Source organism: Cornus florida, unplaced genomic scaffold, assembly GCF_030987335.1.
Source record: "Cornus florida cultivar Cherokee Brave unplaced genomic scaffold, ASM3098733v1 CherokeeBrave_3.0.0_Hap2_Chr10, whole genome shotgun sequence".
Lineage (NCBI taxonomy): Eukaryota > Viridiplantae > Streptophyta > Magnoliopsida > Cornales > Cornaceae > Cornus > Cornus florida.
The window spans coordinates 81,064,127-81,197,934 of record NW_026775580.1 but is presented as its reverse complement, the minus strand read 5'-3'; the positions used below and the strand labels follow the sequence as shown (position 1 = coordinate 81,197,934).

The 133,808-nt window shown below is 35.4% G+C and overlaps 12 protein-coding genes and 1 long non-coding RNA gene across 13 annotated transcripts; 9 read left to right on the top strand and 4 right to left on the bottom strand.

Moving 5' to 3' along the window:
* Positions 1–17,786: 17,786 nt before the first annotated feature.
* Positions 17,787–19,060, top strand: LOC132277971 (uncharacterized). The gene is made up of 3 exons (XM_059779809.1): positions 17,787–18,029; positions 18,140–18,457; positions 18,575–19,060. The coding sequence occupies exons 1-3, from the start codon at positions 17,787–17,789 to the stop codon at positions 19,058–19,060; spliced, it is 1,047 nt and encodes a 348-aa protein (XP_059635792.1).
* An 8,577-nt stretch (positions 19,061–27,637) lies between these two features.
* Positions 27,638–28,348, top strand: LOC132277970 (uncharacterized). Its single transcript, XM_059779808.1, has one exon. It carries the CDS (start codon positions 27,638–27,640, stop codon positions 28,346–28,348), a length of 711 nt encoding a protein of 236 aa, XP_059635791.1.
* Positions 28,349–37,802: 9,454 nt separating this feature from the next.
* Positions 37,803–38,759, bottom strand: LOC132277967 (uncharacterized). Its single transcript, XM_059779804.1, has one exon. It carries the CDS (start codon positions 38,757–38,759, stop codon positions 37,803–37,805), a length of 957 nt encoding a protein of 318 aa, XP_059635787.1.
* A 2,719-nt stretch (positions 38,760–41,478) lies between these two features.
* Positions 41,479–42,438, bottom strand: LOC132277966 (uncharacterized). The gene has a single exon (XM_059779803.1). It carries the CDS (start codon positions 42,436–42,438, stop codon positions 41,479–41,481), a length of 960 nt encoding a protein of 319 aa, XP_059635786.1.
* An 8,312-nt stretch (positions 42,439–50,750) lies between these two features.
* On the top strand, positions 50,751–67,199 carry LOC132279057 (uncharacterized). The gene is made up of 9 exons (XM_059780980.1): positions 50,751–50,884; positions 52,902–52,977; positions 53,407–53,855; positions 54,013–54,091; positions 54,216–54,596; positions 54,809–54,906; positions 55,049–55,086; positions 55,213–55,295; positions 66,780–67,199. Exons 2-9 carry the CDS (start codon positions 52,969–52,971, stop codon positions 67,038–67,040), a joined length of 1,398 nt encoding a protein of 465 aa, XP_059636963.1. The 5' UTR covers positions 50,751–50,884; positions 52,902–52,968; the 3' UTR covers positions 67,041–67,199.
* Positions 67,200–71,420: 4,221 nt separating this feature from the next.
* Positions 71,421–77,772, top strand: LOC132279119 (uncharacterized). The gene is made up of 9 exons (XM_059781048.1): positions 71,421–71,548; positions 72,054–72,123; positions 72,590–73,038; positions 73,167–73,245; positions 73,359–73,739; positions 73,980–74,077; positions 74,233–74,270; positions 74,390–74,472; positions 77,272–77,772. The coding sequence occupies exons 2-9, from the start codon at positions 72,115–72,117 to the stop codon at positions 77,542–77,544; spliced, it is 1,410 nt and encodes a 469-aa protein (XP_059637031.1). The 5' UTR covers positions 71,421–71,548; positions 72,054–72,114; the 3' UTR covers positions 77,545–77,772.
* Positions 77,773–80,154: 2,382 nt separating this feature from the next.
* LOC132277965 (uncharacterized) lies at positions 80,155–81,096 on the bottom strand. The gene has a single exon (XM_059779802.1). The coding sequence runs from the start codon at positions 81,094–81,096 to the stop codon at positions 80,155–80,157; it is 942 nt and encodes a 313-aa protein (XP_059635785.1).
* Positions 81,097–86,052: 4,956 nt separating this feature from the next.
* Positions 86,053–86,930, top strand: LOC132278592 (EG45-like domain containing protein). The gene is made up of 3 exons (XM_059780419.1): positions 86,053–86,249; positions 86,353–86,632; positions 86,751–86,930. The coding sequence occupies exons 1-3, from the start codon at positions 86,150–86,152 to the stop codon at positions 86,755–86,757; spliced, it is 387 nt and encodes a 128-aa protein (XP_059636402.1). The 5' UTR covers positions 86,053–86,149; the 3' UTR covers positions 86,758–86,930.
* A 13,378-nt stretch (positions 86,931–100,308) lies between these two features.
* LOC132277964 (putative EG45-like domain containing protein 1) lies at positions 100,309–101,381 on the top strand. Its single transcript, XM_059779801.1, has 2 exons — positions 100,309–100,414; positions 101,104–101,381. Exons 1-2 carry the CDS (start codon positions 100,309–100,311, stop codon positions 101,379–101,381), a joined length of 384 nt encoding a protein of 127 aa, XP_059635784.1.
* Positions 101,382–104,405: 3,024 nt separating this feature from the next.
* On the top strand, positions 104,406–106,134 carry LOC132277963 (putative EG45-like domain containing protein 1). The gene is made up of 3 exons (XM_059779800.1): positions 104,406–104,511; positions 105,593–105,867; positions 106,021–106,134. Exons 1-3 carry the CDS (start codon positions 104,406–104,408, stop codon positions 106,132–106,134), a joined length of 495 nt encoding a protein of 164 aa, XP_059635783.1.
* Positions 106,135–113,584: 7,450 nt separating this feature from the next.
* Positions 113,585–114,486, top strand: LOC132277961 (putative EG45-like domain containing protein 1). Its single transcript, XM_059779798.1, has 3 exons — positions 113,585–113,690; positions 114,075–114,345; positions 114,480–114,486. The coding sequence occupies exons 1-3, from the start codon at positions 113,585–113,587 to the stop codon at positions 114,484–114,486; spliced, it is 384 nt and encodes a 127-aa protein (XP_059635781.1).
* A 5,251-nt stretch (positions 114,487–119,737) lies between these two features.
* LOC132279166 (EG45-like domain containing protein) lies at positions 119,738–122,467 on the top strand. Its single transcript, XM_059781099.1, has 3 exons — positions 119,738–119,914; positions 121,756–122,032; positions 122,198–122,467. Exons 1-3 carry the CDS (start codon positions 119,806–119,808, stop codon positions 122,202–122,204), a joined length of 393 nt encoding a protein of 130 aa, XP_059637082.1. The 5' UTR covers positions 119,738–119,805; the 3' UTR covers positions 122,205–122,467.
* An 8,780-nt stretch (positions 122,468–131,247) lies between these two features.
* LOC132279247 (uncharacterized) lies at positions 131,248–131,755 on the bottom strand. Its single transcript, XR_009471271.1, has 2 exons — positions 131,676–131,755; positions 131,248–131,518 (listed from the first exon to the last, which is right to left on the bottom strand). It is a non-coding gene; the product is annotated as an uncharacterized LOC132279247 (long non-coding RNA).
* Between the last annotated feature and the right edge of the window lie 2,053 nt (positions 131,756–133,808).

Sequence of the window (133,808 nt, the reverse complement as noted above, 5' to 3'; positions counted from 1 at the left end):
TTTGAACAAGGACTAATATCATTCCTTATAATATTAATTATGAGAATGATAGTCTTCATGAAATTAATTTTCATTCACATTAAAATAATCGAAATTGTCTTATCATGGACTCCAATTTAATCTAGATGATATGAGCTATTATTTTAAAAGAAATAAAAGTTAAAATTTTGATTTTCTTTAAAAATAACTTCAAAATTTTGCTATAACTCTATCTCAATTGTTATGAGTATGTGAACGTTTTAATTGAATTTTTTAAAAAAAAAATTAAAAATCAATATGGCACGTTATAGTCATTGATTTTGTCAGTTTCATTGTGAAACTTAGAAAACTTCACTGAACTCTACAGGAAAATCGATATTGATTTTGTCAGTTTTATTGTGTAACTCACAAGATATTTGTGAATTCGACAAGCTCCGATGATTAATAATGTGCATCGCGACAATAAATAACACATCTTACAATCAATAAATAAATTCACAAGATATCCGTGAACTTTACTGTTAAATCAACAAGCTCCAACGACTAATAATATGCATCGCACCAAATAACTTATCTTACAATAAAGAAATAAAATCACAAGATATCCGTAAACTTTACTCTAAATTCAACAAGTTCCAACGACTAATATCGCGACATAAAATAACACACCTTACAATAAAGAAATAAAATCACAAGATATCCGTAAACTTTACTCTAAATTCGACAAGTTCCAACGACTAATATCGCGACATAAAATAACACATCTTACAATAAAGAAATAAAATCACAAGATATCCGTGAACTTTATTGTAAAATCGTCAAGCTCCAACGATTAATAATGTGCATTGCGACAACAAATAACGCATCATACAATAAAGAAATAAAATCAAGAGATATCCGTAAACTTCACTGTAAAATCAGTAAGCTCCAATGGTTAATAATGCGTATGACAATAGCAAATAACACATCTTATAATAAAGAAATAAAATCACAAGATATCCGTGAACTTTATTATAAAATCGACAAGCTCCAACGACTAATAACATATTAATATCCATCACCAAATAACACATCTTACAATTAAAAAAATAACAATTATAAATTTAATTTAACCCTTTCGATCTCAATTAAGTAATAGTTTTAAATACGATTTCAAAATGGCAAAATATATATTATAGTCAAAAGTTGAAAAGTTGGCAAAAGAAAAATGGTAATTTGAATTTATGTGCTGAAAAAAAAAAAAAAAAAAAATTATGTGGTCTATTATTGGTATTTTGGATTTAAAGCTTAATAAATAAATAAATACTGTAACGTTTTTTTTGGGGTCAAAGTAAAGTAAGAGAAACTGACACGTGTCGGGGTTTTATTTAAAGCTATGAGAGTTCGACTCGGTCCTGGGTGGGTAGATAGAGATGAACAGCTGGCGCGGCGCAGATTTTTCTCTGCTGGAGCTTTTCAAAAATCTTGGGGTGGGCCTTCTGGAACTGGCCACGTGTTGCTATTACAAAGGAAACGTGGCGTGTCCGTGTCGTTTAAAAGCCAAAGTCACGGACGTCCTTTGACCGCTGACCTTACGCTGATACGCGAATCCAACGGCTCCAACCGCGTCCTTTCATGAGCCGACACGTCAATTACCCCATCAACGGTTTTTGTCCGCTCATACCTTTCGTCACCCACCTCCGGAGATGTGGGTCCCACGGTTGAGTCGACGTGGCGACCGGCTTTATTGAGTCGTTATCCACAACGAGGTGTGCTTTTGTGGGACCCACTTTATCTACGGCAGGATCCAATCCTACTGGTATATGAACAAGGGCCGCATTAAAAATTCCCAAATCCAAGTGGTTACTATGAAACTCAGGCCAACAAACCTCAATTGTTTTATTACTTTAAATTCTAAATCAATGCCTATGTTGCTATACAAGTCGGTGGATTATTATTTTCCAAAAAAAAAAATTGGTGGATTATTCATTCAAGATCATTAATTTAAATTTTTTTTTTAATTTTAATTGGTCAGGAATTTACTTTTTTTTTTATTTAACACCAAACAAACAACTAATATTCAAAAACAGGAACTACATAATCTAAAAGAAGAACAGTTAACAATCACAAATGTCACATACTCCACTCTAAATCATTACATTCAACTTTAAATACATGTTTGCTCAACAAATGAGCCACCAAATTATCGCCCCGAGGAACCCACGCTAAGGATGAGCCGTGACATTCCTTAAGTAAAGAGAGAATATCAAGAGTGTCCACTGACGCCACAATCAACCGCATAACAGGCTGACAATCACCTTCCACAATCACCTTGTAATAGCCCCAACACTGGAGCAGCACAAGAGCCTCCCGAAGCATCAGACCATCTGCCAACAAGGGGCTACAAACATTAAGGAAGAAAAGTGTAGCAACCTTAACGGGATGAATTTACTCATAATCCTGCATTGTTTAACTACATATGTGTTATATGTATTATATAGATATATATAGATATTGCGTAGAGATAATAAGAAAACGTAATGCTAGTGACAATATTTTAGTCTAGATTTAAATTATCAAAAATAATAAAGTAGTATTTGCTTCTAATGAAAAAGGAGAATAAATAAGTGGTCGCTATACACGCTTGAACCAACTTCTTGATAGTATTGCTTTATAAAGTATTAATTAAAGAAGACGTGTGCTATATAAGAGAATTGAAAAAAGAACTTTTAAATATCCAAATATCAAAAGAGAAAATAAAATAAAAATATTGCCCTACAACAAAGAATGATACTATTAAAATAGCAACAACCATAAACTAGTTCTCGTTGATAAAAAAATTATGATAATGCAAATAAATATATAATAGACCAAAATCTATTAAAAAAAATTAAATACATAATTAATTATTCATTAAATAAATAAGCTATTGAGATTTAAAAATTAAATACAAATATAGGTTATAAAAAATCTCAATAAACACACTGGCTTGAAGCATTCTCATATTAAATTTTCTTTGCTTTTCAATTTCATCCAAGGGCCCTTTGAGTAGGCCAGCCTAACAAGGTCACTTTCCAACTCCATAATTTTCTGATTAGTTTTTTTTAAAAAAATTATTATTTTGATTACATTATTAAAAAAAAATTCAGTATTATTACTTTTTATGGTGAGAAATTAGGGAGAGTCAACTCGAACATGTAATGACTTAAAAATCTTTTCACAGCCCATACTAATTGTATATGATATTGCAAAACCATGTTATTATTTGGAAAACGAAAAGAAAAAAAAAAATTTGTTATTAGGCAGCACCAAATGTCTAATCCAGTTTTGATAGTTTTATGTATTATAAAAACTAGCTTGTCCTATATTAGATGCAATTTTCTTATTAATGTGCCGACAGGTCTTATAGGAGGAGAAGTTGTTTTTGTTTTGTTTTTGATAAGTGATCAATTATATTGTGATTATAATCGCACGTGCCAATTTTAATTCAAGAAAAATCTCACAAGGTCTTATATTGTGATTATAATATATATCTATATATATTACCTAAAAATAAAAATATTTTTTGAAAAATATATTTTTCGTGGATAGTAAATACTAAAATTTGCCAGCCTCATTCATTGATTCCTACATGTCAGCCTTGTGAGATTTTTCTTGAATTAAAATATATATATATATATATATATATATATATATATATTTCGATATTTTGTTAAGGTCTAGGTCGAGATTAAGGACAAGTTCAATGAGCGAAACAGGTAAAATGACTTGTTGAAAAATGTACGTTGTTAAATTTGAATATTTTTTTCTTCCTAAATATTTTACAACAATCAAATATCAGAAAATAAAAAATAAAAAAATATTTTACATCTAAACAAACAATGTCTTAGTGTTTATTTGCTCAAAACTTGTTATTCTTATTTAGAAATATATATATATATATATATATATATAATTCTCTAATGCCATAAACAAATTAAATAATGTAACATCAACAAAAATTAGGATTTTGTTGAAACTTATAAATCGATTATAAGAAGTCATCACAACTTTTAACACATTCCAATTCTTGTGCGATCAATATTGAATAGAAAAAAAAAGGTAATTGTATGATCAAAATTCAACTTTGGATGTTACAGTCTTATGATATTGACAAAAAAAAAATATATACTAAGAATTTATTTTGTAGTATTATTATTGGTTGTGGTCTATTTCATGTCGGATAAGATTTCGAATTTTCTATCTTTTCTATCTTTTCTTTCCTGAACATAGAATAGATGTGTTAGAATAGTCAATTAACGACGAACAAAAATTATTAACAAATTTTCTTCTTGAAATTTAAAAAGGCATGCGTTTGACAATAAATTGTATGTATTGCAAGTAGAACTTATCAAACTAAACTAAATCTACAATACTACCAAAATAAATGAATAAGTAATAATTTGGCTAAATATTTTAGTTGGGAATTAACAATTTAAATTTTAAACATAAATTAATGGGGTTAGATGATAAATCTCTCACATCACAATTGGGTGGTCGATATAGGGTATTTTGAAAAATCCAAAACTATTATCTTCCTTAGAAGTATTTTGAGTTACGCCAAACACAATCTCTTCAACTTTACTTTAAAAAATACTAGTAGTTTTTAATATTCTGAATTGTTAATTGAAAATGATGGACAACAAAAGCTCCAAATTTATAAAGTTCTTTTTTCTACTTTAATTAGTGGGTTTTGTACTCTCAATCTGATTTTTTTTAATTTGAATTTAAAAGTAGTAATATTGATATTGACATTTCATGAATCCAAAATGAACTTCTCCCTCTCCCACCTCCACCTCTGTCCATATACACACAAATATATATATATATATATATATATACATTGGTTGTATAATGCATGTTTACTTACTTTTGGCGCAACATGGCACCAAAAAAGAAGTTCCAAGAGATAAGGCAGCCAACCATGACTCGATGAATTGGATTAAACTTCCACGAAATTTCTAATAGTGGGCCAAAAAGTTATACAGTTTCGTGTTTATCTCCTAAATTCAGATCATCTGTAGACTGTACTCCATTTTTACAAACTCACGGTCAACGACAAAACATGCCTATTAAAATAATAATAACAATAATAATAATAAAATCCAAGCCGATATGACCTACCCATGAAGAGAGAAAGAAAATTATAACTTATGACAATTTGGAAAAGTTGGATGTTATTTAAAATTTTTAAGTCGGTCTACATTTTGAACCTAAACGAGAAAACGATTTTTTATTTTTGTAAAATGATTAATACCTAACATAATACTTTTATTTTTTATTTTTGTAAAACAATTTTTATATTATGTTTGGTGTGTAGGAATGGAATGGAATGGAATGGAATGCCTATTCTAACCATTCCTTTGTTCGGTATGCAACTTAAAGTGAGAATGGCCATTCCATTGGAGTGAAAATTCATTCCTAGGAATGAAAATCTATTCTACAACTAAACCTATGGAATGGCCCCATGTAATTTATTTTAAAAAATCGACTTTCTAAAACACCCTCATATTCCAAGTCTAAAAACCACCATTACCTTCCACCACAATCATCTCCGCCTTTCACCACCACCACTGCCTTCCACCACCATTGACTTTCACCATCGCCCACCACTTTCCACCACCACCGCCGCCGCCGCCTTTCACCACCGCTTCTGCCACGGTTTACCGCAACCACCACCGTCGTCTTTTACCACCGTTATCGCCACCACCTTCCACCACCACCACTGCCATTGCCTTTCGCCACCTTCCACCGCCGCCGCCATCGCCTTTCACCACTGGCACCACCTTCCACCACCACCACTGCTACCACCTTTCACTACCACCACCACCTTCCACTACTGCCACCGCCCTACACCACCGCCGCCGCCTTCCACTACAGCCACTGCCACCTTTCACCATCACCGCCACCGCCTCCTTCAACAACCACCAACGCCTCCCCTGTCGCCTTCCACCATCACCATCGCCAACTATCACCTTCCATCACCACCACCACCACCACCTTCCACCACCAACTACCGCCACCACCGCCTTCCGCCACCACCGCCTTCCACTACCGCCACCACCACCTTTCACCATCGCCACCACCACCACCACCTTTCGCCACTGCCTTTTGCCATCGCCCACTACCTTCCGCCACCGCCACCACTACTTTCCACCACCGCCACCACCACCTTCTACCAACGCCACCACCACCACCTTCCGCCACCGCCGTCACCACCACCTTTCACCATCACCCACCACCTTCCACCTTCCACCACCGCCACCACTTTCCATCACCGCCTTCCACCACCACTATAGTCACACCACTATTTCTTTCCACCACAACCACCACACTACTGCCACCACCTACCACTACCACCTTCCACCACCACTACTACCACAAATTTTCACCATTGCCACCACCACCATTTTTCAACACCACCACCTACCCTACTACCGCTTTCCACCATCCACCGCCGCCATTGCCACCGTTTATTTTTAAAAAATTATTAGAGAACATCATTTTGTTAATTTAATTTAATTTATTTCTTACTAAGAGGAATATTTTGGAGAATTTAATTAGAAATTTATTCCATTCTAAATTTTAAATTGGTCTAACCAAATACTAGAATGGTTATTATCATTCCATTCCTACACATTTCATATTTACAACCAAACAATAGAATGAGAATGACCATTCCATTCCATTCCATTCCCACTTGCATTCCATTCTAGTCCTACACACCAAACGTAGTATTACAAGACAGTCAATTTTTTTGAAAAAAGACTGTTTACTATTAAATCGTATGACTTTTTTTTTTTATTGGTGGTACTATATTATCAGTATTTAAAAAAATCGAGACTTTTATGATGTAAAAGTTGTAAAAAAAAAAAAAAGAGTTAAATAATTAAATTGAGTCACGAGAAACATTGCTAGGGAAAGAAGTTGTTGTGTCCTTAAATCAGTGACAGCTAAGTTACACGAAGAATTGTACCCTGTGCCAAATATAAGTGAATGGGCATTAAGGGAGAGAGGCCTACATAGTACAATTGAAGATGGTCGCCAGCGAATTCCAACCTTAAAGTTGACAACTGAAGGATTGTCCTCAACATCGAGGGCATATTCATTCCTCGGTGACCCAGCACTGCCAATATTACACTAACACATTATTATTATTTATTTTTATATAAAATTTTAAAAAAAATTAAATTACGAACTATAAATTTTATTTATAAAAAATGATAGGTCTTTCGACTTCAAACAAAATTCCATATATATCTTTTTCTTTTCAACTTATTCTCAATCACGTTGTATTCGTAGAATGAGTCGACAATGGAGGTCGGAAGACGTATTACTTCTCTTAATTTATAGTCAGTTATGATATGGAATTATCGGTCAATTTTTATTTGCAAACGGATAGTGGAACCTACACATGTAATTAAATCTCATTTGGATGAGATGAGTTTGAGAATTTAAATTGTGGCTACACAAGTCCAACAATATGACGATTTGGAAGTTGAATTCCTTAGATTATATGGTGATAATAAGACATTGAGTGTTTGAGTCCTAATTCAAGCAATACGGTGAGCAGACACCGACATGGTATATGGTCAATGGTAATATAAAATTAACGATTTATTTTTGTTTGCAGACGGATAGTAGAATCCTACGCATGTAATTAAATCCCATTTGGATCAGATGAGTTTGGGAATTTAAATTGTGACTACATAAGGTCCAACAATATGAAGATTTGGAAGTTGAATTTGTTAGATTACATGGTACACGCAAAGGCAATTTGCAGATGGGGACGAAAACTTTGAACCATCACTACTATGCCCACAAGCTAGTACTAGTAGTAGTGTCAATCAGACTTTTCATGGATGTTGAAATGTTATCACGTGATTGGATCACTTGTGCACACGTGGTTGGCCACAGTTGGAGGTGTAGTTCTCATTGATTGAAAAATTGTGTGTGGATATCTTATATAGGTGATAGTGAGCCCACCATGATCTTTTCAAAGATTGGGATAGAAGTAAAGAATATATATTACATATACAATTCAATATATATATATATATATATATACTAGCCACGGTTGCAAGAAGTGTGTGAAAGGGAAGGTGGTGTTTATCAATCAAAGAAAATAAGTGATGGGAAGGTTTAGTTTCATGCACCAATGTCTTGATTTTTGTAAATTACACACATATATATATATAAGCATTGCTCAAAGTGGTTCATCAATGGAAGCAGCTTCCTAGGGAAACAACATTGCTCAATCCACAAGTCCAAAAAGTATATAGATAACTATAGGTACATATATATTATTTTGTAATATAATATATTTAAAAAGAAAGGCTATTGTGATATACATCTAGACCCTTTACCCTAATAATACTATTTTCGATATACGCTACGCTAGTGGATGGATGTAATTTCACACATGTGTGAATGATTAGAGTTATTCATTATAATACAACATAGTTTTGTATACAATTAGTGTTCTTCTTTTCGTTTAAAATACTTTTATGATTTGAAAGTTACGGTAAATTAGCCAACGAAAGAGAGTACTTTTAGTATTTCCACTAATATGCAATAAACAATTTGAAGTTCTAAGTCTTTGCCTTTAATATAAGGTACAAAATGTCATTTCCATGCTTGCCCAGTTTAGGCTAAGCACTCATTTTTTCTTCTTCAACCCTCTCAACAACTAACTCTTATATATATAATTATATATATAGGATAATAGGAGGTCCACCACATTAAGAGAAGATATATAAGTTAGATAATAGAGATAAGGATTAGATAGTGGAGAGTACCGGAATAATTTTAGACACCACCAGGGTTAACATCAAATTTTGTCCCACGTTTCATTTCGATTAACTTTTTAAGCAAAGACAAAAATTTAAAATCTTTCAAAACCTTATCAACACCAATAGTTGTATAATAGTTACTTTGTTGGATTAATTTTTTAAGGAAAATTAATAACATTTGTTTCTTAATTTATTTAACTTTTAGCCAAACGATAAAAGTGTTCTAAGAAAATTAATCCGGAAGAATTTTAGTTATTGTCATGTCTCACAAGGAACCAAAAAGCATCAGCTACAAGCATATTCATCGACAAGCTTCATAAATATCATTAATGTTAGACTCTACCCATGTTAATATTTTCTCTTAACTTGGTTTGATGGATTTCAACAGTTTTCTACCCTTGAAAAGACACTGATTTTCAACTTTGACATATTGAATTTTTTACAAATAAAGCTCATTTTGTAAGGAATCTAATCATCATTATCCTCTTCAGAGAATAGTTGGATATCGCAAATTGGAATTGGGATTGATGAAATTGGAGAAAAATAATACAAAAAATTGAACCAAATATTTTTTCATTTTTACCAATTTCAATTCTAGGCCTTCAACTCTATGCTACTAAATATAGTGTAAGATAACTGATTTCTGAATGAACACTTATAATCAAATTGTCAATTGCTCAAGAGTGGTCAATCTTATGGATTCAGTCATAGCTAATGCTTATAACCTTCCGGGAGGGTATTAAGGTTATAAATTATATTTTGAATAATCAAAATATTCAATATATGTACAATATCTAAGAATAAAATCTCAATTGCAATTTAATTTGAATTATAATTTATAACCTTCCGGGAGTGTATTAAGCTTGTTTAGTGAATAGTGACAAATAAAAAGTGAAATATATCCAAACAAAATTTTGTCCCCCTTCTTGAGACCTTCCATGAATAGAAGTGAAAGGGCATTATAGAAACTTCACGTACACCGGGCTAGTTTTCCATGGTATATTTCTTCTTTCTCTAACAACCAACAAACACCACCACCTACCACCACCACCACCAACCATTGACCCTATCCAGTGTGGGTTGCCAAATTTTATGTAATTCAGGTGTAGAAGGTTTGTATGTGTTCTCTTTTATACCAACCCTTGAACCGCCTTGTCCTTGTGGTTTGTCTTTAAAGTAGAGCTGGATTCTAATTTATCTTGACATTAGGCAAAGTATAATGAATATCAAGCATAAGAATCTAATGTATAAAAGGTTAAATAGAAAGATGTTGCAGGGAAGTTCAAATAATATTTTCATAATGCAACCATTTCAACAGCATTATCTTAATAGGTCATACCTACAGCAACTTGTTGAACTCCTAGACTTTGTTTAAGCTACGAATATAGAACAAAATTAAAATAAGAAATCCTCCTACAATCGGATGAAATCCTTTAGTTTTGTTTACTATAAAAAAAATAGAGATAAAAAGAAAACAGGAAGAAAATCAAAGGAAAAGTATTTAATTTTATAGGAGTAAAATCATTTTTTCCTTCCATATTTTTTTTTTGCTTTCTTTTTCTTCGCTTCCACACTAAATCAGATTAGTGTGGCCCAAGTGGTACAAGACTATTTACATGACAATGAATCAAGCCTATGTTTGATGGCTCAATCACAAGACTACTTCTTCCATTGGCATCTCTAAAATTTGTAATTCCAAATTTGGCAGTCACCATTTCCCAAGAGTTATAATTGTGTCCCTGACTCTCCAAATTTTATCTATGACATGTGCTGTGTTTTTGCTTTCCAAATATATTAATATTTTAACTTTTTTAAAAATTTTAAAAATTTATTTTTTAACTTTATTGTAACCAAGATATTATAAAAGCAAACTTATATAGTATAATATCTGGATTAAAATAAATTAACACAAATATTATGATATATATATTTTCAAAAATAAACAATACAACATCCATTAAACAATACAATATCATGTAGCAATTTAAAAGTGCAGTGATGGAGGGGTTACCATTTTTAAGTTGGGACTCACTAAACCAATAGTGTGATCCTCTCACTCCCGCATAACGTGTATCCCTAAATAAGCTTATTCATTCATATTCTTTTTACAAGATGCATTTCTAAAATTTTCTTTTATTTTATTGTTTTTTCTTCTATTTTCAGCATATTATCATGGACTTGGTGTATTATCATGAACTTGTTATTTGGTGAGGAGCAAATAAACACCTACCTCATTATATACATTAATACTTACAATGAAGGGTTAAGATATATATAAATTTCAACCATCCAACAGTGAAAAGAATTTTAGGATGTGGTTGTAGGATGTTACAAAGAATTGTCTCTACCATACTAGACTACAACCTAGAGAATTCTATACAAATATGTACAATGTTAAATGTCTCTAGTTATTCCAATTAACCTACACTTATATAAAGAAGTCTAAAAAGTTCCGTGGATGTGACATAACGTTCGACGGGGGTGTAACATTATGATCATATACAATGCTTTTTGCAAGGACTAGCCACAATTAAGTATGCATTAAAAAACACAAGGCTAGAAGCCCAGCCAGAGAGCCCTGTTCAAGACTTCGAGCATGAGCCTGTGAAACTTTAGCCTGGCCCGGTCCCATTGGCAGGCCAGTCCGGCCCTCAATTCCATTGGCCTCATCCAAGAACTCCTTAACCTCCAAATCAAATCATGGAGGGAAAATTAAGTTTTGATTCTTGCACAAGGTTTCAGCTGATAGAAGAATAGTCGCGACGGTAGAGAAGAGTGAGAGGATGGAGTGAGCAAGAACGAAAGCCCATTCGAGTCCCAAGAGAGCTCCAAAATCTTCTTTGATGCCAATGAGGAGGTTGATGAAGTTAGGGCTTGTGGGGGTTGTAGTGTATAAATAGATTAGCTTGATGGCCAAATCTTTGGTAAATGGTTTGATGGAGAAGTTGTTAGCCAATTAGAAAAGGGAGTATAGGAGAAAAATGAGTGAAGCAATGGACATGAGCCTCCCACTTTGGAAGAGAATTTTGAAGGATTTTCTCAGAATTTCCATAGAACCAAACAGCATATAACAATCCATGGCACTAACCAAGTTATGTTCCTCCTGTTGATCACAGGCTCTGAATTATTTTTTTATGTGGGAAGGGCTAGCTTTATATGTATACATTGGGAATTGACTTTGCAGTTAGATACAATGCATTAGAGGCCCACGAGTATTGACATGGACATGTTAGCAAGTAATCTTTATGAGGACTTACACCAGTGTTAACAACAAATAAAATAATTGAAAAAAGTGATAAATTATTATTATTATTATTATTATTATTTTCATAAGCAATAAATGACAAGTTAGACCAGGTACATAAACAATTGGGCTTTGTTAGTTTCGTGGAAACAAGCTTGTTGTTGGGGATTTTTTTTATTTCATTTGGTCATGTTTGAAAAAGTCAATCCACTCTCTCTTAAAAGCAGAATAGACCAGGCACTACAACAACTTTTTAATATACTGAAAGACCATCTCAAATGCCATTCTTTTCAAACAAGGCAACAAGAGGACTTCAAGTCCTGTCCATTGAGGTTGAGAGACCATTAAGATTTAGTTAAAAACAGAGTGGATGTATGGTTATGTGTTAGTAACGCAGTGTTGCTTTTGTTATATTTTGGTGTACATAAATAACAGAATTGGACAGCTTTTGATAAAATCTTTCAAAATATATGTATATGGTGAGCCCCATTACGTGATTGGGCGAGTAAATATTTGGTGCGCTTACTGCACGCTAATTTGAGTCGTGGGTGTTGTTACCTATTGATGCGTGCATATCACGAACTATTCAAATTAGGCCGGTGTATACCGATTGCACTAGATATTTATTTTGATTGCGCTAGTCATATGTTAAGTCACATAGAATTGAAGTAATAATAGATTAAAGAATATCTGTATTACTTCAAAATTAGACCAAAATCCACAATGACAGAAAAATTCTGCTCCCAATCATTCAGTTAGTGTATCAAACATTAGGTAAGTGTAATGAATATCAAGTGTAAGAATCTAATGTATAAAAGGTTAAATACAAAGATGTTAGGAGTAATATTTCATACTGCACTCATTTCAACACAGCATGCAATCTTAATAGGTCATATAGACAACCATTCTCTGAACTAATAGACTTAGGTGCTATTTGATAAAACTTTTAAGATTTGAATTTTAAGTATTGAAATTTTTAAGTGGTAATTAAAAAAATAAATATTTTTTCATATTTTTTTGAATTTTCATGTTCCGTATTCAGTGATAAGTGATGTCCCAGTCACTTAAAATTTTACCTCATTTTAAGTGGTGCTTACCGTTTTAAATGGTATTCAAATTTTGTTATCAAACACACTTAATTGGATAAGTGCTTAATCCATTCAGAACTAAGCGCTAAATTGAATAATCAAAAAGCACCTTAGTTTAAGTTACAAATATAGAACAAAATTAACAAGTGGAATCCTACTAAAATCAAATCAAATCCTTTTCTTTTGTTTTATTTATTATAAAAAAATAGAGATAAAAAGAAAACATGAAGAAAATCAAGGAAAAAATATTTAATTTTATAGGAGTAAAATAATTTTTTCTTTATTATTTTTATTCTTTTTGTTTATTCGCTTCCTCACTAAATCAGATTAGTGTGGCCCAAGAACAAAAGACTATTTACATGACAATATATCAAGGTTCTGTGGTTTATTAACAAGACTGTTTATACAGAGCAACTCCAATGACATATCCAAAATTTGGCAATCCAAATTTCCCGGTCAGCATTTTCCAATGTCCACATCATCGTTTTCGATAGTTATGTCAATGTTTTGGACTCTCCAAATTTTAATTATCTATTCTAATGGTGCATTTCTGCTCTTACAAAATTTTAATATTTTTTTAAATTTTGAATATATATTTTTCAACTTTATTCCAACGATTATATTTCTAAAAGTGATATTATAAAATGAAATTAAACAATACAAAATCCTTTATACATTAAAATAAACTAAGACAATATTATGTAATTTTATGTAATTCAGGTGTACAAGGTATGTGTTCTGTTTTATACCAACCCTTGATCCTTTGTCCTTGTGGTTTGTCTTTAACACTCGAAGCCAAGAAAGCTACAAAGTAGAGCTGGATTCTAATTTATCTTGACATTAGGCAGGTGTAATGAATATCAAGCATAAGAATCTAATGTATAAAAGGTTAAATAAAAAGATGTTGGAGGGAAGTTCAAATAATATTTTCATAATGCAACCATTTCAACACAACATGCATTATCTTAATAGGTCATACCTACAACAACTTGTTGAACTCTTAGACTTGGTTTAAGCTACATATATACAACAAAATTAACAAGGGAAATCCAACTAAAATCAGGTGAAATCTTTATTTTTTATTTTTTGGACCTGGGCAAAATTAACCAGGGAAATCCTGCTAAAATCAGGTGAAATCTTTATTTTTTATTTTTTGGACCCGGGCTCTAAAAAATAAAAAAATAAAAAATAAAAATTAGTACTACTATTTCCTATTAGTTATAACCCAGCACAAGCTGTCCAATCCATAATAAAATATAAATGATAAATGGTCCAGTCCAGAAAACAAGCCTACAAACAAATTAGAACTAGAGATTGAAGAAGATCTATGGGCTGTTTGGCATGATGTGGTATTATTTTTGGTGTTTTCATCTCTTTGCTTGAATTTTTTTTTTTTTTTTTTTTTTTTTTTTTTTTTTTTTCAGTAAAATTCTCTAATTGAATTTTTCTTTAGCCCCTTTTATTTTCAAATCCCAACTCCGCCCCTGATTAAAAAGAAAATTGGACGAAAATCAAAGGAAAAATATTTAATTTTATAGGAGTAAAATCATTTTTCCCTTCCAATTTTTTTTCCTTGCTTCCTCACTAAATCAGATTAGTGTGGCCCCAAGAAGTACAAGACTTACATGACAATGTATCAAGCCTATATTCTATGGCTCAATCACAAGACTACTTATCTCCAAAATTTGTAATTCCAAATTTGGCACGTCACCATTTTCCAAGAGTTGCTTTTCTGTTTTGGACTTTCCAAATTTTATTTATTGCATGTTACATATCAGGGACCCTTGACATGAATAGATGCGTCACAAGTTTTGTTTATTCCATTATTTTACCCGATGGAAAAGAAACAAGTGGCGAGTTTTGACAAAGCTTATCATATTGATTTAATGTTCTAATTGTCCAAGGAAAAGAAGGTGTGACATGGAATTGTTAATATGGTTCTTTAAATAGAAAAGAGGTACGACTTGCCATGTTAGACTACAATATTGATAAATATTCCACCTTGGAATATTTTATGGGAAATTAAAAGACAAGTGGTGAGTCCCTTTAGGACTTACCAAATTTAGGATATAATGTCCTAAAAGGAAAAGAAAAATGGCGTGGAGTTGTTATCATGAGTACAATCTCATAAGAATGCTAAAGTTAGTCAACTAATAATTTATCGACACCTGGCGAGCTTTATTAAACTTGCCACGATGGATTAATTTTGTTAAAGTTGAATTTATTTGGAAGATCCTATTTTAGTAGGATACCAATTAAATAAAAGTTGACTAAGTCATGGGGACGTGGAGGCAACCTTTTCTTTATTTTTAGGAGATTTCAACAATGGTTCAGCCTAGTCAATTTCTTACTAAAATTTAGCAAAATGTGGGATTTATTTTATTTCTTTGATACACACACACACACACACACACACACACACATATATATATATATTAGGCTTAAACCCACGATGAAGGAATCACCGTGAAAAGGGAGTCCATGAAGCCATGAGGTCTAAAGCCAGAAGAAGTCAAGGGTGAAGAGAAATTGCTAAAATTAAGGAAGAGAGCAACAACCATAACCCACGATGTAAACTCGGTGACCATGACGCCATGGAAGGTTCAGCCTAAAATCAAGGAAATTGTGGTCTAATGTGTACAAATATACTCTGGGAAACTACCCACGATGGAGAAGTTGCTAAAATTAAGGAGGTCATGGCACCATGAACTCCAAACTTTAGAAGGAAAGTCTCAAGATGGAAGTTATGCACGATGAGGAGTTTTATCAGAAGTAAGAAGCCACGACGCCATGAAAGGAAGGTTCCTAGCAGAAGTGAAAGATTACTAGAAATCATGGGACACTTGGCTAAACAGGGATATATCGGTTGTAAGTGGTGGAAACCTATAAGGAAACTACCACTAATCAAGGGAAGTTCTCAAGGGTCATGGGTGACAGGGCAGCAGTTGATGAAATCGTGTCTGAAATTAAGGAAAGGAGTTGATGACGTGAGGAAGAAGAATAAAATCATGGGACACTTACCAAGTCACGAAGAGAACACGTGGGAATTTATTCTGAAATTACCCATGACATAAAATTGTTGAAGACAAGAGAGGACGTGGTTGAAGTCTACAACAAGAGATGGATAAGATAGGAGAAGTTACAACTATTGAGGAATCATGGGACATGTGGCAGTTCGGAACCATTCCACGTGGAAGCTGCTGAAGTTGCCACACCTAGTTAATGCATGCATGGAAAGCTCTTTAAATAGAACACTTAGGCTTCACTTGCAAACCCTGTTCAAATCACACAGCAAAACAACACTTTCAATTCCTTACATTCATGTATCTTTACATTCATGTAATGCAATTTCATTATGTTTAATTCAAGTCCTGCACTTATCTTTCTTACTTTCTAAGTCCTGCACTTCAATTCCTTTACTTTGAAGTCCTGCACTTTCAATACCGCTTTCTTTTCCACTAGCCATAGTTTAGTCCGAAAGTCCTTTTTCAAGGCAAAAAGAACATTTGAAAGTGGTAATTCCAGTCCTTCATTCAATCGCCTGATCCCTGCAATTTCCTACTAGATAGTTGTTCGGATATCCACTTTGGAACGACAGCAGTTCTTGGCACGCCCAACATCCACTCCTGCTTTCTACTCACCTGGAAAGCGGAACTAGCGTTTTTTCGCGAGCCGAACATTCTTGGCACGCCCGGCGGGACTTCTTAACAGATTGTTCAATGGCTGGTGGAAGAAGGCAAGGCAAGTCTGTCCAAGACCCTGCCGAACTAGAAGAGATGCAAGTCAATGAACTTTCAGTGGAAAGTTCACGATTCGCACCCGATGAAAATGATATGGTGGAAAAATTTGCTCAAACAATGGCAAATGGACCCATCATGGACAACATCCGCATGATGGCAATGCAACAAGATAGGTTTGCGCAAGACCAAGCTAGAGTCGCCCAAGACTTAGCCAGAGTTGCGCAAGATCAATCCAAAGCTAGTCAAGACCATGCAAAAGCCGCTATTGCTAATGAGCGGAAGTTAAAAGAAATGGTAGACCGAATCTCTCAAAGGTTCGAGTCTATGTTGGAAAGGTCCTTTGGAGGTTTGTCTCAAATTTTGGCCCCTCGGCCAAGCAACTCTGAAGGGTCTCAACAGTCGGCCTTCCAAGCTAGTAGGCCGGCAACATTTGTTGAAGGGAGTTCCTCTCAGCAACATACAAGGCCACTCCCTCTAACTCAGCAGCAGGTGCAGTCTCTTCCAATGGCACAGACTTACATTCCAGCTGCACCTATGACTGCTTTAGTGGCACAGATGACTGTTCCACAAGTTGCGCCCATGCCAACCATTCAGTAAGTTCAGAATCCTCCACTTGTGGCATTTCCACAGCAGACTTGGCATGACTACCTGGCCAACCATGGCCATACCACAACCCACAAGCACTACAGATTATTCCACCTGTGAACATTCAGCCAGCCACACCTGTTCCGGCAAGGCCATCACCTATGGTCATTCCTATGGCGGTTGGGGGGCAACCTTTTCCAAGGGAGCCACTTATTGACCAAGGAGGAAGGAATCGTGGCAGGAACAACTATGCAGATGCCAACCCATTGCTTATGGCGGGCGGAGGCATCAAGTAGCCAATCAACCTCAAGGTTGGCTAGACAACAACTCTCCACAACCTATGGCACTTGATAGAGGCCAATTTGCGGAATTCCTTCAGCAGGAATTTGGCCTAACTCGAATGGGTGGAAGGCCAACTTACAGAAAGCCCTATCCAGAGTTCATTGATGAAGTTGAATTTCCAAGGAATTTCAGAATTCTAGAGTTTGCAACGTTCAATGGAGAGGGCGAACAATCTACCTTGGAACATATCAGTCGGTTCACTGTCCAGTGTGGAAAAGCAGCAGCCAATCCATGGCTGAAGGTACGTTTGTTTCCAAATACACTGACTGGGTATGCTTCAGGTGGTATTCCAACTTGCCAGCCAACTCCATTTAACGTTGGCAGCAATTTGAGGATTTATTCCATACTCAGTTCTATAGAGCTGACCTTGAAGTGTTAATGGCAGGCCTTTCCAGACTTCATCAACTACCTAGAGAGTCTGTGATGAGCTTCTTTTCCAGATTCAGGCGGGCCAAGTTCAAATGTAATTTGTCTTTGCCACCGGAAGAATATGTGAAGATGGCTGTGAACGACCTAGAATTTGAACTTTACAAGAAGTTTGAAGGTGTACAGATCCATGACTTGTTCGACTTGGCTGGCAAAGTGGCTAAGTATGAAGAGTTCATTCGTGAGGAGCAAGATAGGAAGAACTATTCCAAAGGCACTTATTATCGTGATCCTAACTATGAGGTGTATACCACTGAAACTGAATGAGAGTTTGAAGTCAACGTAGCCAAGCTCAACATAAAGAAGGCTTACACTTGTGAGGCCTTGACAAAACGGAAATCAATCACGGCCAACTTGCAGGCCGCTTCTGGTTCTAAGTGGAAGGGGGCAGACTCTTCCAGAAGTTATTCTTTTGACATTTCTAAAGCCGAGCAAATCTTTGATTTGCTCATGGCTGACAAGCAACTGATTTTCACAGCTGGCCATAAGATGCCGTCGGCTTCAGAAATGGCCGAGAAAGAGTATTGCAAGTTCCACAATTTGTGGAAGCATTCCACTAATAATTGTGTTATCTTCCGTAACATTGTGCAAAAGGCAATCGAAAATGGCCGTTTGAAGTTTCCAGAAAAATCAGAAGTCATGGGTGTTGATGGAAATCCTTTCCCCAAGGTTGTTGCAACAAACGTTGCTTCTATGGTTCAGGAGCATTCCAAAAAGGAAGTAGACTTGGTAAATCCAGCGACCAGTGGAAGGTTGGAAATTCCAAAGACGGCAACATCTATGGAAAAGACAGTAGCTGAATTGGAGAGGCAACTCCGAGAGGCCCAGATTGCGTTAATCCAATAAGGTTGCTGCCCCAAGTGTAAAGTTCAGAATGAAGGTTGCTGCCCCAAATGTAATTTGGATTAACGTATGGATTAACCCTATAAGTTAAGTCCATCACCTACTTGTGTCATATCAATCAAATGATTGAATGACTTAATATGGTTTCAGGATGGATTTGCTTTACATTTATCAAACCACTTTTCAGATGGTTGATATTTTGTAATAGGAGGACACGGACTTTATATGTTTATTATATGTGTCATGGTATGAGCTTGAGTCTTAGGACCATGGTTAGGGTGCGTATATTGCCTAGGATGGATAACTGGACAGAGGTGTTGTTCCCTGGTAGGTCTAGATACACATGACCACAGTATGTGCGATTTGCATGGTATCTCTATTCAGGCTGAGACAGAACTTTTTGGACTAGTGAGCATCCTATAGTGTGTACTTATACATATATGGACTACTCTAGATATTGTTGAGTCTTTCTAGTATGTATCTGCGTATCGGATTCCTGTTTGGATTGTAGTAGATCAGGACTTGCATGTGGGCCTGACCCACCCTTATATTTTTCAGGTACTCGTCAGTTCCAGAGTTAGAGTTTGATCGTGCAGAGCAGATACAGACTTCTATTCTACCGACAACGTAGGACTTCTTTCCAGATATTAGATTTGGATTTTATCTTCAGTTTTCTTCCATGCATTTTGGGATTTTATTAGGGGTCCACTAGAAATGGATTCCCGAGTTGTTAAACTTATGGAGTTTGGATTGTCAAGATTTAAATATTTATATTTGAGGATTTATTTTAGTTTCTTTCCGCTTATTATTTTTATTTCTTATTTTATCTTGTACTCTGTGTTCAGTTACATATTAATTGTTTGATATTCCCTCGGGCTCGGGCCTGGGCCTGATCAACCCGTGTCTCGGATCCGAGGGGTATCACAGTCAACCATTCCATAATTATGGAATATAATTGACATCAGGAGCTCCTCCTAATGAACCGTAAAAGAGTACAACGAATCCTAATATGGCTCTAAGTTTTTAAGAGACGCAACGCGGAAGACTTCTAACAAAAGACACTCCTAAGGACACTAGAACCTGGAGTGCTCTGATACCAACTGTGATACCCCTCGTTTCTAGAGCCACGGGTGATCAAGTCCGAGCACAGATCCGAGGGATACCAAACAATCAATATGTAAACAAGCAGGAATAAAACTGAAGTAAGATTTAAATAATAATACCCAGAAAGAATACTAATATGAAAATCCTTAAACCTTAAATAATAATTTAATATAATTTAAATCCGTACAACTCGGGAATCCACCTGGTGGACCCCTAAATACAAATCTTTAGATAAATTTACAGAATTAAAATCCAAAACCATAATCGGAAGGAAATCCTATGTAACCGGTAGAGTTAGTGTCTGTATCTGCATCAACACGATCAAACTCTAAGCTGGAACTGGCGAGTACCTGAAAAATAGGAGTGGGTCAGGCCCACATGCAAGTTCCAATCTACTACAATCCGTACATAAACCCGATACGCAGATACATCCTAGATAGCTCGGCAATATCTACAATAGTCCATATATATATATAAATACACACTATAGGATGCTCACTAGCCTATAACATAGTTCAGCCTGGGTAGAAGGTGACATATAAAACACGCTTTTCAGTGGCCAAGTACCTAGACCTACCAGGGAACATTAGTTATATCTAGCTACTCAACCTTTGCAATATACGCACCCTAACCATGATCAGGAGACTCAAGCTCGTATTACGGTACCATAAATATATATATAAATTCCTTTCTAGTGCAGAGATAAAACAAATATCCATTATGTCGTTCAACTGTTTTAGTTGACAAGGCATGCATCTATGTAGGATTTAACTGTTTTAGTTAATCCATTCCTTATGTATGAAGGGGTAGGACTTAGCTTTTTGATCTAATCCCTCTCTGATATGTTACCGTCCCATACCGGTACATATAATGCAAATGATCCACAAATGATGCACATTCATTAGAACATCAAACATATCCAGAAACCAGCATAATAGAAATCAGATATTATTAAGATCCTATCATGCATCCAGTATATGATTAAACCATAAATCCTTCCTTTAAATTGTTAAAGTAATGATAAACAACTTAAATTATCCAATTCCATACAATTGATCGAATATAAATTTTAACAGTTCATCAAATAACATCCATAGCACAATATAATGACAAATAGAGTTATTACTATGCACATTATACTAGACTGCCAAAAATACCTCCATACTAGTCCAGTTCGTTTGCTAAAACAAAACTAATAATCGCAACCTACATCATCCTTGACAGCATGCCAAGTAATGCTTAAATTACATGATGTCCTTTTAATCCTCACTATAGATCATGTGTCTAATATAATGACACTCAGAAATCTACCCGAAGTACATCTTATGAATCCCCAAAAGTATTCCCATACAAGTCCATTTAGTTCGCTAAAATAAAGTTAGCAACTAAAACTCCTACAACTCCTATCGGCATGCAACCTATCAATTAAAATTACATGACGACCCTAACCATAGCATAAACAACCCTCTTGGAACTGAAACATGTCATTTATATCATTGGTATAAATTCCTAACACTTACCTTTATAGCAGTTCATTTAATTTGCTAGCCAACCAACGATTCCAGTTCTCCTTCCTTCTTGACAGTATTGAACATTCTTATTTTAAAATTTATGTTGTCCATTCCCATGACCTGAATCAATACATCTTAGGTCTTAAACATCCTCTGTACACTATTTAAGAACCCCCATGAAACTCCAAAATTACCCTTTTACCCTTGAAGTATCAAAAATCACCAGAAAGACCCCCGGAGGGGTTTCTGTTCAAAGGAGCCAGCTCCCCCCCATGGGAGCCGGCTCTTCATCTTCCAGAGCCAGCTCTCCCTCATGGAGAGCCGGCTCTACCTTCTTGGGAGCCGGCTCCTTCATTTAGGGAGCCGGCTCTCTTCCCCTGAGAGCCGTCTCTGCTCCATTGCTTCGTCTCTGCTTCGTCCGGTTGCCGTCTATGCTTCCGGCGAAGTCCAGTGTTCTATTCCAGAACTTTTTAAGGTTCCATTAATGCTCTTAAACCGCTAGAGACTCCTCCTATCCCAATGTGAACCAATTGACAAACAAAACTTAAACTACACACACAATTTATGCAAGAATAAGTTTAAACTTAAAACGCAGAACAGATTTCAGAAAACACCAAGCATGAATAAAGTCTATTTTTAAAAGTTTATTTAAGTTCCTGGAGTCTATATAAGATGCACAGAACACAAGTTTACAGGAGAGGAATAGGCTGAAACTTGCCTTTAGATTTCGGTGTGAAACCTTAAGCGTCGTCTCTAAATTTAAGTTTCAAAATACTCTAAGTCTGTTTCTCCTCTGCTTTGCTCACAGTTCCCTTCCTCTATTGCTTCTTGGTTCCATCCAGAAGCAACCGCTCTGTTCTTCCTCCAGTCTTCCTCCTTTAGCCTCACAGATTATATTCCGAGACTCTCTCTGTTTTCCTCTAAAAGAAACTATTTCGTGAATAGGGTTTTTTTTTCCTAACAGACGTAAAAGAACATAAATATATATAGCCGTCTATAAAACCCCAACCCTAATTCCAATCCTAACATGTGACGGCTAAAACTCACAAAAGAAAACCCTAAATTTACACTATATATAAAACCAAATAAAACATATAATCCATTTGAACCATAAATTAATCAAATAATTAAATTAACTCACAAATAAAACAATTACAGTAAAACCACAAACTAATCAGATAATTTAAATTAAAACAATTTCAATTCAACAATTAAATTAAACACATAAATTATAATTAAGCAATTAAGCAAAACAAATAACAAATAAGTTCAATTATTAAATTAAAAAAAAAAATGAAATACAAATCAAAATTGAAAATTAAATTCCCATTCCCATTTTATCCTTTTGAAAACTAGGGGTATTATAATGACTTAGCAGCTCAAACCTTTGTACATCAAGGTGCTAGTGGAAGGAAGGCCCTTGGCAAGAGTTCTGGTTGACAATGGTTCGGTGTTGAATGTTGGTCCAGTCAATGTTATGCGCATGCTCGGAAAGTCTCCTGAAGATATCATTCCAACCGATGTGTCCATTAGTGGATTCACGGGAGGAATAGTTAAGACGCAAGGAATCCTACCGTTGGAGTTAACGGTGGGAGATAGAACTTCCATCACAACCTTCTTTATTATTGAGTCCACAGCGGCTTATAATTTGCTTTTAGGCCACAAATGGATTCACCCAAATTTTTGCATTCCATCTTCGCTCCATCAAATACTAATTTTTTGGGATGGAGATGAGGTAAAAGTGGTGGAAGCTGATAGCCGGCCATTTGTGGTAAGGATTTACCATGCAGATGCTGAGTTGTATAGTGAAGAATTCGTTCTAATCAAATTTATTGGAAAGGATAGCAAGGGCCGTCCAAGGAAGGCCACCATGAGAAGGACTCTTACGGAAGAAGACGTAAGGGAGTTTTTCCAAGAAACACCAAGGCTAACAATTCTACCCAAGGCCAGTGTTCAGTAATACATTTCAAACAAAAGTTTTTATGGAAGAGAAACCTAAAGAAAATAGAATACTTGGCCAGGCGGTTAACTGCTGCCTTGCCAGGTTGAAAGCATATCTAGCCGAACTACGATTGGAAAGAGCTGCTGTTACTGGTACTTCATTTTCAACCAATGTTTTGGAGATTATGGAAGATGCTAAAGACAAGTTGGATGCTATCCAACTAATAGACTTAAAGGCAGCACCAGTGAAGTTGGATGACCTCAAGGCCGAAGTGCAAGATCCTTTGTTGGAAATCAATCTTGGAACGGAGCAAGACCCTCGGCCTACCTACATCAGTAAGCTTTTGGAACCAATCTTTAGAGATAAATTGATTTCTTTACTTGAAGAATACAAAGATTGCTTTGCATGGACATATGAGGAAATGCCAGGACTTTCCAGAGAGCTGGTAGAGCATAAGTTGCCAATTAAGGAAAGTTTCAAGCCTTTCAAGTAGCCTCCAAGAAGGATGTCCTAAAAGTTGTTCTAAAGGTCAAAGAAGAGATAGAAAGGCTACATAAGGCTGGTTTTATAAGAACCGCCAGGTATGTTGACTGGATTTCCAATATAGTTCCAGTTATTAAGAAAAATGGCAAGCTAAGGGTATGTGTGGATTTCCGAAATATCAATCTTGCAACTCCAAAAGATGAGTATCCCATGCCTGTTGCTGACCAGTTAGTAGATTCTGCTACAAAGAATGAAATTCTTTCATTCATGGATGGACATTCCAGGTACAACCAGATTTACATTGTAGAGGAAGATATTGCCAAGACAGCCTTCAGATGTCCAGGTTCCATTGGAACCTTTGAATGGGTTGTCATGCCATTTGTGTTGAAGAATGCCGGAGCAACATATCAAAGAGCCATGAATGCCATATTCCATGACATGATTGGCCATTTCTTGGAAGTCTACATTAATGATGTGGTCATCAAGTCCTCGGCTAAAGATCAACATCTCCACAATTTGAAAATGGCTTTTGAAAGGATGAGGCAGCACAAGTTGAAGATGAATCCTTTGAAGTGTGTTTTTGGGGTTTCAGCTGGAAATTTCCTAGGTTTCCTGGTCCACCAAAGGGGTATTGAGATAAATCAAAATAAAACAAATGTAATTATTGAAGCAAAGCCACTAGCCACTAAGAAAGAGTTGCAGCGATTCCTCGGTCAGGTTGGATATTTAAGGAGGTTCATCGCCAACGATGTTGGAAAGACTCATGCTTTCTCCCCTTTGCTGAAATTGATAGGTGCTGAGGAATTCAAGTAGACAGAACATGTAATACCCCTAAGTTTCAAAAGGATAGTCTCGGTATTAATTAATTATTTTATTTAATGCTTTAATTGTTTTTCTTTTAATTAAATTGTTTTATTAAATATAATTCGTTGATAGGTTGACCTGGTTGTTGACTTTATTTATTTAAATTGTTTTATTGAGTTAATTTTATTTTCTTACGTGTGTTATTTAATTTTAATTATTTGTTAAATGTTTTAGTTAGTTTATTTGGTTAATTGGTATAAAGTTTAATTGGTAATTAAAGTAAAATGGTTAATTTGTTTTTTTTTTTTTATAAAAAAAAGGTGACTATTATATCGTTCCATTAGGTATACACAGTAGCCGTCATTGTATAAACTTGAAACTTCTGTATGGGCCGAGCAAATCCGATTAGGGTTGAGGGAACTTAGGATTTGTGTGGCCTATAAATACTCACTTAGGATGTCTGCCTAGGGTTTTAAGAAGAAGATTATGACATCGTAAGTCTGAGAGAAGTTTTAGAGACGGCAGGAAAACAGAGAGCAAACAGAGGAGAGTTTCGCCGGAAAATATAGACGAACGTCGGTGTGAGGCAAGTTTTATCCTTACTCTCTCCCTTAGGCTTCGTGTTCTTTGCATACTTAATAGTTCCAGGATGAATTCCATGTTTTAAAAATAAAAAAATAAAAACGTTATCTGTTTCATGGTTTGAATTATAATTATGACAATATGTGTTATACCTGCTAAATTGTATAAACTTGAAACTTTCTTGCTTAGTTCTTTGTTTAAACTCATCTTAGCAATGTAATAAGGACTTAAACAAGGGTTGGTAATCTACTGGGACTCAGTTACAAGTTCTGGGAACTTCAGCAGTGAAGGGCCGTAGGTGAAGACGAAGCCGAAAAAGTGAACAGAGAGAAGAGGCGGCTCCTTTGGACTTGGAGGCGGCTCCAAGTGTTTTTGGAGCCTGCTCCATCTTTGCTCCTTCCAGTTTTCACGTTTTACTTCTTCTCTGTTCAGTTTTCAGTAGGGGAGGTTTGGATGGTTGATTTTCTAGTTTGTTCTGAGGAGAATAGAGGTTGTAATGGAGGTTTAGAGACTGTCCAGAGGAGGTTTAGGTCTAAAGGAACAGAGAACATGGATTTAGACACCAATGTTCAATGGTTGAAACTGTATGAAAGTTGTATGTTGCTTAGCGGACTGTTTAGTTTTGGATTGTTTTCTTAATTAATTTAGAATTTTTGTTAGAGTTTTTCACTGCAAATTTCATGTTCAAAGAATAGAATTAGTTGCTAGGAGTTTATATCTTCTTAGGAATTAAATTGATGATTAAGTTTCTAATCTGCAGTGCATAAATCTGTTGAGCAGGGAAATTCATAGGTACGATAATTTACTTATGTTTATGTTGCATGTCATGGAATTGTCTAGGACAGTATTTAAATTTGGCTCTGTTAAATATATGGAACCTGAACATGGAGTTTAATACAGATACAGTTCCGTGTAGCATAGTTGTTAATCTACTCTAACATGTTTAGTTTGGAAATCTTGGTACTGACATTTATATGGACAATGTTTTATAAACTATTAGTGTATTTAAGTATGGTTGTTAATCTGCTCTTACATGCTTGGTTTGGAAGTCTTTGTATTGATACTTTTATGGACAGTATTACAACAACTGTTAGTTTAATTAAGCATGTTTGATAAATTATTTTATTATGCTTAATATGGAATTGTTAATATGGTTATTATAAATACTTTGTCAACTATTGGACGGAGGAGATGGTATGCACTGGTATGGGACGGTGTCATACTAGGGTTGGATTAACTCAAATTGCTAAGTCCTACCTATTTTGGAAAAAGGGCACGGGTTATTAAAAACAATCCTCCTTATATAAATAAGTCGGTATGGTTGAATACGCCGATTGACTTACTGGATTTTTTGTGGATGGTTAGGAACGGAGTTTAGATATATTTTTATGATACCATGTCATGAGCTTGAGTCTCAGTGTCGACGGTTATGGTGCGTATATGCAATTGGATGTGTAGTTGACTGTGAAGGTTGAGGTATACCCTGTTTAGGTTTAGGTACTCATGCCCACTCAGGTGCGTATTGTGCGATACCTTCTATCGAGGTTGAGACCCTTTTCATAGTCTAGCGAGAGTCTAGTAGTGTGGATATATTTATGTATAGAGTATTAGTTATTGTTGAACTATTGAGTATGTACATGTGTATCGAGTCTCTGCTTGGATTGTAGTAGGATAAAACTTGTTCGTGGGCCTGACCCACTCCTATTCTTTCAGGTGTACCTCAGTTCCAGGCCTGAATTGTTCGTGCTGAGTAGAGACGATCTTCCACTCTACTGACGACGTAGGATTTTCTTCCCGGATAATAGATTTGGATTTTATCTTCAGTTTTATTTTCATTCCAATTTGGAGTTTTATTAGGGGTCCACTAGGGATGGATTTCCGAATTGTTTAAATTATGGAGTTGTGGATTACTAGATTTAAATATTTAATTATTTAAGGATTTTATATTTCAGTTTCTTTCTGCTCTTAAATTTTTTTAATTTTTTTTTTAATTTTTTTTTTCTGTGTTCGCTTTAAAGTATTAATTGTTAGATATTCCCTCGGGTTTGGGCCTGGGCCTGATCAACCAGTGTCTCGGATCCGAGGGGTATCACAGAACAGCACCAGCAAACCTTTGAAGGTTTGAAAAGCTACCTGGCCAACCCTCCAGTGCCAATGCCTCCAATCAAGAAGCGGCCTTTAAGATTATACTTATCGACCGCCGACGAGTCCATTAGAACTCTATTAGCTCAGAATAATGAATGGGGGAAAGAACAAGCCATCTATTATCTAAGTAGGGTGCTCACTCCAGTGGAATGTAGGTATACTTCCATTGAAAAGTTGTGTCTTTCCTTAAACTATGTGGCTATGAAGTTGAGAACCTATATGTTGCCAGTGGCCGTGTATATAATCTCTCAAACAGATTTGATTAAGTATATGCTTTCCAGGCCTTTGATCACTGGACATATTGGAAAGTGGTCATTGGCCTTAATGGAGTTTTCCTTCAAGTATATTCCACAAAAGGCAGTCAAAGGAAGGGCGGTAGTAGAATTTCTAGCAGATCATCCATCTACTAAGATAGATTCAGAAATATGTGATGAGGTGGATAATCTCTACCTTGACTATACACCTTGGACTCTCATGTTTGATGGATCAAGCACTCATGATGGAAGTGGAGCTGGAATAGTCATCATTTCTCCGAAAAGAAGGAAAACGAAATTTTCTTTCTTCTTGGATTTCAAGTGTACAAACAACCAAGCTGAGTACGAGGCACTAATTATTGGGCTGGAGATTCTACTAGAGCTAAAGGTGGAGAAGTTCCAGGTTATTGGAGATTCCAACTTGATACTTAGCCAACTACCTGAAGAATATAGATGTCTTAACTAGCGTTTGAGGCCTTTCCACTATTTGGCCTTAGAGTTACTTTGCCAGTTTGATGATTTCTAACTCAAATATTGGCCTAGATATTTAAATACAGAGGTTGATGATCTAGCACAATTAGCCTCTCGAGTGAAAGTCCCACCGGGTGTGGAAGAAGCTCTGATCACAGTTAAAAGAAGAACTCTTCCTTTAGTAGAGTTACAGTATGAGATGGCAAGTCATTTCCAATCTGAAGAGCCAGAAAGAGTCAAACCTGCCAATAAGCCATGGGAGGTTTTCAATATTGATATAGATGGATTGGATTTGGATGATTGCAGAACACCAATTATCCAATTCTTGCAAGAGCCTAGCTCCAAGGTGGACAAGAGAATTCAGCTTTTGGCGCCACATTACATTCTGATTGATGGAGACCTCTACAAGAAGAGTAAAGAAGATGAACTTTTGTTAAGATGCCTTGGAAAGGATGAATTCATGAGGGTAATGGCGGAAACACACCTTGGAATATGTGGAGCACATCAAGCTGGAATCAAGATGAGGTGACTTCTTAGAAGGTATGGTTATTATTGGAAAGGCATATTGAAAGATTGCATAGAGTTTGCCAAGACTTGTACTGCATGTCAAGAACATGGCCCGATCCAAAGAGTTCAAGCTATTAATATGCAGCCGATAGTGAAAATATGACCATTTAGAGGGTGGGTTTTGGACTTTATTGGAAAGCTAAGGCCTCCATCTTCAGATGGCCATACTCAAATAGTGGTGGCAACATATTATTTCACAAAGTGGGTGGAAGCTATTCCACTAAAGACTTGTGAGCAGTCAACGGTGATTGATTTTATCAAGAAGCACATTATACATAGGTTTGGAATTCCAGAGACTATCACCACTGACAGAGGTCTTTCCTTTGTTGGAGGTAAGGTCTTGGATTATTGTGCTGAGTGTGGTGTACAAGTGATCAGTTCCGATCCATGTTTTGCCCAAACAAATGGACAGACAGAAGCTTCCAACAAAGTAATTCTCAACATCCTTGAAAAGATGATTGAGGATCATCCAAGGGAATGGCATCACTTGCTTTCTGAAGCTCTTTGGGCCTACAGAAATTTAAAAAGGTCAAGTACAGGCGTCACACCATATGTGCTAACATATGGATATGATGTTGTCCTTCCAATGGAGATGACAATCAGGTCTGCAGGGGTGGCTTTCCAAAATAGGCTAACTCCAGCAGATTACAACCATGCCATGTTAGCGGAATTAGAAGACCCTGATGAAGTTCGTCTCAATGCTCTAGATTATATTATTGCTCAAAAGAAGAAAGTCATACGAGCATACAATAAGAAGGTCAAGGCGAAGACATTTGTAGAAGGAGACTTGGTATGGCAGGTCAAATTTCCACCTGGAGTTAAAAGTTTGGAGTATGGAAAATGGACTCCTAATTGGAAAGGTCCTTACTTGGTAGAACGAGTCCTTGGAAAAGGGGCTTATAGATTGATGGATATAGATGGAGGGTCTCATAGGCATCCTGTGAATGGTGTGTACTTGAAAGAGTACCACCCTTCCATCTATGAAAATTGGAAATCCACAATCATTCAACCGGCCATGTAGAATGGCTGGTATCTTCCTTTCTAAGTAAACTGAAAAGTTGGAAAGGAAGTGTAATGGCCATTCGGCCATTCCAAGAAGGAAAAGCTAAGTACTTGGAAAAGTACATTGGCTAGAGTTATGAAGCGGATTTAGCTGAGTTTCCAAGTTCAGCTGATTTCCTAAGTATGGAAGACTTCATTGAGGAACTGGCTATGCTACTTGTTCCAGGTTTTGATCATACTGGAAATTGTTCATCTTGCTTGTATATACATGCATTTCCATTATGGCAATTTCTTTTATTTATTTAAATTTCCTTTGTTATGGACAGCCAATTATATGGCTATGCCTTATTATAAATATATGTGAAGAAGTTTTCCAGTTTCAGTGAATTAGAAGTTTCTTTTCCATATAAATTGTGAAAGAGGCACGTGTAAAGGGTTGGGAAATAGAGCGTTATCTCATTAGATACTGGATTTCATTACAAAACTCAAAAATGGCCTCCTAAACCTAAGATTGGCCATGCAAAAGTACCCATTACTTACTTCCTATCTACAAGTTTTTCAAAAACATCCACACGATAGAACCATAAAGAGAAACACATGAGATCAGATAGAGGCAAGAACACCTCCAAGTTCATTCCAAATTTTCCTTGCTTCTTCAAGAACAGCCACTGCTCTAACCTTTGCATCCTCAAATTTAGGAAAGGCTTCAACTCGCTTTTCCCATTCTTTCCTTAAAGGTTCGGACGCATTGATAAGGGCATTAGCTGTTTGGTCCAATTCAAGTTCTTCACGTTCCACTTGTTCCAATTCCCTTTGAACTTTGGCCAGTTCTTCATTCAGTTTTTATTTCTTGATCATAAGCTTTTCAGCCCGATCCTTGATTTCTGGGTAGGATTCTAAGGAGAGTTGAAAATCCTCAAGAGCTTTATCTCTGAGCTTGGCTTCCTTTTCATACTCGGAAACTATAGAAGTACTGGAGCTCATATGGGCAACAATGAATTGGAGTTGGTGTTACAGTTTGGTCAAAGAAGTTTGGATGGAATCAGGAAATTCTGAATGCTTTTTTGAGGGTCACAATAGTACTGGCTAGACTTGAGTGGAAAGAGACTACATCCTCTACATCATGGGCAAGATAAGACAGCAACTTTTCTTTAGCCACCATGATAGCATCACCTGAAGGTCCTAGAAATGTGAGGACACTTGCACTTGAAGTAGAAGTACTGGAAGATTTAGTGGCCTTGATCACTTTGTAAAGGTCAGCTAAGGCTGGAAGGGCTCTCCTCTGCATTATAAATGAGGTTGAGGTAGATAAGGAAGGAGTTGCCTGAAATGGAAACAAGTTTCTATTAGATAGAAAGAAAGAAAGGAGGCGAAGTGTAAAGGAATGAAGACTTGCCTCTGGGATGGAAGGAGTATGACCAGTAGAAGTTCCACCAGTTCCGGAAGGAATGGATATTCCAATAGTAGAAGTTGAAATGGGCTGACTTTTTTCATTCTTTATGGTCAGACTCTCCATAATTGAAGCTTGAAGGGCCAAATCATCTCCTTGTGCAACTTATTGATCCAGGTGGATATTCATGAAATTGTGTCCCATAGTAGAGCCCTATTGGTCAAGTTGAAGTTACAAACATTTTAAAGTATAAAGTAATGAGATGGAGAAAGATAGGGATTGAGACTTACCAAAACAAGCTCTTTGGATGACTTTGGTTTCTTGTGTTTTGGGGAGTCTCCGGTTTGTTTGAACTCTTCTATTTTTTCCAGTTCAGGCATGATTTTCCTTTTAGCCTTTCCAATAACTTTTCCGGAAGGGCTATGCATTTTTAGGGCTTTGCTAGAATGTTGAGTAGTGGTTCGCCCTTTGGAAATGCCAACTTTACCATTAGAAGAATCTTCATCAGAGGAGGATAGTTGGGCCTGAAATTCCTTTTTGACAATGGCCAGTCCCTGCAAAAGGAAGTGTAAGTAAGGTCCAGAATATGGAACAGTTAAGTTCGGCCACATTGAAATACCTGAGAAGTTTTTCTTTTCCTTTTGCCTTGTATAAAACATCCTCCTCTTCCTCTTCCACTTATTCTTCCTCTTCTGCATCACCACTTGAGGAAAGACTTTCAATATCTACATCACCACTTTCGGCTACATCTTCAATCTTACTAGCCATTGTGGTGGTTTTCTCTCCACCTTCTTCCTCTTCACTTTCTTCGAGTATTTCCTCTTTTTCATCTGAAATTAACCAAGTCTCAGCATATGAAAGGTTGATGGATTTCAAAAGGGAATGGAATTTACAGTAAATACATTAATACCTGGAGACAGAGGCTTGAAAGATGCCAGTATGGAATCACAGACAGCCTTATGATTCTTGGTTCGGGTAGAGGAGATATAAGCTGACCACCATACATCGAATTCATTGGTTGATTGAGGCTTGCTAGTATAGCCTTTGAAATTGAAAGCTGATCTTTCTGCTACGTAGGCTTGGTCAATCGCTGCAAATTGTTCACTGTCTGTATGGCGAACAGGTTGGTCAAAGAATCCGTTGTAAGATTTGCAGGGTGGCAAAGGAATCATTTGGGTAAAGCCCATTTGCCTTGCTAGTTGGGCTGGGTTGTAGAACTCAACTCCACAGAAAGTATTTTTCAAAGTTGGTTGAGCAGTGCTGTAATGGAGGTCGCGAGCAATAAGGAAGTTAGCCCAAATATTTTTCCAATCTTCAGAATGTTTCTTGGTGGATACTCCGGGAGATGGAACCAACCATGATGGCATGCGACCAATGGCAGTGAATGGATCAAAGCACTCATCGTTTCCAGTCTCACATTGATTGTAGAAATATTCAAAGTTTTCAGCAAAGCTGAAAGGAGAGGGATCTGCGGTTGCCAAAGAATGGCACATAAGGGATTTTCCAGTTAGAGTGACTAGGGGTGAAGTTCTGTTTTGGAAGTACACTTTAAGCCACATTTGGAACAACCAGAAGGGACCTTGGAACCTTGAAAACCTGGAAGTAAGGAGATCATGAAGACCTCTGTATAAATGAGAAAGTACAAGAGGAGCTAATGCTAGGTCTCCATTTCTGGCTAAGGAAACTGCTACTTGAACAAAGTCTTTTGTGATTTGGCCAGATGGAACGCATAGCAAGTGGCCAGAAAACCAAAAAATCAGGAAAGCAATGTGCTCATCTTCTAGAACTGGGCCAGTTTGCTTACAGTGTTTAATAAAAGGGAGATGGGAGGAAATAAACTTCTTACTTCTAATGGTCTTGGTTGGAAAGAGGAATTGTTCAACAAAGAGAGTGGCACTTTCGTCATCTCCATGAGGCTTAAGACATGTGATGCAACAAATATCTCTCAAAGTGGGAGACATCATTCCACATTTAAGATGCATAGAATTGGTGGTTAAAGACCAAAAGAAAAAGGCTGGAAAGAGGAGGGTCGGATCAAGTGTTATGGAGGACTTACTGATTTGGATAATGTCATAGATGCTTTGTTTCTTCCACTGTGAAAAAATTTTCTCGTCCTTGGAAAGACGACTCACCCATGAAGACCAGGATGAACGATATATTGGCCAGTTTCTTATGCTGAATGAGGGTTTTACTTTTTTGCCTTTCTTTGAAATAGGAGGGAACTTTGAATCGAAAGGAAGTGGAAACTTACTAGAAGGGTAGAATTCGGCTAATTCAGAGGGGGCCACGTTAGCAAAAGCTGGACCCAATCCAACTGAGTCATCTTTGAAGTTGATCAGAGTTTCAAGATGAAGCCTAGCAGGGTTTAGAGACTTCTAGAGTACTTGAACTTGGTGACTATGGTTTCGAATTTTGGTTTTGGTTTGAATAGAAGGAGCTGGCAGGGATGAGTTAGTAGTTGGTTTGGAAGGTTTCTTGGGAGCCATGGTCTGTAATTTTTTCATGGGTAGAGATGTTCTTTAGGGTTTCAGAAGGAGGAAAGATGATTGAAGGAGAGTTGGTGGCAGACGATAAGGATGGAGGGTATATATATATATATAGAAACGATAAGGAAGGAAGTAAAGGCTGAGGGCGTTTTCCTAGGATGGGTGGTTGGGTTTTCAAAATTCAAAAGGAAGTCTTAAAAGGTTTTGGAAGCAGGATGGCGTAATGAATGGATGAGAGTTTTATTGGGAGACGGAATGTTCTTGGCGGCTGGAAAGATTAACATGATGAAATCAAGAGACCAGCCGAATAACACGTGGAAGATTTTATTTGTTTACGGTGAAATCTTTCAAAGTTCAAGGACGCTTTTTTAGGAGGAGTAGTTAGAGGAGGATTTTCAAAAGGAAAAGGAAATAATGAGGATTGAGAAGGTTGAAGGCTCTATGCCATAAATGGTTAGGATCTCCTTGAAGATACGAAAATCAGTGTTTGGAGATATTCTCGGAAAATACAGGGGGAGTAGCCACGTGTTTCTTTCTAATAATTGTTTTGAGTGTTCAAAAGACCTAAGGGTGCTATTGGAAGGGTTTTAGTTGGAATTTTGAAATTCAAAAAAGGAAAGTAAAGAGATTTTTATGGGAAGTAATGAATAGGTCTTTTAGGGGCACATGGCATCTAGGAGATTGGTGATTAAAGGAAATTAATATAATGGAAGCCGAGAAATTAGTTGTAGTTAGGGATGGAAAATCAAGCGACCATGATGACATTTTGATGGTGGAAATCAAATTTCACGCCTTATTTTCAAGTTGTTCTACAAGGCATGGAATTTGGGGGGCATATGTTTATTCCATTATTTTACCTAATGGAAAAGAGACAAGTGGCAAGTTTTGACAAAGCTTACCATATTAATTTAATGTTCTAATTGTCCAAGGAAAAGAGGGTGTGACATGGAATTGTTAATGTGGTTCTTTAAATAGAAAAGAGGTACGACTTGCCATGTTAGACTACAATATTGATAAATATTCCACCTTGGAATATTTTATGGGAAATTAAAAGACAAGTGGTGAGTCCCTTTAGGACTTACCAAATTTAGGATATAATGTCCTAAAAGGAAAAGAAAAATGGCGTGGAGTTATTATCATGAGTACAATCTCATAAGAATGCTAAAGTTAGCCAACTAATAATTTATTGACACCTGGCGAGCTTTATTAAACTTGCCACGATGGATTAATTTTGTTAAAGTTGAATTTATTTGGAAGATCCTGTTTTAGTAAGATACCAATTAAATAAAAGTTGACTAAGTCATGGGGACGTGGAGGCAACGTTTTCCTTATTTTTAGGAGATTTCAACAGTGGTTCAGCCAAGTCAATTTCTTTCTAAAATTTAGCAAGACGTGGGATTTATTTTATTTCTTTGATATATATATATATATATATATATATATAGACACACACACACACACACACACACACATATATTAGGCTTAAACCCACGATGAAGGAATCACCATGAAAAGGGAGTCCATGAAGCCATGAGGTCTAAAGCCAGAGGAAGTCAAGGGTGAAGAGAGGAGTTGCTAAAATTAAGGAAGAGAGCAACAACCATAACCCACGATGTAAACTCGGTGACCATGACCCCATGGAAGGTTCAGTCTAAAATCAAGGAAACTGTGGTCTAATGTGTATAAATATACTCTAAGAAACTACCCACGATGGAGGAGTTGCTAAAATTAAGGAGGTCATGGCACCATGAACTCCAAACTTTAGAAGGAAAGTCTCAAGATGGAAGTTATGCACGATGAGGAGTTTTATCAGAAGTAAGAAGCCACGACGCCATGAAAGGAAGGTTCCTAGAAGAAGTGAAAGATTACTAGAAATCATGGGACACTTGGCTAAAGATATATCGGTTGTAAGTGGTGGAAACCTATAAAGAAACTACCACTAATCAAGGGAAGTTCTCAAGGGTCATGGGTGACAGGGCAACAGTTGATGAAATCGTGTCTGAAATTAAGGAAAGGAGTTGACGACGTGAGGAAGAAGAATAAAATCGTGGGACACTTGCCAAGTCAGGAAGAGAACACGTGGGAATTTATTTTGAAATTACCCATGACGCAAAATCGTTAAAGACAAGAGAGGACGTGGTTGAAGTCTACAACAAGAAATGGATAAGATAGGAAAAGTTACAACCGTTGAGGAATCATGGGACATGTAGCAGTTCGGAACCATTCCACGTGGAAACTGCTGAAGTTGCCACACCTAGTTAATGCATGCATGGAAAGCTCTATACATGGAACACTTAGGCTTCACTTGCAAACCCTGTTCAAATCACACAGCAAAACAACACTTTCAATTCCTTACATTCATGTATCTTTACGTTCATGTAATGCAATTTCATTATGTTTAATTCAAGTCCTGCACTTATCTTTCTTATTTTCCAAGTCCTGCACTTCAATTCCTTTACTTTGAAGTCCAGCACTTTCAATACCTCTTTCTTTTCCACTAGCCATAGTTCAGTCCGAAAGTCCTTTTTCAAGGCAAAAAGAACCCTTGAAGGTGGTAATTCCAGTCCTTCATTCAATCGCCTGATCCTTGCAATTTCTTACTGGATAGTTGTTTGGATATCCACTTTGGAACGACAGCAGTTCCTGGTACGCCCGACATCCACTCCTGCTTTCCACTCACCCGGAATGCGGAACTAGCGCTTTTCCGCGAGCCGAACAAGTTTCATATAAAGTACTTCTCAATACAATTTCTTTCAAATTCATTAAAATTTCATGTACTGATTTTTGAATACCTGGCTACTATGGTAGAATATTCGTGTCGTATTTTCTCAGATTTTACACTTGCGATACACATTCCAAGCAAAGCTCTCCACATCGCAATGCCTATTGTGTCGGTTTGGCCTTTCATAAGTGAAGACATAATAAAGTGTACGTATTTGCTCTCCAAATATATTAATATTTTATAATTTTAATAATTTAATTTTTAACTTTATTCCAAGGGCGGGCTATATTATAAAATGAAATTAAATAGTATAATATCCATATGGATTAAAATAAATTAAAACAATATTATGATATATATATTTTTTAAAATAAATAATACAATATCCATTAAACAATACAATATCACGTAGCAATTTAAAATTGGCGGTTCTGATAGATGTGCCACCATTTTTAGGTTAGGATTTACTAGAAAGTATACGTTACTCTCACTACCCGTTATTCATTTGTATTCTTTTTACAATATGCACTTCTAAAATTTTCTTTGACTTGATGTAGTGCTCTCAGAGAACTCTTACAACTTGGTTATTTGGGGGAGCAAATAAACTCCTACCTCATGATATACATTAATACTTATAATGAAGGATTAATACTTACAATGAAGGGTTAAAATATATATAAATTTCAACAATACAACAGTCGGAAGAATTTTAGGATGTGGTTGTAAGATGTTCCAAAGAATTGTCTCTATCATACTTAGGCTACCTAAAGAATTCTATACAAATATGTACAATGTTAAATGTCTCTGGTATTCCGCGAATTAGCCTACACTTGTATGGTGGATGTGACATAACGGTCCGGGGGAGTAACATTATGATCATGTACAAATTGTACAATGCTTTTTGCAAGGTCTAGCCACAAATAAATATGCATTAAAAAACCCAAGGCTAGAAGCCCAGCCAGAGAGCCCTGTTCAAGGCTTCGGGCATGAGTCTGTGAAACTTTAGCCTGGCCCGGTCCCACTGGCAGGCCAGTCCGGCCCTCAATTCTATCGCACATTAATGCATAGATTACTAAAATAGTGGCTTTAATTTGATATAGAAAGTCTAAAATTTGGATATTGTAAATTCTTGCCTACATTAATGTCATGCATTTGACATGGTTTAATTTGAGACACATAGAACAAGCAACAATCAGTTTAGGTAAATATGAAAACAAAAATCACTGTGATGTGACAACAGGGATTACATGAAAAAAGAAGAAAAATACATAGAGAATGCTCTTTATGGTATATCTTCACCAACGATTGATAGAGTAGGCAATTTAGTATATTCTATACTTCCTTGCACTTCAATCTCTTCACCATGGATCTTCTTGCACTGGAAGTATAACACTGTGTAGGCCATAAACTGAAACATCTTCACAAGAAGCCCGAAAAATATCATTACCAACACAATAATTGTATAATTCACTTGGGATTGTTTCACATTAATCATTCTCAGGCCCTGGACCGCAATCACAGATAGTAACATGAAGAGAAACTGTAGAACAAACCCTAGTAGCCTTTTGCCCTTAATTAGTGTTGCAGCTTTTCCGAGTGCCTCAATTCCATAACAACTCTCTTCCATCACTGTTATAACCAGGGCCAAAATCCAATAAACCGATAAGTAGACATAGAAAATTGTGGCAAGAATAGCAAGCACAATGGCAATGGGTTTTGAAGGGACAGAAGGATCAAGAATCATTAGTATAGGAATCACTACAGCCAAGAAAATGAAAGTGTAACCCAGGCCAAGAAGTGTTATGTGAAAGGAAGTAACTATTGGCCTCATCCATGAACTCCTTAACCTCGAAATCAAATCATGGAGGGAAAAGTTTTGATTCTTGCACAAGGTTTCAGCTGATACAAGAATAGTCGCGACGGTAGAGAAGAGTGAGAGGATGGAGTAAGCAAGAACGAAAGCCCATTCTAGTCCTAAGAGAGCTCCAAAATCTTCTTTGATGCCAATGAGGAGGTTGATGAAGTTAGGGCTGGTGGGGGTTGTAGTGTATAAAGAGATTAGCTTGATAGCCAAATCTTTGGTCAATGGTTTGATGGAGAAGTTGTTAGCCAAGTAGAAAAGGGAGTATAGGAGAAAAGTGAGTGAAGCAATGATGCACATGAGCCTCCCACTTTGGAAGAGAATTTTGAAGGATTTTCTCAGAATTTCCATTGAACCAAACAGCATATAACAATCCATGGCACTAACCAAGATATGTTCTCCTGTTGATCACAGGCTCTGAATTATTTTTGTTATGTGGGAAGGGCTAGCTTTATGTATATACATTGGTTGCAACATATTAATTTGAATGAGTCAAATTCTACACTCCATCTGGGAATTGACTTTGCAGTTAGATACAATGTACTAGTAGATTCCCACAAGTAATGTTGACATGGACATGTTAACAAGAACATAAACAATTGGGCTTTGTTAGTTTCGTGGAAACAAGCTTGTTGTTGGGGTTTTTTTTCTTCATTTGGTCATGTTTGAAAAAGTCAATCCACTCTCTCTTAAAAGCAGAATAGACCAGGCACTACAACAACTTTTTAATATACTGAAAGACCATCTCAAATGCCATTCTTTTCAAACAAGGCAACAAGAGGACTTCAAGTCCTGTCCATTGAGGTTGAGAGACCATTAAGATTCAGATAAAACAGAGTGGATGTATGGTTGTGTTAGTAACGCAGTGTTACTTTTGTTAGATTTTGGTGTACATACATGACAGAATTGGACAGCGTTTGATAAAATCTTTCAAAATATTATACGAGTAGATATTCGGTGCGTCTGGTGCACACTAATTCGAGTCTGACGCTTACACATCACGAACTATTCAAATTAGTCAGTATCGTAATGTACACCGATTGCACTAAATATTTACTCTGATTGTACTAGTCACATCTTAAGTTACACAGACTGAGAGTGATAATAGACTAAAAAAGATCTTTATTACTTAAAAAATTAGACCAAAATCCACAATGACAGAGAAAATTCTGCTCCCAATCATTCAGTTAATGAATATCAAATATTAGGTAGGTGTTATGAATATCAAGTATAATAATCTAATGTATAAAAGGTTAAATAGAAAGATGTTGGAGTAATATTTCATAATGCACTCATTTCAACACAACATGCATTTATCTTAATAGGTCATATCTACAACAACTTGTTGAACTCGTAGACTTAGTTTAAGTTACAAATATAGAACAAAATTAACAAGGGGAATCCTACTAAAATCAAATCAAATCCTTTTCTTTTGCTTTATTTATTATAAAAAATAGAGATAAAAAGAAAACATGAAAAAAATCATGGAAAAAATATTTAATTTTATAGGAGTAAAATAAGTTTTTCCTTCCATTTTTTTTTCTTTCTATTTATTTGCTTCCTCACTAAATCAGATTAGCGTGGCCCAAGTACAAAGACTATTTACATGACAATCTATCAAGGTTACGTGGTTTATTTACAAGACAGTTTATATAGAGCAACTCTAATGCCATCTCCAAAATTTTGCAATCCAAAGTCAACATTTTTCAATGACCACATCATCATTTTCTAGAGTTATGTCAACATTTTAGACTCTCCAAATTTTAGCTATCTATTCTAATGGTGCAGTTTTGCTCCTAAAAAATATTAATATTTTAATATTTTATAAAATTTTGAATATATATATTTTAACTTTATTCCAATGGCTATATTTCTAACAATTATATTATAAAAGATTAAAATAAACTAAAACAATATTCTGATATGAATTTAAAAAACAAATAAACAATACAATATCTGTTATAAAATCAACTAATTAATACGATATTCATTAAGATGCGGACTCAGCTGCGTGGCATATATGTGACATAATATGCAAATGCTTTCTGCAAGAGAGAAAAATAAACGAATTATGGTTGGTTTGAGTAGCCACAATTAAGTATGCAGTCAAAAACCCAAGACTTTAGAAGCCCGCCAGAGATCCCTGTTCAAGGCTTAGAGCATGAGCCTATCAAACTTTAGCCCAGCCCGATCCCATTGGCAGGCCAGTCCGTACCTCAATTCTTGCCTACATCATCAATACATTAATATATAGCAACCTTAATTTGATATAGAAAGTGTAAAATTTGGATATTGTAAAAAATTACAAGAATATAATTCAAGTATATATCTCGAATATTTATTGTCGCTAATAAAAAGACGAATATGTCTTCAATTTTAATACAAACACTACTTCTTGTTGAACTATTAACATATTTAAGATAGTTAAATTACAAAGCAAACAAATTTAAAGGTGAGTAGATGATTCCGATCATATATATATATATATATATTTGTGTGAATTATCCATTGAAGGAGGAGGTGAAGACTAACATTAATTTAGGTTTATCGCTATCTCCCTTTATATATTTATTTATCAAATTATTTACACTTGTAGAAAGTTGAGAAAATTAGGGTTTTTATTCAAGAGAAACAAGATTCAAAATATTATTTTAAGAAGCTTTAAGTGAATTATGTATTTATCTAATAATTTACACACAAAAATTGGTTTAAAAAAGAAGGATTCTTATTGAAGAGAAATAGTTAAAAACTTCTCTAAAGTTTATTTTGGGTTTCAAATTTTACCACAAATAATTTTTTCCTAATTTCCCTCTTATCTTACCATGTATTTTCGGGACAAAATCTCTTTTGAAATACACAAAGTTAAGTTGTCATATCACCGGCCACAAAATTGTCATATCATTTGCAATGTAATTCAAGTTATTTTGGTGATCGATACAGTAATTTGTGATGTTTAGCATTTTCCTTCAAAATTCTTGCCCACAAGGTTGGCGTATGAAAAGAAAAATCACAGTAATGTGACCAAGAAATACATGAAAAAAGAAAAAAGCAAATTACAACAATCCATATGATATGAAAAATACATACATAATCCCCTTCATGGTATATCTTCACTAACAAGTGATGAAGTAGTAGGCAATTTACTATATTCTATACTTCCATGAACTTCAATCTCTTCACCATGGATCTTCTTGCACTGGAAGTATAACACTGTATAGGCAATAAACTGAAACATCTTCACAAGAAGCCCGAAAAATATCATAACCAACACAATAATTGTATAATTCACTTGGGATTGTTTCACATTAATCATGCTCAACCCCTGGACCTCAATCACAGATATTAGCATGAAGAGAAACTGCAGAACAAACCCTTGTAGCCTCTTGCCCTTAATTAGTGTCGCAGCTTTTCCGAGCGCCTCAATTCCATAACAACTCTCTTCCATCACCGTTCTAACCAACCCCAAAATCCAAAAAACCGATAAGTAGGCATAGAAAATCAAGGCAACAATAGCAAGCACAATGGCAATAGGTTTTGCAGGGACAGAAGGATAAAGAATCATTAGTATAGGAATCAGTACAGCCAAGAAAATGTATGTGTAACCCACGCCAAGAAGTGTTGTGTAAAAGGAAGTAACTATTGGCCTCGTCCATGACCTCCTTAACCTCGAAATCAAATCATGGAGGGAAAAGTTTTGATTCTTGCACAAGGTTTCAGCTGATACAAGAATAGTGGCGACGGCAGAGAAGAGTGAGACGATGGAGTAAGCAAGAACGAAAGCCAATTCGACTCCCAAGAGAGCTCCAAAATCTTCTTTGATGCCAATGAGGAGGTTGATGAAGTTAGGGCTGGTGGGGGTTGTAGTGTATAAAGATATTAGCTTGATGGCCAAATCGTTGGATAATGGTTTGATGGAGAATAAGTTAGCGAAATAGAAAAGGGAGTATAGGAGAAAAGTGAGTGAAACAATGATGGACATGAGCCTCCCACTTTGGAAGAGAATTTTGAAGGATTTTCTCAGAATTTCCATGGAACCAAACAGCACATAACAATCCATGGCACCAACCAAGATATGTTCTCCTGTTGATCACAGGCTCTGAATTGTTTTTGTTAGATGGGAAGGGTGGCTATCTTTACACAGTATATATATTGGATGCAACATATTTAATTTGAATGAGTCAAATTCTACTCTCCATCTGGGAATTGACTTTGCAAATAGATGCAATATAGTAGAGGCCCACAAGTAATATTGATAAGCTAGGGACTTGCATATATCAGTTGTTAGCAAGTCTTTTTCATTTGAAAAATCTTGGCAAAAACTCTAGATCACCCAGCCATGCAGAGAGAGCATGTAAAGGTTGAATAAAGATACAAAATAAAAATAATTGAAATAAGTGAAGTTATTTTTTATTTTTTATTCATAAGCAACAAGTGATAAGTTAGACGAGATACATAAACTGAGAAACAATTGGGCTTTGTTAGTTTCGTGGAAACAAGCTTTGTTGTTGCCTGTTGGGTTTTTTTTTTTTTCCTTCCTTTGGTCATATTTGGAGAAGTCAGTCCACTTTAATATACTCAAAGACCATCTCAAACGGTGCGTAAGGAAAAGGAAAGGTAATATGTTTACAAGAAGAATTTTTTTTTTTTTTTTTCTTCCTTTGGTCATATTTGGAAAAGTCAGTCCACTTTAATATACTCAAAGACCATCTCAAACGGTGCGTAAGGGAAAAGGAAAGGTAATATGTTTACAAGAAGAAAGGAAAATGGAGAAGATGATTTTCTTCTTTACATATACTCTCTATATATAGAAAACGGGACAAACGTAAAAAAAAACATCTCTAAAGTATATTCTGCATAATATTTTACTTCTTATTTTTCAAAAAAATATATAAGAAATACCCGTAATCTTTTCACATCATACAAAAATACCAATTCTACATAAATTAATTAATATTATAATACCACATACATAACCTGATAAGGGCTTTGTTAGTTTGGTGAAAACAAGATTTGTTGTTGGGTGTTTTTTTTTATTTCATTTGGTCATGTTTGAAAAAGTCAATCCACTCTCTCTTGAAAGCAGAATAGACCAGGCACTAGAACAATTTTTTGATATACTCAAAGACCATCTCAAATGCCATTCTTTTCGAACAAGGCAACAAGGGGACTTCAAGTCTTGTCCATTGAGGTTGAGGGACCAATAAGATTTAGTTAAAACAGAGTGGATGTATGGTAATGAACATGTTAATTTTGTTACATTTTTTTTTTTTTTTTTTATTTATCATTTTGGTGAACTTACATAAATGATAGAATTGAACGACATTTAATACAATCTTTCAAAATATATTTATTTGGTGTGTCCGATCAAGTGGTTGTGTCCGGTCATAATTCAAGTCACACGGAGTGAGAGTTAAAAATGCACATAAAACTTGATATTGCACCTGCTTAAAAGAATTGTGGGACTTGCACCTCTAAGTTTCGTGGAAACAAGTTTTGTTGTTGGGTTTTTTTATTTCATTTGGTCATGCTTGAAAAAGTGACAAGTTATACCAGATACATAAACTGAGAAACAATCGGGCTTTATTAGTTTCTTCGTGGAAAAAAGTTTTGTTGTTGGGTTTTTATTTATTTATTTATTTTTTATTGGGATAATTTCTTTGACACCCCTCGGTTTAGGCCAAATATCACTCTCAAACATTTTTTGAAAATAACTATCACTCACCTTACAAACGTTTGTTCCGTTTTTCACTCACACCCCAAAAGTTAGTTGACAGGTGTGTCAGATCACTTTTTACATGTAAAAAGACATTATGACCTTTTAACTTTGGTTTGACCCACTAAATTATTTTTTTAATGATTCAAATGACATGTTTACCCTCATTTGACTTTAGTTTGAATAAATAAATTATTTCTTTAAGTATTTAAATGACATGTTTACCCTTACTTTTCCATTGAAATCAACTAACCTTCTTTTAAGTACAATTCTTTTTTACCAGTAATTCCTTTGTAATTACTTGCTCATTTGAACCTCATAAATGTGAAAAAATGTAAATAAATTTGAGGGTAATATTTTGAAAAATGTTTTTAACCTGTAATTACAAATTTTATTTTTGAATATGTAATTGTCAATTTTTTAACCTGTAACATGTGTGTTTTCAAGGGCAATATAAAACAAGGAAATAATGTTGTGTTTGTAACGATGGGATTTAATAGGAATTGAATTTTAAAAAGGATTCCAATTGTTTGGAATAGATGGAATTTTAAACAAAATGGGATTTCATGAGATTTCAATGAAAATTTCATAATGTTGAGAAATCCGAGAAAAATTGACAGAATTTGAAGGGATTTGGAGTATCAACGGATAGAAAATTGAACTTACCAAACCTCTTTTCACTTCTCTCATCTCTAGTTTAAAGTTCTCTTCACTTTATAAAATATTATTCTATCATCATATATATATAGAGAGTACAGTATATTTAAATTACCAAAAGTACCAATATATATATATTGTATGTTTGATCTAATTAAATTGATAAATATTCGTCGTTGTATACATATATATTTATAGGGTTAAATGGTACAAAATTATATTTTATTTCCAATTATTTTTTAAAATTCTAGTTTATTCCAAACACAAATATGAAATCCCGTTTTGATTAATTCCAATCCAATTTCTTTTCTAATTCTAAATCCAAATCCCAAAGAATTTGGTTCCAAATAGAGCGTAACTGGATAAGATAACAATATAGTAATTTTTTTTTTTTTTCGCAGAACAATATGCTATATATAAAAGCCAAAAACTAAATTAAAATTTCAACTACTTCAATGGAGCTCTGGAAGAGCTTCACAATCATCAAAACTCCTCCAAATCACCACCTTATACTCAATCACCGATCCATCAAAACACCCATTTCTTTGTCCGCCACTCCCAAGTCAGTCTCTCACAGACTCTCCACAACGAGACCTTGAAAACCCTAGAATGGCCATCCGTTTGCAAACAAGTCTTCGCATTCACTTCCACCACCATGGGCTTTGCTACCATTCAAGGTGGTTGGCTTCAGCTAGGCCCAAGCCCTGGAGGAGAGCCGGAAGCTTCTGGACCAAACCACCGTCGCGTTGGCCCTTCTTTAGCAGTTGGATTTTACAAGAATCGAGGATGTGTTGGAGATTGTGAATTCTTTTGCCTTTGGTGAATTGGTCACGATTGGAGAGCTTTGCAAGGTGAAGGGAACAATAATAAAAATCATATATTGATATAAATCATATATTGGAATGTTGAGATTAGCGTTTGCACAGCCGTATGGGTTTGATCGGTGATGTATGTGGATGGAAACTGGAACTAGGGTTTGATGCTACGAAATTTGGACTCTGAAACTAAAACTCTGAAACTAGGGTTTCATGGTTTTGTTAATTTGTGACTCATATCTGTAGAGAAGAGAGAGAGACGAAAGAACTATAGAGAAGGTAAAGAGACACAGCGTCCTTTCAGATAGAGATAGAGATAGAGATAGAGATAGAGATAGAGATAGAGGAGAGATAAATAGGGGTATAATAGTCATTTAGGTTATCTGATATTTTGGAATAAATGTGATTAAAAAATTAGGGGCAAAGTTATATTTTCTCATGTTTTTAACGGAGGCCGTGACGAAAAAGCGAGAATGGACCTAAGTGATAGTTATTTTTGAAAGATATTTGAGACTGATATTTAGCCAAACCTGAGGGGGTATCAGTGAAATTAACCCTTTTTTATTTCATTTGGTCACGTTTAAAAAAGTCAATCCACTATTTCTTAATAGATAGACCAGGCAATTGGAACAATTTGTTAATATACTCAAAAACCATCTCAAATGCCATTCTTTTTAGGGGTGTACAAAAGAACCGTGGAACCGGCATCGTGAGAACCGGAACTGAAATTCCGGTTCCTAAAATCAGGAACCGTCCATTCACGGTTCGGTTCCGGTTCCAGTTCCACAGTTCCGGTTCAGTTCCAGAACCGAACCATATATATATATATATAATATTTGTTTATATAAATAATTAAGTATGCCTAATTTAGTTATTATTATAATATTTTCCAGTGGTCACCATGTGCCCACGTAGTCCATGTAGTCTAGGTCATTGACTTGAGAGTCTTTGTAATTTGTAAACCACAAACACATCTCATCTTTTCAGACCAAACACTCTCATTTTGAAGCCGCGGCGCCGCCTCTTCTTCTCATCTTCTCTTCTGTATCCAATTTTCGGCAGCGTTAATACTTGATAGCCCACAAAGTCTCAGCCGATAGCCCAAAACAAATCCCTAAATTTAGAGAGAGAAATGGTTGGCCTTTTGCCTTTTTCACGGCGGTGCAAGACCTCGAATCAGCCATATAAAAGGATCTCAGTATCGGATTTCCAGATGCCTCTTCCCATTCTTCTTCCTCTATCTTTTGATTAAGGTGAGTTGAGGTTTGGTTATGGAATTTGGTGTTTTGGAATGTGTTGGTGGCCATTTGTCAGTTTGGGCAGCTTTGTGGGGACTTCTAAACTGGGTTCAAGTGTTTTAGATTTTATTATATATGCTCTAATCTCTATAGTTAGCTATTAAGAGATTGTGAGGAGTTTATATTTCATTTAATCTTCAGCTTCTGCATTTAAAGTCAGTGATTGTTAATTAGTTATTATGATCGCTTTGGTTCTTGATTCAAACTGCCTCACCTCCTGTAGTATTTCAGTATCAGACATTCAGTTTATTACTTGATTCAGTACATGGGATGTTATATAGATGGGGAACCGGAATCGAACCGATTTTACAGTTTGGTTCTATACTCTCGCGGTTCGGTTCCGGTTCCATTTTTCAGGAACCGTTGGGATCGGTTCTGGTTCCGGTTCCACCAGGAACCGTATAGAACTGAACCGTGTGCACCCCTAAATTCTTTTCAAAGAAAGGCACTTTTTAGTTTGGGGACGAATTTGTAGTATATAATTAAACTTTATTTTAAAATAAATTGTAATATAATTTTGTATATAGTATATATTCATAATATATATAACTCAATAATAATAATTAAAAAAATGTAGCTATAAACAGGAAAAAAAAAAAAATGATATGAGAAAGAAATATATAGAGGAGCAAACAGTACTTCGCTTGTGCAAGTAAAAAAATGAAGAGATAAAGAGAGAGGATTGCTAAAGAATCAAATTTTCTTTGACAATTGTTTAATTATTCAAAAAGTCATTTTGAATTTTACTTTTGAAAAAATATATCATTATTATCTTCAAGAAAAATTTAGAAAAATAATAATTTTAACTAAAGAAAATTACACAAGTTCTATAACTTATAGTAACTTATACAAAAAATTAATTGCTATTAGAAGTATTAATATATATGATATCATTGTTGTTATCGGCGTTTTGCCATTTAGGTCTCACAACATTTTAGTTTCTCCTCTTTTTCTAATGAATCCAAAACTTGCAAATGGTGATTAGTATATAATTTTAGCTATTTTAATTGTAAAAACCATAAGACTAAAATGTGTGACAAAAAAAAAAAAAATGTGAATGCATTTTTATTAAAAATGAGGGGATATCAATGTATTTTCCTCTTTTAAATTAATATACTATATGTAAATAAAGTAATGATGAGTGTACTACAATCATAATAAAAAAATATTTATATTTCACAAGAGTTTTTTTTGGAAGGTATGTTTCACAAGATTTAAGTTTTCAAAAGTATGACTAAAATGGTTAAAGTTAAAATTTTACATCAGTTTCAAAAGGATGCAAGTTAAATTAATTTTTAAACTCTATATTTTGAGGCTAATATACAAGTATTTTGAAAAAAAGTTGGGGGCCAAGTGAAATTGTCAATAAATTTTGAGACTCTAATTTAAAATTTAATAAGATTTAGTTAAAACATTGTGGATGAATGGTAATGTACATGTTAATTTTGTTAGATTTTTTTATTATTTTGGTGAACTTACATAAATGACATAATTCAAGTGGTTGTGCTTGATCATAATTTAAGTCACACAAAATGAGAGTTAAAATAATAGCAGGAGAGAGTGAGAATAAGAGAAGATTGTACCTGTTTAAAAGAATTGTGTGATTTACATCGTAATAACATTGCAAATTTTTTTTTAAAAAAAAAAAAAAATCTTCAAAAATTATAAATAAAGTAAGATTTATTACTTCAAAAATTAGACCAAAATGCACAAATAAAAAAAAAAAAAAATCCAAAATTTAACAACTGGATTAAATAGAAAGTGGAAGTGCCCATGCAAAAATAGCTGATCCCAGTCATTCAGTTGTCACTATCTTTTAGCCTTTGGTGAAAATGATGGATGTTGCCATTAACAAAGGGTTTAACTCTTATAATTTATGATTGATGACTTATTGTCCTTTACGCATTAAGCTCCCTTAATTTGCAAAAATTTCAAACCCGAAAATTAAATTGACGATTCGGATGTAAATGAATTTTAAGCACACCGATTCGTTTAGTCAAATAATGGTCAAGTTTTTTTTTTAATTTTTTTTTTATTATTTTTTTTTATCCTTGGACGAATTAATATTTTAAAACTCTACAATGATTAAAAAATTTCGAATTTGTGTAATTACTAATTACTCATTTTAAAATTTAAAATTGGTTTGCAAATAAAACGTTTCTTAAATAATTAGGATAAAATGCTACCAGAATCATTTATGCATATACAGAGTAAAAATTAGTGTCAAAAAGATAAATTATATATGCATGCTATCAAAACAATTGTATAATTTCATTATTTAGTCTCACGCTCATATACTTTTACGAATTAAAATATAATAAATAACCTACCAATAAATAAACATTACAAAAAATAAAATTATTAATATATACAATTACATACACTTGACATGAAATAAAATAACTTCGTGTCATAACTTTCTTTGAGACTTTAGATGACCAGAACTTATGGAATTTTTAAATATTTCTTCCTATTAGTATTTAAAAAGCACTCAAAACCTAAGGGTTCGTTTGGCATGCGTTTTGTTTTTAGCGTTTTATTTTTGGCTAAAATAGAAACAATGTTTTTGTTGTAGGAGTGTTTTGGAAAAAATTCTAAAACACGTTTGGGAACTATATTTTGTTGTGGAAATGGGGGAAACAAAAACATACAAACCATGTTTGGTCTCACAAATATATATATATATATATATATATATATATATATATATATATATATATATATATTTGCAATAAACTATTAGGTAACAGCAAGCGATGGAAGCTTGCGAATGGAGAACCTGAATTGGAATAGCAGGTGATGGAAACTGAAAAATTTGGGTTTTGATTTTTTGAACAATCTGAAATGATATGCCCATATGGGTTTTGATATAGGTAATAGGTTTTGATTATATAGGTAATAGGTTTTGATTCTTGCAAACAGATATGGGTTTTGAACTTCTGAAATATATGGGTTTTGAACTTCTGATTCTTGTAGATTTTGTAGTTTGCAATTGCAGAGAAAGAGAGAGACAGAGAGGAGACAGAGAGGGCAAGTTCAGATTTGAGAACGAGAATAGAGATGGAGGTATAGGTAATAATAGGTGCAGACAGATAGATAAACTGAAATAAATGGGTTTTGAACTACTGATTCTTGTAGATTTTATAGCTTGCACTTGCAGAGACAGAGAGAGGGTAAGATCCGAGTAGAGAACGAGAATAGAGATGGAGGCGATTGGAAATGATTTGCGATCGCCCAAAATCGCCAAGAACAGCTGCGCCAAACAAAACCCTAGAAAATGACATTTTGCCTTTTATATGTGTTATACTTGCTACAGTTTAATGAAAGAATTGCTTCCTCCGCTACAGTAATTTGTAGCCCAAACAGTGCCGAAACATGAAAAAACACCAAAGTGTTTCATATTTTGGGCCTATTTTTGAAATTGTTTTGGAACTATTTAAAACACAACAAGCCCAGTCATACATATTTCGGGCTTCAAAAAGACTACTGTAGTAGGCCAAAAACAAAACAAAACAGATGCCAAACAGGCCCTAATATTCTCTATTTTTTTTTTTTGTTTCTTTAACTAAAATTCAATTATTATACTTTTTTTAGAATTTAAAAAAAAACTCAAAACCTGATACTCTTTATTTATTTTTCTTTAACTAAAATTTAATACTTATGATAATTTTAGCTTTATTTTACATAAATATTATATAACATTAAAAAAATAAAAATTGGAATTATTATATATATATATATTTTGAATTCCTTGTATTACCTGGGTTAATTAGGTTAGTATACATTTTGGATTTAAAAAAAAAAAAAAAAAATTAACCCGGTAGTCTGAGTGTACCATAAAAATAAATGTACAAGAGGCCCTTTTCGTCACTCACCCCCCCCCCCCCCCCCCCATAGACTACTGTCATCGGTGGTTAGGGTTTTCCTCTCTCTGTTGTGTATTTTCTCCTTAATCGAGTTCATTTTTCATTTTGTTGTAGAAATATTGGCCGTGAATTGTTTGGGGTGGAAACCCTCAAGGTTAGGGCTTTTCTTTCTCTACTGTGTATTATATCCTTAGTTCAGTTTATTTTTCATTTTGATACAGAAATATTGGCCGTGGATTTGCATCCCATATACATCCCTTATATATACATATATGTATATATTAACACACACACGACTTTGTATGTCTTTTCTGCTCCACATTGATTTCTGGAATGTTTTGGGTGAAATTAAACCCAAACAAAAGTTTCTGTAAAATATAAAAATCTTTGAACAAATTCTGTATGCATAAAATGGATCATTTATAAACCCTCCAAGAACAAAAATTCTTCATTAATAATACTGTCAGAGTTGAATAATACACAACAAGGTATAGTGCTGAAATGGAAATGTTTGATTGCTGGCATGTCGAAATTAGTACTCACATCCATGGTATTGAGGATGAATTAATTAATTATTATTATTTTTTATATATAATGTTACATATATTTTATTATCCTACACTCTATCCTTGCCGTGTATATCTTATTTTTATGTCTTGCCCGTATTTAGTGTAGCTGTGCTTCTTATTATATGGTCTACTGGTGCCACCAAAAGAGAAGAAACCATAGGCTATATATATCTGCCACAAGAACCAGGCCTCAACAGATTGTTTTGGCTCAGTTTGCAATTTTTTTTTTTTTTTTTTTTTCCTTCTCTCATACTTGCATATTGATTATGATTTATATGTTTTACTTACTTGACCTCACTTACTTAAGACTTAATAGTATGGATATGCAGTCATTTTCTGTGCATTGGCACGGTCTATGATACTATCAGTGTGAAACAGGGGATATAAAGAAGAAAAGAGGCTAGACTATATTAGTAACAAGTCTCCTCTTCTTTCTCTTTTTATTTTTTCTACATGTTCAGACATGTGAAGTATGATGGTTACCTCCCACCTGTGTCCTCCACCTGCTTTCATGAGACAATGACAATGTTCCTAGTTCATGTGGCCCTACGGGGCTAAGTTTATTTACAAAACAAGCTTGAAAATTGGGCTTGAACTCAATTCATTGACTTAATGAACAAGCAGATATATGCTTGAGCCAATTCTGAGTTATTCCTCTTGGTATTGTTTCATTTATATGTTTAACGAATCCATAAGTAGAGGTGGTGGGCACGTGCCTTGTCTTTTTGAAGCCATGTTACTGGAGATTCAATATTGAAATCGGAGTATAACAATTTGGTATGAAAATGCTGCCACCGTTTTATCGTGCTATTAGGAGGATAATATGTCACTTAAATCCTTTGATTCTTTTGCTAACTTTGTTCACCAGATCTGGATTTCTTTTTATTGTTTATTTTTAAGTGCAACATTTAGTATATTTATTTTGCTAACTTTACCAGATGAATGTGGAAAAAGTTTTTCTTCTTTTAGGGCATTCAATGTCTGAAGCATAGCCCAAATAGATGGATTCATTGTTGATCTCCTGTTAGGACTCAAGTGCATAAAAAAATAAAAATAAAAATAAAAATAAAAATAAAAATAAATGAAAGTTTCATATATAAGTTTGTGTGCATATGCATCATGCAAGTATGAGTGTGCGCTCGTGGATACATGGACATGTACCTAATAAGCAAATCCATGTCAAGTTTATTATATGATTGTACATAAAAATTATATTGTTATGTTCCTTTGTTTACATTATTGTTTCAAAGTGAGTGAATGCATCTATGTCGAACATTCTTTGTTATATAAAATCTTTGATTTACTCTTGAAACTAGAAGGATTTGAAATTATATGAATATGTTGCCGTGTCCCTATATCTTTGTGCTTGATTTGATAACTCTGAAGATTGGGCATGTACTGAAGTCCATGTAAAATAGGTTAGAACACAATTGTCTATTTATACATACCAAATGTGAGCTGTTTTTTGAGTACACACAGCAATCTTTCTTGTTTGGTGTTGAGTGCTAGGAGGAGTCTTTATTTATGTATTTATTTATGTATTTATTTTATTTATTTTTATTATTAGAAATTTGTCAGAGGATGTTGTTTCTGTCCATGTAGGAAGGTTTTCCTGATATCAAAAGGTTGTGCAAGGAGCTTAGAGTGCAGAAATTCAAATCGGATAAAAATGCTTCAGGTGTGCATTCTATCTTAAATGTTATATTTTCTCCTTCCAATTGGATCACATGCCTGTAATTCAGCTTCAATCTATAACTTCCAAAACTTGTTTATATCACTTAGTTAGCTGTTGTCACAGCTTGACTATATAACTTATTTACCTTTTGTTGCAACTTGACTTCTCTTTTAAATGCGGAGTGTTCCTCTAGAACTTTATATCCTTGCTTATTACATTATCTTCTTCTATTTTGTTCACTTTTAATATATGACTGTTTATAGTCTTTTTTGCTCTTTTGAAATTATTCTCCTGCTTCCATTTTGCTTTATGTTCTCTTAAGTTGTATTTGTACTTTCAAATTCTATTTTTAAAATTTTTGCCAACCTCTAGGCCATTTTTTTTTATTTGTTTGTGTCCATGTGTACTGATGCTATTCTGCGACAACGACAGATGGATCTGCCAGATATTTGTTTCGACGAAAATATGGATAACGATTTTGAATTTGAAATCAGAGAAGTTGTTGATATGGATGACAGGCCTGGATTTGTTGCCCTAATGAAAGCCAGATATTGGAATCAATTAGAGAAATCAAATAAATTGGAGAAAGATCTACCAGAGACTATTGAAGCTACATATTGTCCACCCGATGTTTTTGAATTAGTGTGTATCTATGATGCAGTAGATTGCACCAAAGCTTTACTTGAAGGAGACCCTTTCGTTGTAGATCCTAATGTTCCCTTTAAATATGGATTATATCCATTGCATATTGCGGCTGAAGATTTCTCGTATGATATGATTGACTTATTACTTCGCCACGGTGCTTGGACTGATGTCAGAACCATAGAAGGTGAATTCAGGGGTGACTTGCTGCCTCTGAATATAGCGCTCGAAATGTTGAGGTAGAAGATATGTTGTAATTTTATTTATGAGTTTTTTTATTTTTTTTTTATTTTTATTTTATTTTTTATAGAGGCCATAAAATAAGCCATTTCGTCTACACACCATGTCCTCTTTTTTACTTCTTGATTGATTGTACTTTTTGTTTGGCTGGAGCAGTTATCATCGATACCTGTCTAATTGGACTCCGAAGCAGTCTATTTTCAAGTTGATTGCTATTCTTTCCCTGCCGCAAATGGTTTGTTTTTGGCTAGAGATTTAATTTATCTTGAAAGAATATTTTAGCTTATATATGCATGTGATCGGGATTATTTGAATAGTTTTCGGTGGTTGCTTATTATATTTAAATAATCCTTGTGCAGAAAGTACCATTAGAAACCAATAGGTTACTTGCATGGAACACAAAAGATGTGAATAATATATTTTACCATTATGCTATGGAGGGAAAACTCATTCCAATGGCTGCTCTGCTGATGGTGGCTCGAGAAAAGATTATGGCTCCAAGCATGCTGCAGGGCAAAGATAGTTATGGTTTAGAAGGAGGCATGATGATCCGCCAATGCATCCGTGAACAGATTGCTTTACTAATCGATGAGGAGGTTGAATTAATGTGCATTGGTAAAAATTGTAATCAGAGGTTTGAGAATAAGAAGGCAGCGATGAAATTTGCACTGCTGTTGCTTGATGTTTTTGATAGGGCTGGTGATGCTATTGAAACACATAGGCTGTCCATACGATATAATGTAAGCTGTTCATATACTCTCTTTTTTAATTTATTTTTTTTATCTCTGTGATTTTTTCTGAGGGTGCAGTTGAACCCTCGTTATGGTTGGACTAGCTGGATGTTTACTACTAATTTTGGGTTGGTTTATTGTTCAAAGCAGAACTTATATTTGTACTAGTCCTCTTTTATTTTAACGCAGCACTTGTTTTTATTTTTTTTGTCTCCTTACAGATATCAAAAGAAAAGGTGGCGAAAGACCTCAAACAGCTGCTTGAGGATTCGGGGTTTGTTTTGAAGGGCAAGGACATAAACTTGAGGGACATAAACTGGTTTGATGCATTGTTAATTTGCTAATTAATGAATTTGAAAATTTTATGCTATTTTTTCTCATTCTTGAGTTTTTCTGGTTTGGAATAAGCTGGAGTATACTAATTCATATTTATTTTCTTGTGACATGATGATATTGAATAGTGAAAATGAAGATATCAAGCTGGCAACAGAAGTGTTGGGTGATTTTTTTTGTTTTTTTTTTTCTTCAATAAAAGTCTTCCTTGCTTCAGAGATACGAAGGAAAGCATATTTACAAAAGAATTCCATTTCACTTGTCTAATTACATCATCTTTTCTTTTACACAGAAAAGAGAACATCATTTAGGTCTCAATTTCAGGATCTCTGCCTGCCACTCCACTCACCGTCGCACAGTTTTTGCCAGACAAAGGTGAGAAACGTAGCCAGTAAATGTCATTGTCAAATTTTCCCTCCTTGTGATAGGTTATTGCCACACCCATGATAATGCAGAAAAACTTTTAACATAAATTCTTCCCTAAATAGTATATGATAAGAAAATCTCATGTTTGATTACTTGTAGAATAAGCATGTCCTTGCAACATTAAAAAAGTTGGCTTGTTTGGAAGAAACAATGTTTTTCTTATAATTTTAAGTATTATAAATTTCGATCACAAGGATTACATTAACCAATATTTTTCATATTATTAAGTATTATAAATTTTGATCACAAGGATTACATTATAATTACTTAGCTCTCACTAGTCCTCACTTGTTGGTGGAAATTGATGATATTTGAATAAGCCTAACTAGAGTTTGATATGAACAATCTAATGCCATACGAGTTCCACAAGTGACACTATTATATCGGATATTTCTCATATATCTTTTTGGGGTGTAGAAAGGCTTACTTGTGGGAAAGACTGTTATATAGTGCTTCAATGCTATGCAATATAATCTTGACTTGTAAGCTAAGGCCTGCGGGGAACCATGTGCAACATCTAACTGCTTTTTTTAGTTACCTTCTACTAAATCCCAACACATGGTTTGTTGATTTGGAAAAATCTTAATGTAATTGTTTTAACTCTTTCTATTCTCCCATGATCTCATCTCTTTCTTCGATTAACTTTGCTCGTATTGGTAATTCAAGGCATTCTTTTTCTTGTTTTTTCATTGATTGGTTTTGTCAATAATTAGTCTTTGAGAATATAAAGGCTAACCCTTTGTTTTTCATCATTTATGGCTTTTATAATTACAAAATGGTCGGATCTGTAATTGACCTCTAATTCAGAGTTATTTAGAGTAATTTACCCATACTTTAAACGTATCACAAAATTTAGAATCAAGCACTAAATGCAATGAACGTAAGTAGTCATTAAATATTTGTCAAATATTTTTGAAGGTTGAACAATATGATCCATTAAATATGGTATAGAACCTGGAAAAAAAATTGGTATAGAACATTTTAATTTAATAGTCATTGAATAACAAGAAAATGATATGACATAAATGATTAAAAAATAAAAGGTGCATTTTTTTTGGAGACTATTAAAAAGCGCGAGCTTGAGGGTTTTAACTTTTATGTGAGTCTGATTGAAGGGCCCTGAAGATGCAAGAAATTCCTTCTCCTCCTTCTCTCTCTAGAATTCTTACACCTCAAAACCCAAAAAGATCCTCCTCCATTTCATTCCATCTCCTATTTATAGATATTTACAAGATATTTACAAGATATTTACTAGATATTTACTGATTGCTGGATCTGGGCCTATTCCTTCGTAAGCCTTGGTCACCTTTGATGGGCTTACTCTCGTTCGGCCCATATGGCAGTGTCCTTCTATGGGCTGGCCCAGCTGTACGGACTGAATGCTATGTTTGCGAGTCGGATCTGGCCCATGTCATCCGGGGCCTCCTCAACTGCCCCCATAATTGCCCCTTATTTAATAAGGGGTAATTATTGATGGCGTCTCATCATGATGTTGACGGCTCGAGATAACCACGTGGGGGAGCGGACGGTCAGATCCAGAATCAATATTCCGGGGCTCGAGGGATTTCTCGCCTTCCCGACGCTTCGGCCCTCGGGCCCCCTCGCCTTTATAATGCTCTAGAATTCCACTTCACTTCCCTTTACCGTCTCCATCATCAGCCAAGTCTCTCTCTTTTCTAGAACAGTGCTAAGCTTTCTCTGGTGAAATCCTTCAAGAGTCATTCTTCCAGCGATCTTGCAGTCCTCCGAGGTTAGTTTCGTTCTTTTTACTTTCGGCAGGCTTCCATTTACCCTCTTGTAGATTCTTCTAGCACTTCCACCATGGTTGTAGATCTGGATGTTCTTCGTATGAGACTTAGACTTCCTGACAACATCGAAGTTAGGGTTTGCCCCCAAGACGTTAATATTACGACCGGCGCCGGCCTCCTGCCCGGCGAAGTCTTATTCACGAACCTTCAATTGAATGTTGTTAGGTTCCCTCTGCACCCTTTCTTTAGTTATGTCTTCAATAGATTGGGGATATCCCCTCTGCAGGTCAACCCCAACTTCTTTAGAATCATATCTGTTATGCTCTTGTTGATGCGTGACAGAAATCTGGACCTCGACCTCATAGACCTCCTTCTGTGCTATAAGGTGAGTAAGATCCGTACTAACGAGCCCTTCTACCACCTCTACCCGTTCGAGAAGATGTCCATATGTACTGACACAATAAAATCTGAAAAGGGTTGGAGGGATAGCATAGTGGGCATTAGTGGGGCTTGGTCTTCGCCGGCTGCAGAGGGTTACCCAATCCCGAGCGCCTTTGGTGTCTGCTCTGTCTCCTCCTATAAAAAATTCAAATCCCATAAACATGACTGCCCCTGTGAAACATGCGTTCCTCGTTTTTGCACTTTCTTATGCCGCTCCTTGGGAATACCTTGTGATGACTTGAGCTATAGTGTTTGCAGGGATAGGAGTAACTACTTGAAGAGATACGTTCTGAACGATATTCCTTCCTGCTCAGATCTCCTCACTTCAGACAACCTCTTAGCGCTCTCATCACTCGGCTACAACATGAGCAGACTTCAGATTCCCTCTTTTGGCAGGAGGAAAAATACTCCCCCAGCCACTCCTGCTGCTGGGGCGACCTCCTCTCCAGCGTCAGCTTCTTCTTCAGCCACCATATCTGACACTGTCCCGAGCGCAGTGGCTACTAACCCTGTTGCCAGCGCCCCTGCTGCCAACCAGAACGCGCCCTCCCCAGCTACCATAGCTCCTGCTGCTGCGGGGGGCGGTCGGGACAAAGAACGAGGCAAAAGGCCTCATCCTGACAGTGAAATCGATCCTGAGGAGGAGCCTCTCATTAGAAGGACCCGGGTCTCTGGGCCGGGTGCTCTCTTGCACCGAGCGATCAGAGCTCCTTCTCCCTCTGGGCCTCCTGCAGCTAGTGGCTCTGCTTCTGCTTCAGGCCCCCCTTCTATCCCCAGCTTACCGCCATGGGCCCCTCGGTACACCCGAACGGATGGGACGTTCGTGAAACCGAACGAGACCATGCTGAGGGATGGCCAGACCGCTATGGCCTACTACAGGAGCATGTGGACTCCTAAGGACCTTGAGGCGGCAAAGGGCCTTTCCCAGAAGGATGTGTTCAGCCGCTTTCCCCAATCTGCTATGGAGGTGACTTTTATTTTCTAACTCATGAATTCTCTCATATTACTTGGTCTTGCCTTCGCCCGTTCTGACTATTGGTTTAACCGTTTTTAATGTGCACCTATGCAGACATTGTTCGGGATGATGGCCATGCAGAAGCAGGTGGAGATGGGGAACGCCAGGGCCCGTAAGTATTCTGACAGCCTGGAGGTGGCTAATAAAGAAAACGACCTCCTTGCCATGAAGAATACCGAGGTGCTGGTTCGGCTTGACAAAACCGAGCAAGAGAGAGATGTCCTGAAGAAGGAGAATGATTCCCTTCAGGATGAGAAGGACGCCCTCCAGCTTGAGAAGAGCGTCTGGCAGACCGAGCGGGAATCAATTAGAGAAGAGAAGGCAGAACTCCAGCGCCTTCTAGCTGATGAACAGTCTGCTCGGATGGCTTTTGAAAAAAGAGCTCTGGAGGAGCGTACCGCTCTGATCGACGCGATCAGCAGAGTGGGTGGTGGGATGCTGGCCCTTTACGCTCGGTTCTCAAGGGTCGGTGCTCTTAGGTATGCTCAAGGATTCCGGGAAGGTTTCGCCGACCGGGTTCCGGATGAGGGACAGACCAGCTCCACTCCGGATGAGGTAGACAAGGATCTGGGGATCGACCCTCTGGGGGTCTATGTCGACCCAGAACCCACCGAAGCGGAGCGTATATTTGATGAGTGCCAGGACATCGCATCCTCAAGGATCATCACAGCTCCTCCTACCGCTCTGCCACTGACCGCTCCTCAATCGTCAACCGTGGTTTCTTCCATAGCCACTGCTGACGCTGAACCCCAGCCGAACGATTCAGTCATTCACCTTGATTCCCCACCTCATGAAGGTGAGGCGGCTGATGGGGCCGAGGAGGCGAGTCGGCACGACCAGGATGCTGTTGGTACTGAGGCGTCTAGCTAGGGCTCCTTCGAATTCTTCCATTTCATATCTTCTTGTAATGATGGACATCTCTCTTTTGTAAACTCAATGTTCAATATTAATGAAACGACAGAACTCTTTTTCACTATGTGTTGTGCTCTATTCAACTCATCTTCAGTACATACATATCTTTTCTCTCTTTTTCTTTTATATTAGCTTTGCTGTGTGTTTGTTTATGGCACGTGCCACTTGGCTTTAAGTTTTTAGCAAGTGCCTGGCGCTCGGCTTATAGTGCCAGCTGCCACTTATCTTGCTTAAGTGCCTGGCGCTCGGCTAGAATGCCACTTGCCACTTGGCTTTAAGTTTTTAGCAAGTGCCTGGCGCTCGGCTTATAGTGCCAGCTGCCACTTATCTTGCTTAAGTGCCTGGCGCTCGGCTAGAATGCCACTTGCCACTTGGCTTTAAGTTTTTAGCAAGTGTCTGGCGTTCGGCTTATAGTGCCAGCTGCCACTTATCTTGCTTAAGTGCCTGGCGCTCGGCTAGAATGCCACTTGCCACTTGGCTTTAAATTTTCATAGTAGATCGTTGGAAAAGAAAATTCTTTTTTGTAAATTTCAGTAACTTGCTCATTCATACGTATTTGATTGACAACAAACAACATCCAATTAAAGCCAGAACTTAGCTTTTATTGGTAGTACCTCTTCAGAGACGTGGCGTTCCAGGGCTTGCTGACCAACCTTCCCGCCATGGTTTCCAACGTATATGCCCCCTTGCCAATGACTTCTGCAATTCTGTATGGGCCTTCCCAGGGTGGCATCATTTTTTTGACCATCCCCACCTTTCTTTTCAGAACCAGATCGCCAGGGGCAAAATCCCTGTGTTTTACTCTCTTGTTGTGACTATTCGCCAGCACTTGCTGATACGATGCTAGTCTTATAGCCGCTGCGTCCCTCCTTTCGTCTATCATGTCGAGGTTCAATCTTAACATCTTGTCGTTCTGATCTTGACTCCATGCTAAGCTTCTGATAGTGGGGACTAAATGCTCAACCGGTATAACTGCCTCGGTACCATACGCCATTGCGAACGGGCTCTCCCCAGTCGGCCGCCTTGGGGTGGTTCTGTAAGCCCATAGAACGTTCGGGAGTTCATCCAACCACTTCCCCTTATGATCTTCCAGCTTCTTCTTAATGCAGGCGAAAATGGTTCTGTTTGTGATTTCTGCTTGTCCGTTGGCCTGAGGATGACTTACTGCAGCCAACTTCTGGTTGATTCCATACTCCTCCAGCAGCTTTCTTACTTGCCTGCTGTCGAGGTTTGTGCCATTGTCCATGACTATTGATCTGGGAACACCGAAACGGCAGATAATGTTGTTCCAAATAAATCGTCTCACCTGAGTCTGAGTCACGCTAGGATACGGTTCTGCCTCCACCCATTTAGTGAAGTAATCCGTGGCCAGTAACACATACTTGTTCTGAGCTCTTGCAGTTGGCAGAGGACCGACCACATCCATCCCCCATTGCGCGAAAGGCCACGACGAGGCCATTACGTGCAATTCCTCAGGTGGTTGGTGGATCAATGGTCCATATCGTTGGCATTTATCGCACCTTCGAGAGAACTCCTCCGCATCTCTTGACATGTTTGGCCAGAAATACCCTTGTGTCATTACTTTATGCGCTAACGATCGCCCACCAGAATGATTGCCACACACACCCTCATGAATAGCTCGCAATACCTGCTGCGACTCCGCGGGGGTGACACATTTCAAGTACGGGCCAGAATAGGACCTTCTGTACAGCTGGTTCCGCACGATGGCGTACTTGGCAGCATTCTTTTTGAGTCTCCTAGCTTCATCCCTTTGCATAGGCAAAACGCCATCTCGAATATAGGTAATGATTGGGTCAATCCAACTCGGTTCATACGGTATGACGTTGACTTGCCAAGGGTCAGAGTCCATCGGTTCTTCGAAAATAGATGGCTGGGTCACTATTCCTACTGGAATCACCCTCGCCAATGTTTCACCGCAACTCGAAGCACTGCATGCTAAACGGTCTGCATCTGCATTCTGTTCCCTCGGCAACTGTATGAATTCAATCTTTGCAAAGTCCTTGGCTCTACGCAGAACGGCAGAACGATATGCCCCCATCGTGTCATCCTTGGTCGCGTACTCACCATTTACCTGCCGAACAATCAGCTGCGAGTCACTATACACTGTCAAACTTTTGATCTGTAGCTCTCTGGCCAACTTTAATCCATTTAGCAACGCCTCGTATTCCGCTTCATTATTGGTGGCTCGGAACTCAAGTCTGAGTGCTTGGCTCAAGGAGGTACCCTCTGGGGTTTGCAGTTTGATCCCAATCCCAGCCCCCATCTGGTTAGAGGAGCCATCCACAAAAAGTTTCCAAGAGCCGCTTCTAAGGTCCTCTTCCGTATCTTCGGCATCACATTCTAGTAGGAAATCGGCTACCGCTTGCCCTTTAACAGCTGTTCTCGGCTCATACGTTATGTCAAATGAACTCAACTCTATGGCCCACTTTGTCATTCTACCCGAGAGCTCTGGCTTGTGCATAAGCGTTCTGATTGGGAAAGTTGTTAGAACAGCTATGGGGTGGGATTCGAAATAATGCCTCAACTTTCTTTTTGCATTTACAAGTGCAAGTACCACCCGTTCGGCCTTTGAGTATCTTTTTTCTGCCTCCATCAGTGTTTTGCTTACATAAAATACCGGGTATTGCACCCCTTCCTTGCAACGAATCAGAACGGCACTCGTCGCGACACCAGATACTCCAAGATATAGAAATAACTTTTCTTCCGGTTCTGGGGCTGATAGGACTGGTGGATTCTGCATATATTGCTTCAAATGAGTCAATGCCTGTCGTTGCTCATCCCCCCAGACCTGCCTTCCATGGCTCCGAATCGTGTCAAAGAATGGTTTGCAGTGATCTGACAATTTTGAAATAAATCGACTTAATGCAGCTATTCGTCCTGTTAGGGCTTGCACCTCTCTGATCGTCTTTGGCTCGGCATTCTTAATCAAAGCCTCTGCTTGAGCGGGGCTAACTTCGATGCCCCTGCGGTTGACCAGGTGTCCCAGAAACTGTCCGGAACTCACACCGAACGAGCACTTGGTCGGATTGAGCCTCATCCCATATCGCTTTAGTACATCAAATACCTCTTGCAGATGCTTCAGATGATCATCCTTTTTCCTACTCTTTACCACCATATCATCAATATAGGCTTCGACAATCTTACCCATTTGATTCTTAAAAACTTTGCTAACAAGTCGTTGATAAGTTGCTCCCGCATTCTTTAGCCCGAAAGGCATAACTTTGTAGCAGTATGTTCCTCGCTCGGTGACAAAAGAAGTTTTTTCTTCATCTGCGGGGTCCATAGGAATCTGATTATAACCTGAATATGCGTCCAGAAAGGTTAAACGCTCATACCCAGTGGTGGCATCCACCATTTGATCAATCTTAGGCAACGGGAAGCTGTCCTTCGGACAGGCCTTGTTCAAATTGGTGAAATCAATGCATACTCGCCATTTCCCATTTTTCTTCTGCACCACAACGACGTTGGACAACCACTCAGGGTAGTGCACTTCTCTGATAAATCCCGCATCAAGCAGCCTATCGACTTCTTCCGCTATGATCTGATTACGTTCTGGAGCAAATCTTCGCTGCTTCTGTTTCACTGGTTTGAAATTGGGATTGACATTCAGGGAATGACAGGATACGGAAGGACTAATTCCAGGCATGTCTAGGTGACTCCATGCAAATACGTCGACATTGTGGGACAAGAAATCCACTAGCTCTTGCTGCTCTTCTCTGGTCAGTCTTATACCTACTCTGGTAGTTCGTTCTGGCCTGGACTGATCGATCTGCACATCCAGAAGGGGCTCCTCGGTCAAGTCGACTGACTCCTCCACCCTATTCTGCTCGAGCGGAGGTTCCTGTAATTGCTATCTGGGGCTTGTCGAACGGACGGGCGCCTTTCCTTTCCCAGCATGCTTTAGTGTGACGGAATAACACTCTTTGGCTGCGACCTGATCCCCCCGAATGTCTATTACTTTATCTCCATCGGGCCCGAGGCACCTCATGACCTGATGCAGAGTTGAGGGTACACCTCGGACTCTGTGAATCCATCCTCTTCCCATCAGGAGATTATACGAGGGGTGAATTTCCACAACCACAAAAGTTTCCATAAGAGCTCGTTCTGCAGCTTGAACTTCCACTTCCACCATCCCGACGGGTTCCACCCTCTTCCCATCGAACCCTAATAAGGGATTTCCGGTGGGCTTGAGCCTCTCTGGTTTAATGTCGAGCCTGTCAAATGTGTCCTTCGGCATGACATTCGCACTACTCCCAGGATCGATCAGAACTCTGCGCACCAAGCAATCTGCCACTGTCAAACTGACTACCAACGGGTCGTCATGAGGCAGTTGAACACGCTGCAGGTCTGTCCAGTCGAACTTTATCTGCATTGACGGGCTCTGCTGGTGTAGAGTAGTCACATTGCCGACCCTTTTCTTCATCTGCGCCTGCCGCAGGCGCACCCGGAGCAGCTCATCTGACTCTTCACTAGGCTCGGGTCGACCATGGATAGCATTGATTATACGAACTGGTTGCGAATTGTGGGAGCTTTGTTTATGACTCCTTTTTATTTGTTCCACCGGTCGATTCTGCTCCATCGCCGAACCTTGAACATAACTCGCAAACTCCCCTCTAGCTATCAACATCTCCACTTGCCTCCTCAGGTTCCTGCATTCGTTAGTCTGATGACCGAAATCAGAATGAAAAGCACAATGTTTAGTTTGATCCCTCTGTTCGAGGGGTTGCCTAATTGGCAGTGGTGGATGAAACTTGTCTTTGTTCTCCTGATACAGCCTCGCCAGAGTGACCTTCAGCGGAGTAATCAACTCTTCCTCCCTGGACCTTTTTTCGGCCTTCCAGGTGGTCTGACGTTGCGGCTGAGCCTGCTTCTGCCTGATCTTTGCCTTGGACTTTTCCTCGGTCGACACAAGCGACGTTGTCCGAGCATTAGCTGCCTCCTCTTCTTCTAGGCGCACAAAGCCATCGGCTCTCTCATTGAGTTCATCCATAGTAGTCGGCGTGTTCACTACCAGACTGGTGTGAAATGGAGTTCCGCGTGTCATGGCTAACTTGAAGGCTTGAACTGCCGTTGAAGGGTGGCATTCGATCACCATACTCTTAGTGAGATTAAACCTGGTAAGAAAGGCCTGGAGACGTTCATCCTTGTGCTGCCGCATCGTGAATAGGCTCGAGATGTCCTTCGGCGGGCGTTTGTTCCCATAGTACTGGCTTATGAACCGATCGCACAGGTCTCTGAAACTACCAATGGAGCTCCTAGGCAAGTTTTTGAACCAGCTGAGCGCCGGTCCGGCCAGGCTTGTAGGGAAACATTTGCACATTAAAGAGTCGTTTTCTGTATTCAGGGCCATTTTCAACTGGATATGATACACATGGTCGATCGGATTGGTCGTTCCGTCAAACAGAATAAAGACTGGCATAGCAAACTTCCTTGGATGCGGCGCATTCAAGATCTCGTCGGTGAATGGCGAATCCACCGTCCGAGCTGCGGATCGGAGAGCTTCATTCTCTCTCTGGAGTCCAGCGGTAGCTCTGTGAGTTACGGTTCTGCCCTCCGAACCGTGATGAGTGACAGTAACCATGGAGGGCCGGTAAGACGGATCGAACGACCGTTCCTCTATGAACTCTCTTTGCCAAGGCGACGCTACTCGACGGCGATCAACCTCCATCACTTCCTCTCGGTCAAACCTTTCCCGCTGCGGATCAACGTGAGTCGATCCTTCGTGATCTTCAACTCGACGAACATTTGGCGGCAAATTGTCCATCATCCTTTCATCACGATGGTGAGCTGACTGATTGTTCTCGTCCTGATCGCCTTGATGCGCGATATTAGATTGAATACCTCCTTCTCCGACCGGAAGTGGATGCGAAACCGCAGGTATTTGCCGATGCTGCAGTCCAGCTTTCAATTCTGCATTTTCTTTTTTGAGAGCTTCAATCAAGTTCATCAATTCTTCAAGCTTTGTTTGCGGGACAGCCTCCATCGGATTGGAGCTTTCACCTATCATTATTCCCGAACGGAGTAAAGGCATTAATCTCAAGTTCGCGAGTAGATCTGAGCTTCGTGAGTAGGAATTTTTAGATCTGGCTTCTAATTCTCCGAATTATGCTCACTGTTTACGAGATCTGAATTGTCTGAACTCTAAATCCGTCAGATCCTGCCACAATCGAACAACTCGTAGATCTGAAGTCACTCCAAAGCTTCAAGAATTGTAATTCCTCCAGAGCAGGTCACAATCGCTCAGCTCTGGATTCAAATCCCAAAGATCGAGTCTCGATCAACCGAATTGGTTTGAATCCATTCGATATTCCTCATTGATCAACCAAACTTCCATGCGTTTCCCACAGACGGCGCCAATTGAAGATGCAAGAAATTCCTTCTCCTCCTTCTCTCTCTAGAATTCTTACACCTCAAAACCCAAAAAGATCCTCCTCCATTTCATTCCATCTCCTATTTATAGATATTTACAAGATATTTACAAGATATTTACAAAATATTTACTGATTGCTGGATCTGGGCCTATTCCTTCGTAAGCCTTGGTCACCTTTGATGGGCTTACTCTCGTTCGGCCCATATGGCAGTGTCCTTCTATGGGCTGGCCCAGCTGTACGGACTGAATGCTATGTTTGCGAGTCGGATCTGGCCCATGTCATCCGGGGCCTCCTCAGGCCCTTCCTGTACTAACTTGATGTGCTCTAATTGAGCCTGGGACTTTTTTGGAGCCTAGGTGCTCCTTTACCAACTATGCCCTTGAAAATAACATAGTTTTGTCAAATGACTTGAAGAACAGTCATTAACATAGAACCTGTGCAAGTTAGTTCGATATGAGATATACAGTTATGTTTGTGTCTTGATTTTTGAGGGTGGCGGGTTGCATGCCTGTACTCGTATCCACATCATAGTTGTAAATTGTAAATGTATATGCCAACAGCTTATGTAATAGAAATGTTTGATTTTTAGTTAGATTTTTAGCATAAAAAGTTTATACATCTAATTTACTACTGTAAGAATCTCTCGTGCAGCATGAGTGCTCTTCTATAAGCAACTAAAAGGGTCCTAACCATGATTGTGGTTTGCATTAGACTGCTTTCTGGTAGTCTCAAAACTTGCTTGTGTTTATATTCACAGGGAAATTTCGTCTTCTTGTAGAAGCTTGATTTTAGGTTCCTTCAAGGATACAAGACACTAAAGCAAAGTAGTGATGTAGATAGTTTTTTTTTTTTTTTTTTTTTTTTAGTCCTTCTAATTTCCCATTATTTGGTTGCAAGTAACTAAGTCATGACTTGTTTTGTGCAGCATCCAATTACTAACAAAAGAAATGAGCGAATGTGGGCAATGTCTAAATTTATTGAATGGGGATCACCCGTTTTAGCGCCCGAACGACCTTACTGTAAATTCCAGTTGATGGAGGGTGATTCCACAGGGTTTCCTCTGTATCGGTTACCAACAAACAGGAAGATGGGTACAGCGATGAAAATACCAGCTGCATTTTTTCTAAATGTAAAAGATTTTGCTTCCTTGGCATTAGCAATCAAGAGGGGGTTAACACGCATATGATTTGCCTAAGAACCGCCTAAGAACCATTTTCGAAGGTAAGAATGATTTCTTTCCTTCCTTTTTAAGATTGACATCATCTTTTTTTCTTTGTAATAATTTTTTGAAGAACAAAAGTGGCTTCTGAAGTAAATTGTTGTCTAAATCTTCTACTCCTTGTTACATGATGCGTGACTCAATTAGGCATTTGATTCCGTTTTCTCTTCTACAACTTTGTAATTGTGTTGTATTATTATTATTTAGAAATTAGATACAAAGGCAGTAGGCATTATAGGGCTATAGGCATGCATTATAGGCATGCGAAAAACAGTTTGGTTCACCAGATCATACGAGCAGGTACCTTGTGCAAGCTAAAAATAAAAAAATAAAATGTATCTGGACATTAAAAAGATTTACAAACTAGTGAGCTCAAAAACATTCATTCAAGGTGCCCAATACATATTTTTTATTTTATTTTATTTTTTAATGATTACATGGCAAAAAAAAAAAATATTGCAAAGCCAAACCATCTTGAAAGGGTAGCACAAAAGCTTTGTAATCCACCAAAACACAATTCCATTCATAGAGTTTAAGTTATTCAGTTAGCATTAATACTTCCACCAACTTGGGTGTCAGTAGCTGAAATCGTTTAAAAGGACGTTAAAACGTGTGACTACACTCAATGGAGAAATGAGACATGCAGAATTTCAAAGATAATTTTTTTTTTTTTTAAATTTTTTAAAAAATAGAATCATGGCCACTGGTTTCAGGAAATCAATAAAGAAACAACCCGTAGGCTTTGGAAAACCAATTTTCTCAAACCTAAATCAATTTTATAAACAACTCAAGACCCCTATTAAAGTGATAAAAATGTGAGCAAGTGACGTGACACTTGTAGAAGGTTTAAACTAAATGGGTTAAAACTTAAAAGTATATAGGAATCCTGCGGAACCCATCACATGCAAATATGTCTCCACTCGGAAAACCCCTCCGCATGCCAACAAGTGTTGCCCTTTTTGTACCGCCCATAATAATCCTATTGTTTAATGATAAAAAAATATAGTACTCCGTATTTGTTAAAAATAATATTTTGAATTATATAAAAATCATAACGAAATTTTTTTTTTTTTTTTTTGGAAGTTAAATCATAACGAAAGTTGATACTTCTTAGAAATGTATTGTGCACACCCTCCCAAATCCGTATCTTTGATGCTAAATTTAAAAAAAAAAAAGGTTAATTCCCCCCTACACCCCTGATCTTTGTCAATATTCCACTCACACCCCCTTTACGTTTTATAATTCCAGCTACACCCCCTGTCAGTAACCGCCGTCCAATCTATTAACGGAAATGTGTGCTTTTACGATATTGCCCATAAATTATATATTGATATTTATAAAAATTTATAACTTCCCTTACACCCATTTCCTCAGTTTTCTCCAACTTCATGGCCTCTTCCACAAGCACTCTTCTCTCTCTAAAATTAATCTTTTGTCTAGACGGAGAAAGAAAAAAAAGGTTAAATAATTTATAAATCCACCATATTCACTTACCATCATCTATATATATATATATATATATATATTTTTTTTTTTCCTTTTTCTTTTTCTTTTTGCGATTTCTTTTTGTATGTTGATCTGTAATTTTTTGTGGGGACTATAAGATTTTTCTTCCATTGGCAACCACCAATATATAGAGGGAGAGAGGCTACAGATATATATATACCCACATATACAGAGAGTGACAACAGACACATAGAGATGCTATATATATATTATATTCTGAATTTTTGATAGAGAGATGGTGTGTACATTTTGAGTTTTAGATTGAAAGACAGTGGGCTTGTGGGTATATATATATAGAGAGAGAGAGTGTGTGTGTGGGTTTAGGGATTTTTGGGAAATTAGGTGGTGTTTGGGTGTGTGTGATTGGGTGTAAATAAAAAAATAAAATAAAATAAAATTCATTGGGTGTTCAGATCAAAGTTGTTGCATATCCTGACAAATAATTATGATTTTTCAATTCAAACCAAGGACGCTTCATATACAAATTGGGCCAAAAATGAACGTAAATCATATACAAATTGAGCCAAAAACATAATACAATGAGCCAGACAAAAATTAAAAATCAGAGAGGTCCAAAACCTTGATCTTAACAGTAAACTTCATCGAGGCCTTCTAAATATGAAATTCATTTAGAGAACACAAGTCAACGTGGTTATTAAAGATCAGTGGGAGGCGTTGAAACTCCATGGAAACAACTGAGAGCTTCATCTTCACAAACGTAACGATGGCCATACTTGGATCGGCGGCGATGAGGGCCTTCGCGATGGCCATCCTCTTGATTATTGTTGCTGAGATTACTGCTCTGTAGCGATCTGGAGCAGCCGGTTTCACCGGAGGCAGACGTGGCACGGGAAACAACGTGTTTAGGTTTTATACTGGCGACGCCCCTGGACTAAAGATCTCACCCACCGCTGTCCTCGTCATGAGTACATCGGGCTTCATCACCACCCTCCCCGTCGTCAGCAAGCTCTACGACTACCTATCCAGAGCCGGAGCTTAGTTTTCCGGATCACCTGAATTAGGAACTTTCTGTTGGGAGTCTGCATAATCATAGGTTTGGATTATATGGGTCTTATTTCCAAAGTTTTTTGTTTTTTTTTTTTTTTTTTCTCTGGTAGTGACGATGTGAGAGGAAGACAATGATATATATATATATATATATATATATATATATATATATGTGGTATTGTTGTCCTTTTGATTTTATAAGTCAATGGTAGTTTTGTAAATTTGTGTTGGCCAATGAGGTTAAAGATGTTATTTTAGACATTAAAAAAAGGTAAAATTGACCTTGCATCAATTTTTTCTTATGACATCACCGCAATGCGTTTCTTAACGGCAGGGGACAATTTGTTACCCAGAACAAAACTTTAAGGGAGGTAGTTGAAATTATGAAATGTAGAGGGATTGTAAGCGAGATATTGACAAATGTCATAGAGTGTAGTGAAATTAATCCAAAAAAAATTGTCCACTTTGCATGGCTCTTATCGCTTATTTTATCAGATCTATTTCTCGGCTCCTCCAGTTATGTGGGAGATTGCAATCATCCCTCTTATGCGTGACCCTTTTGGAATGGTGTACAAGTCCACGAGGCACGGGAGGAGGGTGTTTGTAACCTCACATCACTTTAAAAAATAGTTTAAGGATACTTATACGTGTAAACACCTCTTAATTATATATATATATATATGGACATGATTTGAAAAAAATCGTACACACTTAAAAACACAATATACATGTAGTGCCGGCGAAATCTCGATATATATAAACAAATATTAAATGTGTTTCATAATTTTTTAAAAAAATTATTAATTTCAAGAATTCAAAAGCACCCGCCTTACATGGGACTGAATAACATTTGACATATATATATATATAGCTCACAGTTCAGATTTTGTACCCGTGAAATTATATTCTTTACATATTCAGTAAATACACGTTTGTTATTAAAAACACTCAAAAATCTCTAAACATTGGAAAAATTCTAGGCTTTGTTTGGTTAGATGGAAATAAGTAAGGATATATATATATATATATATATATGAAAGAAAAGTGAAGTGAATGAAAGAAAAAATTATTTTCTAACATGCATTTGGTTAACATGAAAATAAAAATTTATTCAATTTATTAATTTGTTATTTTGGATAGCATGAAAGTGATTGAACATACCAAAATTACTCTCATGATTTCAAATACTAAAAAATAAATGTTTGTATTTGATAATATCTATTTTTAGCAAAGAAATAATAAAATGGTGGATTATTAAATTTAATAATATAATTATTTATATTTAAAATAAGACTTCATAATATTTTCTTAGGTAGAAGTATAACTAATTATAAATTTAAGAAAACCGATATTAAAAAAAAAAAAAAAACAATACTAATTTTTAAGGGAGATGTAATTGTATGTTGTTGTTGCTATTTTTATATAAACTTGTGGGAAAACAAAGAAAGAGTTAATTTGCAAAAAATTGGACTCATAGAAATGAGGGACGGTCATAATAAAGTTTACAAGTCATTTTCAAATATGGAAACAAAATATTCCATTATGTATCTTTTTCCATCTATCCAAAGTCCAAAATTATTTTTTTAAAATTTTCTCTTTTATTTCTTTTCCAGTTTACCAAACAAAGCGCCGGGAAATAAATTTCTTTCCCCCTTTTTTTTTTTTCTTTTTCCTTTTTGGGCAATTAAGGCCCACGAATAATGGGCTATTGGCCCAAATAAGAGGGCAGGGTTGGAGCCTGGGCTAGGCGACACGTGTACGACATCCAATGCGCCCTGTGTAATTCGATTTGAGTAGAAGAGGAGAGACACGGTAAATAGGTTAAAATGAATGAGCCTCATTTGTGATTTTAGAAATTTTATGGGGTTAATCGAAAACCAATACAGAGGGTTTTAAAAGGGTTTCATCGTTTATACGCAGTAGTCGCTTTGGCTTCTTCACCTGTTCAAATTGGGATCGAGGTTAGGGCTTTTCTCTCTACTTTCAGGGCATTCAATATATGAAACATGTACCAAATCGATAGATTCATATAAGTATTAATCTCCTGATACTCAACTGCATTAAAAAAATAATAGAAATGAATGAAAATTTCATATATATATATATAAGTTTGTGTGCATATCCATCATGAATGTATGGGGATGCGCATGTAACCAAATAAGGATTTAGACAGGGCAGTCTCACCTATGCGCCCCCTTCTATTTCGAAATCACGTACTAATTCGATGTAAAATAGGTCAGAACACAATCGTCTATTTATACATATCAAATGTGAGCCTCTTTTTAGTATGCACAGCAGTCTTTTTTGTTTGGTATTTAGTGCCTGAAGAAGTTTTTTTTTTTTTGGGTGCACTGGAAACTGTTGAGTCTTGAAGTATTAAGTATATAATCCTTTTGGGTCTCAATTGTGTCATAATTTTTTGTTAGAGAATTTATCAGAGGATGTTGTTTCTGTCCGTGTATGAAGGTTTTCCTGATACCAAACGGTTGTGCAAGGAGCTGAGTGCAAATATTCAAATCGAATCAAAATGCTTCAGGTGTGGATTCAATCTGAAATGTTATATCTCTCTTTATCATGTAATTAAGCTATGCATTTGGTTTACATGCCCGCGATGTAGCTGCAATCTATAGTTTCCGCAGCTTGTTTATTTAGCTGTTGTCACAGCTTGACTACATAACTTATTTAGCTTGTGTTGCAATCTTTTTTTTATTTTTTTATTTTTTTTTTATTTTTTATTTTTTATTTTTTAATAAAGTGGAGTCTTGCTTTTGAACTTCACACCATTGCTTTTTACATTATGTTCTTCCGTTTTGTTCGCTTGTAATATATTACTGTTTATAATCTTTTCTGTTATTTTGAATTTATTCTTTGATTTTGCTTTATTTTCTCTCAAGTTGTATTTGTACATACAAATTCTATTTTTAAAATTTTGCTAACCTCTGTGTGACTTTTTTTGTTTTTTTGTGCTCATGTGTACTGATGCTACCTCTTGACAATGACAGATGGATTTGCCAGACGTTTGTTTTGACGAAAATATGGATTTGGAGATGGAAATTGAGATCAGAGAAGTCGTTGATGTGGATGACAGGCCTGGATTTATTGCCCTAATGAAATCCCTATATGGAGAACATTTAGCAAGGACAAATAAATTGGGGAGAGATGCACCAGAGACTATTGAAGCTACATATTGTCCACCCGATATTTTTGATTGGGTCTGTATGTATGGCGCATTAGATTGCACCAAAGCTTTACTTGAAGGAGACCCTTTCATAGTAGATCCTAATCTTCCTTTTAAAGTTGGATTATATCCATTGCATATTCTTGCTGAAGATTTCTCGTATGATATGATTGACTTATTACTTCGCCACGGGGCTTGGACTGATGTCAAAACCATAGAAGGCGAATACAGGGGTGACTTGCTGCCTATTGATATAGCACTTCAAATGTTAAGGTAGTTGTTATGTTTTAATTTTGTTTCTGAGTTGTTTGATAGAGCCCATAAAATAAGCCATTTGATCCACACACTATATCTTCTTTTTTCCTTCTTGCTTGATTATACTTTTTGTTTGTCTGGAGCAGTTATCATCGATGCCTGTCTAATTGGACTCCAAAGCAGTCTATTTTCAAGTTGATTGTTATTCTTTCCCTGCCGCAAATGGTTTGTTCTTGCTACAGATTTAATTTGTCTTGAAAGAATATTTTAGCTTATATATGCATGTGATTGGGAGTAAATGAATAGTTGCTTATTATATTTAAATAATGCTTGTGCAGAAAGTACCATTAGAAACCAATAGGTTGCTTGCATGGAACACAAAGGATGTCAGTAATATATTTTACAATTATGCTATAGAGGGAGAACTTATTCCAATGGCTGCTCTGCTGATGGTGGCTCGAGAAAAGATTATGGCTCCGAGCATGCTGCAGAGCAAAGATAGTACTGGTGTAGAAGGAGGCATGATGATCCACCAATGCATCCTTAAAGAGATTGCATTACTAACTGACGAGGAGGTGGAATTAGTGGGCAATGTTAAAGATTCTACTCATCGTCTTAAGAATAAGAAGGCAGCGATGAATATGGCGCTGCTGTTGCTTAAAGTTTTTGATAGGGCTGGTGATGCTATTGAAACATATAGGCAGTCTGTACGATATCATGTAAGCTGTTCGTATACTTGTTTTTTGATCTTTGTGATTGTTTCTTAGTGTTCACTTCAACCCTCATTATGGTTGGACCAGCTGGATGTTTACTACTAATTTTGAGTGTTGGTTTTTTGTTGAAAAAGGTTACTTTCCTGTACTTTACCCCCCACCCCCCAAAATCAGAACTTATATTTCTATGAGTCCTTTTGATTTTGACATTACACTTCCCTGAAGTTCTTTTTTCTTTCGTTACAGACGTCAAAAGAAATGGTGGTGAAAGACATCAAAGCGCTGCTTCAGGAATCGGGGATTGTTTTGGCGGACAAAGACATAGACTTGAGTGACATAGACTGGTTTGATGCATTTTAATTTGTTAAATTAATGAATTTGAAAATTTTATGCTATTTTTTTTTTTTCCCATTCTTGAGTTTCATCTTTTTTTTAAATAAAAATAAGCTGGAGTACTCTAATTCATGTTTTTTTCTTGTGACATTATGATAATGAATAGTGAAAGTGAAGAGATCAAGCTGGCAACAGAAGTGTTAGGTGATTTAGTGATTTTCTTCAATAAAAGTCTTCCTTCCTTCAGTGATGCAAAGCAAAGCATATTTACAAAAGAATTACATTTCACTTGTCCGATTACACCATCTTTTCTTTTTTCACAGAAAAGAGAACATCATTTAGGTCTCAAATTCAGGATCTTGGCATGCCACTCCACTCATCGTCATGCCATTTTTCCCCGACAAAGGTGAGAAGTATAAATGTCATTGTTAAATTTTCCCTCTTTCTGATATCGAATTGCCACACCCATGATAATGTAGAAAAAAGCTTTTAACAACGTAAATTCTTACCTGAATAGTTTATGATAAGGAAATCTCATGTTTGATTACTTGTAGAATAAGCATGTCCTTGCAACAATAAAAAAGTTGGTTTTTTCAGAAGAAACAATGTTTTCATATAATTTTAAGCATTATAAAATTTGATCACAGAGATTATATTATATCTTCCTCATTTACTCAACCCAACGAGCAAATGCTTGTCTGTTGGTTGAAATTTATGTTATTTGAATAAGCCTAAATAAAGTTTGATATGAACAATCTGATGTACTTATGATCATGGGTGGCTGGAGCCTTAGGCGGTCGCCTAAGGCCCCAACCAATAGGATTGTGTGATTCAATTTGAAACCATATTTTGTAGCTATTCTTGATATACAGAATGTCTCTCTGATGATTGTGCAAGAGTTTGAACCTTTGAACTAAAATATAAGTACAAATATATGATTGTTTTAATAAAATTATTTTATAAAACTACTACTTTTTAAGTAATTATCTAATTACGTCATATTACTGGGTTATTAAACAACTCATTGTTACACTTCAACCCAACTTTTTTTCTAAAACTGTCTTAAAAATCCCAATATACCCGAAGAATGGGACACGTGTGTCGGACACATATCCATGGCGTGTTCGTACCATGTCCGAATATTCGGGAAAAAAAAAAAAAAAAAAAATTCGGACATGTTTTTGGGCATGTCTAACACGTGTTGGGGCATGTCGGTGTCCGACATGTGTCGGACACAGATTCTTTGTCCTTTTAGGTGTGTCTGTGCTTCCTACACTTTATCTTAGTTGTTGTGGACAGATTCTCTAAGATCCGCTTCATTTTTTGTAACAAAATAGGCTATGCTTCGAATACACAAAATTGTTTTTTAGGAATGGGTTACCTACTTCCAAAGTGTCAGATAGGGATGTTAAGTCATCCCTTACTTTTGAAAGAAACTTTAGAAGCTTTGTGGAACCAAACTCGAATTCTCCACAGCTTCAATGAAAACAAATTTATAATAGGGAAACTGCATATGGACTTGGTAGTCCCAAATAACCAATTTGTGGACTGTGTGTTGATTTTTCACTTCGGTTGAGTTAGCAAATTATTTTCAAATACATGGAGAATCACTGTTAACTCTTCTTTAATGTTTAGAATGCTCTCCAACTTTGATTGTGAAGTTACCAAACTAGCCTCAGTTAAGTAGCGCACAAAAAATCGTACTTTTTTAGGGTGCTAAATTAGTAAGCCCGTATACTAGAAATAGTATGTTTGTTTACTAGAAGTGGTACCTTAGTTTTGTGCTAGTACAAAATAGTTTTAACGATGAAATACAACACCACATTTTGTACTTTTAGTTACTGTTTTTTGTTCATAAACATACTAGTTTTAGTTTGGTAATTTCAAAATGAGAGCTGGACCGAGGGCATTCTGGACAAGATGCATTTTGAAATTATTTTTCAAACTCAACCTAAGTGAAAAGTGGACTTCTATGTCTAAGGTGGCGGATGTGTGTTAAAAACCTTCTAGAAATATGGAATAAATTGGAATTCATGATGGTGATCTTTATTATGCTTTTGAGTTTGTTTAATGTATTTATCAATGGTGGAGATGTAAGGAGACATATTTGCAGTTGATCTATTGCAATAGGTATCAGGCTTTCAAATTCAGTGGTGCAAATGGAATTTAGGGATTGTGTGTGATTCAATTTGAAAACATTTTTTGTAGCTATTCTTGATATTCAGAATGTCTCTCTGTCTTTTTGTTTGATTGTTGTATGTGCTAATGGTTCTATAAAGTTTGTGATACAATATTATTCGTATTAGTTCTATAGACTATGCATGTATTTGTTCTGTATTATACATGTTTTTTATATGGACATTTTTATGAGCATTGAATTATTACTAAATGCATTATTGTCTGCATGGTGTATTGCCGTAGTCTATGATGTAGATTGGGTGGCAGAGTGCCCCAACTCTCTTACGTTTTTTAGGTTTGTAGGCGCATTAACATGCTTAATTTTGCATGTTTAAGTGTATTGTATTTGGGGTTTTTGCTGCTTGAAATATCAAGCATTGGATAAACATTTTCTTTCCATTCATTCTCTAAGTGCATCATGGACTACTCGTGTTTAAGACAATTCTTGAAGTAATCCCTATGTTCTCAGTTAATTTCTATCTGATCCTTGATATTGATGTACTTTATCAATGCACCTTGCCCTTGACCTTGTGCAGTTTTGTCAAATTACTTGAAGAATAATCATTAACATAGAATATGCAAGGTAATTCGTGCATATATTAGTACACATATACAGTTCTGTTTTTGTGTCTTGATTTATTAGGGTGGCTTCACTTGCCCGATAAAGGCAAGGATGATGATGATGAATTTACCACTGTAAGGGAATCTCTCGAGTCTCGAGCGGCATTTCCATAAGCAACTAAAACAGTCCTGACTATTATGTTTGTGAAGTCTTTCGCTAAAACAAAAATAAATAAATAAAACAAAATTACCGCTTGTCGTTTGCATAAGACTGGTTTCTAGTAGCGTCAAAACTTGCTAGTGTTGTATTCACATGGAATCCATTGTCATCTTGTTGTATAAGTTTGGTTTTTTGAAGGATATAAGACACTAAAGCAAAGAAGCGATGCAGATGAATTTTTTTTCTTCTTATAATTTCTTATCATTTGGTTGCATAAGTAACTAAGTCATGACTTGTTTTGTGCAGAATCCAGTTACCAACAAAATTAATGAGCAAAGGTGGGCTATGTATAAATTTCTTCCATTAGCATCGCCTGTTATAACACGGGCACGACCGGACTATACATTCCAGTTGACGGATAAATTCACATCCGCGATACCTTTTTACCGGTTACCATTGACGAAGAAGAGGATGGGACCAGCGAGCAGAGCGATGAAAATTCCACCTTCGTTTCTTCTGACTTTAAAAGATTTTGCATCCTTTGGATTAGCAATCAAGAGAGGGTTAACACGCATATGATTTGCCTAAGCACCATTCTTGAAGGTGAGAGTGATATCTTTCCCTCGATTTTCTGGTTCAAGGGAATTTGCCCATCAAATCATTAACATAGAACGTATCCCGTGCACTAGTTTTGTCAAATTAATTGAAGTTTGGGAATTTGTACAACAGTAGAAGATTTGCACAACAATTGAAGTTTGGTTCCCATGGTTTTTTGTTAATGACATTCATACAGGTAGATTAGTTTTATTTATTTTGTTAAATGCCATTGATGAATGATATTTGGGAAATTGTTTTTATTCTAGGTTGATGACACCATGTTCTTTCCTCGTTGATTTTTTTTTTTTTTTAGAGATTTGCAGTGCGACCAGGTTCGATATTCGTTTTTAATAGGGGCTGGCAAATGGGCAAACTGGGGTGGGTTTGGCGAGTCAGAAAATGGACGGACAAATCCAACCCCAACCCAACACAGATACCCACAGGCACTGTTATTCTCATTCTTTAGTCCTACAAATTTTTTTTTTTTAAACGGTAAAAATTGAAAATTCTTTTTTGTTTTTAAGCATCAAGTGACATCCTAACCATGTTCAAAGGACATATTGATTGGACATGGGGTCAGTTTTAGCCCGATTGGCTTAAATCCAACCCCCAAACTTGTTTTGTTTGTGGAGTTTGGATACTCCTCCAACATACTTAAATTCTGTCAAACATTTTTATTTTTTGTGTTTAAATATAAAATAATTGTGTTGAAACATTTAAATGTTGAAAAACGTTACAACACCTCGTAGCAGAGGATCCGGACTCTTTTGTTCTAAAACTGAGAAAAATGATCCAAATAACGTGTTTTATCTACTTCCCGAGATTCAACTTAGATCAGTTTTTAGAATAATCAGCACAATGACGTGAAACATAATCATAAAATGCTACAGGAACAAAAGGCTCGAAGACAAAGGCCTCTACTGTCGACACTGCTGATGAATACAAATAATTCATTGTTTAGGAAAATGACATGAAGAAGAGGATGTTGTGTGTCAAACAAATTTTAAATGTTCAAAAAATAAATAAACTACAATAATCAAACACTATAGAGATTAACTTAATAAATAAATGGTCACAACACAAATTCGCTTCAAATGGTCACACCATCATTGGATCTCTATCTGATTAAGTTAATATCTATCTGATTAAGTCACACCACAAATTCGCTTCAAATGGTCTAGATTGATAACTTTATAAGTAGCAATAACATCATCATTGGATGTTTTATAATAGAATTCCTAAAGCCTAATAATTTGCATAATTTATTAGTGCCACAATTTGAAGATTGCTAGCTTTCATGTAGAATTTATATCAAACATGCAACAGAACTAAATCATGGCACCATATTTTTAATCTCGAACATAAAAGGCTTAATTTCACCTAAGCGCCTTGTATAGTTATTTCATCACTCTTCACGCAATACAGGCATTGACTTGTTTTAAAATTATAATATGATCAAACTCACTCATAAAATATATATTTTTTTAATTACACGTCGAACCAAAAAATTCAACACATATTTTACACTCATGTTTAATATTGTGTGCGAAATATAAATATTTTATTACGTTTGAAGAGTAATTATAAAATAATGCTCAGTGCACAAAGTACAGAAACTAATTTTTATCGAGATTAAAGATTGTAGTTCACCACAGAATTCTGATCGAGATTAAAGATTTTGGTTCACCACAGATACTCGAGAGGTGTTTACAGAGGAGGAGGATAGACAAAGCTTGTGGTGGGACCCACCTTGTGAACTGTTAATCATTTGCTGACATCTGTGATTCTAGCTTTTAAAAGAAGCGCCTAATGATAAAAGTGACTGACAAGTTTATAAAATTTTCATGTGAAGGGGGTCGGATTTTAACACGTTGCAAAGCATCCAAATTCATGTTTGTCCTGTTCCACTTTTCGGTGGCTTGTGATGGCAGGAATATTACATGCCTCTACCATCTAAGTTTGTACACAGGGACGTGTAAACCATTTGCTTACTTTACAGCACATAGAATGTAATTATTTTTGTGTTAAAAAATGAGTAAAAAACCAAATTATTATTATTATTATTTTTTTTTGTGTGTGTGTAAAAATAGTCTCATATTTTCTTTTGAAAGGACTGATACACAATCAAATAAATATATATATTTTGGTTCAAAGAGATTTGATATTATACCCTTGTAAGTAGTTATGATTGAAATATTACATACAAACTATTATGAATTTATGAAGCAAATGTTAGTGTTGTTTCATTCTTTTATTTTTGAAGAAGGATATATATATATATATATATATCACCGTTATCTTGTTTATGAAAACATAGTGGAGAGAAAATTGTAAAATTGATGAATTAACCAATATGATAATTTTATTACATGCTTGAGTAGCAAAAATTAGCGTAGCATTATGTGTAATGCTGTGATTATAGTAAATAAAGATAGGACCATAATTTTTTAGGCAAATAATATATATGTGTGTATATATAATAAAAAAAAAAAGAAAAAAAAAAGGAAAAAAAGCATCTATGTAGCGTGAGCATGTTATACAAGAAGTTGACACACATACATCTCTTTAACATGCTTTTTGGTTAAGGAAAAGTTAAACTGTACCATAATCTATATGCTCGCTTGTTACGTGTCTCTTCCTACACTCGCTATAGAAAACCGTTGTAACAACATAGCTCCAAACCACCACCAACCCGAACAAACAAATCATACCCGCTTTGTTCCCCAGCCCCATAGCAACCGTCCATTCTGCCCTCGACGAATCTTCACCGTCCGTTGACCGCTTTATTTCACCACTGATTGCACCCGACACCACAACCAACAAACCCGATAGGACCCACCCACAAAACTTCCTGCCTTCCATGAGGTCCGACCCGGCCCAGACTGCGTCCAAACCAACCCGCTCCTCCACGATAGAGACCACGAGGCCTAAGCTAACAACCGCCATCAAGTACACCTCAAGAACCGCCCCGGCCACCGCCGCAGGGAGTCTCAGAGCCGCCGTGCTAAGCAGCGCCGCTAACATGCGCGGTACTTGAATGCACACCAGCATGATAGCGTACACACATATCGAGGTCACCAGCGGCCTCCTCCACGTCGCCTTGACGGCCGTAACCGCCGTGGAGAGGCTCGCGCGCTTGCCGGATAATGACACCGCGGTGGAGCTCACGGCCATTACGGTGGCGATGAGTGAGAGAACGTAGCATGGGACGAAGTAGAGGGCCTTGAGGCGGAGGAGAGAGAGGGCTTCCTCGCGTGACTGTTTCAACACTTGCCGGGCCTCAAAGCGTGTGGGGGCCACCATGGCCAGAGCCTCGAGGTGGTAGATTTGGGACATCATGGGGTGGGACGAAAGAGAGAGCGAACAGAGGAGAAGGGAGAGTGGGAGGGTGGTGAGGGCAAATATGGAAGAGAACAATTTGAGGTTTCTTTGGAAAATCTTGAAGGAAGTGAGTAGTGTGGTGAGAGGGGCCAAACACCAATTTTCTTGGGAAAATTCGTCGTCTCTTTCCAACATTTTCTGTTTCTCTGTCATCACTATATGCTCTCTGTTTCTTGAATTCTTCTGTAAGCACTATATTCTCTTTGTTTCTTCAATTCTTCAGTAAGCACTATATGCTCTCTCTGTTTCTTGTTGTGTGTTTGGAATCAAATTCGTTTTAGAATTTGGAAAAGGAATTGAATTATAATTAAAATAGGATTCTTTTTGCGGATCGAATTGAAATTTATAAAAAAGAAATCTTACAAAAAGCAATACATCTAAATAAGAGTTATTAAAGTTATGAAATAGCTTTTATAGAAAGAGAGACGTTAACACAGTTTTTAGGAGGTTAATTTTAGTAAGTTAAAGTAGTTGGTTACTAATTTTCTTCAAATTCCTTTAATTTTTTCATCCAAAATTACAATATTTCCTTTAAAATTCATTCCAATTTCATTCTCTTTTAAAATCCGGAGGTTCCAAACAACCTTATGAAATTCAATTCCCATTAATTCCTAAGAATCTAAGACACAGTTGAAATTCTTTTGTAAGCACTATATGCTCTCTGTCCTTCCATTACTAACCTCATGTATTTATTTTTTCTTATATGATTGGAAGCTCAAATATGAACACATTCATTTAGAAAATTAGGTCACTCTGTAATACAATACGTATCATTTACTCGTGATCATACTACAAGTATGAGTAATATGGACCCTTCAAATATGTAACAAACAGAGTAGAGTCCGGACGCATATCCTGCACACATACATATTATTTGTAGTGGGATGGACAACTTGTGCGAATTGCATTGGATTGAGAAAGACATGGGCTACTTTTTTTTGTTAGCATTCTAGCAAGGTTGCTTTTGCCTTACAATTCAAGGTCTAATTAGATTCCAGAACAGTAATTGATACATATACTTTTTATTAAAGGTAAAATCTTTATGATTATAAATTATACCGAGAACAATGTGAAATAGTAACCTTCTTTTCGGCTGTGAACCCATTCACACTAGGGAATAAACTTAAACTGAACGAATAAAGAATTTCTTGTATAAACACGGGAATTGTTAACTTTGTCTATTGTACACTTTTTATAGACGAGTCGATGTCAATCGTTGCTCAAGTTATGACAGTTTTTATAGACGAGGGTGTTGGATGAATATAAAATTAACTAAATGGGGGCAATAACTCATTTGGTACAAGTCGTCCTCCTCTTTTTGAAGAGGTTGAAAGTTCGAGTCTAATTATGTTTTAGCATAACAGTCTTGTATAATAAAGACCCTTCTAAATTAATTTCTAATTCCACTCAAAATCCTCATTCTGTAGTTCGTACAAACCCTTGATGGTTGTATGAATGAAGTCATTCCTTAAATGGTTCCATCCAAAGGGAAATTATAGATTTTCCAGGACAGCTTACTCATTTGATGAAGGCTCGGCCCAGTGAATGGTTTTAGGGTTTTTGCCATAAGCTGAGTAAATGGGCATATGGTTTTTAGATTTATGCATCAGCCCAACTTTTAACATTTTTGGATCAGTTTTGTCTAAAGTCAGGCCCAGAAAGAGAAGCCCGAATCTTATCTTTTTTTGGATTATGCTAACAGCTCCAATGGGTACATACACCCCAGAGTATACATTTAAACGATAAAGTGTACAAAATATAACATGGATCACATTTGAATACTGGCATGCACAGTCATAAAACTTCTCAATTATTTGCTTTATTTTCCGAAAAAAAAAAAATAAAAATAAAAATAAAACTTCTCAATTATTGGCATGTACAGTTATTAAACTTCTCAATTATTTTAATAATTTTTATTAAAAATTATTTATTTATTTTAGATGGATCACATGTAAGGGGTATTTAGGCGACATTCTTAAAACTAGCTAAGAAATTATAAAATCACAATTAAAAATTAAGTATTTAATAATTTAAAAATTAGTTGTAATTATTTTAAATTGCTAGCATATTGTAAAATAGGTATACTTAAGTCAACAAGAAGATGCTTTCCTAACTCCAGCTCAAGAATATTAAAATAGGAGAGAGAGAGAGAGAGATTTAGTGGGTGGGTTTTGAATATTATATAAGGGTATTTTTGTCATTTAAATTTATAGATAATTTGTATTAAAAAATAAGAGTAAATGGGTCAATTTGCATGTGTGAGACCCAAAAATTAATTTAGAATATAATTGAAAGTTAAAATCAAAATATTTATTTATATGATATTCGACTTAACTTAAAGCGGTGGTAATGTAATTAACCCTAAGAATTAATATCAATGCATGGCTTGGTGGATATAATGTATGTGGCAACCTTGTGGGCGAGTGTGTGTGAAAGTGTGCAGGTTGCACCAGTAGACTGCTACACTGAGCGAGGTGCACAATTCTACATCGTCTGGGTGTGGATGGGGCAATTATTATATTCAATACCCTTCTATGACACAACGCGTTTTAAAACCGTGATGAATGTGAACCCATCATAATTTCAGAGTTAAGCGTGCTCGAAAAATATGCCGTGTAAGCCACATAACAAAAGGTAGAAATTTCTTTTAAGGATTCAAACTTTTGAACATATGCAAATGAAGAGCAACAAAACACATCTAATTTTCTTTTTCATTTTATGAACTACATTGACTTTTGGAAAAGACTAATTATGAATCAATACAAGTAAATTTTCAAATCATGAAAAGGCGTTAGAACTTTTGAATTCATCTGATTGGTTCCAATTTCGAATTTGATTATTTTTGGCTAGCAGAGGATAGCCTGAAAATACAGGCCACAGAACCGGTCTAAAAGTTATTTTATAATCTATCACACACAAATTAAAAGCTGCAAAACATCCATAAACTTGTAATTACTAGCTCAAGATTAATCAGAATAATAAATCAGAAGATGGGATTTTCACGTTCTCTTTGGTGGTGAGTTATGATATATCTTGCCATCTTTCGGATTTTCTGGTCATCTAATATGTCACCAACATTAGTTGGTATCATTGAATCATCACATCTATAACTTCAAATTTGTGAAAAAAAGAAACTACACACACTATAAATTCGTATATGCCTATTTAATCAAATAACAATGATATGTTATATGGAAAGAAATGAGACATATTATATAATGTCACAATTTTATCCCCTTTCATGATAACTTATAAATTGAATTCATGCAGGGCTTTGGCTGTTAGACGTTGGATTTTTGTAGTAACTGATAACTTGCCACCTATATAAATTGTTGCTTTACAAGTCACACCCTAATGTCACCTATTTATAGGTACTCTACAAAACTTTTTTACTATAGTATTAGAAAACACTATACAAAGTTTACAAAAACTCTCCAAATTTATAGAATATTCTCACACTTTTTACAATATTTCACATCTACACATATGTAGAAGACTATAGAATTTAACTCTTTCCACGCAGATGCCATAGAGAGTCTTCCTGAGCAATCACATGTTACTTCTCTTCAACAAGGCCGATATTTGGATTGTGTCTAAATCGAGGCCCAAAAAGATGAAGCCCGAGTCCAAACTATGGTTGAATTGTGGTTGGAAGCTCCTACTGGCACACCACACAAGAAGTGGGACCAGGTGGTGGAGGGGAGGACATTTAAGCACCAAAGTCTACTGGGCTTGGTAAGTTTGGAGTCATTTCAATTATGTCCGACTTACGACACGCGTACAAACTACAAACAATGCCCAAGACTTGTTGCCAAAAAAAAAAAAAAAAAAAAAAAAAAGTCGTAATTTATATTCCATAAAAGTTTGGCTGGATTAAATGGTGTCCATATGTGTGTATGCCGTGAAAAGTCACATTATTGATCTCCTTTGTTCACGTACCCCACGTCAAGGATTGTACTATTACTTTTACTCTGAATTGAAATTTATCATCCTCATTGAAAACTATAAAAAATGTGGTCCGAAAATTTCTCCAACAATTTGTGTGGCAGATTGGATTGACTAATACACATCTACGGTGGCATGAAATGTAAAGTTTGGCACGGCTGCGGATAGTTACGTGCACAAGAAAATTGGTTATACGAATTTGAACGCTTATATGGACCAATTGATTGGTGATGTTGTAAATTCAAAATTGGAATAATATAGCTAATTGCAGAACAACACATTTTAGAATAATAATAAAAAAAGAATTCTCTTTTTCTAAAATCCCCAATACTGGAGGAAATAACAATTTTGTAGATGGAGTTCACTAATGCAACAAAGTTTATTTGATTGTTTCAAACTAATTAACTATGCTGTAGTTTAATCTCCATAGTTAAGATACTAAATTTTATAGTCACATGGATATTAAAATTTTGCCACAATGAAAGCCAAACTCCATACTCCAATTAAGAACAATAACCACAATATACAAACAAGTTTAAGTTGTGGGACATTTGGAGATTAATGATCTCCAAGTAAGTTCATTGCATATTCCTTTTGATTGCTTCACAAATTCAAAGAATTGCTTCAAAATCAAGCTTCCTTACGTCCTCTTGAAATTAAAACAAAATTAGTTCTAAGTTTTAATAATATTTGTTTTAACACTATATATATTATATAATGAATCTTTACCAGAAAAAAAAAATTGGGCATTCTTTTCCTAATTCATTCATGATTGCTCAGTAAATATATGGCACATCGGTCCAAGTCTTGGTCTTGTTAAGCTGGTTTGAAGTTTTTGGTATTGCAGGTCCAAACTAATTTTTTTTTTTTTTCGTAGTTAAAAAATAAATAAAATAATAATAAAATAAAATAGTTAGTATTTGTATCTGGTAATTATTACTCTTTCTCCTAGGCTTACAAGTTTGATCATTCTAGAAGGCGCAAGTTAAGATGGTTAGAAAGATAATTACCAACAAGTACATAATACTAATGTGACAACAGGAACACTTAGCCTCCGCTTCCAAGAAGAAGTCATTTTTGTCAGAATTACAAAACGTGTAAAGACCGTTTTCTGGAAGAGAAGGGTGGTTTGGTCCTATAAATAGAGACCATTATGCACAACAGAATTGAAATAACACAGTACTATAGAAGAAGATAATAGAACAATCTTAATTAGTTGAGAGTGTTCATTAATTCATACAAACAAATCACTAGAGTGGCAATGAACATGCGAGCTATTATTATGGTTTGCATGGCCGCAAGCCTAATCTCCATGGCTTCTGCCATTGCCGGAACTGCCACTTACTATACCGTCTATGTTCGTAAGTATACTACACAAACGTACCACTCTAGCTCTCTCAATATGTGTGTGTGTTATTGATTGAGATATAGATTATATATTGAATTTTGTTGTTTGTCATGCAGCATCGGCATGCTATGGGTACCAAGACCAGGGAGTCATGATTGCAGCAGCTAGCGACGCCATATGGAACAATGGAGCTGCTTGTGGAAAAATGTATCGTGTTACATGCACAGGACCTACAAACCAAGGTGTGCCACAGCCTTGCAGAGGCAACGGCGTGACCGTGAAGATCGTCGATCGTTGTCCATCACCTGGATGCCAATCCACCATTGATCTCTCTCAAGAAGCCTTCTCCATGATCGCTGATCCTGCAGCTGGAAAAATCAACATCGAATACAACCAGTAATTAATTGTTATTGCATACACATGCACATTAATTAATTCCTTAATTTGTTTTTGTGTTTGTTTTATTATTTTGCGGCGAGACTAACATATGCTTCTCTTTTCTTGTGATTTTCAGGGTTTGAAGCTGTACAGAATTCAAACCACATACTGCGGATAAACTGTTACCGTTTTGTTATCTTTTATCTTTATGCTGAAATAAGAGACATGCCATGGAATTAATCTGTTTAATTCCCACGGACAATAATACCATGTAACCTGTCATGTGATTTGAAGAAATAAGAAATTCCATTTCCTATATTTGATTTTTTTTATGTATGTGTGTGTTTTCGGTAAGGTATTTGAAATGTGTGTTCAAGTGTTTGTTTAATTTTGTGCACACACTTGACTCCAATACTTGGAAAATTCAAAATTGAAATATATTTATCTTTATATATGTATGTGTATCCATGTGTGTGTGTATATACTAAGTTCCAATGGGTTGGTTTTGTTTCAAATTATGTAAACGTACTAAAATTTTTGAGTGCTTCATGTTTGAGATCAAATACTGTAATTCCATGAAGCTTATATGGTTTTTATAAAGCTAATTATAAGGAAGTTTAATCTTCCACATGTGCATAAAAATTTGTCGCACCATGCAATCAGTCAAATAATCGCTCTTGACTGGTCAAAGCATTTACGGACATTCATATCCATTAACATGAAAACGTTTGTGACTCATTTGTGATACGAATGAAATATTTGGATCAATATATATATATATATATATATATATATATATATATATATATTTCTGGTCTCACATCTGAGATCATAAATTTAAAATCGAAAACAATCATCGGATTAAAAATATAAAGTTACTTAGAGCATCCATCTAAGGTCATAAATTTAAAATCGAAAACAACTTTGGATAAAAAAAAATAAAGCTACTTATACCTAAATTTTCTAAAATCTTTGTAACGGCGAGAGACCGTAAACTAGCTCTTTTTAGATTGAGATTTTAAATCTAATCTATTTTTAAAACAGAGGCACAAATTTCTTTTCTTTACACGTAGCTACAGTACGTAAACTCCATAAAATTAGGGTTGTGCCGCCCAGTGCACAAAGTGGCGCTAGGCCCAATCGGAGTTTTTGCTTTTGTGCCAACTAACATTAATCAACTAATTTATGTTTAATTTGTACCTTTTTCTTGTTACAAGTCAACTAAAATCTAGCTACACGACGTATCTTAGATCAATAAAGTTAGATTATAAACAATTACGTACATATAACAATACAATCTATAGCAGGCCTATATATGCTTCTAATTAAAATATGTATATATAGAATCATTTTTATATATGATAGAGAAAGGTGCTCCGTGGCTATAAAAGGAGGCCAATTAATTACACACAAGTTTGAGGCATCACACAACTGATCGATCATTTTAGACAATAGTGTTAGAATAGGGTAAAAAGCAATATTACTGATCTGTGTTGTCAAACCAATCATATATAGGAGATGGTAATCAACGTTAACGTTCCCTCTATCATTATGGTGTGCGTTGCCGCATACCTAATTTCATTGGCTTATGGATCCTTCGGAACTGCCAGTTTCAATAACAATAAGTATCATACACTTAAGATAACTTCAACTTTTTTGATGTGAGTGAGACAGGAGTTCTTCACATTTACATCAAAATAGTCTGTCCAACTCTCGGACTTTAACTATATAAATTTAAAATTATTCTTTATAATTTTTGTATGTTAAGTTGATCTATTTGTTGAATGTACTATTAAAATTGTTAACATTCATTGGGGTCAGCCATATAAATTTGAGCTCTATTTTTTTCTCTCTCGAAAGTTTAAATATAAACATGCATAATGTTGTACATAATATGATTCGAACGCTCACCATTATTTTAATGTTGTTGTTTGTTGGCAAGTAGCATCGGCATGCTACGGATACCAGGACGAAGGAACGATGATAGCAGCAGCGAGTGACGAGATATGGGACGATGGAGGTGCATGTGGAAGAATGTACACAGTTGTGTGCACAGGTGCAACCAACCAAGGTGTGCCACACCCTTGCACCGGCAACAGCGTCACTGTCAAGATTGTGGATCGCTGCAAATCACCTGATTGTCAGGCCACCATTGATCTCTCTCAAGAAGCCTTTTCCGTCATTGCTGATCCTGCCGCTGGCAAAATCGACATCGATTACTAACACTAACACATTAAATTTTTTATTTTATTTTATTTTATTTTATTTTATTTTTTGTGATTTTCAGAATATGAAGCTGTCAAGAAACCCGATTACACGGAATTATTATTATTTATTTTTTATTCACTTTGATTGGAGACATACCTAAAAATGAAGATTTTGTTTGAAATTAATATGCAGATGCAGATGAAATTAATATATTCAGCCATCTAGTTGGAAAGAACTGATCTTATGGTGTTTTGCTCATTGGAGTGCTTATGATTTTCTGGTGCATAAGTTACTACTCTCTGTCGCTGTCTACTTTCTATGGATGGAAAGAAATAATAGGGCCTTCAGGAACACATCCTCATCCCCAACCTCGGTCATTTCTCAGATAAAGAAATGTTTAAAAGGAAGGTTAGCCTCAATTAAGCTAAAGAATGCTTCTGATCTGAGGAATGTTAGAAGACTTGAAGACTTGCAGAAACTGTTCTTGGATGGATGCAGCTATGCCTGTGCTCAGGCTCTAATTGTCCCTTAAACTTGGTCGCCTTCAATGAAAGTATTTTCTGGTTGATGCTTTCTTGGATGGTTGTTTCTTATGTTTGTATTGCATTAGGTTTACTTGAGCTTGCAGAAGGCCGAGTCTGTAGCATTTTTTGTATTTTGCTTGTTAGGTCTGGATTCTTATCACTTGTTTTTCGCTGGGACTCTGCAGCTGTTGTGCATCTTGTTGTTTCCTATCTTATAGGTCCCTCTTGTACATTTTTCTTCATTTATACAAGCTTATCCCTTAACTAAAAATATATATATATATATATATGCAGAAATTTTCTCCACTAATAGGGTGATGGACTCTCGGCTTCTTTGATATTTAGAGAGTAAAACTGAAACCATTCAATGAAAGATTAAGAGGAAGTGGTTCTATCAACCAAAACTTATATATATTTTTTTGTATAAGTATTATTTAAATTAAAGGACACCTTGAAGAATTGATACAGTTCAATGCACTTCCATTAAATAGAGTACTCTATCACTTAAATATATTATGTGTCTCGTATTAGTAATTCATTTTTTACTCTTACCATGGACAATTAATATAGAGAAATAATCAACTTATGTGCATCTAAACGATACCATTTCGATGCACTGAGTCTATTGTTGGATTCCACGTGGCCCGTATTGAGCCACCGAAACAGCTTCGTTGCGGCGCCTAAGATCCCTCTCTTAATATACGTAGTATTAATTTATGAATCCATGTAGTTAACCACATCATAGCATTTCCTCCCCTAATGAATTCATGTAGATTGAGCTCACATTCAAGCAACCATGTATCAATCGTAAGTACGTTCCAAACTTTGTTGTAAGCCTTATTATAAATTTATGAGCCAACACCAAAATCAAAAGGTCAATTTTAAACGTGGACGCAAAAACAAATACGATAATGGCTTTGTGGCCTTAGCTAATGAGTCCTCTTAGGAACATCGTGTTAGGGAATTTTCATAAATTTATAGGACACTAAAAACAATAAATCAATAAATGATACACCAATAAAATTCAAGATACTTTTAATAAAATAAATAATAAAACAATTAAAATCAACATTAAATAATAATACCATTGAAACTACAACATGAATATTGAATAAGTCATGGATATCAAAATGAATTAACCATAGAATTTATACAACATAAATTATCTCAACAATAGAAAATTAACACAATAATAGAAATTAAAATAGGAAAATAACGATAATAAAATGAGTAAGAAAGGACTGGCTTGGCTTGTATAATGAGAGGCATGCTAGACATTGTTCTAAAGTCCTATAGTCTCCATATGTGTAGGTATTAACGGTCTAATATGTGAAATATAAAATGTAATTGGCATATTTCGGTGATAAAACAAAGTCCACATCGAGTTGTAATTTTACATGTACATTTGAGACTCGCTTTTGGAAGCAAAAAACTCCAGTGAAACTACTCATGACAACTCCGGTTCAATATTGAACAAAATATAGTCAAGGTAAGTGTGTAAGAATCATTTAGAGTAGGGATAAAGTTGGATTAGAAGTAATTAGGGTTGGTTTTTTATTTTTTATTTTTTATTTTTTATTTTTTTATTATTATTTTTTTTTAAGTTCAACCAGTTGTACTTCATATTAGAACCGGTTGCATTACCTGACGAAAAACAACCCTTGGGAAAAGTCCAATCAGTTGCATTTTCAAGTAGGACGGGTTGCAATTCCCTGAACCAAAAAGGAAAGTTTTTGTTTTTTCCAACTTTTAATACCCTTTTGAGTCTAAATTGGAGGGGTGTTTTAACACGAAATTGAATAAATTTTCTAACCCCACTAGGCCTCTCTAGTTCTCTAAACTTATATTCACACACAATTGATCATGGCTATTTTATTGAAGATTTCAAAACCCTAAAAAAAGCCTTTGTGTTAGATTTTCAAAGTTTATTATTTTCTATTTTTGAGAGCACACACCATACACTTGAGTGATTTAAGTAGTTATTCATCATCTGATTGGAGTTTGTGTGATTGAAGATTTTACTACTATCGGTCGTCAGTCAGAATTTCTTTTCAACTTCAAAAATTCTGATTTTGAAGTAAAGGAGGAAAATATCATGCTTTGAAGGGATCAAGGCATTCGTAGAATGTTGGTTAATCTAGCAGCGATCCTTTTATAGAAATCAAGAGTAAGCCTAAGGTCGAGAGTTGTTGAACGAGAAAGTTGCAAAGCTAAGGACAATCAACATGCAATTAGTTTTTGGTAGAGTGATAGGGTGTGAACCCGAGTTGAAGTCATTTGTACTTTGCTTCATACATAGTGAATCTTTTTACTCGAGATTGCGTGACAATTTCTGAGGTTTTTTCGATTGTTAGATTTCACCGACTAGGTTTTCTCGCTAAAAACCTTGTGTTTTTCTAAACTCATTTTTTACTTTACTTGCACTTTAAGTTATCGTTTTGTGAGTGTTTTAAGTTACTTTTATTTCAGTAATTTAATTTAAACAAAAATCGAATAAAAGAGCAAGTTGAACCTATTCACCTCCCTCTAGGTTGCTTATCCATACTATTTTCTACAACCATTCCGTATTATGCAACTTATACAATACGGCTCCGAAATACAACCCATATCCATGAATGGTCTTCATCAAGCACGTCCAAAGTAGGAGAGACAAATGGTCCCAAACATAACATGGAAATACTCTCTATATGTAATAATATTTCAAGGATAAAGAAGAACAAAATAGAAAAAGGTTTATCTTAGGATAGACTCGTAGCCCTTATACTTATATATACATTGTATATAATGAGGGCCTTTTTATAGACATTGTAGACTTTGAATTTGTAACGGTTTTATCTCATTAAAATTTAGGAATTAAAGTAAAATAAACTCATATTTTGATAATAAAAATAATAATGATAAATAATAATAAACAATTTAATAATATTTATAATTTCTATTAAATATTCTAATAGTCCTCACCTATTTAATAAAAATAAAATCATAGAGAATATATACCATATATATTTGGGCAACTTTTAATATCATGCAATGGGCGTAGATGCCTTCTGAACTTAAACCTACCATATACTCTCCATTTGAAGCATATAGGTGAACTATGTCTTGAATCCAACCCCCTTGACCAAACTTAAACATATCACATATATAGGATTAATTATAAACTTGGTAGGCGGGTAACCTCTATTAATGGTCATGTACTCGCATCTTACTTCTCATAATGGAAACTTTAGAGAACACCCCAATTTTAATAGTCGCGACCTCATGACACTCCTATTTAGGTGAGTCCTCCAAGGGAATATATAACTTATACCTTGTGAAAGTATGCCCATCTTGGACTCATTCAGGGCAATGTCATTCTTAATATCACATCAACAACATTATGCCTTAGGGATGAGTATGAGAAACCCTATAAATATAAAGAGTAATGTCTATGAGTTCATGCAATGCGGATGATTTGTACCCATTGAATCAAAAGGTTAGGTTGCAACCCCAAAGGGTTGATCAAGTGGGTAAGTCATGACTTGACACTGGTGCCTTATGAAACATCTGTCTAAAGTTTAACTTTTCTTGAGTGCAAACAATTCTTTGAAGGAAGTATGTAAGTGTTTAGCCCATCCCCCTTGACCATTTCTAGCACTTAGATTTTAAAATTAAAAATTCTTAGTCTTTTCCTTTCTTCACAACTCAGTTTTTCTTTCTTTCTCCTCATTTTCTTTTCATATTCTCTTTCACTTTCAATATTATTTTTCTTTACCTATGAACTAATTAAAGCACTCTACCACCTCTTGCAGTCAATATATGGTTTTGAGGCACGTGATAGATAATTAACTTGTGCTTTTGATAACGACTGTCTCATATATATAAATTGATTAAAATGACAAATTACTAATAAATAGGCCCGCTTAATTGGATATTCTAAAGAAGGCGAAAGTTTTTAAGTAACTTAGAGGCATTTTCTCTACTGCTTCTTAAAGCTGTGCCACCCAGTCCCCAAAGTGGTGTTAGCCCCAATTGGAGTCTTTGCTTTTATGCCAACTATTTAACAATCAAAGTTTATACTTAATTTGTACCTCTTTCTTGTTACAAGTCAATCAAAATCTACCTAAACGACGTATCTTAGATCACTAAAGTTAGATTATAAGCAATTACATACATATAACAAGACGATAATCTATGGCAGGCCTATGTATGCTTCTTATTAAAATATTTATACATAGAATTATTTTATACTGTATATGATAGAGAAAGGTGCTCTGTGGCTATAAAAGGAGGCCAATTACACACTAGTTCGAGGCATCACATAACTGATCATCTTTAACAAATGGAAGTTTTAGCTGTGCTAATATCTCAAGGAAGTTGGATATGGTTCTTATCAATTACTCTTGGATGTCTCTTTTCCCACAGGCTGAGTGTGAATTTCTGCCTCATGGTTTATCTGATCACGTACCCCCCAATGGTGGTCAGGTTTGGTGTTCTTCAACCCAAAAAGAATATCACTTTTAGGTTCTTTAATTTTTGGGCACTGGATCCTACCTTCCTTCACATTGTTTCAGAAGAATGGCAGAGTGAAGTCCATGGTTCAAGAATGTTTATTCTTGTCCAAAAGCTGTGAGCCCTTAAAAAACCCCTCAAACAGCTAAATAAATCCTCTTTTAGTAGCATCTCAGCAAGGGTAGTTGCATGTAGGGATGAACTCTCCCTTTGTCAAAGGAATTTAGACCTTAATCCAGTAGATGACTCTATGAGATTAAATGAGAAGGAGCTGTCCACTAAGCCCTTTGAGCTCTCACTGGCAGAAGAAATGTTCTTCAAGCAAAAAACACAAATTCATTGGCTCAAGGAGGGTGATCAGAATACTGCTTTTTTCATGAGAAGTTTTAGCTCAAAGGCAAATAGAAGGAAGGTCCAGTCCATTACCAACTCCAGTGGTGGATTATTGAATGGGGATGAAATGAAACAGGAAATTTTTAACCACTTCAAGTCTATTCTTGGTCATGAGTATTAGCATTATCCAGGTACATCATCATTCAGCTCTTACATTACGAAGATTGTCCCAAACCAGTGTTTACCCTCTCTCATTGCAATTCCCACTGACTCTGAAATCCAAAGTACCATTATCTCATTCCATCCATTTAAGTGCCATGGGCCTGATGGGTTTAATTCCTCATTCTTCTCTCATTCCTGGCACATTATTGGTTCTGATGTCATTGCTGTAATTAGGGATTTCTTTATTACTGGCAGAATGCTTACTGAGATTAACTATTCCTATATTGCTTTGGTGCCTAAGAAACCTAATCCATCAACAATTATTGATTTTAGACCAATATCATGTTATAATCTTATTTACAAAGCCATCTCTAAAATACTTTCTATTAAGCTTTCTTCTGTTCTCCCTTCACTTATAAGCCCCAATCAAAATGCATTTGTTAAGGATAGACATATCTCTGAGAATATAAATATGGCACATGAGCTGTTGAATGGTTATACCAAGTCAGGTCATCCACCTAATTGTGCACTGAAAATTGATTTAGTGAAAGCTTTTGACACAGTTCATTAGCAATTTATCTTGGATGCACTGACTGTTTTTGGCTTTCCATCAACTTTTGTCCATTAGGTGTCTCAATGCATAACCACGGCATCCTACTCAATCTCATTCAATGGAGAACTTTTTGGTTTCTTCAAAGGCAAAAGGGGTATTAGACAAGGGGATCCCATCTCCCCTTTGCTTTTTGTTCTTACAATGGAGGTGTTATCCCTCATAATCAGCTGTAAAATTATGAACAACCCTAATTTCAAGTACCACTAGAGGTGTAAGAAATTTTCCTTAACCCATCTCACCTTTGCTGATGATATTCTACTGTTCTCTCATGCCAGTCTCTCCTCTGTCCACACATTACTGGATGCTATCAATTTGTTCTGCACATTCTCTGGTCTGCAACTTAACCTTCCTAAGAGCAAAGCATTTTTCTCTAGAATGGATAGCCAGACTAAATCATCCACACTGTCACTGCTGCAATTTGAAGCTGGAACTCTTTCAGTTACCTATCTTAGCTTACCATTGCCTTCAAGAGCAATCAGAGCAAGGGATTGCACTTCATTAGTTGAGAAAATTACAAGAAGAATTGGGAATTGGACTTCAAGATTTTTATCTCATGTTGGGAGGGCTATGTTAATTAAATCAGTACTGTGCTCTATTCAGTCCTATTGGTCTCAGGCCTTTGTGTTACCTAAGAAGATTTTTGATGAGATCAACAAGCTTCTGAGAAGCTTTTATTAGTCTGGGGTTGAATTTAAGAAAAAAGGAACAAAAGTGGCTTAGACAGCAGTGTGCAGGCCAAAGATATTGGGTGGCTTGGGGTTTAATGATATTGAGATTTCAAATAGGATTGCTAATCTGAAGCATATTTGGAAACTGTGTCAAAGGAAATAGAGCCTTTGGGTGGCATGCACTTACTCATACTTAATTAAAGACAAAAGTTTCTAGACTGTAAAGTCTTCTTCACTCAATTCTGGATTTTGGAGAGGCTTATTGAGGCTAAGGGAAATGGCTAGAGGGCTTATCAAATATAGGGTGGGGTATGGTAAAGATACAAGGCTGTGGATTGACTACTGGCTTCCCAATGGACCAATTATGGAACAGCTAAGTGTCACGGGCCTAGAGATTTGGCGCAGCGGCACGGCCTGTGCGGCACCAAGACATTGCTTCAGCTCGCGCAAGTGCCCTGGTCAGCCACCATGACCTGCCCTCCTAAGGATACATGTTGACTGGTTTCGGCCTGCCTTGGCCTCGTCAGGGGAATGGCTCTAGCTCCCGACCAGTTTGTGCAGGGATGGCCAACTCCCTTCTTTATAGTCAAGTCCACGACCAGCGACAAGCTCCTCGCACTCAACCGAGTCAACCTGCCTGAACTCTGAAGAGGTTCCATCCTGTACTCCTGCACTCCCCTTCCCTGGAACCATTCCCAGTCAAACTCTGTTCTTTTCCAACCAGCATGCGTGTCTTCCATCCTCTAAGCCTCTTAGGAATCACTTCGTGACACTCTTCCCCACCCAAATCCTGCAACGCCCTCGTCGCAGTGCGACGCTTCACTACTGTGTTCACTCCCTTCCAAAGTCTACCTCTATACGGTATGCTTGCCTTCCCACTATCGCTTCCTTGTGCAGCTCCCTGCACTGTACTCGCCCAATGATAGGCCTCGGACCAAGGGGACGTCCATTCCTCAAGGACGTGACTCTTCTCCGTCATACCGCCTCCGCGACATCCCGAGCAAGCAAGGGCCTCTTGCCGACTTGATGCTCGCCCTTCACCATGGTTTGCATCACCCAAGGACTAAGCAATTACTTTGGTGCGCACGGCCCTCCGGCCCTCCAGTGGGTAACTTCAACTGACACTTTTTCCTGGGGAGATGGAGGCTCTCCCCCCAACTACATTGATTCTTCCTCATTGATGTAGCTTCAGTGCACTGTTTTTATTCTCTGAACCCTCCCGGACCGACAAGATGGCACCCCACCGTGCTTTACCCCAAGTCCTGCTCTGATACCATTTGTCACGGGCCTAGAGATTTGGTGCAGCGGCACGGCCCGTGCGGCACCAAGGCGTTGCTTCACTCGCGCAAGCGCCCTGGTCAGCTACCATGACCTACCCTCCTAAGGATACACGCTGACTGGTTTCGGCCTGCCTTGGCCTTGTTAGGGGAACGACTCTAGCTCCCGACCAGTTTGAGCAGGGATGGCCAACTCCCTTCTTCATAGTCAAGTCCACGACCAGCGACAAGCTCCTCGCACTCAACCGAGTCGACCTGCCTGAACTCTGAAGAGGTTCCATCCTGTGCTCCTGCACGCCCCTTCCCTAGAACCATTCCCAGTCAAACTCTGCTTTTTGCCAACCAGCATGCGTGTCTTCCATCCTCCAAGCCTCTTAGGAATCACTTCGTGACATAAGGCTCAATGACATGGAAATTCTTCAACTGGACCTCATGGCCTCAGTTGATAGCCTAATTTCCACTAATCATTGGATGGTTCCCTTATCACTTAGTCACTTACAGTTTTTTCAATCTTTGAATTTTCTTTCTCAGCTATACTCATTACCTCCCCCCTTTGATGAACAAGACAACATTGTTTGGCTCCCTAGTCCAACTAGTACGTACTCCTTCTCAAATACCATTACTTGTTTTGCTCCACCATCTCTAACCTTTGTGTGGCACAAACTTATCTGGTTCAAGAATCATATTCTAAAGCATGGCTGCATTGCTTGGTTAGTAGTTAGAGGGAGACTTTACACCTTAGATTCAAAACCAATGCTCCATAAGCACTATGTTAATAGATGCTACTTGTGCCTATCAGAGAATGAATATTTGGATCACCTATTCTTCCGGTGTTCTTACAGCTCATGGATTTGGAGTTTCATTCAGGAAGTAGCAGGATTTCAGTTAATCCCTAATTGTTGGATGGATTTAATCCATTGGTGCTCAACACATTGGACCTTTTCAGATTTCTTGACTCACAAACTCTTGCTTTCTTCAGCAATCTATTTCTTATGGCAGGAGAGAAACACTAGAGCTTTTAGAAATGTCTCCACCTCACACCAGCATATCATTTCTCAAATCAAGACTTGCACCAGAGCACAACTTGCAGCAATCAAGCTTAAAAGGGATTCCAACCTTAGACAAATCACAACTGAGCAAGATCTTCACGGTCTTTTTGTGCAGGCCTGTTCATCATCTGCAGTGCATTCTTGGTTAATCTTTTAGCTGTGCAGAATTTGCTTGAGGCAGTGTTTGCTTGTGCTTGGATGGGTTATGCATTTAGCTGTAGGCAGTAGTGTGCTGCTATGTTATGTTTTGGTTAGATTTGTTTAGTTTTCTTTGGCTGGGTTGTATCTTTCAGTTCTCTCCCCTCTTGGGGCACCATGTATATTCTTCATCTCTTTAATACAAGCTTACCCTTTAACCCAAAAAAAAAAAAAAAACTTCTTTTAATTTGAGTGAGAAGTTGCATACTGTTTTGATATGAGAGAGAAGCGGCGATGCTTCTCATTCCCATCACAACAGTTCAAATTGTCCAGGCTTCAAATGATTATATATTTCCAACCAAGGTGTACCACACCCTTGCACCGGCAACAGTATCACTGTGAAAATTGTGGATCGCTGCCAATCACCTGCATGCCAGGCCATCATTGATCTCTCTTAAGAAGCCTTTTCCGTCATTGCTGATCCTGCAGCTGGCAAAATTGACAACGATTACTAGTAATGCATTCATATCAATTCAATTTTAAATATTATATATATATATATATGTGTGTGTGTGTGTGTGTGTGTGTGTGTGTGTGTAACACTAACACACCATTTTTTCTTCTTCTTCTGATTTTCAGGATGTGAAGCTGTCAAGAATCCTAGCTACTCGGAATAATTATTATCATTATTATTTTAATTTTTATGTACATTGGTGCTGGAATAATAGGCATGGACACAGAAACCTTTTCCACAGATGATACCATGTAATTCTTTTTTTTTAAAATTCGGATACCATGTACTGTAAGTTGAAATAAAATTCATAGTCTAAATGCATAAATTTGAATGGAGACGTACTCATATATATATATGAAGAGCTTGTTTGAAATTAATTTCTGCAAAAACCATTCTAACACATGGAGATGGGAGACAGCCCTCAGCTCTCTAATATTTTCTCTTCGAATAGGATGATGGACTCCCGACTTCTTTGGCATACCATTCGTAAAAAAATTTAGAGGTAGTTCTGTCGACCAAAAACAAATCTTCATTTATGCGACTATTTATTTAAATTAAAAAACACCTTGAAGAACTGATATAGTTTAATGCAATGTTCAATCACTTAAATATACGAATCAAGATCCCATCATTTCGGAGTCCATTGTTGAGGCTCCGTGCAGCCCCGTATTGAGCTATGCACTGAAACGTCACCCTTTCCTCGCACAGAATCCCCTCTCTAAATATATAGATAATGAATCATATGATAGTAATAATGATTATTAGATTTTATTATTGTTTTCTTACAATATGTAGTACGTGTTAGTTAATAGTTCCTGCCATGATGAAATCCATGTAGACTGAGTTCACATTCAAGCAACTATGCATATATGCATCAACTTAAGTTCCTAAGTTCGCTATAACTAAGATTAAAAGGTCAATTTTCAATGTGGACGCTAATGACTTTGTGGCCTTAGGTAATGTGTCCTCTAAATTGGTGGGTGATTGAATTAGTAAAGGAAAAGAAGTTGGATTAAATTAAATAGAAGCATAATTGCAATCAACTAGAACCTCCAACATCACATCTGAAGGGAGGTTCAAAATATTTTTATCAACAAGAGATTACATGTGAAATAACATGGGTTGCCAAGGAGTGATTTATGGTCATTAATGGTTATTTTATTTAGCAAAAATTAAATTTAGCCCTCCCAAATGTTTTAGATTTTTTTTAATAAAGTAGGTTCGCAAAAGAAATTATTTGTGGCCTCTTCAAAGTTCAATCAACCTTTTTAGTCTTGCTTTTAACAATTCAAATCTAGTTAAAATAAATATTAATTATTATAACAACTATTAATACTCGATCTATTTATGAATTAAAGAGAATAATGCTTGAGGCTTAATAACCTCATTTATCTCTTGACAACCTCATTTATCAGCTATTTTCTATTTCTTTTCATAAATGCATTAAAATGCACTGACAAAAAAAAAAAAAAAAAATTCATTACAATTATTGTATTTAATTTAGTTTTAAATTACTAGTTTGGACCCCTCTAAATGAATATTAATTTCTGGCTCCCCCAAGGATCCATAATCCTGATTTGGAATAAGGTTTAGGGTATCCTTGGATTCTTTTATAAATAAAGATTGACTGTACGTTAGATGCATTAGCACATTATAGTAGTGTTTGGAAGTAGCAAGTGGTCTAGGGTTTCTTTACTAATTATACAAAACAAGAGAGATGGCCATGAATATATGTGCCCTCATTATCGCTGGCCTTGTCTCAAGCGTAATCTCCTTTGCTTCTGCCACACCAGGAACAGCCACTTTCTATTCAAGTTATACACGTGAGTCTCTCTCTCTGTGCCTATCCCCATGTAATATGCATGTGTACATGATCAATGCTTATGTGATGCATTTGAATTTATAACGAATGAGGAGTGACATATTTCATTCACAGAAATGCAATTGAATAGGTCTGATTTTCGAACGCTATACATTTTCTTTTTATATATTGCGCCTCACGTCAAACTAACTCGTTCTGAAATGCATCAACCCAACAAAAAATCATTAGAAGGGAGGTCATTGTAATTTTTCCTTCTTAAAACAACATATGAAATATATACCATTCTTTTGCAAGTTAGAAGGAAAGTCTAAAATCACATCATTAATATATATTTTTTGACATGGCAAGGAGGGAGAGGAGAATGATATATGGGGTGAGTCGAATCTATACTCCCAGACGATTTATTGGAGTGCCTCTACCAATTGGATTACCCAGCTCACCCCCTACATGCAATAGTGTGATGCATGCGTGTTGCTTACTTTTCAAATCCGAATTAAATTAATATATCAAAATTGGAGTCTAAATCGATCCGATAAAATCTCAATTAACAACTATCTTAATTGATATCACATATGGAGCGTGCATGGCAATCAGATGGTATGATCTCTCATTCCTTTTGTTATTTGAGTCATCTAAGGGGCAATATTCATGCCAAGTTTATGGTATGCTTTGAATATTTTTGTTCCACAGCATCGGCATGTTATGGCAATCAGAACCACGGGGTGATGGTAGTTGCAGCCAGTGATCCTCTCTGGAACAATGGAGCCGTATGCGGCAAACAGTTCAAAGTGACATGCACTGGGCCAACAAATGCCGTGCCACAACCTTGCACTGGCAAAACTGTGTGGGTGAAGGTTGTTGATCACTGTCCGGGGTGTGGAGGAACCCTAGATCTCTCGAGAGAAGCCTTTGCCACCATTGCCAACCCGGTGGCCGGAATAGTCAAGATTGATTACCAACAGTACTGATTAAGCCATATAATTAATTAGTTCTTTTATTTTTAGTACTTCATATAATAAGTGTATCAGGATTTCTTTAGCTGATTAAGTTGTGTGGGTCCATGATAATCTCATGACATGTTTGGTTTTCTTGTGATTTTTGCAGGGTTTGAAGATCTCTACAGAGATGATTCTCAATCCGGTACTGATCGAAATAAGGCATGACATTGGAATTGGGCTGTTCTTTGTATAATTTAAGTTACGACTGCCGTAATATGTAAGCTCAATAAATATATGATACTTTTAGTCCCAAAAAAAAAAAAAAAAAAACCAACCTAACCAGTTAAAAGCATATTGTGGATAATAGACGTGTGTTTGATTTAACTTTGAATAATTAAAAATAAAAAAATAAAAGACTCCCCAACCCCAAGCAATCCACACCAAAACATACACAATCTCTTGCTCCTAAAATTATATATATATATATATATATATACACACACATTTACAATATATATGAACTTAACTCGATCTAGCATTTCCTCCCACAATGGATTCCATGGAGAGAGAGTTCACATTAAAACAACTATGCATCAACATAATTTCCTAAGTTTGCTACAACTAATATTTATGCGCCAACACCAAATCAAAAAGGTTAATTTTCATCCACTTCGGATATGGCCCAGTGGTTTACTCGCTGAATTTTGGAGCTTAACAAGCCCAAGGTTTGGGGTTCGAGTCCCCCTGAGTGTTCTTTGTGGCTAGCCTTCGCTGCCATGCAGTGACTTACCCAGCCCGGGTGGGGAGGCGCCCTTCCGGGATTCTACGCAGAATGGTTTTGGGCTCCGTAGAATCGGAATCGTAAAATCGGATCGTAAATCGTAAGATTCTACTAAATTGTAAAAAAACAATTGAAACTAACTTCTTAAACAATAAAATCTATAAAATATAACAAAAATGATGTCAAAACACACAATATTAAATATCCATGAGTTCACAAATCTCAAATCCTAGCAATATTTCAAAGTCCGAATATAAATAAAAGAAAATATAGTTCAAAATAACATGACCTTACAAATCTCAAATCTTAACTCATCCGTCTCCAAAGTTAGAAATTAAAATTACATATCAAAAGGAAATTTTTTTATTAACTCTATGCAATTTCCTTTTTTTTTTTTTTTTTTCGAAAACTGAAGAAATAAAAAGACCTTTTTGTCCACCAATCCAAGTGTTACGACCTTATTCGTCACAAATATTAAATTAATCAAGAGTTAGCACAACAAATTAATGAACCACCACGTGTTAACTCGATCTCATTATATTATTAGTTTAGACTACAAGATTATACCTTGGCTAGCATCTATGGTAAGTCTTTTAAACTTTTAAATTATTTTTAATTTTTAATATATATGATAAGCCTTCAAAAAAAAAAAAAATTAATCAAATGAAAATATTGATCATGAAACCAAAATTTGCCTAAACCTATTAGTCATGGGTATGCATCCTTGAGATATAATTGATCATTTTAATTTTTTATAATTAAACACAAAAATATATTATGGAACATCGACATGCATGGTAAAAATAATTGATATATATATATATATATATATATATATATATATATATATATATATATTTCTTTTTCTGCCACTAATGAAAAATAATTTATATTCTATAGAATAAATATTTAACTTTGTATACTATACTTGGGCCAGGCCTCTTTTATTTTGTAGCCCAGAAGAAACCAACCAAAAAATAAAAAAAGCCCAAAAATAAAGGCCCAAACAACCAATTTTGTAGAATCGGTAGAATCTTGTAGAATCTTACGATTCTACCTCCGATTCTACGATTCTACCCCCGATTCTACCAATTGAGTAATTTTGTTACGATTTGACTCGATTTTGAGTTCTGAGTCGTAGAATCGTGCGATTCTACGACTCAGAATCGCGATTTTGATAACTATGGTCCTCGAGAATTAGTCGGGTTGTTGAGGGATTCTAAGGGTTCGTGCTATCACGGACACCCTGGGTTAATAAATAAAAAAATAAAAATAAAAAGGGGTCAATTTTCAATGTCTCATCAAGAACACATAAGCTACAAGTACAAGGTAACTTTGTGGCCTTAGGTAATGAGCATCTTAAGAGCATCAAACCTCAGCCCTAATTAGATGGTAACTTTAGCCGGCTCAACACAAAATGTTAATCTAAATATTTTATTTATCTACTCATCGGTGAATAGATATGTCCTACTTATCAGTAATGTTGTCTTACTCAACGGTGAATAGATATGTCCTACTCATCAATAATGTTGTCTAATCACAAATGCAAGTTTTACTCTTTATTTATTTCGTTTGGGAGGGGGTATTTATGATTATTAATGGTGATTTTATATAACAAAAATTAAATCTCGTCCTCCCAATTTTTTTTAGGATTTTTTAATTTATAGTTATATATATATATATGTGTGTGTGTGTGTGATTATTAAAGGTGGCTTGCAAAAGTAATTATTTGTGGCACCTTCAAATTCCAATCAACCTTTTTTAGTCTTGCTTTTAAAAATTCAAATCTAACTAAAAAATGTTAAATATTATTACTATGTATTTATATTATATATATATATACACACCCACACACACATACATTATACATATATATTATTTTTTATGAATTAAATAGAGAATAAAATTTAAGAATGCTTGACCCCTGACAACCTCATTTATTCAATTGTTTTTTTTGAAAGGCATTATTCAATTGTTCTTATCTCTATTTTTTTCTTTTCATAGAAGTATCATTTATGGGGATGCTCTTAATAGTCTGCATTGAAAATCCATTACAATTATTTTATTTTATTTTATTATTTTGGCCCCTCTAAATGAATATTTATGACTTCCCGGGACCCAGACCCCTAATTTGGAATAAAGTCCAGGGTATCCCAAGTTTCATGTATAAATAGACACTGTCGATCTGTAAGCTGGAATAGCACATTATAGTAGTGTTTTGGTAGTAGCAAGAGGTCAAGGAATTATTTTATAATTATGCAAAAATAAGAGAGATGGCCATGAAAATTTGTGCTCTTATTATCGCTGGCGTTGTTGCAAGCGTAATTTCCTTTGCTTCTGCCACACCAGGAACAGCCACTTTCTACACAAGTTATACACGTGAGTCACTCTCCCATGTAAATATGCATATGTATGCGTCACACTGCTACATAAACATCATCCTCACTCACATAAAATAGTGAAATGCATCTCACTGTAGGCCTCAATATCTCCACCTACTTAAATTACTATTAAGATATATTTGATATTTAAATGCTTATCATTTTGAACCTCATCTGAAAGGAGGTCAGTGTAATTTTTAATTTTTTCTTTTACAATCAACAAATGAGATATATACCATTCTATTGGGAGTTAGAAGGGAGATCGTTGTAATTTTTACTTGCTAGTAATTATATCCTTAGGTATTGTTTGACAACTTAATTTAGTACTATCTCAATTTTGAACGGATTAAACATTTATTCAATTAAATGTGTTTGATAACGCAATTTGAGTATTATTGAAAACAATAAGCGGCACTAAAAATGGGGCAAAATTTTGAATACTAAAATTTTATAAAATATTTAGTTTTTTATTACCACAAATTTTAACAATTAAAATTCAGTCAGTTTTATCAAACCACATAGTTTAGCAAGTGTCCGACGAGCCCCACATGCGATAATGTGATAATGTGACATGTGTTGCTTACTTTTCAAATTCAAGTCTGATTAATTATACTAAAATTGGACTTTAAATCTAACAAAATTTTAATTAAGAATATTAAATTTGCGATTATAGTATGATCTCTTATTTTCAAAAAAAAGGTTTATTGTTGTGAGTCCTCAAAACGGCAATATTTTGCTTTAATTTAACTTCGAAAAAGAAATAGAGATACATGGTTGCAAGAGCTAGTGTGTGTTACGATGTATAGAAGTGTGTTAGGGTCGCTTTGGCTATTTTAAAAGGGTATTTTGGAGTTTAATTTTGTTTTTTTTTTTTTGGGTCAATATATTAACCGTGAACTGTGAAGGGACGGAATGGCAATTTGCAAAGAGATGATGGGCACATAATAAATAAGAAGGGGTATTTTGTGCACAATTTTTATATTACATTAAAGTTTGTTGCACTATCTTATTGAAATCAGTGTGGTGATCAAAAATATGTATGCCAAGATATGCTTTAAATAATTTTGTTCTACTTGCAGCATCGGCATGTTATGGAAACAAGAACAATGGTGCAATGATAGCTGCAGCCAGTGATCCTCTGTGGAACAATGGAGCCATTTGCGGCAAAAAGTTCAAAGTGACTTGCACAGGCCCTACAAATCCCGTGCCACACCCTTGCACTGGCAAAACTGTGTGGGTGGAGATTGTTGATCACTGTCCTGGGTGCGGAGGAACCCTAGATCTCTCGAGAGAAGCCTTTGCCACCATTGCCAACCCGGTGGCCGGAATAATCAAAATTGATTACCAACAGTACGTATTAATTAAGCCATATAATTAATTAATTCTTTTATTTTTTTAGTACTTTATATAATAAGTATACTACTAGTTCTTTATTTGAGTTGTATTTAAGTTGTGTCTGTCCCTGATAATCTCATGACATGTTTGGTTTTCTTGTCATTTTTTACAGGGTTTGAAGTTCTCTATAGAGATGTTTCTCAAGCAGTTTGTAAGGGAAATGGTTCTAGTAAAAAGACTGATCGAAATAAAGCATGCCATTGAAATTGGGTTGTTCTTGGTATAATTTTAGTTACGACTGCGGTTATATGTAAGCAGTTCAATAAATATATGATATCTTATTGACTGAGTTCTTCTCATCTGAATGCTATCATCTCTCTCCTTTCAAAAAATTTAAAATTAATTAAAAAAAAAAAAAGTTTTAAGAGTTCCAACCCCATTAAGTAATGGATGTCTGTTTGAATTAACTTTCAAGCAAAAAAAAATAGACTCTTTTTTTGAATGGTTAAAAAAAAAATAAAATAAAATAAAAAATAGACTCCCTCAATAGAACAACATTGTATTTACATTGCAAGATTGGAAGTGTTGCTCGAAGTTCTGTTCTGATTTACCTGCTGTCCAAACATCACTGTGAAGACATGGTTGTGTTCCTTTATTTGATGATTGTGAAGACATGGTGGGGTTTTACTAGTACTCATGTTGATAGTTATGCTTTTGAGCTATTTGAGCTTTGGGGTTTTATTTTGAGTTTATTGCCATTATGGGATGGCTTATGTTTGTATGGTGTTTCTCCCCTCTTTGAGGCCCCTTGTACATTCTTTTCAATCTATACACTAGCTTACCTTTTAACCAAAAAAAAAAAAAAAAAAAAAGGCATTGTATTTACATGGTCGCTATTTTTTATTTATTTTTGGTTGAGTTGAGTTAAAGAGAGAGACAGTTGTGATGAAGAAGATAAAGGTTAGAGAAGGAATGAGGTGAAAAGGGTTTTTTTTTGTTCTATTAAAAAGATAATTTTATAATTCAAATAAGTTAATTAACAATTCAAATGATAATAATACCAGTTCACAATGTATTAGATGTGACGGGTGATAATTGAGTGTTTTTATTAACTTTATCAAACGTGGGTGAGTAGTTTAAAAATGAATCAATAAGACCATCTCCAATGTTAAAAGTCATTTTCACATGTCAAATTTATATTTTGACAAGTGTTACAGTGTCAAAATGCTACATTTTAGCAATTCTGCTCTAATGGTGCATTTCATGCAAAATGCTATTTTTTGACATAACCACCATTCTTTTTCAACTATCATTCTCACCATTTATATTTGCATCAATAATATTAATATTAAACACATTCCAAGTCAAGTTGTAGACCTTATAAGGAAACTAAAATTAAACCTAATTAAAAAGAAGCAAAAATCTAATAAATCTGGTCAAAAAAGGAACCAAAAAAAAAGAAAAAAAGAGAGATAAAACAAAATAATATATATATATATTTAAATTTTTTCCAGGAATTTATATATATATATATATTATATTTGATTATATTATTATTAAAAAACAAAATATTTTAATAATAATTATTTTAGCCTCCCCAATCGCCTCCATCTGTATTCTCGTTCTCGACTTTAAACAGAGTGTTTGTATTTTATTTAGCTTGTTTGCTTTATTAAAAACAAATAAAAATATTGACACTTTTCTTTTCTTTTCTTCTTCTTCTTTTTTTATTTTTATTTTTTTTATTATGCATGGCTCCTCCTTCAACCAGGTTATCTTGCCACGGTTTATGTAACTTATGTTCACAAATTACTATATTGCTATATATTTTTGTTTTATTTTTACTGAGAAATAAGAAAGATCCAACGAGAGTGGTGCTATAGAAGAGCCAAGATTTGGCATTAAGTCATTGATTTGTTTGTTTTTCTTTGTATAAACAACAACTCGGCAGGGCAGTTATGTACAATTCGAAAGTTTGAAATGCTTTGTAGAGAGTCTCAATAATAATGTAACTGCTCACAATTATATTTTTGCGCAAATAATGAGGAAAAAAAATGGTCTTAATCACTCTGTTCCTGCTAGTATTCTAGATTAATATCAACATGAAAACACACTGAGCATGATTGTTTTTTTCAATTTCATATTATTGAAAATGTTGTTTAATAATTTTACCTTTACCAAAATATATATATATATATATATATATATGTGTGTGTGTGTGTGTGTGTGTGTGTGTGTGTGTGTGTGTGTTTAGTCCTTTTAAGTACAAATACATATATTCAAAGTATATATATCCAATATTTAAGAGGCCTAGAAGGCCAGGGATATCACAAGATGCCTTGGAGATCAGTACTATTCAGTAATTTCTAACTTGTAGGTTATATATATATATAACTTTTTTGAAAGAAAAAAAATTTACCCATTTGATAGCTATTCTATGCAAGCAACATACATGGTGCAAAATTGGAGCCGGTCCCATCTTTTCTGCAGCCCCAGCCCATATAGCAATTGTTATTTGTTTTGCTAAAATTAACATAAGAAATAACAAAGTTAGGAAGTAGCAGCCCAAATAACATTGCATTGGAGAGCTCATTTTTAAGCCCACCTGCTATATTTTGAATTGACAACCCAAATGAGAGCCCGATTGGAGATGCTCTAACGGCTCATTGTAATTTACACTAAAGCTTTTTTACTGCCACCATTAACTATGTTTGTTTATTTATTTATTTATTTTTAGTTAAAAGGTAAGCATATATTGAGATAGGAAAAGGAATGTACAGGGAGCCCCCAAGGAGGGGGAAGAACAGAACATAATACCAAACAGAAACAAACAATAACAGCAACAAAAGCTAACTAACAACACCACCAAATGTGAGTGAACAGCCAATTAACCTTTCATATAACATCCAAAATGACTAGTCATCCGAAAGAAGCCATGTGTGACAGCCAGCAAATGCACAGCCATCAATAAACATAAATTTTTGGTGTTGCTGTTTGTTAGCTTTTGTTGATGTTATTGTTTGTTTCTGTTTGGTATTATGTTCTGTTCTTCCCCCTCCTTGGGCTCCCTGTACATTTGTTTTCCTATCTCAATATATGCTTACCTTTTCTTCACAACATTTGGTTCTGACAGAACATAAATTTCTGATGCATGCATATGCAGTAGGGACTCAATGGTGGTACACCATAGACAAAAATTCCTCCATCACTAGTCCGTGTGATTGCCGTGATTGTGGGTGTATATGTATGTATGTGTTTTACTTGGGATTTTTTGTTATTTATTTGGAGGTGTTTTGAGTGGGCATGTGTTTCCTTGGTACGGGACCTCTTAAGGAGTTATTGAGGATGCTTTTAGGGGTATAGTAGGGATCAGAGAAATAAGTTGTTGAGGTCTTATTTTTGAGCCGCGCTTCTAACTTAAACAGTACATGTTATGGGGCCACGTGCTCCAAGAAAAAAAAAAAAAAAAAAAAGTTAATGAGGACAGCTACCCCCACTAAAAAAGAAATTTTTATTTACAAAATTATTCATAATTTTTGTTAAAACTTAAAAGTGTCCCCACTTAATTATTTTTGATAATCCCTCACTTTGGGACTGTTTGGTAATGAAAACGTTTTGGATTTTTATTTTAACCCAAAACAAAACAGGAGTACTTTGTTATGGAGTGTTTCAAAAAGTAATCGATTGAATGTTTGGTAATATTTTTTTATTATAAAATATTTAGAAGCAATTAAAACATGAAAATATATTTAGTAAAAAAATATTACAAATTTGGAAAAATATAATACCTAATTTAAAATGAAAAATAAATTATGCCGTGATTAAGGTATATCTATAATATGTTTCCAAGATAATACAATGATTATTTTTAATTGAGAAAAATTCATGATAGTGTTATTGAATTTATTGTTATCTTTTTATTTTTTATAACGCTAACACGCCATTTTTTTCTTCTCCTGATTTTCAGGATTTGAAGCTCAAGAATCATATCGAAATTGTTATTATTATTATTTTATTTATTTGTATTCACTTTGGTGTTGGAATAATAGGCATGCGTGAATGCCCGTCATGGACACTAATGTTGTATTTGGTGTACAGAAATGAAATGAAATGGAATATACCCATTCCAACCATTCAATTTTTTAGTATGCGATTTAAAGTGGAAATGATCATTCTTGTGAATGAAAATCCATTCCACAACTAAATCTATGGAATGACCATTCCGTTAATTTTTTTTGAAAAAATCAACTTTCCAAAAAATTCTAATATTCCAAATCCAAAAACAACCATTGCCTTCCACCACAACCACCTCCGCCTTTCATTACCACCGCCAATACCATCGCCTTCCACCACCACTACCGCCACCGACTTTCACCATTGCTCACCGCTTTTCACCACCGTCACCGCCTTTCACCACCACCACCTCCATTGCCTTTCACCACTGCTACTGCCTTCTACCGCCATCGCCACCGCTTTCCACCACCACCACCGCCATTGCCTTCCATCACCACTACCGCCTTTCATCACCACTACCACCTTCCACCATCGCTTTTCACCATCGCCACCGCCTTTCATCACCACTGACTTCCACCGCAACTACCACCGCCTTACATTACTGCCTTCCACCGCCACCGCCATCACCTTCCACAACCACCTTCCCCCACCACCATTACCACTGCCTTCGACCACCATTACCACCACCACCGTCACCGCCCTCTACCACCGCAATCGCCTTCCACCACCATCATAGTCACCTCCATTGACTTTCACCACCACCACCTTCACCACTATCTCCTTCCACCACCACTGCCACACTACTACCACCACCTTCCACCAACACCACTACCGCTTTCCACCATCGCAGCCGCCGTCTTCCACCATTGCCACCACCACCGCCATTGTCACCATTTATTTTTAATTTTTTTAGAGAATATTATTTTGTTAATTTAATTTATTTGCTAGTAAGAGGGATATTTTGGAGAATTCAATTTAAAATTTATTCCATTCACCACCTTCCACCACCACCACCACGACCTCAATTGCCTTCCACCACCACCACAGTCACCTCCATTGGCTTCCACCACCGCCACCTACACCACTATCTCTTTCCACCACCACCACCACCACCACACTACTGCCACCTCCTTCCACCAACACCACTCCCGCCTTCCACCATTGCCACCATCGCCGCTTTCCAACACCACCACCTATATTACTACCGTTTTCCACCTCCACCACCATCATCACTACACCTGCCGCTGCCACCATTTATTTTTCAATTTTTTTTAGAGAATGTTATTTTATTAATTTAGTTTATTTGTTACTAATAGAGATATTTTGAATAATTCAATTTGAAATTGATTCCATTCCAAATTTTAAATTGGTCCAACTAAATACTAGAATGATTATTATCATTCTATTCATACACATTTCATATTTACAACCAAATAATAGAATGAAAATGGTCATTTCATATCATTCCTGCACATCAAACACACGAATAAAAAGACAAATTACACTGTAAATGAAAAGACAAATTAAAGAATGAAAAATGATTCTTGCACTAAATATTAAAGAATTGATACAATTTAATAAGCTTCCATTAAAGACGATACTCTATAATTTAAGTATATAATAATTTTTCGAGGACCCTCCAAAGAATTTTCAAAAACTCTATTTATGGTACTTATTTATGTTGTTAATGATGTTTAAATTAAAGTTGGTCCTCCAAATTTTTTTATTTTGTTGGGCAAGCAAATTTTTTTAATAAAGCTGGCCTTCTCAAAAAAATAAAAATAAAAAAATATTATGATTACATATCTATGATTATTAACGGTGGTTTGCAAAGAAAATTATTTGTGGCCCTATTAGTTTTTAAAATTCAAATTAAGTAAAAAACTATAGTTACAATATATTAAGGGAAGCTATATTCGCACTCCACTTTTTAACATTTTCACTATAATCTTAAATGAAATGGTAATTTTAACCCTAACTTTACAAGTAAATAATTATTACTTTTTAAACCTCTTATCTCTAATATTTAATATTTTAGCTCTCTCTTGACAAAGGAATAAAATGAGACCAAAAAAAATTATTATGTTGAATAAATTGTCTCTTTTGATTGGACCAAAAAAATAAAAAAAATAATCATTAAAAATTATCTCTTTTGACATGAAACTCACTTCCCCCAAAATATATCTATTGAAGAAATTATTTCTTTTGTCAAGATCCCAAAAAAAAGGGTATGAAAAGAAGAGAATTAAAAAAATAATATCTAATAAATTATCTTTTTTGATAAGACTCAAATATATATATATATATATATATATATATATATATATATATTGAATAAATTATTTATTTTGACACGACCCATAAAAAATTACAAAAAAATAAAGTTACCTTTTTTGACATGATTGAAAAAAAATAACTTTGTTGAATATCTCTTTTGATTGTACCAAAAAAGTCACTATGGAATAAATTATTTCTTTTAACGGTCAAAAATAAAATTATTTGTATGGAATAAATTATTTTCTTTGAGAGAATTTCTGGAAAAAACAAAAAGAAAGGAAAAATAATAATAAAGAAAGTAAATAAGGTACAAAAAAGTTAAAAGTTGAATAATGGGTAGTTATGATATTGGAATTAAAGAATGGTGCATTAATGAATTCAAGGACCTTCTTGTCATTTTCTTTAAAAGAAAGAGGCAAATAGAGTGCAATTGGAAAAAAGTGGAGTGCGTCTCCCATTAATATTAATACTCTATTTATATATATGTATATATAATATATATACACACACACATATATATATATATATATATAATATTATTTGCTATGAATAAAAGAGAGAATAAAAAAAAAAAAATGCTTGAGGCTTAATTAATAGGGAAAATTACATATAAATGGAGTCAAAGTTTCATATTTACTTAGAGACTGAGTCAAAGTTCCATATTTCTCTAAAATGGATTGCTGATGTGGCACATGGTTTTTTACTGTTTAGAAAATTGTGGTGCCTAAAATGCCCTTTCTTAATAAAAAAGTAGTACATTCAGTTCAAAAAAGTAGTACCTTCAGTTCAAAAAAGAAATACCTTCGGAGAAAAAGTAGTACCTTCGCGGGTGTTTAAAAAACATGGTACCTGGACGCCAAAAAGTAGTACCGTCAGTTCAAAAAAGTAGTACCTTCGAAGAAAAAGTAGTACCTTCGCGGAAGGGTATTTTAGGCACCACAATTTCTAAACAGTAAAAAACCATGTGCCACCTCAGCAATCCATTTTAGAGAAATATGGAATTTTGACTCAGCCTCTAAGTAAATATGGAACTTTGACTCCATTTATATGTAATTTTCCCTAATTAATAACCTTATTTTTCACAATCTCATTTATTAGCTGTAAGAAAGTCAATTATTCTTATATCTATTTTTTCTTTTCATGTCATTTATAGAGATACTCTTAAGAATATGCATTAAAAATGCATTGAAAAAACTCATTACAAATTACAATTATTCTATTTTAACTCTAAAACTTAATTTTATATTCCTAATTTGGCCATTCTAAATGAATATTTCTGAATCCCCAAGGATCCAGGACCCTGATTTGGAATAAGGTCTATGGTATCCCAAGTTTCTTGTATAAATAGACATCGACTGTTAGATGCATTAGCACATCATTGTAGTGTTTGGAAGTAGCAAGTGGTCTAGGGTTTCTTTTCTATTTGTACAAAACAAACAAGAGAGATGGCCATGAATATATATGCTCTCATTATCATTGGCATTGTAGCAAGCGTAATCTCTTTTACTTCTGCCACACCAGGAACAGCCACTTTCTATACATCATATACACGTGAGTCTCTAATTGTCTCTCCCCATGTAATTATGTACATATGTGTTTATGTGATGTAAATATGCACATATGTGTTTACGTGATGTAATTATGTACATATGTGTTTATGTGATGTAAATATGTACATATGTGTTTACGTGATGTATGTGAATATCTGTGAGTTATGATATAGCGTCCGAAAGTCCGGCGTTCAACAACATGCCATATAGTGTAATAAATAAATAAATATATATATATATATCAACTTGGATGTGAATCTGAAAAAATAAAAATAAAAACGACTCTAGCTTCAACTTTAAATATATACATTATCAAGCTATTGTAATAATGTCAAAAGCATTCATGCCAAGCTTATGATATGCTTTAAATAATTTTGTTCTACAGCATCGGCATGTTATGGAAACAAGAACAATGGTGTAATGATAGCTGCAGCAAGTGATCCTCTGTGGAAAAATGGAGCCATTTGCGGCAAAAAGTTCAGAGTGACATGCACAGGGCCTACAAATCCCGTGCCGCACCCTTGCACTGGCAAAACTGTGGTGGTGAGGATTGTCGATCACTGTCCGGGGTGTGGAGGAACCCTAGATCTCTCAAGAGAAGCCTTTGCCACCATTGCCAACCCGGTGGCCGGAATAATCAAAATTAATTACCAACGGTACGTACTAATTAGGCCATATAATTAATTCTTTTATTTTTTGTACTTTATATAACAAGTATATTATAAGTTCTTTAATTAAGTTGGCTTTGTCCTGACTCATGACATGATCGGTTTTCTTGTGATTTTTGCAGGGTTTGAAGCTCTCTAGCGCTGTAGAGATGATTCTGAAGCATATTTTGTTAGATAAATGATTCTAGTAGAAAGACTGAAACAAGAGGGGTCTTTTCTTAGTATAATCTAAGTTACAACGGTTATATGTAAGCAATTCAATATATAATTGATATCTTAATGATATAACCTCTTCACTTTTCTAAAAGGTTTAGAGTTCAAGCTCCATCAGGGACATATTGTGAGTAATAGGTGTGTGTTTGATTTAACTTTCCGACGTCCCGGAAACTCTCCTCTCCGGACAATCCACAAGAAACATGCATAGTCTCTATACATAAAATTATATCCACGTCTATACATAAACGAGGTTTATTGCTACAGCCTATATTTTTGTTGCATCCAGACAATCAGCTAACATCGATCACCTCATTGATTTGCCAGTGACTCAAAAATAGCTGAACTTTTTTTCTATTAAAATTCTCTGTTTATTTAAGGGTCAATTGCATGCATCACGAAGGAAAAAACAGAAAAATAAAAATAATGAAAAAGAAAAACAAGAAAAAGCTCATCTCTTCTAATTTTGGATGTGGAAGCTGAGCAAATGTTTATCAGTTTGAGCTTTATGTAACTCTTATCTTGAATTTCTTCAAGATCCCAAGGAGAATTGAACTAGGTTATAAAAGGAACAACATTGTATTTACATGGTCACTATTATTGTTTGATGAGATGACTTGTATATGACCCTTTATATCTATTTAATTTAACCATAAAAAAATGTTAATAGATATTTTGTAATAAAAAATTAAAGGGAGGGAATATTCTCACTCCACTTTTTTCTAATTGCACTCCATTTACATTTTTTTAAAAAGAAAATGACAATAAAGCCTTTGAATTCATTAATACAACATCTTTTAATTTATAATATCATAACTACCTTTTATACAACTTTTCCATACTTTCTTTAATATTTGTTTTTCCTTTCTATTTGTTTTTTTCTGAAGGTCCTCTCAAAAGAAAATAATTTATTCCATAGTAATAATTTTATTTTTGGCAGTCAAAAGAGATATTTTATTTTATAATGACTTTTTTTTTAGTACAATCGAAAGGAATATTTATTGAACAAAGATGACCTTTTTTTTTTTTTTTGATGGGTGATGTCAAAAGACTTAATTTATTCAATAAAAATAATGTGGGGGGACTTATCAAAATAATATATATATTTTTTAGTCCTCTTGGTTTCATATATACATATATATATATTTTTTAGGATCTTGACAAAAGAGATAATTTCTTCAATAAATATATGTATTTTTAATAATTACTTTTTTATTTTTTTCGGTCCGGTTAAAAGAGGCAATTTATTCAACATAATTTATTTTATTTTATTTTTTTTATTTTTTTTTTTGGGGGTCCTGTAAAACCAAAAAAAAAAAAAAAATTATTGAGTTTTTTTTTTTGTCTTTTGTCTTTGTCAAAAAAAATCTAAAATAAGGATATGAAATCTAAAAAGGCACTTGTGTCATTTAAGGAGTAATAATTATTTATTTATAAAGTTAGGGTTAGAATTGCTATTTTATTTAAAATTGTAATGCAAATATTGAAAAGTAGAATGCGACTTCCAAAATTAACCTGTATCTTATATAATTAATTTGCGCAAAAAAATGGTATAATCAGAGCAGACCTCTGTTTCAAAAAGTCAAATTAAGCAATTCCTCTAGACCCTCCATTGAATCAATTTGGAGAATGATGGGCTTTTTAGGTCACATTAGAAGCCACCCGCAACTTGTGCACGTTAACGTTGAAAGCTAGATGAAAAACTCTGTTCTTTCTTTTTACCAATCTCCAAACTTTGACAAAAGTTTGAAAGTTCAAATCCAAAGACCGATTAATAGCTTATTTTGAATTTTCCATCTGTAGACAAATGCGCCATGATTACTGGTGGTCCACATACTTCGAAGGGTGTCAATCACAGTGGATAACTTGTGTGTGGTTAGTAGATCGAATTTATCCGTGTGCCTCTCGTGACATACGATCGTCCCTCTCTGTTTTTTTGTTTCTCCTTATTTTCTGGCTGATCTGGTGGCTCATACCGTGACTTTGGGATAAGGGTTATCTGCCATAAATGCCCATCAGCTGTTCTACACAAATTATTCCTTGCATTTGCAATATTTTTTTTTATTTTTTTTTTTTTGTTTTCAATGGCGAGAAATATTACACACCATTTGTTCTTTTAGAGAACTGAACCCTCCCTCACTTTCTACTTTGAAAAGTAAGAAAACATCATTAGACTATAACGTCTATAATCATTGTATTGCAACTTTGTTCGCTAAACTATTGAAAATGTTTATATTTTGTTAAAATTGATGGAGTGAGTGTAACGCAGGATCAAGTTGTAAAACTTGTATAGTATAATGGTTTTTATTGAGAGTGGTCATGGATTGAATTAGGCATCAATTCTAATTCGCTCTGTTCTCAATGAATTAGACAAATTTTAATCCGTCACCAATCCGTGTAATAAATGATCGGATCGGATTAAATATATGGATTGAGGTTTATCTAAATTATTGATTATTATTTTTAACAGCCCAATCTATAATTCGATTAGTAAGTTACAGATTTAATTTTTTTGAATTTGCCACCAATCTGTAGGTGTAATAATCCAATCCGATCCGCACGAATCAAATCGAATTTGCGAATACATGGATTATTTGCCCGCCCCAAGTTTTTATGCAATTAACCACCCAATTAGAAATTATCCACTAAAATTGAGCCTTTTTCTTACTTAATTTGCACTTTGCAATTCAATACCTCCAGCCCAAGGACAGGAAATAAGCGCAACTGTTGTCAATGTTCTATTTTGAACGACTATGAACTGTTATATATAGTATACAACTTGGAAAATGCTATAGACCATGCCGAGGAAGACTTCCAACGACCCTAAAAAAATCCGATACATGCATCCATCTAGCATGGACCAAATTACCTCCAACATCACAAAGTCTGTGTGTTCAATTAATTATGCAATGAGCAAGTCTACTATGAGGGCATTCTCACTGAACTTGATCGCTCTCTCTTTTGAGAGATTATGACGTCAGCATCTTCATGGCATAGTTTGGTTTTTCCTTGAATGGTTTATATATTCAGTTGTCATCTGTCTTGGGTTGGCCAGCTTGTTCAGCTTTGATGTTGAGCTTTTTTTTCTTTCTGTTTGTTTTCATGCTGCTTTGAGAGTTGAATTTGATTGTATTTTGTTGAGTCTTGTTTGGCTTTGAGAGTTGTATTTGATTGTATTTTGTTGAGTCTTGTTTGGCTTCCACCTTAATTTTTTTTTTTATATCTGATATAGCATCAGCATCCACAAGTTCCAAATTTCCTCTCTCGTTTTTTCGGTTAAATTTTGGTGCACATGCAATGGTCTTAATGTAAAAATTTGGCATACCTGACTCATCCGATATTCCAAATCAAAATTTAGGCAAAATATATATAATCGAACAACAACAATCAAGTCTTCGTTCAATTACTTGGACAGGCTAGATTCCTATTTTTATTCTACTTTATTTAAAGTCATAACTTTGGTCAATACACGTCATCAGCTTGCACTTTGGTCATCACAACCTCCAGCCCCGCCACAGTAAATAAATGCAATGATGTGTTCAATATTTTCAACAAGAATAAAATTTTGTACTCCCATAATTTACGGTAGAATGTGTATGCATAGAAGATGCTATAGTAGATTCTGAAGAACACTTGCGACCAGGGGCGGCTCCGCTTTAGGGGCAAAATAAAAAAAGGGCTTTTCATATCATAATATGTAATATATTAATTATTATATAATAATTAATTAAAAATCATCTTTCTTGTTTCTTGAGATATAAAATTACTAATTAAATTCTTATATTAAAATATTTTTTTTCAATAAACAATAGTCAATCCATTTAATCCTTCTTATGTTTAGTTGATCATAAATATAATTTTATTAACTTTTTGTTAGGTTTTGATTATTAGTTGTAACAAATTTATCAATAGCTCCCTTTTGAGATTGAATTAGTTTATCCTTTTTCTTTTTCTATTCGGTTTTTTTTTTTTTTTTTAAGTTTTTCAAATTTGGATTCATAATTTCTAGCAAAAATATTCAACCTTACAATATGGATAAAAATAGTCACAACTCACAAACAAATATACAAATATATAAAAAAAATATAGATATATACAATTTATAATAACAAAAGTTAGTTAAACTAAAAAATAATTAAATAAAAATAACAATATAACCTGATTTAGAAAGCCCCGATTCAATGCTACTACAAATTTTTCAATACAAGAAAATTGATTTGAACTAATGAATATTTAGTTGAGAAGAAATAAATTTGTAAAGTTGTAATAAGAGAGAATTAAGAAGAGAGATGACTTGTAACTTTTGAATTTGGAGAGAATGAACGTGATGAATAAGAAATAAATAAATAAATAAAATAAAAACTAGAAAAAGAGAATATGAAAAGTTTCATCACTTTCCCATACAACGGCTAATCTTTAATACTTATTGCGGTTCAACTTACTGAATATATATATATATATATAGTGCTGGTGTAAAAAAAGTGTGTAAAGAAAAGTGTACGAAATAGAGAAAGTAAAAAAATATATTATTTAAGAATATAAATATTTAGGCTCATATTAAGTATGTGTATTGATTATGGTTTAATAAACAACCGTGAATGAGGAGGAGAGAGAGGAAAAATGAATTATTTTAGAAAATAAACCTGGTTAGAGTTTAATTAAAAAGCATGAGAAATTATTTTAGGAAATAAAACTTGGTCAAAATTTAATAAAAAAGCATGAATGATGATGAACAAAGATAAAAAATATATTTATTTTTTAAGAGATAAATTCTATAAAATTAGTGTGAGCCACCCCGTGCTTGGGACGACCCTAAATTTCTTATGCCTGCACGTGGTAGGGACCTAGGGGGCAGACTCGAGCCTCCCCGTCCTTGGGACGACCCTAAACTTCTTATCCCTGAATGTGGTAGCTAGGGACCAAACCAGAGACAAAAGTTCCTGTCTCACTCGTCAGTGTGATGTTTATTTATCGAATGAACAAGTCTACTATAAGGCCTTCTCATTGAGCTCGCTCACTTACAGCCATCGGATTGAGAGACTTATGACGTCAGCCTCTTCGATCATTTGGTGGGAGTGTCTGCATAATAGATTTTTTTCTTATGCAATATGTGGTTTATGATTTGATGGCTTGCTGATTTTTCCTCTATAAAAGGATAGGCCTTCAGCTGATTTTCCACATAAACAGATCTTTAATTTCTTTGAGGTGTTTACAAGGGAAAGAGAGAAAAAAAAAATGGGAGTGTTTGTGCAAGTTGTGATGGTGGTGGGCATGCTTACATGCCTTGCTACAGTTGCATATGCAGCTTCGGGGACGGCCACTTACTATACTCCCCCTTATGTTCGTGAGTGTATATATATATATATATATATAGAAGTATTTCTTGGTGAAATTGAAAATCTGAATCACCTTTCAATTTTATTTACTTTATATTTGATACAGAGCACCAGCATGCACAAAAAGCTTGTGGGCGCAGATGCTGTTTTATATGTTTTAGCACCTATTCTTCATTCTTTTGTGTTAGCATGTAATCTCACACACACACACACACAAATTAGGAAACGCTCTTTTTTCTTCTCGTTTTTTTCATTTTTTTACCTAAAGCAAACACATATCTTTTTCCTCACGCCCTGCTCAAACCTGAATCTTCTTCTCTCTTTTTTTCATTTTTTTAGTTAAAGTAAACACATATCTTTTTGCTCACGTCCTGCTCAAACCCGAATCTTCTTCTCTCTTTTTTTCATTTTTTTAGCTAAAGTAAACACATATCTTTTTGCTCACGCCTTGCTCAAACTCGAATCTCACATTTGAGGATGGGGATTGAGGTTATATCATTGGGGCCAAAGGCCATTGGTGGAAGCTCTCTCTTCTGTCTTACATGACAAATCGTGGAAATTTGAGTGCAAAATGTCTCCATCACTTTTTTGCTTTGTGGTTAGTTGTAACCAGAAATTTGTGATCATTTAACATATATAACAGCCCAAAGCCATGGCTTGCCTATAAGCTTATCATATGCAGCTTAATTCTTTTACTCGTTGAAAGAAAAAAAATTGCTTATGTAACAGGAGAAACATATGCTCACGTGCATAAATTATTGAGTAAATTATACTGACCTGACCTCTCATGAGATTTGAGCAAATACATAGGGATAAAGTATTTGGCCCCTATTACTTTGATCTCCTCTAAAAATGTAAAATGTCTTTTATAACTTTATCTAATTTAATAATAGTTTAATGAAAAATCTATCAAACTAACGGACTCTATTACCCTTTTATTTATTTATTTTTTCATCTTGTAAACACCATATTACCTTACCTTTTTTATTTTATTTTTTGAAAAAAAAAAAATCTAATTAAACCCTAAAAAGAAACATAATCAATTATCATTAACCAAAACAAAAAAAAAAAAAAAAAAAAAAAAATGTTTTTATGAAATTTAATAATATAAAATTGGAAAGAAAGTTGATACTATCTATTTTAATTGCATTTCATGATATTTTTGTCATTTCATTTCAATATAATGTTACTATGTTTTTTAACACAAGTAAAGGGCAACTTTATTATTTTTTTAATTTTTATTAATTGTAGGAGTGTTGTTGAGCACAAGTGCCAAATCTAAATAAAGATCAAGCATTCTATTAATATATAATTTGCTCAAACCTAAAGAGAGATCAAGGCCAGTGGTGAGCTCTATGCCCCCCACTTACATCACACCATTTGAAATGTTAACTTTCAAACGATAAATAATTTTTCTAAATTATTTCATGAGCCATGCTAGAAAGTATAAACACCTCAACAAACTAGGCATTGTGTAATAGGGATGGTGTTAGCTATTCATCTTTTTTTTTTTTCATTTGCTTTTTTACTCTGGGCTGGGAATCCACACACCCACATGAAAGGGTAGAGTGAGAGGTGGGCGAAGGTGGGCTTTAGCCCAACCCCAAAAAAAAATTACTATTCTACTTTTAGCCCAGCCCATAAAAAATAAAAAAAATAGTAATATTAGCACACCACAAAATTAGCCCACCCCATTCAGAAATCCTGAATCAGCCCTTGCCCACATGTCCCGATATCTATGGAGACTTGAATTTCGACCTTCTTTTTTAAAAGCGAGAAAGTAACATTGAAACTGATACACTTAAGTTGGCTTTAAATGTTGGTTCTCAAATTAATTTGTTTTTCTCAGCCTCTTCATGCTATGGCTACCAAAACAACGGCGTGATGATCGCGGCGGCAAGTGATGTGATATGGGGCAATAGGGCTGCATGTGGAAGAAATTACAGAGTTAGATGCACAGGGCCTACAAACCAAGGTGTGCCACAACCATGTAGGGGTCAGAGCATCGTTGTTAAAATTGTCGACTACTGTCCTGCAGGATGCCAAGGCACCATCGATCTTTCTCAAGAAGCTTTTTCCCAGATTGCAGATCCTAATGCTGGCAAAATCAAAATTGAATATAACCAGTAAGCTAACCACATTAATTAATTAATTAATTAATCATTGCCCTTTTTTTCCTTTTTTTAATTTTTTTTTCTTCTGCAACACAAATATATACATGCATATATACTTGCAATATATGTGGCTTAATTTTTACTTTTCATCATTTTTTTTCATGTTGTGACTTGCAGGGTTTGAAGTTCTAGTAAGCTTATATATGGAAGGTTTGTGAGGGCAAATTACTGATGATAATAATAATATATAAAAAAACAGCATCCATGGTGTGGAAATTTGTATGTTTTCATGAGTGAATGTGAGCTAAAAATGTAGCTTTATAAGCAACCAAAATATTAATAAAAAATAAAATTAAAATAAAATATTTTAGCTTTATCTAATGCATGATGTATTGCATCCCATCTCTACCTATTATATATATAGTGTGGTATCTTACTTTGCTTTCATGAGTGATGTGGTGTATGATGTATTCCCTCTCTGCATTCTCAAAACTAGTTCTAAATTATATCAGACCTAATAGAAGGAAACCGCACCAGTGTTAAAAAAAACTAGCACAAGTGTGTAATATTGTCTGCCTATTCATTACGAATGGGCATTTTAAGGAATGTTGAACTATTCAATTTGTTGAACTATTCAATTGGCATTCCACTTACACAGGTTGATATTTAAAAGTCATAACGTTTTTCTATAACCAATTTATCACTCCCAACAATGGTATGAGATCATCAAAATTAAAAATATATATATTTATAGAACATGCATAACATAATGAAGATCAATATAAATTTTTTGCCCATTAAGTAAGCATTTTGCTTGAGTGGAATTATGTCAACAACATTAGCTATGAGTATGAGCAAACTGGTATGCTCGTAATAAAGTCAGATATTTACTCACTCACTTGGTATCATGCTTCTCCAAACACTTACAGCCAAACCCCCCAGTGGGTTTGAGTCATCATGTTGACTCTCAAGCGTGCAGAATTAATGAAGAAAAATAGGACGGAACTAAAAACTGTCATATTTACTCATGTCTGATTCCAGCAAATCTTCAAAGTGTGCTCGAATGTCTAAATTCAGCAAATCTTCAAGGACATTTGAAACCTGGTGAAATCTATATCAGGTCACTCTCATGTCATCCTCAGCAATATTATCAACCTCAAGCCATTTAAATTCAATGCAGCATTCTACAAACATAGTTTTCAAACGGTTGATTTTACTATAAAACTAAAAAAAAAAATTATTTTATTGTAGGGTTAAGTGCATTAAACCACTCTCAACTATGATCAGATTGCACAAAACCCCCCGAACTAAAAAATATCACCTAAACTATAAGAGTTGCAATTTATCCCACACGGTCAAACAACCGTTAAGTAAGAAATGAAATTACCATTCTATCCATTAATTAAATTACTCATTTCATTACTTTGAGTGTTGATGTGACACTTGTAATCCCTGTATCAAATCAAAATAATTCAATAATTTTGCTAACCAGACAAAAAATAATTCCCTCCAATTAAAGGATGACAACTCAATTACTAATTTAAACGTATTAAAAATACTTGTTTATATATATATATATATATATATATATATATATTTGATAAGTAAAAATACTTGTTTATATATACATATATAACAAATTTTCTTCTTGCTTCTTCCCCATCCATGGACGCATCACCGCCATCTCCCATGGTGGCACTTAAAATGAAAATTAAACGCATTTATCAACAGATCCAACCCCATTGAAGAATACCCATATCATTAACAACTTCAATCAACTCAAAAATTCAAGTTTTGTATTATTATAACATGATTGGAAAAGCAATTAAGGGAAGGGCATATTGAATACCAACCAAGATCAACCAAAATAGAGAGAGATTCTAGAAAGAGAGAGAGTAGAGAGAGAAAGTGATTCAAATAAGCAATGACGAGGAACAAAGAACGGAGATATACAAGAAGAGTGGAGGTTTAAGAGAGGACTATATATGTATATTGTAGTAGCTCTCTCTGTGTACAATCATGCAAATTCAAATCAGAGACGATATTGCAAATTCACTGATGCCTCTGCCTTCATCGACACCGTTGACGAATTGGTCGCCGTCATTCGTGACAGGACTCCCGTGGCCTCTGAGAAGCCCGTCGCCTGCAGCCTCGGCCACGCCGATGATCTGCTCCAACTAGCGATGTTTCGGCTTGAAGACGACTTTCAGATCATTGACTGATTTTTCACCTCTTCATCGTTCTTGTCATCGTCGGAGTTGGAGGTCAAAAACTGAAATAAAAAAGAGAAGGAGATAGATTGGAGAGAGGGGGAGTGACGGCAGCCATATATGGTGGAGCTGGAGGTGGTTCTAAGGGAAGAAACATCTTTGTGGGGGAAGGGAAAGCTGTGGTGGTGGCGCCATGGACGGTTAGTGGTGGTGTTGGCCATAGACAAATGGTAAATGTAGTCGGGAGAGAAAGGACAGCAGATGCAACGTTATATATATGGAAATGGAAATGGAAGAGAGTAACGTATATATACATTATTTCTATATAATATTTATTTAATAGTCATAAGGTTATTTTTGCCATTCTAAAATTTTGCGGGGGGTTTTCTGAGGGAGAGAAGAAAGTCTAAGGGGGGTTTAATGCACTTAACCCTTTATTTTATCATGTTTATAAATAAATAGAAAGAAAAGAGGAAGTTCAAATTAAAGAGAAACATTATACCTATAAAAATTCACGTATGGATGATCGTCAGAATGCATTTCTTAATTGACATGATCGATCAAGTTTTTGCAATCCCCTTCAACTATTAACTTTCGACATCCGCACTCGTGTGCCTCAAGTAGACTATGATACAAAGCCAACTTTTCAGCTTCATCTGATGAGGCAAGATAATCTAGAGAACCAGAAAATATCCTTATGACATTGCCCCACTCATCACGAAACATACACGGCCACTCTCCTCATAGTAGGAACCATCAAAATTCAGTTTTAGAAAGGCCGAGGGAGGTGGCGTATAACGAGTAAGTGGTTGAGATATGCCACTCTAATCTAAGGCCCAATATTGGAAAAGGTATTCAGAGTGCTCGGTGCACCGAGGACGTCAGAAATGTTTATGCATAACACATGCAGATGTATTCACAGAAACACCCAAGGGGAGTATAAGGTGTTCCAACAGAGACTGTGGATCATTCTCAACTATATAAATAGAATTTCTACTAATATGCTCGTAAATCTCATTTCTAGAGAAGGGATCAATAACAGTGTGGTGCCATCTCATTAAATCTATAGTAGACCGTGACATTCGGATAAGGGTTATTTGCCAAAAATCCCCATCAGCTGTTGTATACAAATTATTCCTTGCATTTCCAACTCTTTGTTTTTTCAATGGCGAGAAATACTACACACCATTTGTTCCTTTAGAGAGTTGAACCCTCTCTCACTTTCTACTTTGAAAAATAAGAAAATATCATTAAACTATAACGTCTCTAATTGTTGTATTGCAACTTTGTCTCCTAAACTATTAAAAATGTTTATATTTTGTTAAAATTGATGGAGTGAGTGTAATGCAAGGTCAAGTTGTAAAACTTGTATAGTTTAATGGTTTTTACTAAGAGTGGTCATGGATCGAATTAGGCATCAATCCTAATCCGATCCGCTCTCAACGAATTAGACAAATCTTAATCCGTCACCAATCCGTCATTACACGGATTGGATCAGATCAGATCCGTGTAATAAAGGATCGGATCGGATTAAATATGTGGATTGAGTTTTATCTAAATTATTCATTATTATTAATATTATTTATTTATCTTTCAACCATAACCCAATATATAAAATTTTAATTTATTAATATTAATTCATATATTTAAATAATTATTAACTAATACATCCTTAAAGTCCATTAATTTATTATTAACTAATTAAATTAACTAATATATTCTTTGAAATATATATATATATATATATATATATATATATATATAAATTTTATTGATCGAATTTTTAATAGCCCAATCCATGATCCAATCTGTAAGTTACGGATTTGATTTTTTTGAATCCGCCACCAATCCGTAAGTGTAGTAATCCGATTCGATCCGCACGGATCAAATCGAATTTGCGAATACACGGATTATTTGCCCACCCCAAATTTTTATGCAATTAACCACCCAATTAGAAATTATCCACTAAAATTGAACCTTTTTCTTACTTAATTTGCACTTTGCAATTCAATACCTCCAGCCCAAGGACAGGAAATAAGCGCAACTGTTGTCAATGATGTTGAACTGTTATATATACTATACAACTTGGAAAATGCTATAGACCATGGCGAGGAAGACTTCCAACGATCCTAAAAAAATCCGATACATGCATCCATCTAGCATGGACCAAATTACCTCAACATCACAAAGTCTGTGCGTTCAATTAATTATGCAATGAGCAAGTCTACTATAAGGGCATTCTCACTGAACTTGATCGCTCTCTCTTTTGAGAGATTATGACGTCAGCATCTTCATGGCATAGTTAGGTTTTTCCTTGATTGGTTTATATATTCAGTTGTCATCTGTCTTGGGTTGGCTAGCTTGTTCAGCTTTGATGTTGAGCTTTTTTTCCTTCTGTTTGTTTTCATGCTGCTTTGAGAACTGTATTTGATTGTATTTTGTTGAGTCTTGTTTGGCTTGGCTTCCAGCTTAATTTTTTTTTTTTTTATATCTGATATAGCATCGCCATCCACAAGATCCAAATTTCCTCTCTTTTTTTTTAGGTTAAATTTTGGTGCACATGCAATGGTCTTAATGTGAAAATTTGACATACCTGACTCATCCAATATTCTAGATCAAGATTTAGGCAAAATATATATAATCAATAACAATAATCAAGTCTTCTTTTAATTACTTGGATCGGCTAGATTCTTATTTTTTTTCTACTCTATATAAAATCATAACTTCAGTCAATCCACGTCATCAGCTTGCACTTTGGTCATCACAACCTCCAGCCCCGCCACACTAAATAAATGTAATGATGTGTTCAATATTTTCAACAATAATAAAGTTTTGTACTCCCATAATTTACGGTAGAGTAGAATGTGTATGCATAGAAGATGCTATCGTAGATTCTGAAGAAGACTTGCGACCAGGGGCGGCTCCGCTTTAAGGGCAAAATAAAAAAAATAAAAAAAATAAAAGGCCTTTCCATATTATAATATGTAATATATTAATTATTAAATAATAATTAATTAAAAATTATCCTACTTGCTTCTTGACATCCAAAATTACTAATTAAATTATTATATTAAAATATGGTTAAAATATTTTTTTTAATAGACAATATAGTCAATCCATTTAATCTTTCTTTGATATAGTTGATCCTAAATATGATTTTATCAACTTTTTGTTAGGTTTTGATTATTACTTTGTAACAAATTTATCAATAGCTCCCTTTTGAGATTGAATTAGATTATCTATTATTCTTCTTCTTCTTTAAGTTTTTCAAATTTGGATTCATACTTTCTAGCAGACATATTCAATCGTACAATATGGGTAAAAATAGTCACAACTCATAAACAAATATACAAATATAAAAAAAAAAATATAGATATATACAAATTTATAATAACAAAAGTTAGTTAAACTAAAAAATATAAAGAAAAAGAACAATATAACCTAATTTAGAAAGCCCCGATTCAATGTTATTGCAAATTCTTCAATACAAGAAAATTGATTTGAACTAATGAATATTTAGTCGAGAAGAAATAAGATTGTAAAGTTGTAATGAGAGAAAACTAAAAATGGAGATGACTTGTAACTTTTGAGTTTGGAGAGAATGAACGTGATGAATAAGAAATAAATAAATAAAATAAAATAAAAATTAGAAAAAAAGAATATGAAAAATTTCATCACTTTCCCATACCACGGCTAACATCTTTAATATTTACTTCGGTTCAATTTACCGAATATATATATATATAGTGCTTGTGTAAAAAAAGTGTGTAAAGAAAAGTGTACAAAATAGAGAAAGAAAAAAAAAATTATTATTTAAGAATATCAATATTTGGAGAAATATATCACATGTCCAAATCATATGGGCTACACAATTAATAAATAATCTTACATTCTCCACTTGGTCCATATGATAACTTCTCTAGTGGTTAAGTAAATAGATATAAAATTAATATTATATTATTTGGTCAACTTATTAAATTACCTTTTTGATAATTAATTATTGGAGAAGTGTTTTTCTATTTATTCCTTATTTTGATGGGAAGTGGAATTAAAGTTATTAAAAGGAAAACTGATCCTCTCCCTGCCTTTATAAAAATGGGAATATTATCCCTATCCCTACCTTTATAAAAGTGCATATTCCCATCAATTATGTACGCTAATGAAAACAACACTATAATATTTATGTGTGCAAAAGGCCAAGAGAGAAATTGGTTTCCACGCTTTGGCTATTACAGTTTAACATAAATACCTAACTATTTATTTATGCATTATACATATGTGAAAATCATGAAGTTTTAAGATTTGGGATTAATGTTTATTTGTGATTAATTCTTAACACGAATTAAAATATATATATATTATTTAAGAATATAAATATTTGGGCCCATATTAAGTGTGTGTATTGGTTAGGGTTTACTAAACAACCATGAATGAGGAGGAGAGAGAGGGAAAATGAATTTATTTTGGGAAATAAACTTGGTTAGAGTTTAATTAAAAAACGTGAATGATGATGAATATATATATTTTTTAGGAGATAAAATTTTCAAAATTAGTGTTTAATAATATCAGGAAACAATTATATTTTGGGACTTAGGCAGCCTTCTAAGCTTGTTTGATTTCCTAATTCAGCGCTGAATGCGGTAAGTGATTTTTAAAAATAACTTTGTTTGATAAAATTTTAGGACACCGATTAACATAGTAAGTACAGTTTAAAAGAGGCCAAAATTTTAAGCGTGGGGAAAGTTACTTATCACTTATCGCAAGATACGGTAAGTGATTGGATTTAAAAAATAACTTTTTAATAACTACTCTACCCTCATATAATTGTGTTACCTCTTTTAGGGTTTCTCTCTGCGATTTTTCTAATAAAAATGAATTATATGTAACAAATTCCAAAAAAATAAAAAACATAATTCTACCTAATATATTTTAATTTTAAATACGTATATAGCCTTTTGGTTACCATTTATATTGATTCACTCTGAAAAACAATTATTTATATAACAGAATTCTATTCAATTTCACGTATTTTTTTAAATATTTTTAACACTATTTTTATACCCACATCTTTTTATACTCTACAAAAATATTATGTAATTATTTATATAATAAAATTCTATTATTAGAGAAAAATGGTCTTTCACATACTTTCTTAACATTCTTCTCAATACTTTACCATGTAATCCAAAGCCCATATATTTTAAATTTTACTTTCTTTAATCTTTTGTAACGTTCTTTTTGATATCTAAAACATATATACTTTAAAATTTTATTAATTATTTATATAATAGAATTAATTTTTTATTTTTATTTTTTGTTAACCGTGGGTGTCTGGGCCAGCTTGAGCGCACCTCGGCTAATCCCACGAGGCTCTGAAAATATATAATAGAATTATGTTCCTAAATAAGAATTTTTTTTCACTTTCCTTAATTTTTGTAACACATTTTTTAATACCCTGCATAAATATTATGTAATTCAAAATACATATATTTTAAATTTTACTTTCTTTAATTTCTGTAACACTATACCTACATAAATATTATGTAATCCAAAACCAATAGATTTAAATTTTCCATCAAATATTTATATAATAAAATTTTATTCGTAAATAAGAATTCTTTTTCAAGTATTTTCCTTAATTTTTGTAACATCCTTTTTAATACCCTACCTAAATATTGTTCAATCCAAAACTCATATATTTTAAATATTATGTAATACAAAATTCATATATTTATTTATTTCATTAGGTGAATGTGGTTGTTTTATTAATATTTTTGTATTATAAATATGAAACTTTATGGGTATCAGATATTGAGTGTAAAAATATAATATGTATAATTTTTAGACTTCAATTTTTGTTTATAACAAATAATTTTAATAAATTTAGTACTTAAAATTAAAATATAATCAAACAGATTTTTAAATTAATGCATCCAATGCTTAAAATTTCAGCACCAAGTCTCAGGCCGGAGCCGCCCGGTGCTTGGGACGACCCTAAATTTCTTATGCCTGCACGTGGTTGGGACCAAACCAGAGACAAAGGTACCTGTGTCACTCGTAAGTGTGATGCTTATTTATCCAATGAACAAGTCTACTATAAGGTCTTCGCATTGAGGGTCACTTTCAGCCACTGTAGTGAGAGACTTATGACGTCAGCCTCTTCGATCATCTCACTCATGAAATGAGGGTGCATGCGAGTTTGGTGGGAGTGTCTGCATAATAGTTTTTTTCTTATGCAATATGTGGTTTATGGTTTGATGGCTTGCTGGTTTTTCATCTATAAAAGGATAGGCCTTCGGCTGATTTTCCACATAAACAGATCTTTAATTTCTTTGAGGTGTTTACAAGAGAGAGAGAGAGAGAGAAAAAAAAAAAAAAAAAAAAAAAAAAAAAAAAAAAATTGGAAGTGTTTGTGAAAGTTGTGATGGTGGTGGGCATGGTGACATGCCTTGCTACTTTCCACATAAACAGATCTTTAATTTATTTGAGGTGTTTACAAATAAAATAAAATAAAATAAAAAAAATAAAATTGGGAGTGTTTGTGAAAGTTGTGATGGTGGTGGGCATGGTGACATGCCTTGCTACAGTTGCATTTGCAGCTTCGGGGACGGCCACTTACTATACTCCCCCTTATGTTCGTGAGTATATATATATAGAAGTATTTCTTGTTGAAATTGAAAATCTGAATCACCTTTCAGTTTTATTTACTTTATATTTGACACAGAGCACCAGCATGCACAAAAAGCTTGTGGGCGCAGATGCTGTTTTATATGTTTTAGCACATATTCTTCATTCTTTTGTGTTAGCATATTATCTCTCTCTCACACACCCACACAAATTAGGAAACGCTCTCTCTCTTTTCTTCATTTTTTTAGGGACAATACTTGCATCCAACCTGGATATGTGGCCTAATCAGGGCATGACATGTGTCCATAAACACTATTAAGGGTCTGACCCGACACTCCCTTTGCTCTCTCCCCTAAAATCTGCAGCGATTGCTCATTAGTCTGCTGCATGAGTAAAAGACAACTCTCACCAACCTCTATATACATCACAATTTATAAATAAATAATATAAAACGTTCAAACTCACTGTAAGTACACAGATGAATCTGAGAACACATACGGAATCATTCTTCCAGATAACAAATTCATCATAATTACACTTATTTGAGAGAGAAAAAAATTAAAGTTGCACATATCGGATCAACACATTCAGATATCCACATCAGGTTCCTAATCTCCTGCTCCCTTAACCTCATGTATGCAAAGAACACGCCATAATGGAACTGCAGCTCAGGAAGGAAAACATATGTTCCATTGTCAGCTAAAAGGATGGATAGCGAATTGACTTAGAATACAAATTGTTTCAGATTTTTCTAGGAAGCATGTTACTTTCAGCAGAGCAAAAAAAGATTTCAACACCTCATTCTCTAAATCACAAACCTGTTGTTCGAATGCCAAGCAAAGCCTTTTGACCTCCTCTTCGTAGAATGCCTTACCCAAATAGCAGTCCCTAATCTAGAGAGAGAGACGTATTCGCAGGTCACTATTGCCACCAATTCGACTGAACTTCGAGCACAGACTACCATCGCCAAACTGAACTTCTCCGACCACTCGCCGTCACACGCTCATGCGAGTAGATCTAACGTGTTTTCACGCGCTCACGCACCTCTTCTTCTTCGGCTATTGCAATACAGGCTTAGATCCAAACCCTTCACAAATTGCTTCTATCTAATCCACTGGCTGCAAATCCTCCATTCTCTCCGACGCCGTGAAGATACCGTTCGCCTACCGCTCCTACATAGTCCGCACACTCGTGAAAAAGATCTCAGCCGTCAATTCTGAAGCTGTGGAGGGAAAAAAACTCCCTCCAATAAAAAGCGCACACGTCACCACTACCCATGTCTACATTCCAAGGACATATAAGGCCCATCATGCTCAAGCCCAAGTTGAGGGTATTTACAGCCCAAGACCATTGTCATTTGTCCTCCAACTTCCATCAAGGCCGAATCAAGAAGTCATCAGCCCAGCTTATGAGTATTTAACATCCGGCCTGTTACTCAAGCCCAGCCGGATCAAAATATATTCAGCCCAAGAATGCACAAGTCCTACCAATTAAAGGATTTACTGTAGAAGGAAAATTCTGATAGGAAGTTCTGTACAAGGCAAGTTCTATGTATGGAAAATTCGACAATGTAAAGAACTCTATTAGAAAAGAATGGTTATATAGAAAGAATTGGAGGGCAAGTAAGGCGAGTCCTACCATAATTTTGCAATCTTTTGTGTATAAATAGAGGCCAAGACCTCCAATAAAAGATCAAGCAATTCTACGCTTCTCTACACACTGTTCTCATTTAGTTTTATTGTTTTTGAGTGAGTTGTTTTATTTTTCTCAATCATTATTGGTTGAGCGAAATTTTGCACCTACACTTTGGCGCCGTCTGTGGGAAGCGTATAAAAATATATTCCCACTTGTTCTTCAAATTAAATCCTTTAGTCGTGTCTGGAATGTCAAACGGAGAGTCAGCAATGAATCAACAGATCGAATTGATGCAAAAGATGCAAGAAGAGTTCTTGCACCAATTTGAGACACTTCGGCAAGCAAACGATACGAGTGTCGCCCAGATAGCTGCGCTTCAGCAGCAGACTCATACGCTGCACACGGCCATGGCCAGGCTAACGCCACAACCACCACCAGGCGATACTGCAGCACCACCCCCACCCGGAATTTACCTCCGGTTCACGAGCCTCCAGCCAACGAGACACCACCCAATGGGGCTCGACCTAGTGAGGTTCAATAAAAGCAAGGGACGAGGTCCGAGGCGGTTGCTTCAGATAATCTCCCGCATCGCACACAGGACGAACAGGCCGAGTCCAGCCATAGGCTTACGGTATGGTCCAATGGTGTTCCAGATGGCGCACGTGTACAAGATGCCTTCGACGAAAAGAAGCTCTTGAGAGTCCAGACACCAGCCGAGATGGCTAGAGAGCACAAGAACTCCTTGGTCAAGACCCCCTTTACTGACGATGTGTACCTTATGGAGAGGCCGAAGAAGTTCACTATGCCATCCTTCACCCAGTTCGATGGGGCAGGAGACCCCTCTCGGCATCTCGATCATTATGCGCAAAAGATGGCACTGGATGATCATAACGATCCGTGGATGTGTAAGGTTTTTCCTACCAGTTTAACCGGAGCAGCGTTAGAATGGTTCAGGAATAGGCCACACAAGTCTATCCCTGACTATGAGACCTTGTGCATTATGTTCTTAGCCCAGTATTGCGGAAATAAGAAGCAGAAGAAAAGTATCGCCAGCCTTTTTACCATAAGGCAAAGGAAGGGAGAAACTCTCCAAGATTTTTTATCCAGGTTTAACATAGAGGCCTCGGAGATAGCAGATTGCCACCCTGCCACGGCAATCGAAACATTTAAGTTGGCAATGATCCAGGGAACCAAGTTTCACACATCCTTGGTCAAATATTCCCCCCCGGATATGTAGACTTTGAACGCTAGGGCACAAATCTACATTCGGTTGGAGGAAAACGTAGCCCACCGTGCACAGCACGCTACCCTCGTCA

Bases quoted from the DNA above. Each gene is read 5' to 3' on its own strand.
- LOC132277971 (XM_059779809.1), top strand. From the start codon at position 17,787: ATGGCACTTGATAGAGGCCAATTTGCGGAATTCCTTCAGCAGGAATTT. The intron at 18,030-18,139 runs GTACGTTTGTTT...TTCCATACTCAG, and splicing joins CAGCCAATCCATGGCTGAAG to TTCTATAGAGCTGACCTTGA. The intron at 18,458-18,574 runs GTGTATACCACT...GCCAACTTGCAG, and splicing joins ATCGTGATCCTAACTATGAG to GCCGCTTCTGGTTCTAAGTG.
- LOC132277970 (XM_059779808.1), top strand. From the start codon at position 27,638: ATGCCTCCAATCAAGAAGCGGCCTTTAAGATTATACTTATCGACCGCC.
- LOC132277967 (XM_059779804.1), bottom strand. From the start codon at position 38,759: ATGGATTGTTATATGCTGTTTGGTTCAATGGAAATTCTGAGAAAATCC.
- LOC132277966 (XM_059779803.1), bottom strand. From the start codon at position 42,438: ATGGATTGTTATGTGCTGTTTGGTTCCATGGAAATTCTGAGAAAATCC.
- LOC132279057 (XM_059780980.1), top strand. The intron at 53,856-54,012 runs GTAGAAGATATG...TGGCTGGAGCAG, and splicing joins ATAGCGCTCGAAATGTTGAG to TTATCATCGATACCTGTCTA. The intron at 54,092-54,215 runs GTTTGTTTTTGG...ATCCTTGTGCAG, and splicing joins TTCTTTCCCTGCCGCAAATG to AAAGTACCATTAGAAACCAA.
- LOC132279119 (XM_059781048.1), top strand. The intron at 73,039-73,166 runs GTAGTTGTTATG...TGTCTGGAGCAG, and splicing joins ATAGCACTTCAAATGTTAAG to TTATCATCGATGCCTGTCTA. The intron at 74,078-74,232 runs GTTTGATGCATT...GATAATGAATAG, and splicing joins GACTTGAGTGACATAGACTG to TGAAAGTGAAGAGATCAAGC.
- LOC132277965 (XM_059779802.1), bottom strand. From the start codon at position 81,096: ATGACAGAGAAACAGAAAATGTTGGAAAGAGACGACGAATTTTCCCAA.
- LOC132278592 (XM_059780419.1), top strand. From the start codon at position 86,150: ATGAACATGCGAGCTATTATTATGGTTTGCATGGCCGCAAGCCTAATC. The intron at 86,250-86,352 runs GTAAGTATACTA...TTTGTCATGCAG, and splicing joins TTACTATACCGTCTATGTTC to CATCGGCATGCTATGGGTAC.
- LOC132277964 (XM_059779801.1), top strand. From the start codon at position 100,309: ATGGCCATGAATATATGTGCCCTCATTATCGCTGGCCTTGTCTCAAGC. The intron at 100,415-101,103 runs GTGAGTCTCTCT...TTTGTTCCACAG, and splicing joins TTTCTATTCAAGTTATACAC to CATCGGCATGTTATGGCAAT.
- LOC132277963 (XM_059779800.1), top strand. From the start codon at position 104,406: ATGGCCATGAAAATTTGTGCTCTTATTATCGCTGGCGTTGTTGCAAGC. The intron at 104,512-105,592 runs GTGAGTCACTCT...TTCTACTTGCAG, and splicing joins TTTCTACACAAGTTATACAC to CATCGGCATGTTATGGAAAC. The intron at 105,868-106,020 runs GTATTAATTAAG...CATTTTTTACAG, and splicing joins AAATTGATTACCAACAGTAC to GGTTTGAAGTTCTCTATAGA.
- LOC132277961 (XM_059779798.1), top strand. From the start codon at position 113,585: ATGGCCATGAATATATATGCTCTCATTATCATTGGCATTGTAGCAAGC. The intron at 113,691-114,074 runs GTGAGTCTCTAA...TTTGTTCTACAG, and splicing joins TTTCTATACATCATATACAC to CATCGGCATGTTATGGAAAC.
- LOC132279166 (XM_059781099.1), top strand. From the start codon at position 119,806: ATGGGAGTGTTTGTGCAAGTTGTGATGGTGGTGGGCATGCTTACATGC. The intron at 119,915-121,755 runs GTGAGTGTATAT...TGTTTTTCTCAG, and splicing joins CTATACTCCCCCTTATGTTC to CCTCTTCATGCTATGGCTAC.